We start from the raw sequence: 142,946 nt of genomic DNA, 5'->3' as shown, positions 1-142,946 counted from the left end.
TGATTGCAACTTTGTAATTAATGTTTTGTCTTTTCTTGTTTTATTTATGGTTATTGGCTACAATTAATCGCCTATTATAAATTTTGATTGGAAAATTTGCCATGTCAGCAATCCTCTAGCACATACATTAACCAATCAAAATTATTTGATTCTTCAAACACCTAATTAGATTAATTGTTCATGGATTATGAAAATTATTCAACTTATAATAATGTTAGGAAATATTCAATGTGGGTATATCATTTTGAAACGCCCAAAATAGTATATGGGACTAACAAAATGAAACGGAGGGAGTATTGTTCCTATATCATTCAATCATCAATTACAGCAAGTATTCAAATAATATTTAAACCATACTCCGAAAATTGATATTGCTCTAATAAATTAATTACATACAAAATGAATACAAAATCAATTAGGAATCAATATTATTCCTACAGTAAGATACAATTACTGAGTAGTGAGAACCAATAAAAAAAATAAAAAAAAATAAAAAAAAACAATTACACATGAAGTATAAGAATTATACGTAGTAAGAATCAAGCAATATGTAGATCATATATTGCCCCATATAATCGTCCATTATTAACCAAAAAATAAATAAAAACAAACAAAATTCAGCATTATACACGCACAGTATATTATTGGACAAAATAAAGTTAACTTACAGTTATGTACCTTGTTTTTTTGGACTCACTAAAGTTGGACTATACTAAATAAAGTTAAATTGAATTTGATGGAGTTAGACTGAGTTAGATTGAAAACAGTTATAATAATGTACACGTAATGTAATAAATTGATTTGAACTAGATTGAAATGAAAATTGAGAAGCTCCCTACTCATATAAATCTATAGCAAGGCTTAAAACCTTTAAATTATGAAACTTGTGCAAGTTAAACATAATCCAATTTTTGCATCAAAAAAATGCATGTACGAGTATAAAAACTATTTTTACCTCTACCTCTCTATTTCGATTTGTTGTTTGTGTCATGTTAGGGTCTGTTTAAATAACTACAATTACAATAACCACAATAAAGTTCAATACCATTATAAACTATATAACTACAATTACAATAATTTTAAATAACTTTATCCTCCTATTTTATTTAACACAATAAACCCTTAATCTTAAACCCTAACTCCAATAATTCACACTAACGAAAGATCATATTGTATTTTACGGTATCATATTAGACCTTATTTAAACTTATTTTAGATATATAAACTTACCTAAACTTATCTTAATTTACCTGAACTTATCTTAACTTATCTGAACTTATTATAACTTATCTTATATTATCTAAACTTATTAGACCTTATAAAACTTATTTTAGTTGTAATTTGTACTTGGGTAATTCTTATCATAACTAATTAAACCTAAACTGAACTTACGACCTGTTCACTTCAGCTTAATTTCAGTTCAGTTCAGCGCCAATCAGTTCAGTTCAGTTCAGTTCAACTCCAATTAGTTCAGTTCAGTTCAACTCCTAATTTCCTTCTCTTATAAATTAATATTCATTTCAGCTCTATTCTCAGTTCAGTTCAGTTTAGCTCCTAATTTCTTTATCTTATAAATTAATATTCATTTCAGCTCTATTCTCAGTTCAGTTCAGTTCCGCTCAGCTCCTAACAGTTCAATATAGTTCAGTTCAGTTCACCTCCAATCAGTTCATTCAAGTTCACTTCAGTTCAGTTCAGTAAATGTAAACATGCCCTTATTACACGTGAAATAAGTAAAAGTAAGATGAACAGAAAAGACCATTTTATGACTTGATTATAACATATTGAAACTTGTTAGACCTTATTTAGCTTAATGAAACATATAAAGCCTTATTTAACTTATTTAGGGTGAGTTTTATCCACCTGATTTTTACTTATATGAATTTATTTGATCTTATATGAACTTATCTTAACTTATTTGAACTTATTTGATATTATCTGAACTTATTAGCCCTTATTAAAACTTATTATAGTTATAAATTAAACTTGGGTAACCCTGATTAACTCTTATCACAACTTATCTGAACTTATTTTTCCAAAACTTGCTTATCTTATTCGAATTTTTTTTGAACTTATCAACCCTTATCTGAACTTATTAACCCTGAAATAAGTACAAATAAGGTAAACAGAACAATGCCTTAGTTAACCTGATTATAACTTATATGAACTGATTCGAACTCATCTGAACTTATTAGACTTGAAGCTTATTTTTATAAAGTGAAGAGAACAAACCCTTTAGTGAACGACGGTATGCAATTGAAAAAGTTTTAAATTTGACCGCCTATTAAAATATCCCACTTTGATTAATGTAGTTAATTCATGAAAAATGAATTCAGGATCGTAACACTTTTATTAGTATCACATCATATTCCAATCCTAAACTCTTAACCAAAATCTACATAATTTTGCATTAACGAAAGATCATATTATATTTTACGGTGTCATATTCTGTTTAAAGGCATCATGAAATTCATTTGACATCCACACATGTCATACAAAATAATATATATTTCATTTATGAACGTGTTGATACCCCCTGCTTGGTTGGTTTACAGAATTGTTGTTGCTACTATACCTCACCCAAGTTCGAATCCAATACAAAGCTATTTTGAAAACAAATTCCCAAGTCATCTAATTTGGGAAAGACAAATGTACATAATTACTCCATGATAACGTAACATTTACATTTTAAAAAAAAATTTAATGTATCAAACTCGTATTTGCAAAATCATAAATAATATTCGTATACAATATATATGCAGTTACAAACGAACAAGTGTTTTGATACTTCCTATCTTTTGTACTCATATCTTACAAACCAATTTATCTTATAAACCAATTTAATACAAGACATCATATGCAAATACGAGTTTTAAAATAACCAGAACGTTGAAAAAAATATATAACCAGAACAATCTAAAAAAAATAACCAGAACACTTCTTCCCTTAATTAACCAGTACACGTCAAATCAAAACAACTCTAGCTTAGTGATCAACACCAATCTCGCAAGCCACTCTGATGATAAAAAATGAAACCAAATAAAAACTCCAAATTTAAGGATGTGCGGTGGATCAAACCTCAATCAACCCAAACCTTTTTATTCAGGCAACTTAAGCACCAATTATTCAACACCTAATAAGCAATTGCATGCTTAACTAGAATAAAAAAAAAAAAAAAAAAAAAAAACCCTTTATATTCAGCCAACTTGATTGTTTTCAACCAAAAAAAAAAAATTATTGTTGATGAATCAAACTGATTAATGAAAGTTTCTATTTAATCAAATATAAATTTATTGACAAGGATTAATTACCCACAAATCCTTGCTTGAAGGATGTACTTATTCACAAACACTTTCTTCACGCTTTGTATAATTGAAATTCAAATAGCTATGTTCATTGTAAATATTTTTGGGGAAGAAGATAAATATGCCTAAGAAAGTAAGAATTAATAATATTGTCTAGGAAATGAATTTTGTATTATACATTAATTGCCTACCTACTGTTTGGCGCCCAAGTGAAAAGAATCCCACCAATTCCCCTCCTAGGCGGTGAATGGCGAAATTTTTTCCCGCCGACGCTTCCCTCTTCTATTTTTACTTTCCCTCTTAAACTAGTTGAGTTGGCATGATTTTATTGGTGGTGTACAAAAGAATATTGTACATTAAGTGTACCCCTAGCCTTTGTCATTATGAAATTCCACTTCCTTCCTTTTTACTTTTATGTGTCAACCAAACAACTTTTCAGTTTATCAAATTTTATCAATTTTAACTTTCTCGATTTTATATTGTCCACCAAACAATCCTAACATTTTACTCCCTCCGTTTTTAAATACTTGCTCCATTTCACCATGCGCGGAGTTTAGGAGAAATCGAAGAAATTAATAAAATATGGAGGTAGTGGAATTTTTGGAAGGATAAAAAATTGTAAAAAAAAAATAATCAAAAAGTAGTGGAAAGAATTGAAGGTGAGATGATATAGTATTAATATTGTTAGGTCCACCTGGTAAGAGAAATTAATTAAATACTATAAAAGCTTTCCAAATAATAAAATGAAGCAAGTATTTAAAAACGCCCAAAAAAAATAAAGTGGAACAAGTATTTAAAAACGGGAGGACTACATTTTTATTCATTCTCCTCCTTTCCTCATTTCTCTCCATCCCTTTCTCATTCTTCAGTGTTCACTCATCCACCCATTAAATTTCCATTCCCAATTTCCACATTTCTTGATCACCATCTTCGACTATCACTGGATCTTCAAGAGAGTGAAAATGGAGAAGAGCGACCAACCTGTTGAAGAAATGAAGATGCTTGTTGGTATGGAAGTTGAAGAAGAACAATCTGCTACTGTTAATTATACTGATGATGTTAGCTCTTTCATGGATGAGTTCAATCGTTATTGCACTTTGTCCACCCAACAGGTCTTTAATTTTTCCATTTTATTTTTCTTCATCTTAAAACCCTTGATTATGCGTATTATCATGGAGTTTAATTTGATTTAATTTCATTTCATCTGCACTTAATTGTATGTTTTTCATTGAATTAGGGTTGATTTGTGTGCTTTATTTGATTGTTTAATTTGTATTGTTTAACTGTGTATGGATCGTAGCGGCGGGCTGATTTCTGATATGCCCTGGTTTATAGAGCCTTTAAGCATCTGATAATGTTATTTTTGGGATTGCAATTTGTAGCCGCTAGCATAATACCTTCCCAGTAAATTTGTGATTGCATTACAAATATGTGATTGTATTCTTGGCATCTGTGAAAAATAGGCAAGTTATAAGTCATTTTCCTCAACTTTGCTTTTTTTTTTTTGTGACTATGAACACTTTGCTTGTTTTTTTTTATGTGACTGTGAACCTAAAACTTTGTTTCTTCCCTCTTACTTGTAATTTCAAACCTTAAAACACTTATAACTAGCTATTAATGGTATGTTATGGGTAAGATTGAGTTCATTTGATAACAAATGAACAAATGAGGAAAATAGGCAAAGTAGAAGTTATTTTGGCCTAATCTACTTATTTTTCCATGAATATGAACCTTAAACTTAGTTTATTTCCCCTTGTATTTTGAAACCTTAAACTTAGTTTATTTCCAACTCCGCCAGTGGGTTTCCCGCTGCCAGTCCCAAGCCTGGATAAAGGAGGAGGGTTACGGTAGGCCAGTGACAGCCAGTATAAAACTTCGTCACATCCCATGACATGAGCCAAACAGATATTTTCGTGGGGGCGTTCCCTACTCAGCGACGCGCTGCACTTCCTAGACCCGGGTGTAGTGATAAGTATGCAAGGGTTGCTAGGTCGTCGCCCAGAAGCGACGCGCCACATTGCCCGAGTGTGGTGTCAAATGAGCAAGGGCGTGCCATTGGGGCGTTCCCTACTGAGCGACGCGCTGCACTTCCCAGACCCGGGTGCAGTGATAAGTATGTAAGGGTTGCTAGGTCGTCGCCCAGAAGCGACGCGCCATATTGCCCAATTGTGGTGTCAAATAATCAAGGGCTTGGAGTTGGGATCAGGAGGGAGCGTGGGAGAAAAGAATTTAGTTTGCGGATTGGTTCTTGGAATGTGGGGTCTCTTACGGGAAAATCAGCAGAATTGGTAGAAGTAATGAAAAGACGACGCGTGAACATCATGTGCCTCCAAGAGACAAGATGGACAGGAGAAGGAGCTCGAGGCTTGGTTTTGGGGTATAAGGTATGGTATGTTGGGCAAGAAACGAGCCACAGAACAAGGAATGGTGGAGCTAGGAACGGAGTTGGTGTGGTTCTCGATGAGAGGTTGGCAAAAGAGGTGATCGAGGTCTATCGGAAGAACGATAGGTTGATAAGGCTGAAGTTGCTATGTGGCAAGGAGATTGTGAATGTTATCAGTGCTTATGCTCCCCAAGTGGGTTTAGATGCAGAAGAGAAACGACAATTTTGGGAGGACCTAGACGAGGTGGTGCAGGGTGTCCACCACTCAGAGAAGTTATATATTGGAGGGGATCTAAATGGGCACGTTGGGGCGAGCCGAGATGGCTATGAGAGTGTCCATGGAGGCTTTGGGTATGGGCAGAGGGACGCCGGTGGTGAAGCTATTATGGATTTTGCCCAATCATATGATTTAATTTTGGCTAATACTTGGTTTAAGAAGAGGGATTCACACTTGATAACTTTTCGGAATGGAGCAAATGCAACTCAAATAGACTTCCTGCTCACAAGGAGCATAGATAGACAAAGTTGCATAAACTGTAAGGTTATCCCAGGGGAGAGTGTGGTCACCCAACACCGGCTATTGGTAATGACTATTCGTCTGAAAGAGAAGGCGAAGAAAAAAGTTAGACAAGAAGAACCAAGGATAAGATGGTGGACCCTAAGGGATGCAAAAGCTAAGGTTTTTACAGAAAAGGTAATTGAAGAAGCGGATTGGGATGGAGAGGTGGATCCGGACATGACTTGGTTACGAATGAAGAACTGTTTCCTAAGAGTGGCCAAAGAGGTCTTAGGGGAAGTAAGGAGAAGAACTTCGGTACAGAGAGATACTTCGTGGTGGAATGAAGAGGTGAAAGCAGTAATTAAGCAAAAAAGGGAATGCTATCAAGCCTTAGGAAAATGTAGGAGTGATGAAACCTTTGCAGCGTATAAGGAGGCTAAGAGTAAGGCAAAGGCAGCTGTTCGCCAAGCAAAAGAAAAGGCATATCAGGAGGTTTATGAAAAGCTTGATTCCAAGGAGGGAGAAAGGATCATTTATAAGATGGCAAAGAGAAGACAAGAGGCAAGGAAGGATATTGGCATGGTGAAGTGTGTCAAAGATAAGAACCAAATGGTCCTAGTGCAAGAGGAGGGCATCAAGGACAGGTGGAAGGGGTACTTCGATGAATTATTTAATAGAAGTAATGGAGTTGTGATAGGAGATACCTCTATGAGTGATGAAGAAATCAACATGGAGTATGTGCGAAGGATTAGGAGAGTAGAGGTGGAGATTGCACTGAGGAAGATGAAACCTAAGAAGGCGGTTGGCCCTGATGGGGTACCGATAGAGGTGTGGAGGTGTTTGGGTAAGATTGGTATTGATTGGTTAACAAACCTTTTCAACAAGATATGGACGGCTACAAGGATCCCACAAGATTGGAGGAAGAGCACCTTGGTCCCGGTTTATAAAAACAAAGGAGACGCTCAAGATTGTTCTAACTATCGAGGAATTAAGCTTATGAGCCATACTATGAAGTTGTGGGAAAGGGTGATTGAACAAAGGTTGAGGGCATGCACAAGCATTTCAGATAACCAATTTGGTTTTATGCCTGGGAGATCTACTATGGAGGCAATCCATTTGATAAGACAAATGATGGAGTTTTATAGGGTAAAGAAGAAAGATCTTCATATGGTCTTTATTGATTTAGAGAAGGCATATGACAAGGTGCCAAGAGAGATACTTTGGTGGGCAATGTTGAAGAAAGGTATCCCACGAAGGTATGTAGACCTAGTTAAGGATATGTATCGGGATGTGTCAACAAATGTGAGGACATGCGGAGGGTTGACAAAAGATTTCCCTATTACAATCGGATTGCATCAAGGGTCTGCATTAAGCCCTTTTCTTTTTGCAACGGTTCTAGATGAATTAACTAGACCAATTCAAGATGAGGTTCCATGGTGTATGCTGTTCGCAGATGATATCGTTTTGGTGGATGAGACTAAGGATGGGGTTAATGTCAAGTTGGAGCAATGGAGGCAAAGGTTGGAATCTAGAGGGTTTAAGCTAAGTCGGAGTAAGACTGAATATTTGGTATGTCGTTTTGGCACTCAGAGGGGGACAAGCTATGAAGTGGTGAGTTTGGATGGAAAGGATTTGACCATGAGTGAATGTTTTAAGTACCTAGGGTCGATCATCCAGAAGAATGGTGACATTGATCAAGACGTGACCCACAGGATTAAGTCAGGGTGGCTTAAATGGAGAGCGGCCACGGGAGTGTTATGCGACCGCAGCATTCCCTTAAAGTTGAAGGGAAAATTCTACAGGACTGCCATAAGACCAGTGTTGCTCTATGGTACAGAATGTTGGGCTTCTAAGAAAGAGCATATTAAAAAGATGGAGGTTACGGAAATGCGCATGTTAAGGTGGATGTGTGGAAACACTTTAAGAGATAGAATCAGAAATGAGGTTATTCGCAAGAAAGTAGGTGTGGCGGGCATTGTAGATAAATTAAGGGAAAATCGTCTGCGTTGGTTTGGACATGTAAGACGGAGACCCGAGGGTGCACCGGTGCGAAGAGTGGAAGAGTGGGACCATGGAGGGATTAAACGAGGAAGAGGGAGACCAAAGATGACTTGGTTGGAAGGAGTGAGGAAGGATATGAAGTGCATGGATTTACGTGAGGATGAAGTTTTGGATCGTAAGGGATGGAGGAGAAAGATTTATGTTGATGACTACACGGAATAATCAAATTTGGTTCATGTTAGCCGACCCCACTTTTGGGATTAAGGCTTTGATTGATTGATTGATTGATTGAAACTTAGTTTATTTCCCCTTGTATTGGTATGTTATGGGCAAGAAGCCAAGAATGAGTTCATTTGATAAAAAAATGAGGAAAATAGGCAAAGTAGAAGTCATTTTGGCCTAATTTGCTTGATTTTTCATGAATATGAACCTAAAACTTAGTCTCTTGCCCCTCACTTATAATGTCAAACGTTATATATGTTACAGGTAATAAGTTCATTTGATATCAAATGTGAAAAATAGGTAAAGTAGAAGTCATTTTCCCCAAATTTACCTCCTTTTTCCATGAACATAAACCTTCAACTTAATTTGTTGGTAGTTGTTTTTTTATCATCTCATTTATATGTTGCAGGAGACCCTCCAAACGAAATTTGAAGAAGCAAACAATCAATGGATTCAAAACAGTCCGAATGAGTTGTATTGGGAGATGGTGGAGCGGTACAGGCCTTCGATTGTTGAAAAATTAGAACAGATGGAGCAGGCTATGCGGATTGAAATGAAGGCTAAGATGCAAACTCAATTGGCGGCCCATTTGGCCGAACTGAAGAGGAGAAATAAGGAGTTGATGGATGAGACGTTGAGCCGCATGCCCAACGCTATGCGGACTGAAATGGAGGCTGAGATGCAAACCCAATTGGCAGCCCAGATGGTCGAAATGGAGGTTGAGATGCAAACCAAATTGGCAGCCCATATGGCCGAAATGGAAAGGGGAAATAAGGAGTTGATTGATGAGATGTTGACTCGCATGTTCGGAGTCAGGGACCCCAACACTTTTTCTACCATTCTTCCTCAGCATTGAGACCCTAGAGACAAACCGGGTAGTGGCGGAAGCTAGGGTTCCCCAAATGTTGTGTAGCTTAGCTAGTTCTATCCTTTGTTAGGTTGTGTAGTTTTTTGCACTGGTATTTTACACTAGTAACTCCAGTTTCTGTATTTTGCTTGTACATAATTTCCGCAGTAATTTCTAATGCGTATTTTGCTTAGTCTATGCATTTCAGAATTTTTAGAATGTGAATTTATGCTGGCCAAAAATAGGTTATGTTATGTGCAGATATACAAGTTGAATAGGAAACAAAAGAGGGGGGGGGGGGAATCCGTCAGAAACAGTTTAAAATTCGACATAGATGAAATATTCTCTCGCAAATTTCCAACGGGATATAAATACCATCGAAAATTGCCACATTTCCGATGAAATTTATCCGTCGAAAACAATGGCCTTTTCGACGGATTTTCGGAGATTTCTAATGGTTCCATTGGAAATTCCGCCAAAGAAAGGCTTTTAAGCATGCTTTCTAATGGATAATATTGATATTACAAAAAGGTTGTTTCTTGAGAACAATTTTTTGATGGAATTCGGAGGAAAGCTTTTATTTTTTTCTTTCTTCTGATGGAATATCTGGTTTTAACTTTTCTCTTTTAGTAAATTATTGTAATGTAAATTAGATTTGTTGTGAATATGCTTTGACTTTTCTTATGTAATTAGTGCTATGTATTTTGTTTTAGAAATTTATATAATGACATTCATTGTAATTTAATATAGGAAAAATGAAAAAGAATAATCTCACCTTTGTCATTTTTACTCAAAACAATGCCACTTTTGAATAATCTGAAATCAATCCCATTTTTGACCCCATATGCTCAAAATAATCCCTTGACTAGTTTGGAAGATTGGTAACCGATTGAAAGGATAACTTGTCACGTGTCATTTAATTGACCATTTTTCAATAATTATTTTTAAAAACAAAATTAAAATAATTTTTAAAAAAATCCCCTCACCTAGAGACAATCTCCACTATCGGAGCATCCCTCGGTCCCTTCCCCCACCTCGCCTTCCCATTTGACAACAACTCCCCTTCCCTTTTCCGCTATATGAAGCAAATTATACCCGATCCAAATTACCCGTTTGTCACCTCAACGATGGGGCATGAAGCCTGACCCAAGGCATGAGTCGCATGACATAAGGCCTAACTTATAGTAAGTTACAAGCAAATTATCACTCTCCCTATAAACTAACATTTTACTCTTTCTCCTCCTTTCTTCATCCTCTCTCCTCCCCTTTCTCACTCTTCAGTCTTCACTCATCCACCCCACCATAACCTCCATTTCCAATTTCCAGATTTCTTGATCTCCATTTTCGATTTTCTCTGGATCTCCAAGAGAGAGAAAATGGATAGATTAAGCGAAGCATTTGATAAGGTGAAGAGTTACCAACCTGTTGAAAAAATGAAGATGCTTGTTGGTATGGAAGTTGACGACGAAGAATCTTCAGCTGTTAATTCTGCTGCTGATGATAGCTCTTTCATGGATGAATTCAATCGTAATTGCACTTTGTCTACCAAACAGGTCTTCAATTTTTCCATTTTGTTTTTCCTGATCTTAAAACCCTTGTTTTTGTGTATTATCATGGAATTTGATTGAATTTAGTTTGATCTGCACTTAAATCTTTAGTTTCTTCGAATTTTGGTTGATTTTTGTGCTTTATTTGATTGTTTACTCCGATTGCAATTGAATTTTCGGGTTTAATTTGTAGTGGTATTAGAAAATGAGCCAATTTCTCTCTGTTTTAGAATTGATTAATCAGTAATTAGGGCTTAGAATGTAAAGTTCATTTGGGAATGGCAGCTATTAATGTGCTATATCTGGTCTGAGTAGAGATGATGGAGTTCTGTCATTCAACTGTGTATGGATTGTAGCGGCGAGCTGTATGCTATGGAGTATAGAGCCTATGTCACTTGGGAATACAATTTGGAGCCACTAGCATAATTACCCTCCTAGTAAATTTGTGAATGCATTACGAACTTGTGATCGTATTAGTGCATTATAGGTTCCTGCTCTTTGTAATTGTTTCTGAGCTTTGCTAGTTTCTTGAGACTAGATGTGTAGAGTTTTTGTTTGGGAGTTGGTGGCATTTAGTTTTCAGGCTATAGTTATGATATCTTACAATTAATTAGGTTGATGCACATCGCATCAGAACATAATATATATATCTAGAGGTGTGGAGCTATATAAGGAATTAAGCCTTATAGAAACAGCTAGTGAACGTGCAAAAATGTTTTATTGCCTTTCTTAATGATGTGTTCCCAAGAATTTCAACTGCTTTTGTAGATCCTGTATTCTTATTTGCATACTACAATTCAGTTTGCAAAACACAAGCCATCTCAAATCATAATTTTAATGGGGGATGAAGTGGAGTTTTATACTTGTATTATGTTATTGGCTCTCCCACCCTTTGAGCTACTTTTGAGGTTCATATATTTGCAAAGACTTATGCCAACTAGATTAGGAGCTAGGCACCACCTCTTTGAGTTATCATGTTTGTTGGTGGTTAACAAGGTCAAAGCTATTTTATTGCTTGAGAAGGGGAGAAAATAAAAATTAATAATATAGTGTGATGATTAATCAATCAATCAATAATACGAATATACTATTCTTTTGTTACTTTTCTATCTTGGGACAAAAAGGCTTCCATTCATCCATTTCGTTATGAATGAACAATTGTATGCAAACACGTTAAAGTCAACATTGATTGATTGGTGTTAATTAACAAACACAACACCTATATAGTATAGTATAGTGGTCTAACCAACGTCATAATGGAATGTTATGATAAGTAATGAATTTGGGAATAATCAACAACGCCAATAAAGATGAAAAACTTCATAGACCTTAGTAGACCTTGAAATGCCAAAATGGTTACATTAATATCCATCTCTTGTAGCTCTTCACTACCATAGCAACATAGATGAACCAAATTCATCCTCGGGAATTTATAATACATATCAGTAGGCTTCTTATGGTGCCAAACCAACTTATATGACCATGATACCCTATACCTTCACTTCAATTTTTTTTTGGCAAAATTGCCTAAACAAGTGAATTATTGCCTTTAAATTTTGACCCAACTTTTAAGAAAAGGAAATAGGTCGGGTTGGTACTCATAGACTCCAAGACATCTTAGGAGCCCATTTGGGTGGTTGGAAACTTGGAACCATGCATTTTGCCTTTTAAATGCCAATTTATCTGTTTATGACTAACACCTCCCTTCATTAACTGAAGGTCACCACAAGATTTTGTATGACCATTTAGTGGTCATATGTGGTTCAAAACAACATTCATACTATCTCAAGACTCACAAACCTTCCAAAATTTGTCTGATTTCGTGGATTTTAATCTTTAGTTCTTCTCATGAACATAAGAAGAACTAACTTTTGTGATTGCAATTTTGAACTTTTTTGGACCCGAAAATAATTGGTCAGAGTTTTTCTCAAAGAACCCCACGGCACCTTGAGAGCCCATTATGATGGTGGGAACCATCTACTTTGCCTTTAAACTTTTAATTTAGCAATTTACTATTACTTAACTCAAGGCCACCACTAGTCGGGCACCACAAGCCTTTATATGACCAACTAGTGGTCATACAAGGGGCCGAACAATATTATATGATCCCAGGATGTATCCCCTGCTATCTCGAGTTTTTTCTACACTGTATCTCAAAACCTTCAAAATTGGTTCAAAAGTGTGGATTATATAGCCTTTGATTTTGGAAATTTTTTGACGTTTTTGGACCCGGAAAGGAAAAAGGATTTGGGTGTTTCTCATGGACCCACGACACTTCGGGAGATGATTTGAGTGGTTAAAACCTTCCACTTTGCCCCTGAATAGTCAATATGGCTCTTTTTGTACATACCTCCTTTCATTGGCTGAAGGTCACCATGGGCCTTTATGTGATCAACTAATGGCTTGTAGAGTAATTGTGGGATAGTAATTTCCAAAATCTGATAGCAACTTATGATCTTTGAGTCTCTCATTAATCTTATTGAAAGGATAAGGGTCTGCTTGACTTGAAGTTTATATATATGTGTAGTTGTGTAGGCTTTCCTACCTCCTGAGCTAGCTTTTGTGATTGCAATGTCCTTAGAGACATATATTGTTCCCTTTATAGAATTCACGGGTTTGTTGGTGGAAAAAGAAAACTTGTTTGATACAGAGTACTTGTGTAATTTGTAGTGGCATTAGAGAGTGCGCCAATTTCTCTAGTAATTTGGGCATAGAATGTAATGTATGTTCATTTGGGAATAGCAGCTATTTATGTGCTATATCTGGTCTGAGTAGAGTTGATGGAGTTCTGTCATTCAACTTTTTTGTGGATCGTAGCCGCGAGCTGTGTGCCCTGGAGTATAGAGCTTGTGAGCATATTACAATGCCACTTGAGAGTACAATTTGGAGCCGCCAGCATAATATCCTTCCATATATTTGTGAATGCATAATGCATTACAAAGTTTTGATTTTATTAATGCATTATAAATTCCAGCTCTTTGCAATTGTTTCTGAGCTTTGCTAGATTCTCAGGCCTTAATGTGCAGAGTTTTTGGTTGGGACTTGGGAGTCGGTGGCATGTGGTTTTTAGGCTATTGTTATGTTACCTTACAATTGGATAGGTTGATGTACATCTCTTCTGAATATAATATATATCTAGAGGTGTGGAGCTATAAAAGGAATTAGACCTTACAGAAACAGCTAGCGAACATTGAAAAATATTATTGCCATGCTTTTTGATGTGTTCCCAAGAATTTCAACTGCTTTTGTGGATCCTGTGTTCCTATTTGCATACTACAGTTCAGTTTGCAAAACTCGAGGCCATCTCAAATCATAGTTTAATGGGGGATCAAGTGGAGTTTTATACTTGTATTATGTCATAGGCTCTCCCACCCTTTGATCTACTTTTGTGGTTCGTCTGTCTACAAAGACTTATGTCAACTAGTTTTGGAGCTAGGCAGTAGGCACCACCTTATTGAGTTATCATGCCTGTTGGTGGTTAACAAGGTCGACACTATTTTATTGCTTACAAGGGGAAGAAAATAAAATATAATCATATAGTGCGATGATTTCCCATTAATTAATCAATCAATAATATGAATATACTATTCTTTTGTTACTTTTTCATCTTGGGTTAAAAGGCTTCCATTCATCCATTCCATTATGAATAAACAGTTGTAGGTAAACAATCAAACTAAAGTCAACATTCATTAATTGGTCTTATAAAGTACTTTCAGAATATACTATTCTTTTGCAGTATTCATAACTCTTGTTTGACCATATAATATAATTTATACCTTAAGCAAAATATTGTCATGTGGGATCTTGTTAGATTCGTCATATAAAATACTTTTAGAATATCAACTTTTTATAATTTTTACTCTTATACAATTATAGATATTTTACATATAATATATGTTTTGTGATCCCTTAATTTCATCCTTGTTGCAATATTATTGGAGCAAGGAAGTATAATATAGTAGTATGTCTAGTATTAAACCAACATCGTTATGGAATGTTAAGGTAAGTAGTGAATTTGGGAATAATCTATAACACCAATAAAGATGAAGGACTTCATAGAGCTTAATAGACCTCAATATGCTAAGTTGCATATATAAATTACCATCTCTTCACTGCCTAGCCAAATAGAGGAACCAAACTCATCTTCAAGACTTTATAAGACATATTTATAGACTTGTTATGATGCCAAGCCAACTTATATGACCCTGATATCCAATGCTTTCACTTCAATTTTAAATTTTTTTTTCCCCAAAATTGGCTCGAACAAGTGAATTGTTGCCTTTAGTTTTGGACAAATTTCAACTTTATGGAACTCTGAAGGGGTGGTTCCCATGGATCCCAAGACAACCTAAGAATCCATAAAGGTGGTTGGGACCGTGCATTTTGCCTTTAAAATGCCAATTTCTCTGTGTGTAACTTACGTCTCCCTTCTTTAACTCAAAGTCACCACGAGATTTATATGGCCAATTAGTGGTCATATGTGGTTCCAAACAACACTATATGACCTTAAGATGCATTCTATACAAGCTCGAAACTTTTCGACACTGTGTCCCAAAACTTCCAAAATTGGTTTAATTTCGTGTATTATAACCTTCAGTTTTGGACTATTTTGAACTTTTTCGAACGCGGAAATAAAATTGTTCAGAAATCTTCCCATGAACCTCACAACAGCCCAAGAGGCCAGTTGGATGGTTGGAACCATCCACTTTGCCTTTAAACTGTTAATTTAGCAATTTCCATAATCCATACACACCTCTATTAATCTACTCAAGAACACCACAAGCCTTATGACTTAGTGGTCATACATGGTTCTAAACAACATTATATGACCCTAGGATCCCCTGCTATATCGAGATTTTTTGACACATACCTTCAAAGTTGTTTCCAAAGCATGGATAGCCTTCAGTTTTGGATAATTTAACATTTTCGGACCTGGAAAGGAAAAAGGTTGGTGTGTTATCCATGAACCCCATTTGAGTGGTTGAAACCCTCCATTTTGCCTTTAAACAATTAGTATGGCTCTTTTTTTTTTTTTTTTTTTTTTTCCTGTATATCTTCTTTCATTGGCTAAAGGTCACCAAGGGCCTTCATGTGACCAACTAATGGCTTGCAGAGTAATGGTGGAATATTCAAAATACAAAATTTGATAGAAACTTATGATCTTTTGAGTCCCTCATTAATCTTATTGAAGCTTGAAGTTTATATATATGTGTCATTGTGCTGTTGTGTAGGCTTTCCTACCTGTTGAGCTAGCTTATGTGATTGCAGTGTGTCCTAAGAGACATGTTGCTCTATACAGAATTCACAGGTTTGTTGGTGGAAAAAGAAAACTTGTTTGATACAGAGTACTTGTGTAAATTTAGGTGTATTTTAAAATTCACAAGTCCCTGATATGTGGATTGAAGTGCCGGTTGAGTGAATTGCCATGATCAGTGTCTGAATTGGCCTATATTGTAATCTGTATAGAACGTATGATTTAGGAATATTAGAATTATGTTAAAACTTAAATATGGGCAACTGGTACCTATGATCTGCTTGCTTAATTTCATTTTCTGCCATTTGGACATAAGTTGGCATATCTTCATGCCTAATGGACTAATCATTTACAACCGTCATTACCAATTTTTATCACACTGAAGCAACAAAAGAGGTATATTGTTGTGAGTTTGTTTTGAAGCATTTCATTAGTCAAGGAATTTCATTACACTTGCCAAGCATATATGCCAAAATAGTTGTTTAGTGTTAGGACACATCTCTTGGTTAGCGATGGAGGGATCTTTACATTACTGTTTTCATGGGCTAAGTAATGATCTATCACCAGAATTTGAAGAAAAGAACAGGGGTTCAGATCATCAAACACTGCTGGGACTGGTACTAAGGATACTGTGCACACACTAATTATAATTTGAAAGGGAGCGGTTATTCATTATTGCTGTTTGGATATGTAAGAACCTAGATATTTGTAGAATCCTCGTTTGATTCCCTCTAATGGGGTGAGAGTTGAAGCCATTTCATTCTTCTCCTGCCACCTCTATCCTCTTCTTTGTCCCTCCAACTTTCCATCATCTTTTTAATTTATCAAATTTTCTTTTTTCCTTTTTATGATGTCAATGCTGCCTTGTACCTTTTTTTTTTTTTTTTTTTTTTTTTTTGGTTTAGCTACGTAACTTTGTCTTCGTTTTCTTGCTGCAGAGAATTCAAGGCTTTGCCATATGCTTTGTTGCTGGGTTGACTTGTACATTTTTGGTAAGTGTTGGATTGCCGCAAATCTTTGTTTGATTTTTAGTTACCTGTTATAGGTTTTGAAATTCCAATGTCCCATTAAATCATAAGCACAATTCAATTTGTCTAATATAAGTATGTATTCTCTTTTTTCATATAATTCCAGAGTTTGGATGCAGAATGCCTCTACGGGCTCTACCTTCACTTCAGCTTCTTAAATGCTTTTACCTTCACTTCAGCTTCTTAAATCTACCTTCACTTCAGCTTCATAAGAAGTTGAGCAACAAAATTTTAAATTATAATAAAATAGTTAATTAGTTGAGGACCCTTGATTTTTGTTGCCTATTTTGCAATGTTGCCATAAACTTTATTAAAGGATGTAGATTTGTTTATGGTTGAGCATTATTTTAGTTACTTCTGCCTTAAATATAAGTTGAGAACCATGTTCTTTGCCTTGTTCTTTACATCTCATGTAGACTCTGCCGTAACATAAGAAAGAAAAGGATTGTGGAATAGAAAAGGATGGGGCATTATCTAGATTCCCCAATTGTGCTCTTCTGTTCTGCTGCAGTCTTGATAGGGATGTAGGTTATCTGTCTTTCACTCATTTGAGCGTTAAGTCAACAGTGATGCATACATGCAAATATGAATATGAATGCCCTTAAGGATATCAATTGACATGATTGCTGCAAAGATTATAGGAACTTGATCCCATTTTATCAATAAAAATAAATGAATAAATAAACCTTAGTCCTTAGTGTGCTCTGCTTATTCTTAATTTCACTATGGAGACAAGTTTTTCTTGACATTAATTCTGAATGCTGCTTCTTTACTATGCAGTCCATGCTTGTATTCTTCAATCCAATCAAGTTTGGTATCGCTTTTACCCTTGGAAATTTGCTTGCTATTGGGAGGTATGTATTTACTTTTTTAGGTTCTTGTTATACCTGTGTATGTATTTTTATTTTCTTAGGTTTCCATCTCTCCTGAAAATAATTAAAAAGGATTCTAGCCATGTGTTTTCTCCCCTTTGAGTTTGAGATGATAAATCCATCATCTGGATTAGTCTGATGATCTAAAATTTGTACATTTTGGGATTAAAAATATTAAATTCTTTGACTAGAGTTTATGTTTGATTTCTTATGTTGGATATTGTGTGGCAGCACAGCTTTCCTTATTGGCCCAAAAAGGCAAGTGGCAATGATGCTTGATCCCGTGCGTATATATGCAACTGCCTTATATCTTGCGAGCATGATTATTGCACTGTTTTGTGCCCTCTATGTAAGCATCATATGTATTTTGTCATATAGTGTACTTTGATTCTTCTCTTTATTTTCCATATCCGTGGTTTCTGATGTAATTATACTGTGCCTGATCACTTTGGGCAGGTTCATAACAAGCTATTGACACTCTTGGCAATCACTTTGGAGTTTGGTGCTCTAACTTGGTATGTCTAAAATCTCTAACCTAGGAAGAAATTGTGTTATGGGTTTTTTGAATATTGAAGACTCTTGTATTCATGCTAACCTAAACTTATCTTCTCCTTTCAATGCTCGCTTTCTTTCTTTAGCCTTCTCCTTCTCTATCCTTTTCAGTTGAAGTAGATAGGATGTACACAAATTAATCACTACCCACAAGAGTTTTTTTTTTCATCCATTGCTTACAGTGTCTTGTAAATCCACTATGTATTTGCAGGTACAGTTTGAGTTACATCCCATTTGCCAGGTCCATGGTCAGCCGAGTCTTGGTTTCTTGCTTTGACACTGAATTTTAGCTTGGTATATGTTGCAAACCCGATGGAATGGAGATCCTTCTGTAGAAAAGAGAGATATAGAGAACTGTTGTGCTGCTACCGGTCATATAAGGTGCCCTGACACCACATCGAAAAACCTGTTGAGCTCCCACAATCTATGTCAATGTACATAAAAGGCTTGTAGAATTTTGTCCTGAAGAAAAATTAGTGAGTATAACCTTCACTTAAACTTCCTCAAGTTCTTCGTTGTATTCATGCTTTGTGTTGTGTATTTCCACTGTCATCAATTCAATACGGAGTACCATTTTGGTTACAGGTATTAAACTCCAATAGATAAATTTTCTTATATACTCTTGCTAGGTTGTCATTTCACTTTCGGGTTCTCACTTTTTTCGTCTCCCAGTTCAAGCGCCCAGAAGTGCATAAATTTCATTCTCCTATTGCGCCAGCCATCAGTTGTGATATGAAATGTTTTGATGTTGGGAAATTGTTTACACCTTGGTGAGTTGGTGCTTGGCAGTATAGTTAAACATAGCGAGTCTAAACAAACACTCCCTCAAAAATGGAAAAAAAAAATGAAAAAAAAAAAAAAAAATCCTCTCTTACACTCCCTAAAAAAATAAATTACTCCGTAACAAATAAATCTCTCTTATACGGATTATTTTTCTGTATATAGCTCTTGGCAACGAATATTATGAAGATTTCGTTTTGATTACAATATATTTCTTTGTAAAATTCAGGGAAATTAGAGTTTTTTTTTTAAAAAAAAAAATTTGACAAAAGGGAAATTAGAGATTTACTCGTGGTAGATCAGCTAATAATATACAGTATATTAATGAGATTGCCATTTTATTGATAGACTATGCTTTTTATAATTATGGAGTATATTTGAAAATATACAGTATGTGAGTACTACGCAATTCACGATTTGAATAATTTGTTAACAAAATTTTCCAATTCATCATTCGAAAAACATTTATGGTCAAAATTTACTTAAAATCAGATAAAGTAATGTAATAGTAATTAATTATTTACAAAAGCTAGCTCACCAAATAAATGGAAAATTAAAATATATGTTTACTCTAACTAAAAATCTTCTCATAATAAAATATACAAGTAATATTAATGGTAAATGCAATACAAGAAAAAACTTTTTGATAATATTTTTACCAAAATTAAAATGATTTGATTTGATTTGATTTGATCACCCGCTGCTAACTTTTATATAGTAAATACTAAATACTTTCTTATTACTACATAATTGGATGTTCTCAGTTCTCATATAAATAATACTCCGTACTTTATAATTAACCCATAGGCAATTCAAAAGTATTAATCAATCATAAGCCTCTAACTATCAGCTAAAGGTTTTGGACCTCTCGATAAATTTATAATGTCGTGTGAAGCGACATACAAGCGGTCAAAAAAGATTTTTTCGTTTCCACAATATTATTTTTGGGAGAATATGCATGACAATTTGAGTGAAGAACAAAAGGAAGAAATAAAGATGAATAAATCAACAGAGGTAAAAGTGCATGATTCAGAGACAGGTTATGTTACTGAAATGAACTTGCAGTTGCAGGGTGGAATTGGCACCTCTCGTTGCTGCTTACATGTTCCTAATGAATATGTTGAGCATAGAAAAATTGAAGATGGTGACAAAGTCAAGCTTTCTTTTAGTAGTAATAAGATAAATATTTCATTTGCTTTTAGAGAATTTGTTTAGCTAAATTTAAAAATCTATGTTTTATATTATATTCGAATAAGTCTTGAGTTATAATAAAGGTTTATATTTTATCGTTTATATTATGCTTTATTCCCTTACTACATACGAAGTACAAAGTTTACATGACTATGTCATAGTTAATGGCATATATTGTGTAATGCCATTGACTATGCAATGGTTGATTATCCTTTATATTTGTTATTTTATGCAAGATAGTCGGAAATCCAAAGCCTACTAAATTTCGACTTATTCGGATTCGAGTGAGTCACAATTGGGGAAAAGTTTTCCCAACAAGTGATAATTTTTATAATGGTTGATTATTCTTTAAATTTACTATTGTTATATAAACTTTCAATCTTTCTCATGATAGTCTTGATTCTTGAACAATAAAAAGGTTAACTAAACACTGTTCTTGTCTTTGAAATATAATTAATTGAGAGCATTCAACTCAACTACATATTATATAGAATTCATAAACAACAAGGTATTAGAAGACTCATAAGCAAAGCAAAAGGGCACTTTTTTGTTCTTTTGGTTGCTCTTTTTGACCTAATTGCACCATTTAGAGTTTAAAGAAGAGCAGAGCAACCTCAAGTTAAAGCATACTTTTGTCTTTTCATGCCTTTTAAGCAACATCTTAGTAGTAATCTAATCTTAATTATGCATAGTTTGATTAATTATGTTTCTGAGTTTTATATGTTTCATCTCAATTAAACGAATCATGCATTATTTAGTTCCCTAATCAATACACTAGAATGAGACAATGGCTCTAGAAATAATAGTCCAAATAATCACAAGTTTGGACACAAAAATTCTTAATTTTTGTTTTAACTTATGTTAATTAAATCTCTAGATAGGGGTCATATTAAGCACAATTAGCATTGGCTCAATAATCTCGATTGAAATAACACAAACTCAAGCTGGAAAATTTCAAACTTGTCTTAACTTTGAACTCCAAGACAGTCTAAAAATTGAAGATAACAAACACTCTGTAGCACAACTTAATGTGTAACAATTATTTTAACATTACACTTTACATTTTATGTTATACATGTATTGATGTATTAGTAACATTACCTTTGTAAGTCTCTTGTAATATTGTTAATTACATCGAAATATACTCTATATGTGTGGCACCAATCATGCATTATAAGAGAACCTAAATAATTACACTATAATCACATAACATGAACTACATAATACGAGTTTTCAAAATTCAAAAAAAAAAAAAAAAAAAAAAAAACCCACTACATAATACGAACTAACAATTATTAGATGAAATTGTCGCACACTAATTTAATTAGTTGACCCTATGAAAGGAACTAGTCACTTGCACTATTACTTTCTGTTAGAAAGTTCATCTAGCTTTACTGTCAATAACAACAGTTTATGAGCAATCATATGTAAGACACGTTCACTTATGAGTCCTTGTTAAGGGAAAACGACTTACAGGTCGGTGGTAAAAACTCACTAAGCTATAATATGACATATTGTACCAATATTGTGTCTATCTTTCTTGTTGATTGGAAATTAAACTACAATGGCAGCATGTTGTATTAAAGATTAGCTATCTCGATCACATAATATGTAGTATAAGTAATTGTAAGATTCAATAAAATGTTATTCAGATGATAAGCAGAACTATAATTTGTGATTTTGAATGCTTAATGGTGGAATGGTACATATCCTTGGGCCCCAACATGTGTAGGTCGAACACTCGTAAGAAGTCCAATGATGTACCATATTTAGGTCGACAATAAACTAGTACTTCGTATAATTTTTCACTGAAATGTACTTTTACAAATCTTTTTTAGACTTCAATTTACCGTTTAATTATACACTTCACTTTCAATTACTAAAAACTTAGTTTTACTAAATATTTTTTTCTTAAACTAAAGAGAACAAGACCTAACTAAACACGAAAAGACAGTGGAAAAAAAAGAACAAGCTAAATAGGATTGGCTTAGTGGCGCATGCTTGCGCCTCTATAGACCTAGTGCATGCTAATGATAACTAATAGTATAAGCAAAGCAAAGAAGTCTCCTACTCTCATATTAAACTAGTCATCTATAACAGCTATTTATATCTAAGACAACATAAAAACAATATAGTATATATATGTACTTATTGTTGGTTACCAACTTACCAAGTATATATATACAAACCCAATTCAAAACCATATATTAATCACTTTCACCAATTTCTTCTTTAGCTTTTATGTTCAATTTATCCATATATCCAAAACCAGCTTTAGCCTTATTACATTAAATTCATATATCTTGTGATTAGAGCATACGAGAAGAAGTATTATGAGTGACTCAAGCACTCAAGCAGGTGATGAACACAACACTATTCCAACTACAAAGAAATATGATAATGCTAGCAATTCCAAAGAGATGATGATAGTGTACAAGGAATGCCTTAAGAATCATGCAGCTTCCCTTGGATCCCACTCCACTGATGGTTGTGGGGAGTTTATGCCCCCCTCCGGTGACGACGACGCTTTTCTGTGTTCGGCATGCGGCTGCCACCGCAACTTCCATCGTAAGGAGGAAGTGGAGGTGGCCCACGTGGGTGGCAACAATTATACTTATTTACCATATTGCCACTACCAGTGTAATACTTGTAATATTACTAAAAATCAAGTACAAGAATGTCATCAAGATAAGGGTACTGCCCCAACGGCGAGGCACGGGCCCCACAATAGTCCTAGTCTAGATGTGGGGCCCGCGGCCACGCCATCAGAGAATGATGGGGAACAAGTAATGGTAGAAGGGATGAGAATGAGTAAAAAGAGGCATAGGACTAGATTTACAAATGAACAAAAAGAGAAAATGTTGGGATTTGCTCAAAAGACAAATTGGAAGATACAAAGGGTGGATGAAGGATTAGTGCAACAATTTTGCCAAGAGGTTGGGATTAAGAGGAGAGTGCTTAAGATTTGGATGCATAATAACACGTACCTTTTTGTTAAGAAAGGAACTAATGCTACTCTTAATGATCATGATGCTAGTGATTCCTCTAATAAATTAAATGAGTAAGACTACTTAGCTCTTTAATGAGTTTAATCATTCTACGTTCTAACTTAGCTTAGAATTCATTCTTTTAATCACCATCTAGAATCCTTGACTCCTTGTCACTCTCTTTAATTATTATGCTATTATAGTACAAAGTATTATACTGTCTAGATGTTTTGTGTATGAATAAGATAGTTCAAAATAACTGTTATTTGAGTGATAAGGGGAGTATATGTGCAAGATATCGACTTTTCTAGTTTTTTTTTTTTCCTTCATACTATCAATTATTTTGAAATTATTCGGGTTGATGTACGAGTGAGTGTTGTTATTAGTCTTAATACATTGTTAAATTTTCCGGATTATCATGGAATTTGATTCTCAGGTGCTCTTTTTCAAAATCCTTGAGCTCTAAATATTAAATCTTCAGAAAGTGGGAATTAATGCTAACTAATTTAACAGGGGATTGAAAAGTATTGATTCTCAGCTTGTTTTCTTTACAAAAATAAGTATATCATACAAGTATGTGAAATGTGGAGAAAATTGGGGGAAACATGAAAATGTAGGGGAAATTTGACGGATAATAATTGGAAACACAGGTTATGGAATTCAGTCTGAAAAAAATCCAAAAATGTGAACTTTAATTTGCCATCAGACTATTGTTTTTCTTTTGAAAGGAACAAGTGACCATATTCTGATATTAATCTATAATGACTTATATTTATAATATTGCATCACAATAGAAACCGTCTTTTTACAGCAATAGTTACAGAAAGATCCTGAGCCCAGAGAGGAACTATTTCTTACAAAACCCCTCTGCTCATGGCAAAATTTCCTCACTAAGACAAATTTACCACGATCTCAGCGTACATGAAACATAGCTTCTTCTTGCCTATTCCCTTTCGTTTTCTACTCATTTACATTTGAAACCGACATCCGTGGAAGCTTTTCTGCTTCTGTAAACATGATCGATATCTTGATATAGCTCAAAATATGACAGTATTCACCAATTGCCAATTTTACCTTCACCTGCTTCTGCTTCACCACTATTGAGGATTTTCGGCATTATCACTTTCTGGTCTAGAAGAATCTGTATAAAATTGGGTTTGATCCCTCATATCTCTAAACATGGAAAAAAAGGAGTTGAGGCTTTCAGAAGGTGCTCCTCCAAGAATCCATAGCAACAAAGAGCTAAAGGAATTCATATTTCCCGGGTTTTGACCAGCTTCTGGTTGCCGAAGTTCATGTTCAGGGATTGGAAGAGGTTCTTCCCCTATATTTTCATTTTGCTGAATTGCATTTCCCAATTGTTCTTGAAGCCCGGGAACTGCAGCCTGCGCATGGTGTGGCATTGGAACATTACCACCAGGCCTAAGCACTGAGACCCCAGGACCTGAAGCATCCTCCGTATTGGCTGGGCCAGGGTTTCTTGTATTCAACCGGGTGATGTGCAGTGTAGAGGCAAGTATAGTCGAGGAGGTTATGTGGAAATCTGGGTGCTGCTGCATATGTGAACGACGACTTTGCAAAAACCGTTGTAAAGCAGGGACCTGAATTTAAAAAAAGAAAAATACATAACTAATCCAAGTATGGAAGGAGCAGCTACAAAATGCAAGAAACTAGAAATTACAAGGCACATAAGCATAGCAGATTGAAATTAAACCTATACACCATGGGCTACATTTAATTTCAGTGTCCATAGACTCATACAGCCATATTACTGCATGAATACACAGTTGGTACAGCACAAATATCTACAAATTTGTTAAAAGTCTGCATGAATACAGCCACATATTACTTTTCACTTTACTTTTTGTCACTCTTTTTTCTGTGCATAGAGTAAATGTTAATTTTTTTAGGGATCAGTAAGAGAACTTAAGAGAGACAAGCACATAAATATGACAAAGAACAGTAAATTATGGTTTCAAAAATTATTATGCCATCATGTTCACATATTAGCTCTAGGCTCCGAAGGCATCATAAATTTTTTTACCTCAAATCTGTTCCAGAAATACAGGATAAGGTGCATCATAAATGCTGCAGTAGTAGATAAGGCCAAGTACGAAAAACCTGCTAGAAACAAGAGTGCATTAAATAAAACTAGAAATAGGTGAAATGGGAAAAATTAATTGGAATATACAGGTCATCATACCATATGCATACGAGAAGAAGTAAATGTGGAACACCAAGAAATAGAGTAAGAAAAAGCGTGGAAAGAACTTCATTGATATTGGCGTACGAACACTACAAAAGCCAAAAAAAGTTCAGATGGTTAAAGAGTATAAAAAAGTAAAGAAAAAAACGCGCGATGGAGCACATGAATTCCTGAAAATTTTCTAAGAGGGAAGAAGGAAGAAACAAACAGCATTAGACTTACCTAATAAGGGTAAAAAGCTCGCACAGCCATACCAATATCAACACCATGAAAGCCAGTAATTGGTCATCATAAAATTCAAACAGAAAAAATAGGATGCCTATCATGATCTGTAATGTTGAATGAAATCCATCAGCAGCAAATAGAAATAAACATATTCAAGGATTGAAAATTCTTAGTACATCATAAAATGCAGAATCCTTACAGGTACAAAGACAAGCGATTCAATGACATGAACAAATATCAGCTGGAATGTTGGAAGTCGATGACGCGCATGGTGTTGAAGCTGCACTGCATACATATTGGAGAAAAAATGTTACGTGATTGTTACCTGTCAGCCATGCCATAGGGCCTTAAATATTAAATCAAAGAGGAAAGAGAGCCAAAAGTACAGCAGTGGCATTTCTGAAACCAGAGTTATAAAATTTCTAGTCAATCTAGCCTCAAAATTTCTAGTCAATCTTCAACTAGGCTCAATATAATATCTGGACACTGGTGAAGCGGACAGAATCACACATCTAAGCATCTAACCGCTCAACCCTTTTTTCCTCCTTTGTTAGTTTTCTTCTCACTCTTTCTCGGTATCAAGCACCAATAACCAAAAGGCAATTTGATTGTCTTTACATCATCAATGTCCAGACTCCAGACCTTGTTGCTTGCTGCAGTTTTACATTGTTAAAGGTCATCTTTGCTTCATATCTCGAGCATCATAACCATGGTGAAGCCATTGTCACCTGCTTTAACTGGCAACCATTAATTTTTACTACATTCTACAGCTCCCATTCAAGTCTTGAAGACCAAACCCCATCCCATCCCATCCAGACCCCCACCCTCTCCCCGCATCATCCGTTCTGTAACGGTGACTCGCCGCGTTAGAATGTTTATTAACCCACATCCATTTAATATTTTAGTATTTGATGATATTTAGTAATTTACGTTACTCGGACTCTTTCATTTACCTCACGTGTCCGTGTCGACACGACTCGTGTCGGACACCGACACTTGGACACTTCATTTTTAACTAAAAATAAAACTTTTTTCAAGAAAATGGGCGAATCCGATACTTGGACACCCATGTCTAATTTGACACTTCATCCGAGTCCAAGTAACATAGGTAATTTTTTATCACCAAATATGTTACCTGCTTTTAATATGATAAATATGGTTATTTTATGTTCAAAGACTACTTTTTTTTTAACTTAAAGACTATAAACACCACTTAAATCCATTAATGTGATTTTTTACAAATAATTCACACCGCGTTTTCCGCGACCTGTTTTATTCGTCCGTGACAAGCCGTTCCCGCGATAACGCAACCATTACCACGATCGCGACCGCATCCGCAATTTTTTTTTTTACTATGGTATAGACACAAGTATGACAAAAGTAGTTCATTAACAGGTAACATGGCTTTTAAAAGAAATAGATCTCAAGATCAACAAGCCTCCAGAATCAACAATGAGCCATATGCCAGTAGTTGATGTACACATCTTGCAAAATGTATATAAAGTTGAAAGCAAACCAACCTGTAAATTTGAGCATGCGAGTTTGTGTCTCTCTCAATGTAAATGAAACGGACATGGTCGTCGTGAAGAAAACAAAGAGTGACATCATAAGCACCCCACACTTAGTCACCAGATAATCTGCAAAGAAACAAAACAAGGCATATGAACCCACAGATATTCAGAAGAACAATAAAAATTACAATCAAAAAATATATATTAGGATCAACATAATTAATGTAACCAAGCTTTTAGGAGTTCTCTAGGATTAGGAGTAAATATATCGAGACTAGACTTTGATTATCACAGAAGACAAACCTCCAAAAGTAGCAGAGCTTTTTGACGGCTCATGGGCATAACTGAGGTTATAAAACTCCTTTGTCTGATAGTTATATAGGTATCCTGCAGAGAATTTATCATGTAAAGACTTCTGCTAAAAACACTACAAACTGTGAGAAAAGTAATGTGACAGTTCATAATACGAGCACCATTCAAATCATTGCTCATACCCCATACCATTTAGGGTGAGTATTAATTAGTTATTGATTGGCATAGATGTGAAAATAATTTATACCTACATATGCCACATCCTGAAAACAACCTAGCAAGATTCCATCATTAGCAAGATCCAGATGTAGATGACTTTACTGTTACAAGTTTACAACTTGATACTAGTGAAGACTGGAGAAGCTGCCTCAAGATATTCACAGCTAAAACATGAGCTCTATGCCCAAATAATAGTCCTTTAAAATTGTGCGCAGGTATTAAGGAGGAATTACTTATTGCATTGGTATTGAAATCTGAACAATTACATAACATCGGTAGTGTATATTGAGTTCTACCTTGTCCAGGAGCATCTAGCAAACTGTTCATCAGAATAGTGTCATACCCCACCACTCTATTTATGAGAAGTTGTTGCCACCTGAAAATGTAGGATTATGTAAAGCCAGGTGAGCACAATATAGCAATAGATTTGAGGAACAAATCAAGGAAAAAGGAAGGGGGGGGGGGGGGGGGGGTAAGGAGATGGAGGGAAAAAAAAGGAGATAAAACAAACTGTTATCACCCTGGTTTTGAAGCCCACAGTCCAATAATATTCAAAGTCATAGCATATTAGCAGTTTAGTCACATGATACAGAATATAGGTACGTTATAAAGTAATAATAATTTTAATACAATAAATCCAATGTTGCTCATAATGTCAATTGAGTACGGGTACATACGCATCAGCACTCAATGGGGGAGAGAACTTGGGAATAGAAGCAAATAAAAAATTAATAAAACAAAACAAGAGTAAGGAGAATAAAGAAGCTATGAAAAAGATAGAACAATAATCACCTGTTACCAAAGCAGGGATGCCGAGCAGATATGCTTATGTTAGCAGTCCGAATGTTATGACGAGATTTAGCTTCTTCAGGAAGCAAGAAATACCCCTAAAGATAGACGACAGATAACAAAGATTAGCAACTAAGCAAGAAATTACCTGATTTGTTCTAAATTTATAATACAACGTAGAGTGCATAAGAAAAACGAAACTGAACTCACCTTTTCCATAGTATAGAGATATGACGGTTCAAATGCTTTGATTTTCCTCTCAAGCCACTGCACTGAGAAGGTTAGAGTAACTTAGAATTTTAAAAAACAGGAATTATCTTCTTTATAAGAGACATGTCAATATGTTAAGAGCTTAGACATGCCCCTAAGATTCCATAGAATGCTACTGTAAGGGAAATTGACCAGCAAGATATGACAAATACATGTAAAAGATGATACACCCACCATTTCATGCGTCATTTTCGCCTTTTGAAGTCTAACTTTGGCAGCTAATTGCTCAAGAACTATATAGATTACAAAAAAGTATGTTTAATAATGATGTTGCAACATTTATACTTAAAATATAAAATGATATTATCCTTATATACTTCCATAAACCACGTGGAGTAATAACTTCTACAGATAAATATTGTGAGGAAAGTAATGAGCAATTTGAAATAGAGCATTGATTTGACAAGAAAATTAATTCCTATAGTACATTTTCAACATAAAACTAAACATTCTACAATTTGTTTCCAATCAATAAGTAATCAACACTAATGATGCGTTCTTTAAGATGGCTTTCACTGAGTTAAATTGAAGTGGCTAATACAACAATTATGTTTTTACAAACATTTTACTCATTCTACTTCATCTTTAAGAAGCCAAACCATATAAAAGATATTACTTCAACTCTCATAAATACTCAACCCCTAAAGGCATTCACTTTCAATCGATAGCGTTCAGCATTTTAAACCTACTTACCTAGGATAATGTTATGTAGCTCCTAATATAAGTAATAAAAACATAAAAAGACTCCCTTCTTGAAATATGTCTATAATCTTATACAAGTGCTTATTTCTGAAAGGGGATTGTGGACCAACACCAGTCAGGAGTCCTCTATGCGTGAAATATTCTATGCATTTGAGGGAATGATCTTATTGTTTTCAACCTTGAAATACTATATTGGAGACACACTATATACATAAGAAAAAGAAAAAATAGTTCTCTAAAGCTTCACATCACCTCCGCTTGAAACTTCCAGTTATATAACGAATGTTTTAAATTCAAATGACTGAAAAAGACACTGCAAGCAAATTGAGTTGGCAATATCAGGCTAGCAGCTGAAGTAAAAATCAATCTACCTGCAAACAAATTGAGCCTATCCAAGTGCAAAATACGCAGCCACTTAGGAATGTCAAGATTCAGGCGAATACCTGCAACGTTCTGTACTTGAAATCCAATTCAGCAACATAAAAAAAATGTTTTAACTCAAAAAGAACAAAAACACAAACATTTAAAGGAAACTGAAATGCATAATTTCAGGAAGAGTTGGCCTATTTATAGAAAAGACCATCAACCATATATGTGCCATAGCACTGAACGAAATATGAATATATGACTATAGGAAATTATAAATTATGGTTTAATTTATTTGATTGATTTTTTTTTATTTTTTTCTAATTATCAAAATACATGATATGTACATAATAAGCTGTCTGCATTATATTTTTCACATATCTTTCTAACTTCTCTCACCACTTAGTTACAAATTATTCAATCTTCCATCAGAATAATTGTATATTTGTATGTATAGAACTAGAAATATTGAGCTATAAAATTATACATATGACAATGGAATGCAAACTTAGGAGTCTAATAGTATTAAATAACAAGGAAATATTGCAATCAAGCAATAGGTATATAAATACATTTAGCAATTGCTCACTGAAAAAAAGCTAGATTTATGAAATCAACAAAAACTTGTAGAAAGTTTCCAGCTCCAATTATATAAAAAAAAAAAAAAATTAAAAAATATTTTTGAAGCCCTCGATCATGAATTAGAATGGCAAAGGTGGATGAAGTTTTCATTAAGATGTTCATACAAATATACAATCAAAGCATATAGCATGAGATTTTGACCTTATTTTCAGCTCTTCAGATTATCAAACAAGACTTCATCAAAAGACATATGAAGTATGTCACAACTCACAAAATTCCATTAAAATCATATGGAGCTTTTAGGCCACAGATAGCAAAGGTCATATGCTAATGTTACTAGAAATTAAAGATTCAGAGGAACCAACTGAAATAAAACTCCAGGTAGACGCACAAACATTTAAAGAAGCAATATATTGCACCAGCAGAATCAACAAAACACATACCCAAAGAGTTCCCAACAAACGTGTCCCATGTTTCCAGATAAATGTTAGACGTCTGTGCCACTTTCTGAAAAAGTGTAAGATGACTGCTCTTGCAGATTGTTTTGAAAACATGGAAAAGGTCTCAGATGGCTCCTCTCTTTCAACTCTACCATCATTGGCAGCTAACTTTGAGCCCCTCCCATCAACGATAGTTTCTGGCTGTGTTTCAGAGTATTCATAATAATTTTTCCAAAACTTGAAGTTCAATTTTCCCCTCCTAGCACCAGAAGTAATCCAACCAAACCAGTAGTTCACGGCAAACAAGTTAAACTCGTCGTCATGGGCATCTGGCTCTCTAGGTCTAGGTTCATCAATAAGAATTCGTCCAGGAGATATATCTTCAAAATTTGGCTCAGAATCTTTTTGAATTAGCAGGCCAATTCCAGTAATCTGCATCATCAGTTTGAGCATACATCACAAGGGCATAAGCCAAAAGGAAAAACTGCCTACATTCAAAGCAAAAGTAGATGGTTTTTTTAGTTGATTTGTTCAGCATAAAATACCAATATTTATTACCTTGACGAAAATAAGCTGTGCTTCTGTTGTTTGCACTCCAGAGAGTTCACTGGAACAGCCCGGCTGCATAATTTTAAAATCAAAAGTCAAAGACATACAAAACCAAAGATACCAGTAGATCTTGATTAGTATCGGCAATGAGAATGTACTCCCATCATACTGAACAACTTAAAGCACCAAAGTAGGACTTTGATCCAGCAAATTCAGGTTCAGCCATTTCCTTGATCAAATTACAAAAGACATACAATAGTATCATCTTTTCCTAATTCTATATATGTATAAGCTACTCCCACACAACAGTTGCCTCAAGAACCTGTCCATTTCACAACTACTCCCTTTCCGAAAATGATCAACCAAATTTTATTTGAAAAGTCTTGAAATAATTGGCCACTTTCTAGCTTTAGTAAGCTACAATTCGAGTTCAACAACGAAGAACAGTCATAGTGTACTCACTCACTTAATTCCGGGAAATAACTCCGATCAAATGTGGCATATTATCTAGGTACGGTCCGCCAGTCCGGACAGATAAAGTATATCATTCCAATACAGGTGAATTGACTTCAAATCATTCATTTATTAAAACAAAAGCAAAGATAAACTTAATCGTATCACTTAACCATGCATTAACTTAAACTGAATTCAATTTCCAGAAATCAAAGATAATCAAGAAACAATTAAAGAATCAGAAACTCAGAACATTACTACAGAATTCCTACTTAACCAATTACATAAATTCAACAAACAGTTCATGTAGTTCAAATTTAATCAAATTATGAAAAATTGAGCTTAAAGATGAAGGAATTTGCTAACCTGCTGAACAAAATTAGCGTGCATAACAACAAGGATTGCAAACAAAGTAATAGCGGAGAAGAGATAAAAGTACTCAAGAGCAGTTCGAATTCTAAGCGTAATCATCTGCGAAAACCTCTCCTGAACCCTAATAAACGTTTGTTCAGGATCCATTTTACAGAAAATTCAATCAATTTTTCCCCAAATTGTTACTGAATTATGAGCTAGGGTTGCATCAATTGGATGATGGTTTAAGCCCTAAAATCATCGGGAAATGAAGGTTGATTTGTGATCAACAATGGAGGAGAGAGAAAGTTGAGGAGGAAAATTGGGAGAGAATCAAGGGTTTTATTTTTATTTTTTTTTAAATCTGGAAGTTGAAAATTCAGAAGAGAATGAAAGAGAGGAAAAGAGGGGAAGTCTGACCTCGGAATGTGATTGCGTGGCGGGTAAGCCCACGAATTGCACGAGATCATTTTTGTTTGTTTTTTTTTTTACAATTTCAGATTGACCATAAATTATTTTTAATATCCTGTAATAAAATAAGAGTACTGTTTTAAAAAAAAAATGCTTTTTTTTTTATGTTTAAAATCGATCTCAGAATCTCCTAAAAATGGGAAGAAAGCTTGAACTATCTCTTACTCTTTTTATTCATAAATGATTGACGTTTCATTATTTAGGAAACTCTTTCATTATTTAGGGTAACCAACGCGCGCATCATAACAAGCAATATTTAGGAAATTCTTTCAATTTGACTTTTATTAAAGGGAAACTATGTAAAAAAAAATTAGGGGTATAAATGTCTGCACACCGTTCTCAAAAGTTTTTGAAAAAAGAGCTAATTAACATTAATGGGGGCATTTAGGTAAATAAACATTTTAAGGATATAAACATCCGCACACTATTTTTAAGAGTTTATAAAAAAAAAAGTTATTCAACATTAATAGGGAAATTAAGTAAATAAACATTTTAGAGGGTATAATTATTCAAGCACTAATTATAAAAGTTATCTCATACTTTTTAAAAGGTAGGAATTGATATCCTAACTTTGACCATTATTTTTCACTAACATATAAAAAAATAAGTTTTATCATGAAATATATTGTTAAATAGGTATTAATATTTTATGATATCAACTATTTAATTTTTTTTAACTAATATTTAATCATATAATTATAAGGTCAAACTAATACATATGTGATTAGTTTGCCTGTGCCTATTATTTAGAAATTGTTTATTCTTTATCGATTGCAAAATCTCCAGTCATTTCTGGATGTGTTTAACGTGAAGCAAATCGAGGAAACATTAATTAAATTTCTAATGGAAAGTAATGTTTGAAGCCTATTAAATGATAGTACATAATAGAGGATTAATGGTTTGAAAACTTGTGATTAAAAGTTCACAATGCAAAATGACATTTTTATTTATATTATACAAGTAGATTGTAATATATTTAGAGTTCAGGATAAATTTAATAAGATTGGAGTATGTATATATAATTTTTTTTCTTTAGTTAAATTCACAATCAATAGTCAAAGAGTAGCAGCGAGCAGGCCAGGTAACAAGTTAATTCAAATGAAACAATAAAAAAATGAAGTAATTATTTATTAATACTTGCAACAATAATCCATACACTTTACAGTTGCCCAAATTGTATGTTACAGCATGTTGCTTACATAAGCTTGATTTGTTTACTAAGCTTCAAGCCTTCAATGATAGAATATGCCACCAACTTTAGGGCATGTTGTCATACATTTATTTTTAGTTCAGCTCCTAATTTTCTTCTCTTATAAAATATTCATTTTAGTTCAGTTCAGTTCAGCTGAGTCCAGTCAATAAGAACAGGCCCTAAAGTTGATGGCATATTCTATCATACATAAATGAAACAACGTAACATACATAAATGAATCAAGAACCATACTATAGTACATTTCAAAATGAAATGTGACAATATATTGAGTAATAATATTAGCTATTGTAGTACACATTGAGAATTAAACTTAGTTGATGAGGGTGGTCGGGGTGGTAAACTTGTAGGAAGCAAATGAAAGGGTACCGAGGCTCCAGCTGCGGTGTATGAGCTCCGCTTTCGTAGTTTCCCCGGCAGCACCCAAGGCTACATGCAACGGGTAGAAATGATCAGGTATTGGATGTGCCTTTCTTGCATTAGGCGCCTTTTCTAAGTAGTTATTCACATCTTCATGACTGCAAGGTTATTTTTTAAGAAGTAGAAGTTATCACATCAACATTGGTAATTATTGAGTTAACATAAATTCCAAGATATAAAATATAACACAAGTAGACATGAATTCAAAATGCATTCAAATTAAAACATTTTCTAAACGAGGTATATATGATTGATCCTTTTAATCCGTCCAAAAATAATAGTCACATATACCTAAGGCATTGTCGTTATAGAAGCCTAAAACAATAGTTATTACCTTCCACTAAGCAAAGCTTCCTCTAGCCATTTATCAAACTCGCCGGCCCATGGAGCAACTTCTTGATCTTTCGCATCCCATTCGAAGTCCCTCAAGTTATGTGTGGCGCTTCCGGAACCAATGATGAGAACACCTTCCTCCTTAAGAGGAGCCAATGCTCGTCCCATGTTGTAGTGGTACGTCGCATCCTTGGTCATTTGGATAGAGAGCTGACATATAGGGATGTTAGCTTCAGGGTACATGAGCTTCAGAGGCACCCATGCACCGTGATCGAGTCCTCGTTTCTTGTCTATGTTCACATTCTTGATTCCGGAGGTTGTTAGAAGCTCTTGCACTCGCTCCGCCAAATCTGGAGCCCCTGGAGTTGGATACTTGAACTGTGAACCAGTTAAGACGCCCATGTTATTATTACCCTTCTGTAACTCTGTACCATAATAGTGTTTGTACAGTACTGTTGAACTTAACTTATTTTTACTAAACTGACAATATCTTTACCAAACTTAAATTATCTAAAAACATTATTTTGAATTTTGAACAAGGTGAAGAGATGCAGGCCTAAGTATAGCTTAGGTTACTAAAACAATATGAACTAAAATACTAAATACAGCCTTAGTGTACGTAACTATCTTGAAACTTAAAAAAACTGTAAGCAAGTCCTTATCTACTACTGAAGTAACCATTATGTTTAACATTTACCTTTCGATAAAGACAATAGTTACGTTATATACTCTTCAAAACGATATTCCAAACAAAGAAATACAAGAGAATTGAATGAAAGTAAGAGAAGAGAAAAATACCTTATACATATCAAGAGGAGCAGAAAATCCACCAAAATCATAGATGGTATCACAAAGATCAACAGAATTAACAGTAGGTTCATTAGTTTTCCAATGACCAGAAATAATAAGAATAGATTTGGGATTTTGATCAAAGATTATTTCTCTCCAACTTTTTAAAAATTGTTTGAGATAACGTGCACCGTAGAGAAGAAGCGTCGGTGGTCCATGAGATATGTAAAACGTCTGGTTTATTTTTTCGGCACTCATTTTCGTCATTTTATTTTTTTTGCCAAAAATAGAAAGGTTAAAGAATGTTGGATTTGGTTGAAATTTCCACAAATAGATAGGATAATACAAGTAGTCAAGTACGTAGTTATGAATAGTGAGGAGAAGAAAATGATTAGTGTTGAACTGTTGATGACATATGAGGTGAGTGGCTACCCTTTGGATGTACTCGTATTAGTTAAGCTACCGAGTATATGCATTTCTACCTTCTCTTTTACGGAGTTGTTGCAATAATTTAATGTATAATTTCAATATTTATATAATTATATCTGTAATATATGAAAATATAAAATACAAGTAAAACTTTTTGATATTTGATGTAACAAAACTCTGTTTTGACTAATTTTGAATCTTTGATGATTTAAACTACTCAGTATGTAATTTTAAAAACATTTAATCATATAAAATAATCTTGTTGAATTTGCTTCAATCAAAACTTTCATAATATCACATTTTTATAATATTGATAATTAAAGATACAAATATTTGAAATGATGTATTGGCAATCATATGAAAAGAAGTGTTGCTATTAGAAAAAAATGAGATAATATTATTTTACTAATTTTATGGGCTTCATTGCGTTTCATGTGATATGGACATTGGCCACATCGCCAAACTGGTTGATTACGACTAGTAAGTACTCCCCAATCAAAAAAAAAAAAACTTTATGCGGAGTATAGAATAATAATTAAATAAAGTTGTACATATTTTGTGTGCTTGACCACATCCCCCTTATATAAACAAACAAAATAACCTCTATAACACCGACTGAGTAATTCTTATTGTAATATTAAATGGGTAATCCTTATAACACCGACCATGTAACTCTCATAACACTACCAAAATAACTCCAATAATATTGATCGAGTAACCCCTAAAACACTAACGCATGCAATAACCCCTATAATAGCTGGTCACACCGTGTGACCAACCCGTGCACATAAAGGAATTGACGTTAAATTGAGCTGCTAACCTGCTTCCATTGCTAACAAAGATTTTGCCTCTGATCCATCCTCCAATTATTACACTTTGATAATTACATTCCCTTATTTATTTATTTATTAATTATTATTATTATTATTATTATTATTATTATTATTATTATTATTATTATTATTATTATTATTATCATTATTATTATTATTATTATTATTATTATTACTAGTTTAGTTCCCGTGCCACGCACGGTAATTTATTAAAAATAATACTCCATATCAACTTATATATATAATAATTGGTTATTTTACAAAAAAAATTAATTAATAAATATACACTACTTTGATGTGAATTCTAATAATAAATGAAAAATTATTTTTATTAGAGAAAAAATATGAATACTTTCTTGAAGTAGATTAAAATATGTCGCAAATTATGTTAATATTTTCTACTCTAGTCATAAATGTTGGTGTGGAAAGATATATTAAATCTTTTTTTTTATTTAGAGTAATTATGTTTGTTAACATATATAAGATATTATTTTTGTTAAGATTTTATACTATAATTATTTTTTTTAAAAAAAAAAATTAAGGACACACCAGGAGACGACACGTGTCATTACTGGTGTGTCTTTTAGTACATAGTTATTGGTTGATTGATATCTCAAAAACAAAAGTCATACAACCTACAATAAATTAGTGGGAAGTCGAGATACAATCTTGGCCCCCACTCCTCTAGCTATAGCAAAGTCTACCCTAGTAAAAATATGAGCTGCAGCACGTGCTCCAATGTCTTGCGTCGTTGAGAACCTCTGAACTCGCTTAAGCAACGCAACAGCCTCATTCACTAATTCACCAAGCGAAGAAAAGGAGAAGGGAATGAATCTAAATCCGATCGCCTGACAACGAGCCTCATACTTAACCCGCTTCCGATGAACTGCATCAACCACAACCCCTTCAGGAATAAAGTCAGATAGCCCTGATTGTGTCAAAGGAGAAGATCCTGTCAAATCTACACATACATTGTGACCACGATCCCAAGAATAAAGTAACACATCAGCAGGTCTGAGGGCATCGTCGTTCTCTCCAAACAAAAATAACAAAATAACAAAAACCTACAAATCTCTTTCATGAAATTAAAAAAAAAAAAAAAAAAAAAAAAAAAAAAAAAAAAAAAAAAAAAAAAAACCTACAAAATCAATCATCTGTATTATTATTGTTATTATCTTTGTCATATAGATTTTATTTCCATTTGCACCATCTTTTAGACGTATGCACGATGCTATAACATATCTTTAATGTCGCAATAACAAAACTATAAAAGGTGAGATCAATTATGAAATATTAATGTGATTAATTGGTCGAACTTTTTAACAATTCAAGTTGAAAATTAAAATGAAAATGAAAATGAAGACCATATCATGAGAAAGAGGAAGCATTATTTATCAATTTTATTTCAATGCGTTTTCATGTGGAATGGACATTGCTAAATTGCTAACAAGTAGACAATTTAACTACTCCCCTAATCAAAAAGAATATTAAACTTCCATTATTGCTAACATAATTGCTAACTGCTTCCATTAGTTCCATTATTGCTAACAATAATTTTGTCTACCTTCATCTATCCTTTGATTACACATTGAAACGAATTCGATACAATGCATAGTTAGTTTTTTGTTTGTACCAATCATGGCACAAACTCCTACGCTTTAAATTTGATATCATCTTCGTTCATAAAGCTATTTTATAATAAGGAAAATGATATACATAGCCCTTAGGGATACATATAAGTATTAAATTTACACTTAGAAATCGTAAAAAGTTGAGAAAACACGAAAATATAAACATTAATTAGACTGATTCACACGTGTTTTTGTCATGATGAATTCCTAATTTTATACAATTTCCAAGAGTATATTTAATGCTTATATATAGCCCTTAGGGCTACATATAACATTACCCTTATAATAAATAACATTACCCTTATAATAAATAAAATTTTCTACTACCTCTGTTTCGTATTAGTTGCAACTTTGGAATATTTTATATCTCACAAATAATACCCCAAAGTTGCAACTAATAAGAAACGGAGGTAGTATTAAAGTTGTTTAATACAAACTAATAATAATAGGACAGGGTATAATCTAGCTCACTTTAGTGGCAAAGTGGGATAGATATATACTAGCTGGGTAGCCATGAATATATTGGTTTAAAAATGTTTCCCCAAAGTCTTATGAGATTGGATGGTCTTGATTTGATCTAATTAATAAAATAACATGCTGGTATGTATTCGACTAGTTAGATTTGGTGTTGATACTAAGCCTACTTAGTTAACTTGAGGAGAAAATATGTTAAATAATTAGGACTAAGTAGTACGAAGTATATATATTATGTTAATTCAGAGTAAGATTTGTAGGAGCCATTATATAGTCCATATGATATGCAGATATGTTGCCATAGTCTAAGCTCTGCCTTCCAGATTTAAGAAAAGGCAAATATCCTTAGGGTTCTTAGCTAAAACGGTAGGTACCCCGTACGTACCTAGTTGTAACTTGTAAGGCCTCAAAGTTTTACCTAATTTGAAATGTACTAGAATTACTCTAGTATAGTCGTATAATGACTTGATTTTGACCTAATCAAAAGATCAAATAATTATCCTATGTATTGAATTTCACCTTAATCAAAGTGTCAACAACAAAATTGTTGAGGACTATAATTATTCAAAATTACATATAATTCAAGATATTTATAATCAAAATTATGTATTACAATAATAATTAAATTTATAATGTGAGACTAATTTTTTTTAATGCTGCGTAGCATGTAGCTCACATAAGTGTTGTTACACTAAATTTCAATTCCAATGATAGAAATCAGCAAACTTACAAATTATTGTACAACTGTACTGGTCATTGAAAGAGAGAAACAAAAAGGACACGTAAATTAAAATACATGAAGCAAGGAGCATACTAATAATAGTACATGTCAAAATAAAATGTGACAATAATTGAGTACTAGCTACTTAGCTAGTGGTGCTACACACTAAGGATTAGACTTAGTTTGGGGTGGTAAACTTGTAGGAGGCGTAAGATAAGGTACCAAGGCTCCAACTGCGGTGTATGAGCTCCGCCTTTGTGGTTGCCCCGGCAGCACCCAAGGCTACATGCAATGGGTAGAAATGATCAGGTGATGGGTGTGCTTTTCTTGCATGAGGCGCCTTTTGTAAGAAGTTATTCACATCTTCATGCCTGCATAGTTTTTTTGGAGAGAAATCACATCAACATTGGTCTAGTTTCACTAGTTTTAGAGTGGACTAATAACACTTTCAAGTCAACAACACGTACTACGTGAGCTCTTTTGTCAAAAAATAAATAAATAAATAAATAAATAAACACACACGTACTACGTGTGTACAACAGAATCACGAATTCAATGTGCAAAACATTTGCCAAATGAGACATGAATTTGAAAAAAATACTCCCTTTAATTTGTCCAAATATAATTGTCATATTATCCCAACAGCCGTGTAAGCCTTTCAAACTCGAGCTAACATTATATTCCTACCATACATTAACGCAATCAATCAACATGAACTATTAATTCGAGATGAAGGGTATCTTAGCCTCAATACATACCAAAAATTAGAGCATTAGAATATGAAAAAAACATTTAATTTATAAAAAATTGCAAATAAGAAGCCTAGAATAATAGTTACCTTCCACTGATCAAAGCATCTTCAAGCCATTTATCAAATTCGCCGGCCCATGGAACAACTTCTTGATCTTTAGCACCCAGTTTGAGGTTCCTCAAGTTATGTGTGGCGCTTCCTGAACCAATGATGAGAACACCTTCCTCCTTAAGCGGAGCCAATGCTCGGCCCATGTTATAGTGGTACGTAGCATCCTTGTTCATTTGGATAGAGAGCTGACAAACAGGAATGTTAGCCTCAGGGTACATGAGCATCAAAGGCACCCATGCACCATGATCAAGCCCTCGTTTCTTGTCTATGTGCACGCGCTTGATTCCTGAGGTTGTCAAAAGCTCTTGCACTCGCTTTGCTAAATCTGGAGCCCCGGGAGCAGGATACTTTAGCTGTGAACACGTAAGGATGTTGATGTAATGAACACTAGCATAAAGCGCTTTTCTTTATTTGCATCATGACAAAATCACACATCATTCGACACTATAATATATTTAATATAAAATCGAATCTTGTCAAGTAATGTACGTATTATTTTAGAATCCACTTGTTTATAATTAGATAGCAATTGGTTGAATGTCACACTTTACACGAATAATACCTTAAGAGTCGTGTCTCAAATCTCACCAAATTCTTATAGAAGTGCACTCTAAACAAAGTTACAAACTACAACAATTAAATTTAAGAAATTAAGAAAAATCTCACCAACTCCCCAAAACACAATGGCCGGCCAACATCGATTATTCATTTCTCTTTTAGGATTGCCACCACCATAATTTTTTGTTATCACATATCCACCAAGTTTCCGCTGAAATTATTTCACTCTAATAATTAGGAGTTTGGAACAAGAAAAAGAGAACATCCCACCCATATTTTTTGCTTGTGCTATTCCTAGATATGAAAATGTGGATGTGACTATAAGGTTGTTTGTAAGAAGATTATGGGTCTATTCACATTTACTTAATTTCAGTTCAGCTCTAATCAGTTCAGTTCAGTTCAGTTTAGCTCCAATCAGTTTAGTTCAGTTTAACTTTTAATTTCCCTGTCTCATAAAATATTCATTTTAGCTCAGTTCAGTTCAGCTCCAATCAGTTCAGTTCAGTAAATATGAACAGGCCCTAAAAAGAATATCAAGAATTATTAAGCATTAATAATGTTGATTAATGCTTGATTTTGTTATAAATTCTCAAAATTGTACACCGTATCATTTTAGTAATATAATATAAAGGTCAACAATTTAGAAATGAAGTTCAAGTTGATGAACAAGAAATATGTATCTAGAGTCTAGACCAACATAATTTTTATTCCAAAGTTTTTATCTTTATTATGGACTTTATTTTGTTAGGAAAAATATAATTTGAACTTATATTTTCCACAAATTATTATTAGAGTTGTTTATTTGTGGAAAATTCCTATAAAAAGTTGACCAACCAATCAAAATTAAGCATAAGAAATATTATTACATGTAACATAAAACTTTCTAGAAAAACCATTTCCTACATTCACTAAAATAGTATGAGTATTCTAATACATTAAGTTTTTACTATAAAAATAATATCACGTCTTATTCTATACTATTATTGGTCCAACATTTAAATTCTACAATATTCCAAAAGGGTTGCGTTTAACATATTCCTTTCAACAAAGACGGCAATCCCACAAATATTCACATTTAAAAAAAAATGCCAAATTAAATTTCCAAACAAAAGAAAAAAAAAAAAAAAATTAATTAAATGAAAGAAATGAGATTTATTACCTTATACATGGGAGCAGGAAAGCCATAAAAATCGTAGATTGTATCACAAACATCAACAGAATTAACAGTAGGTTCATTTGTTTCATAGTGACCCGAAATAATAAGAATAGATTTGGGTTTTTGATCAAATATTTTTTCTTTCCAACTCTGTAAAAAGCGTCGAGCAGGTAACGAATCGTCGATAGAAAGCGCCGGTGAACCATGCGATAAATAAAACGTCTGGTTTATTTTATCGGCGCTCATTTTCGTCGTTGTTTTTATTGAAAAATTGACTAGTAAAAAGATGGTGAAGGAAAAAGATATGAAATAAATAAGGTGATGAAATTTGGGTTTGAGTTTGGTTGAAAATAAAGAGAAATAAAAAATTGAATATGAAGAAGAGTAATTTGGGTTGCGAAACTTGCGTTGTGGAGTCATAGTTTTATAGCTAAAGGAGATGATGACATATAAGCTGACCTTTTCGATATTGCTTTCATTTTCACACTTCATTCATTTGAACGTTGATTTTTATTTTATTTTTTCCTTTTTTTTTTATTTCTTTTGAAAAAAAAAAATTACATTTTTTATAATCTTAGGTATGCGTTTTCATGTGGAGTAATTTTATAATGACTAGACAATCAATTATTCTCCCAAACTAAATATATATTGCGGTATGCTAAACTTTATTTTTATGGTTAATGGAAAATATATGGAAAAAAAAAAACAATATAAAATACCCTCATTTTGCTTAACATATAAATCATTTTACATGATCAAACAAGTGTGATGAATAGTGCAAAAGTCCAGTTGTTGCAATAATTTTGGAACGGAGGAAATACTATAGTCCCCATATTATTAAGTACTCCCTCCGTCCCCTTTTGATAGTCACTTATGTCACTTTTTGGTGACCCAAAATGTTAGTCACATTTAAAGCTGTCAATTCGGGTAAACGGGTCGAGTTAGGGTCGGGTCAAGTCACTTCACATTAATTCCATAGCCTATGCGGGTCGGGTTTGGGTTGGTCATGCTTGAGTCGGGTCACGTCGTGTCATACTTCTTATCGGGTTTGGGTGGGGTTTACGTCAAGTTAATAACGGGTCGGGTTACATTCGGGTCGGGTGAACAATAGGTAGGGTTTAATTTGGGTTTTAACGGGTTAAAACGGGTTAGGGTAATTCTCGGATTTGGGTCGGGTTTGGTTCAAGTTAATAATTTGCGGGTTAAAATCAGGTCGGGTCAATCTCGGGTTTGAGTCGGGTTCGGTTCAAGTCAATAATTTGCAGATTATAATCAGGTCGGGTGATTTTCAAGTCGGATCATTCTTGGGTTCAAGTCGGATTCAGTTCAAGTCAATAAATTGCGGATTATAATCAGGTCGGGTCATTTTCAAGTCGGATCATTCTCGGATTCAAGTCGAGTTCAGTTCAAGTCAATAAATTGCGGGTTATAATCAGGTTGGGTCACTTCCAAGTCGGGTTATTCTCGAATTCAAGTCGGGTTATGTTCAAATCAATAATTTGCAGGTTACAATCAGGTCGGGTCATTTCCAAATCAGGTCATATTCGGGTTCAACTAACTATAAATAGATAAGTATCATTTTTATCAAGCTAATTATTTCCTTTAACTATAATATATATGACAATATACTAGGGAACTATAGTCTATAATTTAGGAAGATAATTATCTACTTTGACCGTACAATAAATACTACCTCCGTTAACGGTTAATTGCAACATATACTTCCTCCGTTCTTTTTTTTATTGCACCATAAAGGATTCCACGCTTGCCAATGCATTACTTTAGCTATCAAGATCTTCAATTATACTTTTGTAAAAATTATAAAAATATGATATTTGAAAAGTAGAGTTCGATATGAATCTAACTAGATCCCACATGACTATATTTTTCCCAATGTATAAATCACATAAATGATGGTCAAAGAAGATTAAGTGAATAGTATAAAAGTCCTAATGGTGCAATAAAATAAAAACGGAGGAAGTACTATAAATGAATGCTAACTATTATGTGCAACAAATGTTTTTTTCCTTTTTAGGTAATCATTTATCTCTATCTCTCTCCTCATCACATGCACCCAACTTTTTCTCTCTCCATTTTACTCTCACAAACAAATTTTGCCTAAGAGTCCGCAAACACCCCATTTGTTGCAAATAATAGTTAACGGAGGAAGTATATACTATATTTAACTCTTAAATTTGAGGATGATGCTCCTTTCTTTTGCTGGCCTGGATCGACTTGGTCTCCCAAGACAAAATTATTTGATCAACAATAATAAGGTGGTCTAAATTGCATTTAAGGTGATTTGAAATCGGGTCAGGAACAATTTGGGTTGAAATTAGGTCGGGTCAATAACAAGTCGTGTTAATTTCGAGTCGGGTTAGTAACAGATCGGGTTGAATTTTTGGGTTGGGTAAGTAATAGGTTTGGTAAAATTCGAGACGGGTCAATAGCAAGTCGTGTTGAATTTGCGTCAGGTCAATAACAAGTTGGGTTGATTTCGGGTCGGGTTTATAACAGGTTGGGTTAAATTCGGATTGGGTTTGGAACGGGTCGGGTTGAATTCAGCTCAGGTTAGTAACAAGTCGAGTTCAATTCGGGTTTTGACGGGTTAAAACGGGTTTGGGTCAATTTCGATTCAAGTCAGGTTCGGTGCAAGTTAATTGAATTGGTCGTTGTAAACCAGTAAATCGGTGCAAGTTGTAAACCGGTAAGTTGGCCGTTTAAAAGCAAATTGAATGGTTCCACACACCCAATTGGACCCAGAGGATATTAGGGACCATGGTAAACATTTTTGCAATTTTTATTTCCGGATGAAAAAAAAAATCAAAAAATTCAAAAATTAAAGACTAATATTCACGCTTTTTGAGAAATTTTGGAGGTTTCGAGACCCTGTGTCGAAAAGTCTTGAAATTCTATGTGATACATCTCGAGGTCATATAATGTCGTTTGGAACCATATATGATCATTATTTGTTGTCATAAATGTTCGTGGTAGGCTTAAATTAATGAAATCGGTGCAAGTTGTAAACCGGTAAATTGGTCGTATAAAGGAAAATTGGATGGTTCCACCCAACCAATTGGACTCCCGGAAGGTATTAGGGACCATGGTAAACATTTCGACAATTTTTATTTTCGGACGAAAAAAATCAAAAAATTTCAAAATTGAAGGCTAATATCAATGCTTTTTGAGAAATTGTCATATAATGTTTCGGGGCTCGGTGTAGAATAGTATTAATATTTTAGAATAGTATATAATGCTGTTTGGAACCATATATGATCATTATTTATTGTCATAAATGTTCGTGGTAGGCTTAAGTTAATGAAATCGGTGCCAGTTGTAAACCGGTAAATTGGTCGTTTAAAGGCAAATTGGATAGTTCCACCCACCCAATGGGACTCCCGGACGGTACTAGGGACCATGATAAACATTTTGACAGTTGTTATTTCCGGACGAAAAAAAAAGTCAAAAATTTCAAAATTGAAGACTAATATCCACGCTTTTTGAGAAATTTCGAAGGTTTCGGGGCCGGTGTAGAATAGAAATGAGATTTTATTAGATACATCTCAGGGTCATATAATGACGTTTGAAACCATAAATTAATATTATATGTTTTCAAAAATGTTCGTGGTAAGCTTGAGTTGATGAAATAAGTAGAAGTTGTAAACCGGTAAATTAACCGTTTAAATGCAAATTGGATGGTTCCGTCCACCTAATTGGACTACCGGAGGGTATTAGGAACCATGGTAAAAATTTCGGCAATATTTATTTTCTGGCGAAAAAAGTCAAAAAATTCCAAAATTGAAGGCTAATATCCACGCTTTTTGAGAAATTTTTGAGGTTTCGGGGTCCGGTGGCGAAAAGTTTTGAAATTTTAGGGGATACATCTCGTGGTCCTATGATACTGTTTTAAACCATAAATGATCATTATATGTTGTCATAAATGTTCGTGATAGGCTTGAGTTAATGAAATCGGTGCTAGTTGTAAACCGGGTAAATTCACCATTTAAAGGCAAATTGGATGGTTCCACCCACCTAATTGGACTCCCGGAGGGTATTTGAGACCATGGTAAACATTTCGGCAATTTTTATATCCGGACGAAAAAAAGTTAAAAAATTCCAAAGTTGAAGGCTAATATCCACGCTTTTTGAGAAATTTCGAACGTTTCAGGGCCCGGTGTCGAAAAGTATTGAGATTTTAGGGAATACATCTCGGGGTCATATAATGTCGTTTGGATTCATATATGATCATTATATGTTGTCATAAATGTTCGTGGTAAGCTTGAGTTAATGAAATCGGTTCAAGTTGTAAACATGTAAATTGGTCGTTTAAAGGCAAATTAGATGGTTCCACCCAGCCAGTTGGACTCCCGGAGGGTATTAGGGACCATGGTAAACATTTCGGCAATTTTTATTTCCTGGTGAAAAAAAGTCAAAAAAATTCCAAAATTGAATGCTAATATTCAAGCTTTTGAGAAATTTTGGAGGTTTTGGGTACAACTGTCAATTCGGATAAACGGGTAGGGTTTGGGTCGGTAAGAGTGAGTGAGGTCAACTCAGGTCGGGTCAATTCGGATTAATTTCATAACCTATGCGTGTCGGGTTTGGGTTGGGTCATGCTTGAGTCGGGTCACGTCGGGTCATACTTCTTATCGGGTTTGGTTTGGGTTTAGGTCAGGTTACATTCGAGTCAGGTAAACAATAAGTCACGTTTAATTCAGTTTTTCACGGGTTAAAACGGGTTTGAGTAATTCTCGAGTTCGAGTCGGTTTGGTTCAAGTCAATAGTTTGCGGGTTAGAATCAGGTCGGGTCATTCTCGGGTTTGAGTCGGGTTCAGTTCAAGTCAATAATTTGCGGATTATAATCAGGTCGGGTCATTTTCAAGTCGGATCATTCTCGGGTTCGGTTCAAGTCAATAATTGGGGGTTATAATCAGGTTGGATCATTTCCAAGTCGGGTCATTCTCGGAGTCAAGTCGGGTTATGTTCAAGTCAATAATTTGCCGGTTCCATTAAGGCGGGTCATTTCCAAGTCAGGTCATATTCAGGTTCAACTAACTAGAAGTAGATAATTATCATTTTTATCAAGCTAATTATTTCCTTTAATTATAATATATATGACAATATACTAGGGAACTATAGTTTATAATTTAGGAAGTTTATTATCTTCTTTAACCATAGAACAAATATAAACTATACTTCACTCTTAAATTTGAGGATGATACTCCTTTCTTTTGCTGGCCTTGACCGACTTGGTCTCCCTAGACAAAATGGTTTGATCAACAAAAATAAGGTGGTCTAAATTGCATTTAAGGTGATTTGAAATCGGTTCAGAATTAATTTGGGTTGAATTTAAGTCGGGTCAATAACAAGTCATGTTGATTTTGAGTTGGGTTAGTAATAGATCGGGTTGATTTTTTTTGTCGGTTTAGTTCGGGTCGGGTCAATAACAAGTCGGGTTGAATTTGGGTCAGGTCAATCAAGTCGAGTTGATTTCGGGTCGGGTTTGTAACAGGTTGGGTTAAATTCGGGACAGGTTAGGAACGAGTCGGGTTGAATTCAGGTTAGGTTAGTAACAAGTCGGGTTAAATTCGGATTTTGACGGATTAAAACGGGTTTGGGTCAATTTCGGTTCAAGTTGGGTTCAGTTCAAGTCAATAATTTACGGGTTACATTCAGGTCGGGTCATCTCCAGATCAATTTATGTTCGGGTTCGGGTCTCACATACTCGGGTCTAGGGTTGGTTTCAGGTCGGGTTTGGGTCACCATTTTTTCGGGTTCAGATGGGTCGGTTAATAATCGAGTTTGAGTCGGTATTTCGGGTCAAGTCAACTTTTGACAGCTCTAGTCACATTTGCTTTTTTCAAGTACCATTAATATTATTATTTTTACCAAAATTCTCTTCAATCAATCAATCAATCAATCAAAGCCTTAATCCCAAAAGTGGGGTCGGCTAACATGAACCAAATTTGATTATTCCGTGTAGTCATCAACATAAATCTTTCTCCTCCATCCCTTACGATCCAAAACTTCATCCTCATGTAAATCCATGCACTTCATATCCTTCCTCACTCCTTCCAACCAAGTCATCTTTGGTCTCCCTCTTCCTCGTTTAATCCCTCCATGGTCCCACTCTTCCACTCTTCGCACCGGTGCACCCTCGGGTCTCCGTCTTACATGTCCAAACCAACGCAGACGATTTTCCCTTAATTTATCTACAATGCCCGCCACACCTACTTTCTTGCGAATAACCTCATTTCTGATTCTATCTCTTTCCATTTGCAAAAATATTTGTGCAAAGTAAACTTTCCCATGTACTTCAATTATTTTCTCCTTTTAGTTTTTTGCATACTCAATGTAAATTTACTTTTTCAATGTACTTTAACTACTTCTTACTTATGTTTATTAATTCCCATGATTTTCTACCAAAAGTGACTATCAAAAGGGGACGGAGGGGTATATATATAATCCCATAATCTGCAGAATTTTACACTCAGTTTAACCGTTGTTACAGATTTATACGCTGATGTACAGAGTATCAATGGGCTAAAAAAACACAACAGTAGTGTAACAAGGTAAATATCAGCTGGATGTAAACATGTAGGAGCCATATGACATGGTTCCATGATCCCAGCTGTTATGAATGAGCTCTGCCTTCCAGTTTTCACCGGCGGCTCCCATGGCTACATGTAATGGATAGAAGTGCTCTGGCCATGGATGCGCCAATTTCCAGTTAGGTGCTTTGGTTTCACATTTATTCACTTCTTCCTACCTGAAAAACAGAGCGAATTATAGTTATATACTCATAGCAAAGACCTATGTTTCGATAGTAAGGTTTTCCATTGAATCTCTGTCTAAGCGAAAGGTGTATTATGCAGTCCTAGAGAAACATATCCTTGGATCCCTAATCACTATGCTCACCAAAATGCTTCTTATTGAGTTACTAAATTTGCACTCATGAAAGAACAATGACATTATAGTTTACAGTCAAGACGAACAATAAAGATTGACTCAGACAGAATACAGGTCAAACAGAATTCCTGAGAGGTTTCGAGCACAGAACAGGTGCAGATAATGTGCTACACCACAAGCATCATAGCATTTCAGTCACGTACATTATTGAATAAACCGTATATAAAATCGTGCCATATCATGCACAACATTCTGTACATGTAGAATTTCAATTAAAAAAGACTGAGAACTAGTGAGGTTACCTTCCATTTGTTAGAGCTGTTTCAAGCCAGCGATCAAAATCTGTAGCCCACGGTGCAACTCCGTCATAAAAATGAGGGGTACTGTTCGAAGGGTGTGTTGCACTTCCAGAACCAATGATGAGTACACCTTCATCCTTCAGAGGAGCCAATGCTCGTCCCAATTCGTAGTGGTATGCTCCATCCAAATGCGATTGAACAGAGAGCTGACAAACAGGAATGTCAACCTCGGGATACATGAACATCAGAGGCACCCATGCACCATGATCCAGCCCACGTTTCTTGTCAATGTTTACAGTTTTGAACCCTGATGTAGTAAGAAGTTCTTGTACCCTCTTTGCCAAATCTGGAGACCCTGGAGCTGGATACTTGAACTGTAAACCAAATGAAGGTATGTTATCATTCTAATTCCTCACTCTGTATTGTATTAAACGCTCAGTAAAATATTGCTAAAATAAAACTTTTCACCCTAATAACTGCATTTGTGTAAGTATGCAGTACACGGACATTTGAGTGCATACTAAGTTACTAACACGCGAAATTTGACAAATGTAACACCCCGTTTCAGATTGATATGTAAGATTTCATGCTCATAACTCTTAAGCCTCATTGCAGTACACAGACAACACAGTATTGAACATTACATAATTTTCATTCCCATTTGAGGTCCGACTGTTGACCATACATTGAATTTACCTTACATAGTTACATGAAACTACTAAGTACAGGAAAAATTAGCTAGGGGCAATCTTTACAATATTCCTAACGAATTTATAGGACTTTTTTGGATTTTCTTGACTAGTTGGGCCTTGGGGACATTTGAATACAAACAAGTGATAAACGCGAACTACTAACTAGCATTAAATTAAATGATCATCTAAAATCATTTGCAACATAACCCGGTTAATTCTATTGTACAACCAGTTGATAAATGAATAAATCATACAAGAGATTTGGTTTTTAGTACTCAGTAGTTTCTTACAGTACACATAATAATAACCTTTGGTTGATCTTTCATCCATTCAGAAATGAAATTTTCTGTCAAATATCCTACTAAAAACAGTTAAATGATACCCTTGTAGAAGTTACTACAAACAGAAAAAACTCTAATTTGAGATTCCCCATCTTTCACAAATTCCATTACTACCCTGATAATTGCATTCTCCAATCTTTTTCCCAAAATTTAAGAACTCACACATTTCAATAACCCAGACAACATTCATTGTAAAATGAAATTATTTCCTTTTATAGAAATAAATAATAATAAACCAACTGCAAAAATAATAATAACCCAGAAATTAAAACCCCACAAAACGAAAAAAAAATTTAAAAAATCCAACTATAAAAAAAGGGAGGAGAAAGAAGGACCTGATACATGCGAGCAGGGAAGCCATAGAAATCATAGATGGTATCATTGACGTCCACAGAATTAACAGCAGGTTCATCAGTTTCCCAGTGAGCTGAAATTACCAAAATAGCCTTTGGTTTCTTGGAATACACTTTCTCTCTCCAACTTTCTAGGAACTTCCTTGAAGGTTTTGACTCTTCAATAGTCATCATTGGAGTTCCATGAGATATAAAAAACGTTTCTTTGATGTTTTCTTCTCCACCCATTTCTTTCAATTTGGAATTAATCAAGAATTTTAGTGAAGATTTTCTTTTGATTTGTGCAACTGTTGAAAATGAAGGAATTTTAAGAAGTTTGGGTGGTTGTTGATATTTATGGCATAAGAAGAGGAACATGTTAGAAGATCATCATTTATCATAAAATCCTGTTGAAAATGATATTACGCTATTATTATAAATGACAAAGTATTTTGCCAACAAAGCATTCAAAAGTCCACCAATAATCCAAATTTATATTGGTTATAGACTTATGGTCTTATTATATATGCAGGATAACAAGCATTATTATTTTAGATATTAATATTGTATACAATGTATATTCATTTTTCTTACAATTAGTTTTCTTTAAAATTTCCTCAGTAAATAATATGGGTCTTATTATATATGCAGGATAACAAGCATTATTATTTTAGATATTAATATTGTATACAATGTATATTCATTTTTCTTACAATTAGTTTTCTTTAAAATTTCCTCAGTAAATAAAATATCCAATATATGAATAAAATAGAAGAAGAAAAAAAACTAAAAATGGCAATATTATTCTTATTCTATATTAATTTTTTAAAACAGCTTTTTGATGGCACAATTAAGTTTGGAATAACATCTTTATACATAGGATTGGACTAAGAACTTGGAAGGGAAATAAAAAATAATTTGAGAGAGATTAGAAAAGGATGGTGACAGGAAATCAAAACTATTATTTCAAAATTAAAATAATTAATCAACCATATTCAACATGATACAGTTTCTTTCTAACAGGAAGACAAAAATTTAAACTAGCAAATATAGTCTGAACAAATAAGTAATACACAAAGCATGGAATGAAAAACAGAGAACATACAAAATTAACCGGGCTGCTGATATAAATCGAGCAAAATGAAATATCTGAAATCAATACACATCAGGATCACCGGATTTGTCAACCTTCAAAGGTAGGAGGCACATAAGGCTCAAAATTTCACTGGTGTGTCCACAAAATTTGCAAGGGCAATTACTTGACTTTCCATTATGCTTCCTCTTAAGTTTGGATGATCGTTCACCATAATTATCAAACCCTTACACAAAAAGAATGCTTACCTAGCTGAAATCAGAATCAATCAAACAATGTATTCAGAAAAACCTTTTCTCCAATTTATGCAACTCGAAATATTCTTCACCCAAGATCAGTGAACCATATCACGATTTCAATTTCTTCCGCAAATGCAGCCTTGCTAAGCGACTTAGCACCCGCTTCAGCATAATTCCTAAGCTTTTGTATGATCCTTCTTTCACTAACACGAAGGACCAACGAATGGTACAACTTCCTATCTATACTACAGTCACATTTACTTAAGCTCTCCATATCATGTTCCAATGAGCTAGTGCCATACAAGCCCTCTCTTATATCAGCAAGGGACATTAGAGCCTTGCGGACACTCTTTGTCAATAACATATCAGTGCTCATTTCAGATATTTTCCCCTGCAGAATTTTTCCTGCCTTGGATGTATTTGAATGATCAGACTCGCTGGGATTTCCTTTTGAGGCTAAGGTGAGATCCAACTTAGTATATGTTTCTTCAGGCAATAAGACTATATAAAGCAAAATTAATAGCTCGAGTTGGGGTTCCCCTTCATATGAAATCTCAAAGTATTCTGAGTTCTGGCTTTCACAGCCAGAATACCCAAGCTTTCTCCATAAAGACAGTCTTGCTCTGCTGTGACGACCAGAAAAGAGAGATGAACTCCATTGAAGCACAAGTTCTAAGTCAATATTGATAATGTCGAAAGGATTATCTAGTTCTGTAAATCCATATCTATGCAGCAATGCTGCATTGCCCACATACCCATACGTGTTAAAGACCTGAAAAATTAAGAGAAGTCAGAAAATCCATGTTTGCATCCATAAATCAATAATGGTTAAAACTTCTCCCTTCATAACTCATTGACAAGGATATTGCCACACATTCAAGAGTGAAAGAGGGCCGGGGGGGGGGGGGGGGGTATTCCAGATGGCAATGCATTATCTAGTGAAAGATATTACTATACAAGATGCTAACCTCTGAACCAGCTTTGACATCCTTCACAAGAATCATTTCTAATACCAAGGGATTGTCTGGTGTCTCTTCAGAATCTAATTTCGGGCCATCTGAAGAACTCTGTACCACTGAAGTACCCGACAAACCATTCTCTTTAAACAAAGATTTTCCACTTGAGATTTTATCACTGCTATCAATCTCATCATCATCAGTCACACTCGAAACACTGTCATCAGATTCATCAGGTGACGAAGAAGTGGTGAAGTGCACATCCTCAGCTCCAGTCTTGTGATTAAAACTATTTATCAGGAGAGAATTTCGCATTCTTATTCATTAAAAGTTACAAATATCTAAATTTCTTGTATATATGTAATTGTAATTGAAAATGAGAGAAGATGGATGAATGAGTGAATTTGATTAGCAAGCAAGTGAAGCAAAATGTTATCATGGATTTTGCAATAATATAAACAACTCTCCATTGTCACTCAATTTAGATAACTGCAATATGTCAGAAACAATCATTCATTGGGTGAAGAGGAAGTGCATAACTTACAGGTCTGCTAAAGGAACCATACCAGCACCATGGTAATCATCTATTTGAAAGGATCGAGATGCAATAAGACTTTTTGCAGCAAAGTAATCTTCAACACCAAAAAATCTTGAATCAATAACAAATTTTTCTGAGTGAATCAAAGGCAGAATGCATTCTTTCCAGTCCTCATAGACAAGAGCCTTGTCTTCTTTCATTGTCTGCCTACATGTGACAAAAATCATCACAAACCGAAAATACACCATCTTCAAGCCATAATAGACAGATTTAGAAAGACAAACCAAGAGCTTCAACTAGATTGTATTAAGCAGAAATAATCTATCAGAAGCAAAGTTTCACATAAGTAGAGAATACAGTTGAACTTATCAGTCGAAACTAAATGATTTTGTTATTAGAACAATGAGCTTTCCCAAAGAATCTCTAAAGGAAGCTGAATTTGAGTAACTATCACTCTAATTAAACGATTCCATTTTCTTATTTCCTTGTTTTCACATACTTGAACACAAAACCAAGACAAGTTCTTAAAAACTACCTATTTCATACAGTAACATAATTATGAAACCCAAAGATTCAACACAATTTGATAATGTAACTCAATTAACTAAACAAAAACCAACTTAAATCAATATGTGATCAAATTAGACAAACCCTTAAACATAGCAAACACAGCTGATTAAAAAAAAAACGAGCCTTGATAACTCGCTTAGTAGGTTAAAGTCTCGTGGTACAGATACTTTTAATCAAACTCCGTCTATGTAAAAATGTTTGATCCTAACACATTTATATTGCCAAAATACAACATTTCTGAAAACAAATTAAAAACTGAAACATACATTATAACCATTGTAATAATAAATTGACAAATGAAACAAAGTAAGAATAGAGGAGAGAGAAAGAGGACCTTATGAAGCTCAGTACCAGAAAGAAGACGATCAATATCATCCAAACTCCAAACCAAAGGCAACGGTTCAAACTTAGGCAACAATTGAAGGTAACCATCCCAATTAGAGTTGGAACCCAGGCTTCTCTCATACATAACCGCAACACAAAGCCCTAAACACCCATCAAAATCAGCGTCTTCAATAATCGGCGAAGCGGAGGAAGTTCGAATCGTTAAGCAAGCATTCTTAGGGATTGTAGCAATGAGGTCGCCTTCTTTGAGTTCGGATTTCGATTTGACGCAGATTCCGGCGCTTTCAGTGTCGAGAAATTCAAGGGCGTCGCTGAATTGAATGCCGTTTGAGGTCATCCAGCGCTTGAATGCTCGAAGACGCCTGTTGAGAGGAGAGAGAAAATGTTATAGAGGAGTGTGAGAAGGGGAGTGGTGATGGAGAAGAAGAAGGAGGAGGAGAGAGAAAGTGTACCTGGACGCCATTGTTGCAGAGGATGGAGGTTGTCTTTGTCGTCGGCGGGAGTTTTCAGAGGGCCGTTATACCTTAAACGGGATTGCATGTGTTTATTAGGTCTTTTTAAAGCCCCAATTCTATTGATTGTTAATTTTCTATACTGCGAGTATTCTATTTAACTTCTGTTCTATTCAGCTTAATTTTAGTTCACTTCATTTCAGATCCTATCAATTCAATTCAATTTCTAATTTCGTTTTCTTATAAACAATTCATTACAGCTATATTCAGTTAAGTTCAGTTCAACCACAATCAATTCAGTATATTTCAATTTAGTTTAGTTGTTTTCAGTAAATCGGAATAGACCCTTAAAGTTTCTAAACTTGTAAAGTGAATTAAAAAATGGTTAAGGACTCAAGGTATAAGATGGTAACATGTAAATAAGCAAAGGAGGTACTCACTTTGTCTCATAATACAGTTCCCGTTTTCTTATCTCGAAGGTTCAATATGTTGTTCTTATTTCTATTTTTGGATAGTATGTAAAATATCATTATAACCTTACTTTTTTTTACTTTATTCATTGTACTTCCTAATTTACCCTTTAATATTGCACATGTCTTACTTTTTTCCACTTTCTCTCTCTAACTTTTGTCTATGATTGTATTCTCCCGGTTCCTTAATTAGATGTCTATTTCTCTCTATTATGTGATGAATAAATACTTGAAATAGACATCTAATAAAGGGACGGAGAGAGTACTTTTCACTTTTATTAATGAACTTTTCACTTTTATTAATGTACTTTATCCACTTTCTCCTTCTACTCCCTCTGTTTTTAAACACTTGTTCCATTTTTCCATGCGCAAAGTTTTAAGAGAAATTTGAGAAAGTATTAAAATATGAAGGTGGTGGGGTAGTTGGGAGAATAAAAATTGTAAAAAACAAACGTAGTTGGGAGAATTGGACGAGAGATAATATGAAATTAATTAAATATGATTTATATTGAGTCAATAAGTGAAAGAAATGAATTAAATATTATAGAACCTTTCCAAATGAGAAAATGAAGCAAGTATTTAAAACGGCCGAAAATGAAAAGTGGAGCAAATATTTAATAACGGAGGGAACATTTCTTAAATACCGTGAAAAAACACAAACATAAATTATATTATGAGACGGAGGGAGTATACTTTAAAAAAAAAAAAAAAAAAAAAAAAAAAAAAAAAAAAAAAAAAAAACAATTGAAAGGTTTAAAATACCTAAGCATAATTTACACCGATATACATGCATTTTGTCATAACTTTTCAAACTTGTAATATTTTAGGTAACGATGAGCTTATGTTCAAGAACAAACTCTCCATGTGGTTTACACGACTCTAAGCTTTGTCAAATAATGCAGCGGACATGAGTACTGATTAGACGCTATTCAATCTTACCTAAACTCTGCAACTCCATATATCTTCAAATCGATCGAGCTTAAGCACAAATCCAAATGTGCAAGCTTTAAGTTGATCTTGAACAAAAGACGCATGAACCGTGTATACAAAATACCGGAGTATTAGATTAGTCCAAATATTGTTTACTCCAAAGTCCAAACATATGGCCAATTAGTATATTGGCTGCATTCCATTTTGATAAAAAAATACCATTACCAAAAATAAAAGTTTAAAAATCTCATGATTTATATCAATTTGGTGGTCATTACTCCGTATTATGACAAGCTGATTTTCTTAAAATAACCATGAATAAGAAAGTATATTGCAATTAGGCGAGAAAATTCACTCTAAGAGTGATATGTGTAATTTTAGTATTTATCAGCAGAAATTCATCAACCCCTCAACATCTGAAACCTGCCAATCTGCCATACTATCTGCCATACTATTGTGATATGCATAAATGCATAATACCTACAAGCAACTTGCTATACCTCTTTACAGTTTCTTTATACAAGCCATGATAACCCAAAAAACAAGAAGATGATATCAGAATGTTAAAACTAACTCTAGGGAAAACCACCAAAACATCACTCGCCTTGCTTCACCGGGAGTGTGCTCTCTCCTTCCAACAGCTCGATCATAGTTTCTTTTGCCAGAAGCCCCAAACCTCCGAGGAACATCACCACGCTCCCAACAACACCAACCCAAACAAATACGACAGGACCCTGCATACAGTTTAGACAGACTTCATTAATAACAAACATTGTTGTATCTTGTTTCTTACATATTGTAAACCAGCAACTAAGGGCTTGTTTGGCACTGTTTTTTGTTTTCAGTTTTTTGTTTTTTTTGCCAAAAACAGGAAACAAGAAAAAGGTGTTTTCAGTTTTCAATATTATCATGATTTTAATTTGTCTAATTTTTGTTTTATTATATGACATATATCATGTGAGTTTGAAAACCAAAAACCAGAAAACAGAAAACCACAACGATGTCAAACGAACCCTAAGCAATCCAATGGCACAATTCGAAACAAAATTACCTTGGTGACATTGATTGAGAAGTCACCCACAAAGGCAAGAATCGTGCCAAAAAGGCGAGCCACATTAACAGCCACCTCGAAAACATATAATTCGTTGTAAAACGGTGTTTTGACAGTGAGCATATACACATACCAAAAATTCACCATTGTCATCAGGGCAAAACCAAACATAATCCAAACCATCCCATCTTCTGAGTAAGATGTAAATTGAGCAAGAAACCCCACAAATATCAAAGAAGAACTCCACATATAAGCAAATGCAGCAATTTTCTGACTTAACATCCTGCTCAAACAGTGGGATCAATGTCAATTACAGCAACCAAGAATCGAGTTAAACAAACAGAGGAATCATATTGTTTGTATGAGTTGCAGCAACCAAGAATGATCAAAGACACTAAAGATTAAAGTTGAATTGAAACAAAACAAGCATTGTTGAAATTTCTGATGAAACTTGAAAAACTAGGGTTTAACAACAATTGTTGATGAATTAAATGGCGTAAATTCAACATTGTTGAAACAATTGAACGTAAAATAAACAGTATATCAGTAATTTCTGATTAAAGCATAATAAAAAAAAACCCTAGAAACTATAGAGAGAGAGAAAATGTACCTCAAGTTGATGGCCGTCGTTGGTCGAGCGAGTGATATGATCTCTGCTCTGCTTTGTATTTTTTTTAAGTACAATATTGCTTTTGATGCTTTTGTTATGAACATCTAAAAAAAATTCGGTTTGTTAACCATATATATCCCTGTTTTTTTTTTTTTTTTTTTTCACCAAAAATTTCAAAATCATTATATACCCCTGAGTTATTACTACAATAATTCATCATCACTCTCGATGACAATAACATAGGTGAAATTTGGTTAATTATTCATCGAAACCACATCCCTCCCCCATCCTCGAATTCACTTCTCTCTGTTTTTCAACCCCCGAAACCACTCCAATTCTAAATAGGAAATTTGGGTGGTTTTGGGGTGGATAAAAAGAAAGAGGGAGTATGATGTATTTTACTAAAAATTCGTGGGGTATATGATGAATTTAAAAAAGTTTATGGATATATGGTGAATAAACAAAAAACTCAAGGGGATGGTGAAAAAACCAAAAGTAAATTATATAAATGCAAGTTACAAGGTTCAATTTTAAAAAAAATAACTCAAAAAAACACAATTTTGGTATGACAATGACAATTTCAGTTTTGAAAAGTCTTTTTAAAAAATTTATTGATTGCACGTCTACAACAGGATCAACCCGGGGCAACGAACGCCTGGACTACTCATTAGTTTTTACCTCAAATCATTCAAACGTTCAATAATATGGAGTAACACTTCTCATATAACTCACGATCTATTGTTATATTTCAAACAAATGTGCTTCTGAGCATGTATATGGTGGTTGATCGCACATGACCAAAAAGAGGCCCCAAATTTGATATTTACTAATACAAATTAAAGAGAAAACTTGTTAATTAATCCTCTATCTTCATATTTATCATAAAATTGCTGATTTAGTAAAATAATTTTGTTAATATCTTTAATAATGATTTAGGGCCCAATTTTACAAAGTTGCGTCGGGTCAATGTCATTGTTAGCATTTGTAGCCCAACCTCTCCTTTCGAAATGTACGTTACCATTGAAATTTGATTTTTTTAGAAAGTGAATTTCTAAAAAATAAAGATGTTTTCCATCAAAACTAATGGATACTTAATGATTGATTATCAAACACCTTAAACCAAAGTACCTAACAATTAAGATTAAGTTCAATTTTGTCTCGAACAAGTGAGATGTATTGCTGACACTTCAATATATTGTATATCCAACATATGCAATGACAAGCAATCTATATATTTCAATGCTTTTGTGATTGAATATTCATTACATATATTGAAGAAAACAACAACAAAGATATTACAACTACATGTCATAAATTTAGCTGGAAGTGAACTTGTAGGAGCCATGTTTTAAGGTACCACTAGACAAAATACCATTAGTCAAGACACCAGAGTACCAACTGCTATGTACAAGCTCTGCCTTACAATCTTCTCCAGCTGCACCAATCGCGACGTGTAATGGATAAAAGTGATCCGGCATTGGATGTGCTAGTTTCCAATTTGGTGCTTTCGTCTCACATTCATTCACTTCTTCATACCTTAAAATCATAATTGTCCAAACCATAGCTAAAAAATATTAGAGGACTAATTATTTAGCATAATCAGATAACTAAATCAGTTCCATAACATGGTATGTATTATCAAATATGTAATTGTATAAGCTTATTAAGCAACATACATAACATATCATAATTAGTACACTAGGTTAGCTAAAAGTACTTAATTTTGTACATGTTGATATTAAACTTATAACTTTGAAGTATCTATTAAGTTACCTTCCATTAGTTAGAGCAGAATCAAGCCAAGAATCAAACTCTGCAGCCCAAGGAGCAACACCATCACCATCATGAGTGGTATCCCATGAAGGATGTGTTGCACTACCGGAACCAATGATGAGTACACCGTCGTCTTTCAAAGGAGCTAATGCTAGTCCTAAGTTGTAGTGGTGCATTCCATCCAAGTGTGGTTGAACTGAAAGCTCACATACAGGGATGTCAGCTTCAGGATACATCAGCATGAGAGGTACCCATGTTGCATGACTAAGACCGCGTTTTTTGTCAATGTACACGGATTTGAACCCGGATTCATTGAGAAGTTTCTCTACCTTTGTTGCCAAATTTGGTGCTCCAGGAGCAGGGTACTTTACCTGGTTTTTAATCAATTTAGCAACAACTATGTTATGCTTCCTATTTAATAGTGTACATTAAGTCAACATAGGTAGTGATAAGGAACATAAACTTGCTTGGTTTAAAACGAGCTAACACGGGTAGTGATATAAGATTATATAGACATGGTCTACTTTTGAGAGACTTTTTTTAACGTTGATCTAAATAAGACTTTACCAACTAAGTTAGGTGACATCTACTTAACAATAAAAACAAAAAAAATACATATATATACACGCAGATCAACTGAATCGATATACTAGTATTGAGAAGAGAATGAGAAAAATGACCTGGTACAAGGAAGCAGGGTAAGTAACACCTTCATAATCATAGATTGTATCATTGAGATGAACAGAATTAACAGCAGGTTGATGAGTAATCCAGTGAGATGAAATGACCAAAATAGCCTTAGGCTTCTTAGGATAGACTTTTTCTTTCCAACTTTTAAAGAATGAATGTAGTGGATGTGCCTCTTCTATTGTCAACTTTGGGCAACCATGTGTTATGAAGAACGTTTCTTTCATCTTTTCTTCTTCACCCATTTTTCCACTTGAAATTAATTGAATTCACTAAAAAAAATTCTTCAATTCCTTTGATTTATGAAGCAAAAATTGTACTAACTCATTAATTTGTTTTGTGTATTAGTTCAAATTAATTTTTTTCAAGTCTTTTTAAATTTGGTTTAAGTGGTAATTATTGTTGGAATGTTAACATCAATTTTATAGTTCTATTATTACATGGAGTCAGTATTCTAGATATGAGCTGTAGAATATTGGGGTGTGTACTATGACAACTAAACAATAATATTGTAACACTTTCCTACTTAAAGTTGACCAAATAATTGTTGGTTTTAGGTAATCAGAAAACTTTAAAACCAAATATAAATCAACAATTATTGGATGCATTATACATTTATACTCCATATTCTATACGAGATATGAGGCTACAGCAATTGGCTAGTTCGTAACTACCTCGTTTAAAGTTATACAAGCTAAGAGACGCACACAATGCGTGCGTGTGCAATATAAGTAATCTACCAAGCTCGATTTTTTTTTTTTTCCACAATATTTTTTTTTAAAAAAAATATTAGTAGGTTTAAGAATTGTTGATAAAATATAATTAAAAAAAAAATATATGTTGATGATGTCATGTAGGCTAAACAATAGAATTTGATTTTTCTTGAAAAATAATTTTTTTTAAAAAAAAAGAAAAAAGAAAAGATGGAAGTTTTTTTTTTTTAACTAAAGATGGTAGTTTTTTTTTTTTTGAAACAAAAGATGGTAGTTTTTTAAGATAGTAGTTACATTTTTTTTTTAAAGGATGGTAATTTTTTTAAATGAGAGGGGTATTTTGGGAAAGTAAAATTTATCACCCAAAACCCCCTTTTTACGTCCACCATTGAACAAGAGAGTAGTTGTATTAATCTTGAACTAAACTATGTTGAATAATGTGAGAGTTCGTGATGGATCACTCAAAACAACAAATTGATTCAATTCCAACTAACTCGTTATTGAAATAAATTACTTAGGATTATCTTCATGCATCAAGAAATACACATAATTTTCTTGTATGTCCAACAATGTGCACCAATCTACTTTGGAGCAAAGTTATGCACTAATTTTATTATTTTTCAACATTGAAGAAAATAGCCAACAAAATTAAAATAAAAATTACAATTACTAAATATTTATACAAGAAAGTTAAATGGAAGTGAACTTGTAGGAGCCATGTTTCAAGGAATTATCAGAAAACCAACTGCTATGAATAAGCTCTGCCTTACAATCTTCACCAGCAGCTCCAATTGCAACATGTAATGGATAAAAATGCTCCGGCATTGGATGTGCTAATTTCCAATTTGGCGCTTTAGTTTCACATTCATTCACTTCATCATACTTTCCATTTATTAGAGTTGTTTCAAGCCATGAGTTAAACTCTGCAGCCCAAGGAGCAACTTCATCATAATGAGGTGTATCATATGCAGGGTGTGTCGCGCTCCCAGAACCAATGATGAGTACACCATCATCCTTGAGAGGAGCCAGTGCGCGTCCCAAGTTGAAGTGGTGTGTTGCATCCAAACTCGGTTGTACTGAGAGCTCACATACAGGGATGTCAGCCTCAGGGTACATCAGCATGAGAGGTGCCCATGTTGCATGATCGAGTCCACGTTGTTTGTCAATGTGCACAGATTTGAACCCTGATTTAGCTAGAAGTTCCTGCACCTTTGCTGCCAATTTTGGAGCTCCAGGAGCCGGATACTTCAGCTGATAATTGAATGAAGAATTGTGTTATTTTCCTTACAATATATAACTTTGTTTATAAAGAACAATGAAGAGCATTGTTATCTTGTTACAAATATTTAAAGTTGCCTATATAAGCTTATAACATGACAAGTTTTTTTCATGTTAGATTCACATAATATTCAACAATTTTACCTTTGAGATGAATTTAGTCCAACATTAGCTAAAAGAGAGATGAATTTCCTTAGTTGTATAGCCCCTCTAGGAAGAGCTAAGTAGTAACATAGACGAGGTTTGATCATATGTCTTATTCATAACGACTTCATCTAGTATTCAATAGTTTAACTCTATTATCGAAAATAGAGAAAAATAAAACACAAAAATGAAAAATAAGGCAAAAATAGAGAATTGAGAATGACCTGATATAAAGGAGCAGGGTAAGTAATGACAAGAATCATAGATAGTATCATTGAGAATTACAGAATTAACAACAGGATGATCAGTTAACCAATGAGCTGAAATGACAAGAATAGCCTTGGGTTTTTTGGAATACACATTCTCTTTCCAATTTTTGAAAAATGGATGTAATGGGTGTAGTTCATCTGTTATTAACAATGGGTTTCCATGGGTTATGAAGAAAGTTTCTTTCATCTTTACTTCTTCACCCATTTTTTCAGATGAAATTATATAATTGATCTTCAGTTTAGTTATGATTTATATACAATTGCAAGTTTTTGATGCCTTCCAAATGATAAGATACAAAATTATAAATTAGCAGGTGGATTAAATGGAATTAGTCTTTAATTTATTTTTTGTTTGTTAATTTTCTTATTTTAATTTGAAATTAAATGTTATTTTTTGCATTCGTTCCTAATTAAATCATACTTTGTATGAAACTTGAATAATACTTTTTCCTTAAATAATAATAATATAAAAAAATAAAAAAAATAAAAAAAATAAAAACCTTGAATAAAAAATATTGGAATGTTAACATCAATTCCACAGCAGCATATCGATAATAATGTCAAGGTAGTTGTATAATTCAACTTGATCTTTTTTAGTAAAGATCGAGCAATTTAATATTGGGGTATGATTTGGACAAGTAATCATCTTGGTTTTGAATAATTATTTCATTGTTTTAAAAGGTATCAAATTGGTTAATAAACAAATTCAACGACCATAGTTTTATAAATACAAAGAAAAAGACTTGTTATGAACAACTATCATTTTTATATCCTCTTAATTCAACGTTTATTTTCCATTTTCGTAAACAAGGATTCAGTGATTTCAGTCTACTGTATTAGCAGTCATATCTAAACGGCAGAATTTCACTTCAAGGAAAACCCTTCAGATAATCAGATCTATTTACAGCAAACACAGATTGATGGCTCATGGATGAAGAAAACGATATACTCCGTACTTCATACAGGATAATAACAGTTCAAGCTTAAAGAAAGCTATTGTGTACCTAAAATTTTATAATCAATGAAGAATATAGTGTATAAAAATTGAGGAGCAGCACACTGCATAGCTCAATCAACATTACCAGCCAAGGTATTGGCAGTGGTGTCTCTAAGGCATACAACGGACCTTTTCTCAATTCACGGTCAATCTTGTAATGGTTATTGATGTGTGGACTGTGGTTGATGTGGACTGTGAAGGGTAATAAGACTACTGCTAAGCAACTTAATGTGAAATGAAGACAAGTCATTCATATCAAGAACTAACTGGGAAGAATACAGCTTAAATACCTATAAATGAAAATCATAAATCATACAGCATGTACTGGAGCACTAATATATCATGATTCATGAATTTTTATTCGGAGTAAAAAGCCAAACTATAATTTGCTGTGTATAATCCATTCTTTCTCTATTATATTTTGTTGTGTTAGTACTTAGTAGAGTTTCTACTTTCCTATATTATAATGAAGCATCTGTATGGGTTTTCGATAATTACGTATGTACTTTCATCCTTTGCATCAAATATCTCTCTCGATAATCTCGCCTTATTTCTGAACCTTCAAATGTAATAGCTGCAAAACAAAAATGAAAACTCAACCTTAATGACAACATATAAATGCAATAATCAGATGCATTGCAATGATAGCTTTTATAGTTAACTATGCAACTTCCACTAAAAAGATATGCAAAAGTGAAACTAGGGGCAAAGAGGAACCAGGAGATAGGTTTCAAAATTTCCTATACTCCAACAGTCCAACAGCTCCAAATGCATAATTAACAGATAATATGAACTTGTATTATAATCATCTCTTATATGTATACACACTTTAACTTTCCATTTCCTAATTCAACACATCAACTACTTCAGTAGAACTGAAGACAATATGAAAGTGGTGTCATTATTGACACCTTACATTCCAAGGCATACATACGGCAACCAAGACCAGCAGAAATGCATCTGATTGTTTTTTAAAGTATTGGCGATCCTGTTAGCTAGAGATTACAGTAACTTATCAAAAATCTAAATCACAAGTATTCCTGCATGCACAGAAAGCATTACAGATCTGTAAGATAAGATGTGTGTGACAAATCTTTTCATATTTCATGTTCCATATACTTTAATAGAACATACTGATAAAAGAGAAGGCACATTTTAATGGAATAATCATGAACATGATGATCCTGCATTCTTTACATAGAGAAGTCATCACTTGAGTGAAAATATGCTAGGGAAAAAAGGTGAGATGAACTGAGGTGAGGGATTGTCCCCTCGATTATCTGCTTTTGAGATGAAGATGAGATGAGAATAGATGTTAACCCCCTAGGTTAAGGACTAATGGATGACCATAGACCATCATACTTTTGGCTTTGATAGCCACAAGAGAGAGATAAATAATCATTTGAAATTTTGAATCCTAGATGTATAGATTTAGGCCAGAGCCCTTGCTTGTAAGAGGAGCAGTCGTTCACATTCCTTAGAGCTAATGAGGGCTGTGAGTTATCCTAGCTTAGGTGCCTCAGGGAGTAAAGGTTATGTGTCTTAAGCATGCCATTCTAATTCAGCTATTTAAGTCGGACTACGAAATGACTAGAGAGTCGGGTCTTCAACACATGACTACAGAGTTCAGAACTAAGAAATGTGGCATCTAGGCTTTGAAGCCATGCACTGCATACGCTACCACTACATTACTACACAAAGCATAAGGCATAAGCTTTGGCTCAACCAATTAACCCTAGAAGTTAGCAGATCCTCTAAAGAAACAACATAAGCTTAGCTCTATGCAAACCCTTTCAGCAATAATGCAGAATTTGAGGGTGGTGGCGGCAGCATTTTAGGATTTCATTTCATCCAAGGTAAGCACACGCATTTATAATTCTATGCTAGTTAATTTGACAGTACATTCAATTTTCAAATTCTGAAGCAGCACAACTGTACAAGTTTTCCTCAGCAATGTACATGAGTAAATTTTGTTCTTTAGATTGTATGGTTTAAAATGTAAGTCTGAAGTATGAATTATGAGTAATGCTGTCCATTTATCAAATGAAAAATCAAACCTTATGTATTATTATGGAGAGTACAATTATGGATCAAGCATTGGACATGCTCACTAACCAGTTAACTCCAGGCAAAAAGCAAATCTGAATTGTGTCAAAACTTCTTCACCAACTTGAAATGCAGAAGCAGACTAAACTAATTGAACGCAAAGAGCTGATAATTGCAACAAGAACATAAGCCATGCACCATATGACAGCTGACAAGATTCTTGAAACATCTGAATGTGCCATGCAAATCTGACATGCAAACAGCATACAAAGTGGTCAAGTAAAGCAAATGAGTAAACAAACATGGACTGCTATCCATCACCCCCCCCCCCCCTACCAAAGAGAGATAAAGAATGACAGCTTGATTCTATGAAATCCATATAGTCCCTAATTCAATTATGTTAGGCAAATCCATATTCATGAACTGCAATTCTTTCATGTTACGCAAAACAAATTTCATGAATTGCAATTCTTTCATTTGGATCTAGTCAGACCAAGTAAATGGAAGAGGGAGGGGAAACATCAGCACATCACAATTTCAGAAGTAAGTGATGCTGAAATGAGAAAACAAGATCTCCTTTGAAATGAAGAGTACACTCTCTCCATTTTTTTTCACCCATTAGAATATTAGATTACCATACTTCCATTGATTGGCCCAATGATCCTCACGACCCCACTCCATAATTTCTCCGTGAAATAGATATCCTAACATCACCATCAACTCATCCATTCCCAGTATAACCAATTCTTCATTCCCTCTACAATACATGTAACCTTGAATTGTGTCTTGAACTCTTAAAGATCAAACAGTAGAATGTTCAAAAATCAAGGGAATGGTAATGTGCTAATCAGCTAGAGTACCCAACGCAATTCATCCTCACTACCAGATTCAAAGCTACATTCCCTATATAACTAATTCCGCTCAACTCATAGAATATTCAGAACTCAAGGAAATGGTAATATGCTCATTAGCTAGAGTCCCCAACAGGCAAACACAATGTATCCACACTACCAGAAAGCTCTTTCCTACATAACTTTCGTCAACACTAACAGCCACACCACATAGTAGAACCATAGCCACCCAGTACTCGAAATCCATTAGCAGTGGCAAACATAACATATTCTACACACTATACTCACATACAAACTCATTATCATTTCCGTAGTTTCGACCACACAATACTATTCTAACTCTACAAAAAAGGCAATTAAACTGGGTCAAAAAACTTAAGAACGATGCCAACTTCCACCATCAACTTTACAAGGGACTAAAAACACACATTTCCCAAACAAATAAAATGTGCAATTACTAATCTACAACTCTTTCCAGGATATCTTATTGTCACCCTACATCAATTGAACAACCACCAATCAACTCCCAAGCTTTTCAACACTTCAAAATAATGCTAAGGATCCTAAATTTCCAGAAACAGACTTAAATTCAATTCAATTAATGGCATTTCATCACAATAATCAATCAAAAAATAAACCCCAGATGAAAATACCAAAATCTAATTCATAATTTTTTCTTCAACATTAGAAAAAATCGCCAAATTTTTCCCTTGTTCTTGTTTTGACTATAGTCAAATGCCAATTTCAGGCCTCCATTGTTGAATTAAACAACAAAAAAATAAAAACCCAATAAAATATGAGTGAGTTGATCATTATACATCCTCAATTTAATGTAAAAAAAACACCCAAAAATTAAAAAATGAAAAATGAAAGAGCAGAAAAAAGAGGAGAGAGAAAATACCAGGGGTTTAAGAAAAAGACTGAAATCTGAAAGAAATCAGAGGCAGCAAATAAAGCTTGAAAATCGGCATTCACACATCCTTTACTACGCGATCCCTTCTTTTGGTAAGGTAGCCCAATGCCCATACAAACAAAATTAAAATAATAGGAGAGAGAAACTCAAGGAAATTTCGGCGATGAAGTAGACTTTATTATTCTATCTTAATAAATTAACACACTTGATTTTAATCTTCAACGAACACTATTCAAAACAAAATCTTCAATAAAAACAAACAATTGCACTTGCTCTTTTTTTTTTTTTTTTTTTTTTTTTGTCTATAATAACAATGGAATAAGAGTAGGATATAAATTAGCTTGATTTAAGTATCATGAGATCGATTAAAATGTCAAAACAACTTACATTAATATTATCTTAACCTCTTTCATAAATGCTATTATTGTATATTTTACTGTATTACTTTTTAAATACATATTACAGCTTGATCAACACATAGTTTTAGTCAATTTAATTAACTTAAATAGAATAAGAGGTAAGTAGGGTAATTATAAATTAACTTAAATAGAATAAGAGAGTAAGTAGAGTAATTAGATTATTAAAAAATTATAAAAGAAAGATACTGGGGTTAGGGAAAGATATAATATTAAAATGTACTCCATCCGTTTTTAAATATTTGTTTTATTTCTCCATGTGCGGAGTTTTAGGAGAAATTAGAAAAAAGTAATAAAATATAGAGGTAGTGGGGTTGGTGGAAGAATAAAAAATTATAGAAAGCAAAAGTATTGGAGAGAATTAGAAGAGAAGGAATATATGTTAAGACCACTAGGTGAGAGAAATTGATTAAATATTGTAAAAGCTTTCCAGATAAGGAAATGGAGCAAGTATTTAAAAACGGTCGCAAATGGAAAGTGGAGCAAGTATTTAAAAACAAAGGGAGTAGATGCTCCACTTTCCATTTGCGGCCGTTTTTAAATACTTGCCTCATTTCCTTTTTTGGAAAGCTTTTACAATATTTAATTCATTTCTTACACTTAGTGGACCCAACATAATACTCTTTCTCCTCGTATTCTTCCACTACTTTTGCTTTTTACAATTTTTTGTTTTCTCAACTACCCCACTATCTCCATATTTTATTACTTTCTATAATTTCTCCTAAAACTCTATACATTGAAAAATGAAGCAAGCATCTAAAAATGGAGGCAGTATTAAAACACGACTGCATTTAATAAGTGTAACATTCCGAACAAATCATAGTTTAATGTCGTGGATATACACGTGATTGGCGTTATGGGCTTTTGCTTCTATGCAACCTATTTGGCCCATCTATCTTACAACCCTTATTTTTGGTGTTTAAAAATACGGCATATTCTTAGGTGCACACTCATGCACCTAGAAATAGGTGTAACACTAACAGCACAATATGAACATTAGCTTTTCAGAAAGTAAACATAGGTATAAAAAATATGAACATTAGCTTTTCAGAAAGTGAATATAGGCATAAAAATGTGTGATTTTCGATTTCTTATGTCGTGACTTTGTGATTAACTTCGATTGATTAGGTTATACTACCTTCGTTAACGATTGGTTGCAACTTTAGGGTATCATTTGAGAGACATAAAATATTCCAAAGTTGCAACTAAATGTTAACAGAGGTAATATATGATTTTCTTAATTCTAACGAATTGAATTTTATCTGATTTTTTGCATTTTTTTTTATCAATGAACATAATCATGCAAAATATGAACATATACATAGGTTCCCTTAAATGTGAACATTAGCTTTTCAGAAAGGGAATATAGGCATAAAAAATATGAACTTATGCATTTCAGAAAGTGAACATAACATTTCAAAATATGAACGTAAGCATTAGTTTTTTTAAAATGAATATAAGCATTCAAAAGGTGAACATATACGTAAAAAAATATGAACATAAACATTTAAGAAAGACAACATATGCATAAACAGATTTAATTAATATTTCATGAACAACACTACATATTTACATTATGAATGTTTGAAATTATATATGAACATATAAAATATTATTATGAATATAATGCATTTAATTATGAACATAAAAATTTAAAGAAAAAAAAAATAATATGATTATGAAACATATGCATTATAAGTATTAAATGTTCATTTTTTTTACGTGTTCATTTTTTATTATTAAATGTTCATGTTTTTTTCATGTTCATAATTTTTTTTTTACTAAATGTTCATATTTGTTTATTAAATGTTCATTTTGTAGAGCGTAGTGTTGATTTTTTTTACGTTGTTGCACCTATCTAAGGTGCACAAGGGTGCACCTTAGACTAATTGTAAAAATACTACGAAAATCTCTACGTTTCTACAATTTGTCTTGCACTTTCTTTGTTTATACTACGTGTTTACTTGATCTGGTTTGACTTTATTCTTTATATGTTTACTTTTTGGGTTTTATATCACTTATACTTTTACCTTCTGTGATTTGCATATTTAAAAAAAACTAGGTTAAGTCCCGTGCCATGCACGGTTAAAATTAAAATATACAACAAAAATTATAAAGAATGGTTTTTATTTATTTTTTTATTTTTATTTTTATTTTTGAGGGGAATAAAGAATGGTCGTTAATTTAACAATTTATTCAAAAAAAATATTTGTCACAAAATAACTTGAATTTTAATTTATACCAAATGCGTAAATGTTATTGTTTTGAATTTTATAAAAAATAATTTATTAATAGAAATTTAGAAGCTATTAGGTTTTATATAAGAAAATGAAAATATAAGCTTAGGTTAGTACCCGTATATGTCTTCAAAAAAAAAGGGGGGAAAAAAAAAGGTTAGTACCCGTATATGAACTCATATACATTTGTCCTTTATATTTTTGTTGCCACACTTTAACCGGCATTAAATGAAAATTTAGTTGATTTATATTACTTTAGGATAATTAGTATTTCATAATCAACTTTTTTAAAACGTATTTATAGTGAGTAGTAGCGGTTTTTATTTTGATTTTAATAATCACATTGCATAACGATTAATGTTGGAGCTAGGAGGAAAAAATTGATACTCCTTAATATTATAATAATATTGGACAATGATATATTTAATACCTTATTTTTAATCTATGTTTGTATACTTGTAACTAAAAGATTAAAGTATATAGAATACTAGGTTAAAATCCCGTGCAATCGGATGTTAAATATTTTTGACAATAATATTACAAAATGTAAAGTATATAAAAGATATTCAGAATTATTTCATTTGGGTATATATGAAATATGATTATTATCAAACTGGAAAGAAAATATCATAAGGAGTAATAAATAGTATACTTAAAGATTTTGCACAAAAAAAATAAATAAATAAAATAAAATAAAATAAACCGAAGAAAGAAGAAAAAAAAGGCGGGAATTTTTTTTACATAGTAATGACAAGTGTCATGAAAGATTTGCTTTTAGTATAGGTTAATAGATATGTTAAAAAAATATTAATTGGTATGATTGGATTAGATATGTTGTCAAAATAGAAATAAGTATTATTGTAGCTTATAAAATGGAAGTCATTTAAATTTGGTAAAAAAAAAATAAAAAAAAAATAAAAATAAAAAAAAAAAAGGAAAGTGCAAAAAGGAGGGAAAATTATTAATGACATCGTGACAAATGTCATCTTAGATTCGCTTTTAGTATAGGTTAATTGATTGATATACGGAGTAGTTATGTGCGACTTGTTTAAATGGTTCAAAAGAGCTAACACAATATCAATTTTTTTTTTTTTTTAATTATAATTTCACTTACTAAGAATTAAAGATATTAACGGTTAGATTTATGCATAAGAAAACGTGATAAATGAAATAAATCATGTACAAAAACGATGAAATATGTTAATCCATATACAAGTATTTGTTTGTTTAACATACCATACTCAATATTTTATTTACTAGTATTAAAGTTTTCCATTTGCAACTCTACTTGTTATCCCTGTCTCTATCCTCGTCAATAAATATGTCAAATTCAAGTGCACAAATCTGACTTGAACCAATTGGTTACTTTTTAAAAAGGAACGAACATAACTTGGGGAATGTTTTATTATTTAAACAAGGAGGAAGCAAAGTATCTTGTTTATAAGTTGAACAAAGATTGGGCTAATTATATTATATTAAAAAAAAAAATAATAAAATAAAATAAAAATAAAAAAATTAGATAAAATATTATGAATTTTTAAAACATCATTTTTGGAGCGATCCAACCATTACGTTTTGTTTAATTAAGCTAAATTTACAGTAGTAAGTAAGCATTGATCTTGCATCATGCATGATTCTTATCATTTGCATGTACATATGTGGCCAAAAGCTTTCAAATAAAGTCAATTGAGGTCATTTGTTGCTTAATACTTCGTAAGAGTAAACTTAAACATTAACATCGGTCTTTTTCGGCCTAGTTTAATTTGTTTAATTAAGACTTAGGAGAAAACACTTTGATTTTCCCTTCTTTCCAATAATTTGGTTTCAACTTCAAAATCATTAATAAGAGTACAGTGTATATAGATCTAAATTTGATTCACACTCGTATAGTCGTATCACTCGTATGTCCAGTTGTCCACAAAACAAAACTCATTTTCATATTCATTAAAGCTTTCTATGTCATCATAAAGGAGGTAGTTTGTTAGGTGTTTTTTTTTTTTTTTTTTTTTTTTTTTTTTTTTTTTTTTTTTTTGGGGGGGGGGGTATTATTGCATTTTCCGTCCAAGTAAGGGCCTGTTCTGTTCCATTGAAATTCAGTTCAGTTCAGTTCAGTTCAGCTCAGTTCAGTTCAGTTCAGCTCAGTTCAGCTCAGTTCAGTTCAGTTCAGTTCATTTCAGTTCAGCTCAGCTCTTAATATATGTCTAATGATATTGCTAATGATATAAAGCCAAATTTCATTCTTTTAAGCTCTTATTACAACGACAACAACAACAAAAACAACAACAATAATAATAATAATAATAATAATAATAATAATAATAATAATAATAATAACAATAATAATTGAAATAATAATACTAATAATAATAATAATCAATAAATAATAATAATAATCATCAATAAATAATAATAATAATAAATAGTATATGTGTTTAAAATGTTTAGAGGTTTCAAGTTTTTAATATATTTTCCATACATTTTATAATATATTTTTCATACATTTTATAATTATAATTATATAGTATATTTTTCGTAAATATTTTAATATGTACATTTGTATATACACATATGTATAGTAATAAATAATCAATAAATAATCAAAGATCACTAATCCGTAGTTAAAAATCACTAATTAATAAGTTTTGTTCAGTTCAGTTGAGTTCAGTCAATCGGAACAGGCCCTAAGTATGATTATTCATCATGTTTTTTGTTAATAATCTCCATGATTGTTTCATCATTTTTTTTTTTTTTGTTATATTTATCAAAAATCTCCATGCTTGAAACTCTCTTTATTCAAATTGAATATATCAAATAAGATAATGGAGGAAACACTAGATATCTTTATTGCATACTAATAAAAATTACGAGTACATAGAGTAGTTGGATTTACCCAAGATTATTTTTTTTTTCAATTTAATAAGTTTTTTTTTGGAAATAGATAATACATTTAGTGAACTGAGCTGAACTGAACTGAACTGAACAAAAGTGAAGTGAGATGAAATGAATATTTTATGAGAGAGGAAAATTAGGAGTTGAACTGAACTAAACTGAAATTAAGTAAATGTGAACTAAACTTTTGATTAGTATGATTTGTTTAAAATGGACGGTTGAGATTATTTCTTTTTTATTTGTTTTAAATTAAAAAAAAAAAACTTTTTTTGTAATTATTTTATCTATATTTTTTTATTTTCAGAATTTTGAAAATATTAAAAAATAATTTCTAGAAGATAAAAATATATTTAAAATAATTAAAAAATTATTTAAAGTAAAAATAAATAAATAAAACTAATAATCTCAGCCTTCCATTTTAGAAAATTGTGGTAGTCAAAAGTCATAAGACTACATTAGAATCATCGTCATTTCTGGATGTTCAAAAATATTTTTTTCTCATTTGTCTTTAAATCTAGTCTAGAAACATGATATCATGAAACTTTATTATAATACCTGACCTATTTAATAACTCATTTCATGACAATAAAATATGTCCTTATAACAAATTTAAAAGTAAATATAAGTATATAAAAAGTGAAAAAAGTTCAAACATGTCAATTATTCTGGAACGGATGGAATATTTTGGATGAGCTTTTTCATTCATTAGCATTTTATTCAAGTTATTTTAAGGTGAAATGACAATTATACCCTCAATAAACACAAAACTTTAGCACAGTAAAATATGTTAATGCCCTTAGTTGTTATTACTTATTAGGGATATCAATGGGGCGGGGCGGATGTTGGCATTCCCATCCCCATTCCCATCCCCGCGGCGGGTCTAAAATTGATCCCCATCCCTGCCCCGGCGGGTACAATTCCAAAACCATCCCCACCCCACCTAATCCCCGCCAAAGACCCGCCTAATCCCCACCCAAGACCCACTTAACCTCCACCTTTCAAATACACAATCTTACATAATTAATATAAATTAATTTTTTTTTTTAAAATCATTCTATAAGTGTCTACTATAAGTGTATTACGAAGTATTATAATTAATATTTTATGTTTTACATAAATATTTTATAAAATAGTACAAAAGTATAAAATTTTGTTTTAAAAGATATATAGATGTGGGTATAAGGTGGTGATGGGGCCGGTACGAAGTGGGGCGGATGGGGCGGGTACAACCTAAAATCCACCCCGCCCCATCACCCATGGTGGGTATGGTTTTCATCCTCATCCCCGCCCCACCACCCGCCATTCCGAGACCCATACCCGCCCCACTGACATCCTAGTTGTTATTTTGCATACTTGAGAGTTGACTCTACCAACGACTCATTGTCATGTACGCCATTTTCATTATGCCAAATGGGAATATACATTTTCATTTAGGGTACAAGTGTACAACTAATATAAAAGACATATACTATGTTGCTTTAACAAACCCAAAAAAAAAACAAGAGAATGATCTCCACTTTCTTTGGTAGCATATATTTTTCTTTCATCATAACCTTTGTACATATTCTCAAGTGTTAACTTGTCAAATGGTGAGGATCCAAACTATGAAATATGCTCTGCTCGATTCTCTTGCGGGCTAATTAAACATGCTAGGTACCCATTTTGGGGAGGAAATCGGCCTCGAACTTGTGGGATCTCGGACTTCAAGCTCAATTGTGGTAGCGATGACAAAAATTCCCCGACTACGTACATGAATTTTGTTCATAACGGGTACGCTACGATGAGCGTGCTCTTTATTGATAGGTCTTCACAAGCCATGATAGTTTCCTTAGGTAATGTGTTGAAACAATATGTTTTGTTTAATAGGAGCACGGTATCATTGCTTCCCACATTAAATCCGCCCAAAAAATACACGAAAATAAACTTGTACTATGGTTGCGCTAGTTGCATATCTAGGTACAACCCCTACTACTCATTTAAATGCTCCAATCACGACGACGGCGGTACCAGTAGTAAGGTGTATTACTTTGCAGGCTCATCGGTGCCTTCAGTGGCACCAGACACCACGGGTAATAATTCGTTGTCGTTGTCGTCGTCGTGGTGCTCGTGCAGCAACAGGATTTATATTCCGGTATTGAAGAAAGAGTTAGACGAGCTTAGAAGTGGAAATGGGTCCCTTGAGAGTATTCTAAAAATGCCAATTAGGATTGAGTACAAGACCAACTTCACAGCTTGTTCTAAGTGTGAAGATTCTGGTGGTAGATGTGGTTCACATATTTCTTCGGATGAGTTTGTGTGTTATTGCCCAGATGGACCTCACTCGTCCGAATGTCCTCAATCAGCAGGTACGTGCTTCATATGTTTACCTAAAATTTTGACGTGTTAAATGATAAACGGGTCTGGGCCACACCCATCATAACTGTCCACTCTATACGACTAAGGACGTTCCACCTCAAAATCATATGACAATGAAGGGAGTAGCCCCTTAGCCTTATAAAGTGGACACGACTTTCTCTTTTCTTCAATGTGTAATACACATCCCAATATTTCTCTTTACTTTTATATTTTTTCAATGTGGGACAACACTTTCACTCACATGTGGGTTTTCTCATGGGTTCAACATTAAACGAATCGTAGTTAGAGGTCCAATTTCCAAATGCGTCGTCTCTTTTCATTCATAGCGAGAAGGTGAATTATTTCCACCATTGATTATGTTGTTTTGTCTCAATTTTCAGTTAGCATGTCAATATGTTCCAAATGCAAGGAATCTGGTGGTAAATGTGGATCATCAGGGTATTCAAATAATTCATCTCTACAAAACTTCTTGTGTTATTGTCAGAAATATGGACGACCTCAGCCATTAGTATGTTCTCAATCAGGTAGTTCTTTTTACACTATATTTATTATGTTATAATACTTGCAACACATAATAAATTAAAAGTTTTTTGGGAAAAAAGTTGAACTATCTCTCTTATTTAAAGCACATGCCCCACTAAATTATACTCTAAAAAACCTCTCATCCCAAATTAAAGTGTATTACATCATGTGAACCCCACTTTTCTTACATAGCGTCAAAGTGTATGTTGGAATTATTAAAAAATGGAGGAAGTACATTTAAGACCATTTTAAGACGTATCTTATCGATCATTAAAAGTCAATCAATCAAATGAAGCAAATAGATAGGGACAGACGGAGTACAAGGATAGTAAGATTTTGAGTAAGTTTAAGTAACAATAACTAATCACGGGAGTTTAATTACTTGTGCAGGTGTACGAAAGAAATCTACGGCACTTTTGATTGGTTAGTGTTCCTTCTACTCATACTTAACATCTCAACACTGATCAACCTATATTTAACTATAGAAAAAATTGTTCAAAAGGATCAGTTCAGTGGTCTCTTTTGTTCCGAAAGACATATTAACAAAAAAGTTGTTTAAAAGGATCACAAAATACAGTTTGGGTTGTTGAGGGGAACCAAGGCCGATTTTCAGGCAAGTCAACGTCGTAGTCTAGCGTTGACCATCACGTGCCAAGCACGTGCTTCATTATTTTGAGGCCAAATTTTTTTCGCCTTTTTTTCCCTTTATTCCGATCCACTAATTCCCATCAAATTTCCCCTTTACCCCTAATTTATCCCTTTCGTCTTCTTTCTCAGTTCTTCTTGAAGCACAAACCATGAATCTAAACCATGAACCAATTTTTTTCCCCTTTTTCCACAATTCCCCCCCATTTTCCCCTTTAACCCCAATTATTCCTTTTTCCCTTCATTCTCTTTCCTCATTTCTGTAACCTTAGATATATTCAACCCTTAATTTCGCATTCATTTCCAAACAAATTCATCCATACTGCAATTGAGGATAATTCGCACAAGGTAAGCATTGTGGGATTAGGTGGTTGTGGGTTCGTTAGGTGTTTGTTTCAGCTGTTTGGTGGAGGTGCGGAGGTGTGTTGGGGCGATGGCCCAGTTGCTGCCGGTGGTGAAGTGGGAGGAGGGTTAGCGCGTTGTGGGTTGATGTTGTGCTTGTTTGCTGCTTGTGGTGAAGTTAATGTTCATTAGCCATTTAACTTGATGCTTTGACCTCACTAACAATGGCAAACAAGAGTAAATGCCATGAATAATGCTTTTAGATAAAGAAAGGAGGAGAGAGAATCAAATTGAAAATGGTGAAATTGGGGTTAATTTGAAAATTAGAGGAAAAAGGAAAAAAAATTGGTGAAATAAATGGGTCACGTGCCATGCACGTGACGTTCAACGCCGGATTCTGGCTTTGACCAGTCTGAAAATTGGTCTTGTCCCCCTCAACAACCTAAACTGCATTTTGTAGTGCTTTTAAACAACTTTTTTCTTAATAGGTCATTCTGAACAAAAGAGACAACTTTTGTGGTCCTTTGAAATAAATTTTCCTTAACTATATTATTTCAGGTACCGGTAATTCATATTTTGATAAAGTAATATCTTCAAATATTATAGCAAGTAATACCAAACAAAGTTTTTATTTGACAAAGTAATTTAATATAAGTTTACTAGTTAACATTCTTTAATCTATTGATCTATTTTTATGGTGCAGGTACTAATATAGGTGCTTTCTTATTACTAGGAATAGTAATGTTGGTTGTTCTAATCACTTGGAAACACAAAATACGAAAAACTATTAAATTTTCATTCCTATTGAGCAAGAAAGCAATTGGGGATCTTAATATAGCAGCCTTTCTAAAAAGCTATGGATCACTTTTCCCAACAAGATATACGTACGCAGATGTACGAAAGATGACCAATTCATTCAAAGATAAACTTGGCGAGGGTGGTTATGGAAGTGTTTACAAAGGCAAATTACATGATGGTCGTTCCGTGGCAGTGAAGAAATTGAAGTTTTCAAAGGATGATGGAAATGATTTCATCAATGAGGTGTTAAGTATGAGTAGAACTAATCATGTCAACATCGTCACTCTTTTAGGTTTTTGTTTCGAAGGAAACAATAGAGCTCTTGTATTTGAGTTCTTGCCGAACGGATCTCTTGAAAAGTTTATGCACGGTCAAAATATTGACAAACCATTGCGATGGGAAACCATGTTCGACATAGCAGTTGGAATCGCTAAGGGATTAGATTACTTACATAGAGGTTGCAAGATGCGAATATTGCACTTTGACATTAAGCCTCATAATATTCTTCTTGATGAAGAATTCCGCCCAAAGATTTCAGACTTTGGGCTAGCCCGATTGTGTCCACCAAAGAATAGCTATTTTTCAATGTCAGAAGCAAGAGGGACAATTGGGTATATTGCTCCAGAAGTTTTTTCTAGATATTACGGTAGTGTTTCCCATAAATCAGATGTTTATAGCTATGGGATGATGCTCTTGGATCTAGTATGTGGTAGACAAATCGATACCAATGAAACTCAACATGAGAGTGAAATGTATTTTCCCGAATGGATATACAATCAACTTGAACCTATGAAAGATGTTCCAACTATGGATGAGGATAATAAAAAGGAATTGGAGAGAAAGATGATTATAGTGAGCTTATGGTGCATACAAACATATCCCACAAATCGGCCATCCATGAATCGAGTTGTAGACATGTTAGAAGGGTCGTTGGAGTCATTACAAATTCCTCCCAAGCCAAATCATTCTTCCCCAACAAGATTTGTGTTTGGTTCCTCACCTATTATCACCACTTTAGATAATGTTTGTCAACCATAGAACCATTTTTTTAGATGAAAGATATATGTATGTGTTTGATACTAATAAATGGTATTATGGTTTTATGGCTAAACCTTTTGTGTTTTCTTGCATGCATGTGATCATAATTTAGCAATATATCTAGAGAGATGTATAACTTAGATAGTTTCTATGTTTTCTATTTTTGGTCAATTGAACCAATCAATTCATTAATTGGATTGGAATAGTTGCTTTAACCTAGCCTATCCTATAAAAGAATTTTTGTAAAATCGTATGACAATGTTCCTCAATGAACGTTGGAAATGATTCAGATGAAGGTTATAACTTAGTAGCTAGGTTATTAGAGCTCTTAGATATAGCAATACAATATCATTGGTAACTGAGTATTTTTGAGATAATTTATTAACCCTTATCAGAACTTATATAATTATATGTATAGGATAAACAAATAAAATAGGACATTATAGTTCAACCGATTTTACATATAATAAAATAAAAAGTCCGACTAGATTTAAATATTTAATTTACACTAAGCATGCATCATTCATGCATAATTTACACCAAGCATGCATCATTCATGCATCATGCATGATCCCAACATTTGCATGTTGCCAAAGTTTTCAAATAAATAAATGTCAATTAAAGCTCCACCTTTTGTTGCTTAGTAAAAGTCCAACATAATTACTAGGAAATAAAAGAAATATGAAAGAAAAAGAAGGGAAGGGAGGTGAAGGGGAGAGGAGAGAAGAAAGATGCGTTTTCCTTGCAAATCTTTTCTTACAATTTAATTATATTCTTCCTTCTCCCCCAGTGTCATGCATAGTATATTTTAATATTCTTTATTTACTAACTTTACATTATATTTAATTAAAGGAAAATGAACCTTTTAATCCTTTGTTCTTTTAGATTACAATCCTTGTATAAGTGACTAATATACTTTTTTTAAAAGAATCAATAACTAAAGCAAATTGTTATAACACATCTATTAAACCTCAGATTTATCTACATCTAAATTTTGATGATTGGGCGCACACGGTGCGCGCGATGGCTCAATTAGTATACTACAAAGGTTACCATTTTTATAACAAGAATTTTACCCTTAAAAAATATTTATAATGTATTAGATTAATTATACTCTGTATTAGTCTTCAAAGCATGTACTTCCTTCATTTTTTTTAGTTGACATCGTTTGATTTTTACACTATTCATACAACACGCTTTGACTCGCTTTTGTAGTTTATAGATACGATAAAACATATTCATGTGGGGTCTTGTTTGAATCGTTTCAATGTATATGTTATTATTATCTGCTTTTTATAATGCTGATAATTAGAGATATTAATCATAAACATGTATTGGCAAGCGTGACAGAAGAAAGGTGTCAACTAAAAAAAAAACAGAGAAATTGCACATTAAAATACAATCACACTTATACAAATTTAAAGTTACCCAAGAATTTGGGACAATTATTAGACACGGAATGTGCTTCTTTGGAATACCGAATGTGCTTCTTTCTCCTTGTGTTCTTGAGGAGTTTTTCAATAAGTAGCTTCATATTTGCTAATTCGTCTTCATGGTGTTTGCTTTAGTCGTCATACCATTTACAACGGCAGTGTCTACTGCTTTATTCGTTTGCTCTTGAAAGAAATCATGGAATGTTGTTGAACCTACAACAAATTCAAAGTATAAATAAAGATTGGTTTTTCACCCGTCATTTAAAAATAAAACAACCTTTTAATAATCTAAAATAAAATAATATTTGAAATGCCTCAATAAAAAATCCGTAACAATAATATGCAATAAAATGATTAAAACGTCGTACTCCCTCCGTTTTTAAATACTTGTTTCACTTTTCTTTTCCGGCCGTTTTTAAATACTTACTCCATTTTCTCTTTCGAAAAGCTTTTATAATATTTAATTCATTTCTCACACTTAGTGGACCCAACATAATACTCTCTATTCTCCTATTCTTCCACTACTTTTGTTTTTTTACAATTTTTTATTTTCTCAACTACCCTCACTATCTCCATATTTTTATTAATTTCTTCAATTTCTCCTAAAACTCCGCGCATATGGAGAAATGGAGCAGTATTTAAAAACGGATGGAGTATAAATGTATAAGTAGACTACTAGAGTAATTTATCCATTACGTTTTGTCTTATTAGCTATATTTACAGCAGGCCTCACTATTGCATCATGCATGATCTTATCATTTGCATGTTGCCTTAAAGAGAGTCACTTGAGTTCTTTCTTTTGTTGCTTAATTAATACACGTCTTCCGTCTTCGTGTAGTCAACTTAAGCATTAACTTGAGTCTTTTTCGGCCTGGTTTAATTTGCTAAAGACTTAGGAGGAAAATACTTCGATTTTTCCCTTGTCTTTTCATCAATAATTTGGTTTCAACTTATAAAGCAAATAAATAAGAGTACAGCTGTGCAGTGTATATATGATCAAAATTCCAATTACACTCGATCGGTTTGATGACCATGACCGTGACCATTACCATTTTCTAAGAAAATTAACTTTTCCCCTTCTTATTCTTAAGAGAGTTACTAAGGTATAATTTTTTAAAAAAATGTGATAAAAAGTGATAGAGAAAATATACTCTGCATTAATTAGTTATAAAGGAAAGTGATGCAAATATCAGTGATTTAAAGTTGTTAATAAACCATCGGTAATTTATTTTGAAAAATAAAAAAATATTAGAAAAAAATATGGGAAGATTACCGGCGACTTCAAGACATCAGTATAAAATTAAATTGAGGTCGTCACTTCTAATCTCATTTTCCTTTCCTAAAATGTTTTTAAAACGACTGCTTGATAAAGCCATTTAAAAATACTAATGGTCAGTCAAAACTGTCGGTAAATCCTCTACCAACGGCTTAATTCATCGGTAATTCCGTCCACACTTACTAACGATTTTCGATACAATGGTCAATTACCCATGGCCCAATAATCAATAACGGTGTTATCGACTGTTTTAACCACATTTAATGGTTTGCTCATGGGCTCAACACTCCCCTTTATTTGTGAGTTGTCCTTAAGTTTAAGCGTTAGTTGTTGGGGCGATTTAGGGTTGGGGGAAAGAAAGGGGAAGGTTCCGGTGTGGCATATTTAGGCTAGAGGAGGGGGTGTGCCGGCGGAGGGTTGTGGCTGCGCTGGGTGGGGGCGGAGAATTGAAGGAGGGTGGCGGGGGTGGGCTGGGTAGTTTTTGGATTTTTTTTTATTTTTCTTTTTTTTAAAACCAATAACATGGCGACATGTGTCATTATGGATCCCACTTAACGAATTGTTGGACTAACACTGATAAGTGGTGGTAAAATCCAATTTTCTAAATTTTTTGTGGTGCTAAACTAAATTTTGTTTTTTTTCCGTAGTATTTAAAACCAATTTCCTGTTATTTTGTGGCGTTAAAAATAAAAAATTGTTTTAATATATTTGCACTAACTATACTTTATATTATGACAAACTTTTAAATAAATCGGATGTACAATAAATATTGTACATCCGTTATAAAGTTACCCCTAAAATGAGCAAAAGTTATCCTAATATGAATGAAAGTTATGAAGTATTTATGCATTATTAATAAAAGTTAATCAAAAAATTGTAAAAGTGACCCTAAATTTGATGAAAAGTGACCCCAATGTATAGTAAATTACTGTACACCGAATATATACAAGAGTTATTCATAGATCAGTATTAGTTTAAAAGGAAAGCGATGCAAATAATTCGAAACTTTTTTTTTTTTGGAAGAAGAAGAATAACAACAATACATGCTTTGTAGAGCTACGTAGGGCCGGTTCACTTTAGCGTAGTTTCAATTCAATTCTGTTAAGTTCAGTTCAGCTTCTAATATCCTTTTCTCATAAATTATTCAATTCAGTTCAGCTTCTAATTTCCTTTTCTCATAAAATATTCAGTTCAGCTCAGCTCCAATCAATTCAGTTCAACTCAATTTAGTAAATGTGAACAGGCTCGTAATTTCACCAAAGTTACAACCCTTGTAGCTCCACAACGGTGACTGGTGAGCTACTAGCTCTAACTATATTAACATTGCAAATTTGCAAAAAAGGACTTCCTCACAACCATTGCGGTATTACTGAATTAGCTAGCTTTACTTTGCAAGTAGATATCCTGTGACATTTTATTAATGAATAATTTTTTATTTTTTTTTTTAAAGTAAGGCACTGTCATCTTCACCTTAATTTTGCTAAGCTAAACTTATTTTTACTGAAGTAAAATTAATTTTGCTGAACATAAATTATTTTACTGACGTTTTTTTTATTGAACTGAAATTAAATTGAATTGAAATCAAATTTATTGAACATTGAGTCACGACATTCAATTCATAAGATAATCAATACAACCAGTTAGTCAAATCAATTAATATTATCAGCTTCTTGAAATTAGCTATAATACAAAAAGGTTCAACCTTCAGCTTTAATTTCAACTATTTACCAAACACTAAACTATTTCAAGTGAAGATAATAGGGAGCCTTATCATAGTTTGACTTGAGAGTTGACGCTACGACTCATTACAGTTGGGCAATTGGCTATGATGGTCGTCGTCTAGGTTCTCCCAAAAAGGTTTGGAGTTTAATTTTTCACGTAGCTAGGAATCTAGGATAAAATACAAGCGTCTAAAGACTAGGAATGTTTGCTGTTCAATTTGGTGTGGTGGATTCCAATTGCGTGATTTGCTGCAATTTTGTCAGATCACATTGGAAAATAAGGTTTGGTATGGTATGTTGCTGTTTACCACATTTTATACATTACCTGAAGGAGAAGACCCAGTTAATCTCTGAAATAAACAAAATTTGTTTATCAACAACTTTATCCAGTTATCATTACTGTAGGATCTATTTTTATTGGAAAAGTTATTGATTTATTTACAAAATTGTCATGTAATAAACAAATTTTGTGTATCACAAAGATTAATTTGTATTTACCCATATATTATACAATAAATTAATAAAACTTTGTTTTGTGATTATAAATTTATAATTAATTTTAAAACTTTTAACTATACATTAACTAATAATCAAACTTTGCAACATAATTTTAGGATTTATTTTTACAAATAAATAAATAAAATTTATGAAAACGGTTTAACAGTTTGTTGTTTGACAATTTACGATATACGGTACATTTTGGTCTAAAAAGGTTGAAAACTGTATCCTATAGGTTTTTTTATTTTTTTTAAGAAGAAGAGTCCTACCAGACCGGAACTCTCACAAGCATAAACAAATACGGAGTACATATCACTGACAATTTTGTAAATAATAACAAATTGAAAGTACTACTACGAGGTATAAAAGTACTACTAAATTATTTTTCAGTAGTACTTTACATGCTCCCAGTAGTACTGAACACATAACTGTTATGCATTATATAATTTATAAGTTTCTCACTTAAGGAGTGGGAGGGAAGGGAAAGAAGTCCCCACCCTAGAGTGTCTCTAGTGGGTTTTGATCCCGCAACCTCACGATTAGGAGATGCAAACTTACCAATATAACAAGCTTAGCTAGGTGAAACCTAAAGTGCAAATCGTGTTTTGGTCATTTTGGAACATTATTGTTTAGGGTTCGTTTGTCATTGTTGTGGTTTTCTGTTTTTTTGTTTTTTATTTTTTAAAAGTATATGATATATGCCCCATAATGAATCAAAACTGATTTAAACTTATGAAAATCATGATAATTTTGAAAACTGACAACAGATTAGTGGAAACACCTTTTACTTGTTTCTTGTTTATGGTTTTTAAAAAAACAGGAAACTAAAAACCAAAAACAATGCCAAACAAGTCCTTAGTTTGCGGTTTGGTGCGGACCAGACCATTAGCTGAACAAATCCTATAAAAGACATATACTAGGTTGTTTTAACACACCAAAAAAAATAGAAAAAAAATGACTTGTACATTCTTTAGTAGCATCTATTCTCCTTTCATCATACCCTTCTTCATATTCTTAGGTCTTAGCTTGTCAAATGGTGAGGATTCAAACTATAAAGCATGCTCCTCTTCATTCTCTTGCGGCCAAATAAATGTAGGTTATCCGTTTTGGGGAGGGAATCGGCCTAAATTTTGTGGGATCTTGGACTTCAAGCTCAATTGTGGCAACGATGTTAAAAATCACCCCACTATGACCTTTGCTAGTAACGGGTACGCTTTGTTGAGCGTGTACGTCATTAATACGTCTTCACAAGCCATAGTGGTTTCCCGAAAAAAATTTATAGATAAATGTCATTTATTCGAATTGAGCAAGTTATTAACATTGCTTCCCAATTTAAAGCAACACAAAAGCTACAAGAAAATTAACTTGTACTATGGTTGCAATAGTTGCGTCTCTAGGTACCACCCTTATGGCCCTTTTAAATGCTCCAACGACGAAAACGGTACCAGTACTGATGTTTATTACTTTGAAGGCCCATTAGTGCCTTCATTGTCATCAGAAACGGGTAAGTGGTCGTTGTCGTCGTGCTCGTGCAACAACAGGATTAATGTTGCGGTGCACGAGGATAGATTAGACGAGCTTAGAAGCAGAAATGCCACCCTTCGGAGTATTATATCCGCTCCATTTATGTTGGAATACACGGGCTTCACAGCTTGTTCTAAGTGCGCAGAGTCCGGTGGTTCATGTGGCTCGAATCTTTCTTCTGAGTTTGTGTGTTACTGCCGAGATGGACCTCAGTCGTCAACATGTCCTCAATCAGGTACGTGCATTAATATATCCACCTAAAACCTAATATATAGAGGTGTCAATTTGCACTTTAAACACACTCTGTACAATTTAAGAGTCGAGTAATGCTATATTTGGGTTCATGTCATTTAGGGTCTGTTCACATTTACATAATTTCAATTCAGTTCGGTTCAAATCAGTTTAGCTCCAATCATTTCAGTTAAGTTCAATTCAACTCTTAATTTTCCTTTCTCATAAAATATTCATTTTAGCTTAGTTCAGTTTAGTTCAGCTCCAATTAGTTCAGTTCAACTCCAATCAGTTCAGTTCAACTCCAATCAATTTAATTCAGTTCAGCTCAGTTCAGTAAATATGAACAGACCCTTAGCACTTGATTCATGATAAATTATGATGTCTATGATCAAATTTTAAATTTCACTTGTAATTAGGTCAATCGGGCTGTTTTGGGTTAAATTATTTTTTGATACTTCTACTTAAATTAATTGTCTAGGCGTCAAAATATGTCCTCGAAATTATTTTTACTAAACTAGTGAACTTAATTAAATTTTTTTACTGTTTATCTACTGCTGCTACTCCCTTCGTGAATTATTATGTACAAGTTTAATTTATGGTATTATTTGTAAAATATAAATAAATTCTAATTAATAAACTTATTATGTGCAATAAGTTTGGAAACAAGGCTGTATTATGCTTTACCTAATTGGGAGACTAATAAACAAGCTCTCCTCGATTCTTATTTATGCAGTTGGACAAAAAAAACCTTCACCCCTTTTAACTGGTTAGTGCTCCTTCTACTCGTACTTAACATATTAACCTTTATATGATTTCTTCATGTAATTCTTCAGTTGAATGGGAAAAAAATGACATACATGTGGTACATTAAACGTGCTCCACATTAGTACTTGTATTTCTGCGCTTTTTAGCTTTTGCAAATTGCAAAAATGTTCAAAAAAATATCTTGGGTTGAAGAGACTTTTAATACTCCATACAAAGTGATGCATTAATAAAGAATACAATCAAAATACTTAGGGTGTTTTTTTTTTAAAAAAAAAAAAGGTTACAGGGCTAATTATGTATAATCAATCCGGTCTTGTGTAGTTGTGTGTTTGGTGCACCCGGGTGTATTATGCACATGGTGCACTTGAAAAGAACATTGAGTATACTTAAAAGAACATAGACGAAAAAAAGAACATTATAGACATTTATAAGGAAATTTTGTTAATAACTACCAATTATAGTACGTGTTTTGTAAACAACTACCTATTAAAAATTTCTTTTAAAAGAACTACCACAAAATTGTAAAAAGTTGAAGTAGCACTACCACTCTAATAATTCCAACTAGAATATTCGACATGTAGGTTCCACTTTTAGCTTTTTCCTCATAAAATCACCATTTCAATTAACTAAATTACCCTCCATAAAGGTAAAAAGTGATATAAAGTGATACCCAAATGCCAAAAATTCTATCCAAAATTGTTAGAGTGGTAGTGCTACTTAAACTTTTTACAACTTTGTGGTAGTTCTTTTAAAAAAACTTTTTAATAGGTAGTTGTTTTCAAAACATGTGCTTTAATTGGTAGTTGTTGACAAAATTTCCCATTTATAAAGAACGCGAGCATATTATGTTCTTTGAGTTAATCATTATGTTTTTTGAGTTTGAACTATATGCATGTTCTTTATCACGTTCTTTTGTTTTTAAAGACTTTATAGAAGTGATCATACTTAGCCCAATCCGTCGCAGGCTCGGCCCGACTGATTTAGGATAGGTTTTGGACAAAATTTGTTGGCTCAAAATCAGGTTGGGTCCGGCCCAACCCAAATTGTTTTTTTTTTTTTAATTTAGACAGGTTTGGGAATGTATTTTTATGCATTTTTGTTTGTTTTTTTGGCCCGTCCCAAAAAGCCCACATGACTCGGCCATTTTGGGTGGGTTTGGGCACAAAATTTCTGGCTTGAATCTTGTCCTTGCCTGGCTCGGCCCGAGAAGTGGGCTAATTTTTTGCTCTTGGCCTGAAATAAACCCGGCTCGGCCCACCCAATTATCACCTGCCTTTATATTCTTTGTAATGTCATATTCTTTGCCAAATACAAACATGTTTTCTTGTCAAATATAACCATGAAAAAGAACATGTTCTTTATAATATCATGTTATTTGTCTAACACAAACATGTTATATATTTAATCAAACACATGTATGCTCTTTTTCAAGCACTAGTATGTTCTTTTTTTCGCCCATATTCCTTAAAATATGTCTTAATGTTTTTTTTGGGTGCACCATGCGCATAATACACCTGGGTGCACTATATTATTTTCATAATAATTTTTGGTGTTTAAAGAGCCCACAACTAAGGGCAAGGATATGATGAGATCAATCCCAAGATCATCTAGAATTAACACTTTAGCTATTCCTCACTCTCATCCGGTCTAATAATTACGTGTACATATATAGCATGAAAAGTAGAAAATACACCCATAGTATGTAATTGCTGTGAGCTTATAACTCATGAATCTGATTTATATTTCGTGACTCATAATTTCTCTCTTTTTATCTACTGCTATTTTTTGCTTGCAGCATAACATTTTAATTGACATATAGATTGGAACAAGTATATAAGTAGATTTATGAGAGCCAAAACCAAATTTAATTAAATTTACAAGCAAGTTAACATTCTCTAATTTCATTAATTTTGATCTGTTTTCATGGTGCAGGCGCTGGTATAGGTGCATGGTTAGGTGCATTGTTACTAGGAATAATACTAATGCTCGTTGTTCAGGTCATTTGGATAAACAAAAGACAAAAAACTAATAAATTTTCATTTTTATGGAGTAGAAAAGCAATTGGGAATCATAATGTAGCAACTTTTCTTGAAAGCTATGGATCCCTTGCTCCAACAAGATACACATACGCGTATATAAAAAAGATGACCAGCTCGTTCAAAGATAAACTTGGTGAAGGAGGTTATGGAAGTGTTTACAAAGGCAAATTACATGATGGTCGTTTGGTGGCAGTGAAGAAATTGAAGTTTTCAAAGGATGATGGAAAAGATTTCATCAATGAGGTGTTAAGTATGAGTAGAACTAACCATGTCAATATCGTCACTCTTTTAGGTTTTTGTTTCGAAGGAAACAATAGAGCTCTTGTATTTGAGTTCTTGTCGAATGGATCTCTTGAAAAGTTTATGCACGGTCAAGAGATTGATAAACCATTGCGATGGGAAACCATGTTCGACATAGCAGTTGGAATCGCCAAGGGATTAGATTACTTACATAGAGGTTGCAAGATGCGAATATTGCACTTTGACATTAAGCCTCATAATATTCTTCTTGATGAAGAGTTTCGCCCAAAGATTTCGGACTTTGGGCTAGCCCGATTGTGTCCACCAAAGAATAGCTATTTTTCAATGTCAGAAGCAAGAGGGACAATTGGGTATATTGCTCCAGAAGTTTTTTCTAGATATTACGGTAGTGTTTCCCATAAATCAGATGTTTATAGCTATGGGATGATGCTCTTGGATCTAGTATGTGGTAGACATATCGGTACCAGTGAAACTCAACATGAGAGTGAAATGTATTTTCCCGAATGGATATACAATCGACTTGAACCTATGAAAGATGTTCCAACTATGGATGATGAGGATAATAAAAAGGAATCGGAGAGAAAGATGATTATAGTGAGCTTATGGTGCATACAAACATATCCAACAAATCGGCCATCCATGAATCGAGTTGTAGACATGTTAGAAGGGTCGTTGGAGTCATTACAAATTCCTCCCAAGCCAAATCATTCTTCCCCAGCAAGATTTGTGTTTGGTTCCTCATCTATTATGACCACTTTAGATAATGTTTGTCAACCATAGAACCATTTTCTTATACATGAAATATATATGTATCTGTTTGATACTAATAAATGGTATTATGGCTAAACCTTTTGTGTTTTCTTGCATATATGCATGTGATCATAATTCATCAATATAAATATCTAGAGAGATGTATGACTTAGATAGTTTCTATGTTTTCCTATTTTTTGTCGATTGAACCAATCAACTCATTAATTGGATTGGAATAGTTGCTTTAACCTAGCCTATCTTATAAAAGAATTTTTGTAAAATCGTATGACAATGTTCCTCGATGACTATTGGAGACAGGGGCGAAGCCAGGAATAAAACTCTATTATGGCCAAAAAACGATAAAGTTACCAAAAAAAAAATGCTCAAAGTGGGGAATTAAACCTAAGGCTTCTCTCTCACCAAGTTATCATGAAAAACTCCAACAAACCAACTGGTTATATCACTAATATCATGATATGTAGGACAAATATTAGCTATTTATTAGTTATACTAGGGGGGTCATACTATATATTACATATTTCACCAGTTGGGCCACGGGGGACCGGGCCTTCACCAGCCCCCTGGCTCCGCCCATGATTGAAGATGATTCAGGTGAAGGTTATAACTTAGTAGCTAGGTTATTAGAGCTCTTAGATATGGCAGTACGGTATCATTAAAAACAGACTATTTTTTTAGATAATTTATTAACCTTATCAAAACTTATATAATTATAAGTATAGGATAAATAAAATAGGACATTATAATTCACTGATTTTACATAAAATAAAAAGTCGAGCTAGATTTAAATATTTAATTTACACCAAGTTTGCATCATGCATGATTCCAACATTTGCATGTTACCAAAGTTTTCAAATAAATAAATGTCAATTAAAGCTCAACCTTTTGTTGCTTAGTAATAGACTAATAGTCCAATGTAAGCACTAGGAAATAAAAAGAAATAAGAAAGAAAAGAAGGGAAGGGAGGTGAAGGGGAGACGAGGGAAGGAAGATGCGTTTTATTGTCTTGCAAATAATCTCTTTATTGTTAAAGAGATTAATTTCTTACAGTTTAATCATATTCCCCCTCCCCCCCCCCCCCTCCTCTTAATTTCCTTCTTTTCTCATTTGTAATCCAAATGGAAGATAATCCATTCCTCTATTTCTCTTTTCTTTCTTTTCCTTCAATCTAAACAAAGTGTTAAGTCTTTTTCACCCAAGTTCAGTTTGTTTAAGACTAAGGTGGAATTACATTATGAGTGCTTTGTTTCAACTTAAAAAGCAAATAAGAGTGTATCTAAAAAAATCAATCAATTCACACTCACTTAAATGACTTTTTTACTTCCTTAAAAAAATGACTTTTTTACTTCATTAAAAAAAAATTTGATATTTTCTAAGGAACGCAACTTTTCCCGATTCTTATTTTGATTCACACTTATCACTCTTATCAGTCGTATGCCAGTATGCCACAATACAAAACTTGATGACTAATTCATTGAACCGTTCTATGTCATATAGGAATAATTTAGGATGTGGTTGTAGTTCGATCTAGTTATTTTTTGTGGGCATTGTTGCATTTTCCGTCCAAGTAATATCTTATTGTATTACTCCGTAATTTGATTTTCAATCATTTCAGATTTAAAAGTTACAGAAAAAATATGTTCAATAATTAAAAAGTTTTACTACGATAATTAGCTCTATGAAGTAATAAAACTAGATAAGTGAAAGTGTAAGGTGCATGAAGTCATTAAATATACCATTAAAATTACAAAAAAAAAAAAAAAAAAAAAAAAAAAAAAAAAGGTCCCATTCACTTCATCTTATTTTTGCAAAATTTAAATTATTTTAATTAACTACTTTTGCAGTATAATATTACTTTGTGGGTAATATTATATCATAATTGATTAATTAGTCTAGATGATTATTTTTTTTTGTGTGTGTTTTTTAGAGAACCACAAGGGTGGGTAACGAGAATCGATTCCAGGATCTCCTTGAGGCTATACCTCACTCTCAATATGTCTTGATTATTAAATAATAATACTCGTATTTTTTTAAGAAATCAAGTGTTTAAATCTCCTTATCCCTACATTTTTTAGCACGTGAATATATACTTGTTATTACTCATATAGTAGACATATTCATACTCGTACTAGATAGGTTGTTTAACACACCAATTAAAAAATGAACTCCACTTTCTTTAGTAGCACCCATTTTTCTTTCTTCATAATCCTCATCAATTTCTTATTTGTTAGCTTGTCAAATGGTGAGGATACAAACTATAAAGCATGTTAGCATGCTCGGCTCCATTCTCTTGCGGGCAAATTAAAAACATCCGTATCCATTTTGGGGAGGGAATCGGCCTCAAATTTGTGGTATTCCAAACTTCGGGCTCAATTTTGGTAGCGATGATAAAAAAAAAAAAAAAAAAAAAATTACCCCACTATGAATTTTGCTCATAACGGATATGCTATGTTTAGTGTACTTTTTTTTTTTTTTGAAAGAAATGCTATGTTTAGTGTACTTAATGTTGTTACGTCTTCAACACACAATGTTGGTTTCCCTAGATAATTTAATTGAATAGAATATTGTTATTTGTTTGACACAAACAAGGCATCATTGCTTCCCAATTTAAAGCTAGCCAAAAATTACAAGATAATATACTTGTACTATGGTTGCGCTAGTTGCGTCTCTAGGTACCATCCTTACCACTCTTTTAATTTTTCCAACGATGAAGACAGTGCCATTCGTAGTGTTTATTACTTTGCAGGCCCTTTGGCGCCTTTAGTGCCATTAGACACGGGTAAATCACTAAATCGTTGTCGTGCTCGTGCTCGTGCTCGTGCTCGTGCAGCAACAAGATTTATGTTGCAGTAAGCGAGAGAGGGTTAGACGAGCTTAGAAGCACAAATAATGTCACTACTATACGAAGTATTTTAAGTTTTTAACCACGCCAATTAAGGTGGAGTACATGGCCAACTTCACTGCTTGTTCTAAGTGTCAAGAGTCTAGTGGAAGATGTGGTTCATCGCCTTCTTTAGACGAGTTTGTATATATGTTATTGCCAAGATGGACCTTGGTCGTGAGGTCGTCAGCATGTTCACAATCAGGTACGTGCATATTTACCTACCCCACCAGTTTCAAAATAAATGCGACAATTATCCTATTCACATACACTAGTTTAACACTTTAACCAATAAGCATAAATAGGAACTAAATTTAGGTTATCGGGTATAGGAGAGACCACAATAATATATGGGAGACAACTAAAACATTTTTATCTACGTGTGTCAATTTAACCAAGCTCTCCTCTTAATTAGTTTATGGAAGTAGCTAAATAACAATAGAGAATAAAATCGAAAGAGATGAATATGGCATGGTGAACGTAACATATAATATTAGTGTTGTCCTTGATGTTTTGATGATAACACAAGTCAAATAAATGAACTAATGCCTCGATAAGTTGTGTAGTTGTTTACTATAAAGTTGCAGGACTAATTCGAGGCAAAGGAACAGGAGCATACAAAATCAGAAGGCATGTCGTAGTGTTCCTGAAAAGGAACAGAAGCTTCGGAGTAGAAGCTGGGGAAAAGAAGACTCGGAGTAGAGACTTCTTAGAGAATTATAAAGTCTAAAATGTTTTATGTAAGTGAGAATAATTAGGAGTTGATCCTTAGATGAATGCGATTTTAATTTTGCTAAAAAGATAGAGTTTTATTAATTGTTAAAAATTAGGAAAGTTGTTTTTGAAAATATCTTTATGATTTATCTTCAAAATAATATCTTTTTGGTTTCGGAAAGTTTATGCAACTAATAACTCCTAAACTTGCGCTACTGGTTTTGAGTAAGTCTTTGCCATTAAACAAGGAAACTACTTCATGTCAGTTTAACGTGTCATTAGTTTTAGGACATGATTGAAGTGTTGTAAGTAGTGGAGATTGGTGGCGTTGATATGCAGCAGTAGTGGCACAAGTGGAGGAAGTAATGGCGTTTTCTCTAAGCCAAATTTTCCTATAAATATTGAAAGTGATTTGTGGAAAAAACTTCGCCCACTACAACAAAATAAAGCAAAGGTAACAGTGAAAAATCATTGCCTAATATAACAAAAGTGTTGCCTTGTAGCTAAGGCAACACATATGAGGCGTAGTATATGCCCCCGTTGTCTATTCATAAGGCAACACATTTTTATTCAAAGGCAACAATTTTGAAAACCAAGGTAAAATAATACATAAGGCAACACTTTTACAAAGACAACAAATGAAAAATGTTGCCATCTAAAGAGACAATTCAAAAATGTTTCTAAATGTTGCCACTCCCAAGCATTTAGTAGGTTGTAGGGCTTGAACTTGTGACCTCAAAGTCACAAGGTGACTTCACCACCAATTCCACCAAACTATATATATATACATATACATATATATATATATATATATATATATATATATATATATATATATATATATATATCTCACACATTACACACACTCGCCATAAAGCAATATCTTAAATTATGTTGTCTTTTTAATATAAATGTTGTCGTAGATGGCAACATAGATATTAATGTTACATTTTCAAGCAATAGTTATGTTATTGTTATCTTTTCATGCAACAATTATTATGTTTGTTGTCTTAGACTAGAAAAATGTAACACTTTAAGCGATTGTAGCCTTATATATTCTAGAGCAACACTTTTTTATCTGTTACTTTAGTTCAAGGTAACAAATAAATATTGTTGCTTTAGATTACTAAGAGTATCATTTCTGTAAGTGTTGCAATCTTAAGTGTTGCCTATTCTCATTTTTTTTGTAGTGACCTTGCTCAATCACATTTTTCTATCTTCTTTGTTTTCTAAAAGAATCAAGAGTCGCATTCTACTTAAGTTGTTAATTTCCTAATTACTTTCACTAAAGTATTTTCTTTCGAGTTGTATTTGGGAATTGGGAGTTTGAGTGAACTCTAAGAGAAGTCAAAAGAGAAAGAGAGGGAAGAGAAAGAGAAGAGAAGGGAAGCAAGGACTTGCTGCTGGGAACTTCAAATTCATTGAGGAACTTGAAGCTAGACTTTTTAGCTTGTAATAGATGATTTGTTGTAAGAAACTACCTTATAAAAGCTAAATACTATAAGTTGCTACCATGTGCTTGATTCAACTATGAAAGAGAATGGGAATTAGGGGTTATAAGGGGCTATGGAGAAATTGGGTGCAAAAAGGAGAAAAAAATGATTGAAATGGGTCATTAAATGTCTCTTATTCAATGCAATGATTCGGTAAATGGTACGTAGCTTTTTACAACATTAATTATTTAACAAGATCTTTTTCTTTCTATTGTTTAAAAAGTGATTTCCAACAACATTTTATTTAAAAGGTAGTTTTCACAAAAACTGACTTGTATAAGGGAGGTTTTCACAAAAAGTCCTAACAAAAACATACTTTTTCTAAGTTTACTACAAATAAAATTAATAGCATGTGCGTCACACAGGTAAAATGCTAGTTTAACATCAAGTCTTTTCATTTTAGCTCATTTTGTCTAATGAGAGGAATCACAACTTATTATGTTTGCTTAGATTATTTATATTACACACATACATACAAGCAAAATTTTTAGTTGTCAAAATCATGCATTGCACCTAGAGGTGATCAATGGGCGGACCGGGAAAGTCAAAAAAATTTCCCAGACATCGGGTTGGGCCTGACTGGGCCATAATTTGGGCCGAAAATGTGTGCCCAAACTAGCGCGGGCCATGCTGGCTATTTGGGGCAATTTTGTGCCGGATTGAAAAAATCAACTAAAATTGCATAAAATTGATTTTCCAAGCCCGTTAAAAAATTTTAAAAATCGGGTTGGGCACAACCCGATTTTTCCTAAAAAAAACTGCCCAAAGCTTGCCCAAAATCGGGTCGGGTCAGGCTTAATTTGATCAGGTCTAATTACACCTGACTAACCTACACACTTGCTAAGTTGCCTTTGCATTATTTCAATCATTAATATTTTTTTATTACTAATATGTAAATATTATAAAGATTTTAAATCAATAAATTATAAACCAGGGTCAAATCTAATAATATTCAACATAATTATTAAATATTTTTTAATTTTAAATCGTCAAAGCTAGTAAAATTAAAGTATATAAATTAGGGTTGTTCATCGGTCCAATGTCGAACCGGACCAGACCAGACGAAATCGAAGACCGAAAATTAGAATTTTAAGAACCAAAGACCGGAACGATTAAGCTAGAGCCAAACTCGGACCGGACCAAAAGAATCAGTCCAAAACCCGGACTGGACCGCTTTGGACTGATTTAAGAATTTTTTAATAATTTTATGGATAACTCGAAAAAAGTAAACGAAAATCTACACTTTAACGTCTTTTTTTTTTGTATATTTAGTACAAAAAAAACTCATAAATTTAAAGTTTTCTACCTTATTAAGGATTAATTTAACCATTATTTAAGGTTTCACATATAATTTTAATTAAAAAATCGATCCAGTTCAAAACTAGTTTTTATAGGGTTTTGGATCAGGCCAGATCGATTAATTTGGTTTGATCCGATTTGAAGTGGTCCGGTCCATTTTTTCGGTCCAGACCAATTTATAAACCCCCTAATATAAATAGTGTAAAAATTAAAGTGTAATACTCTGTAACTGTAATAAGCTTGTTTTTTTGCTAGTTTGCTACTTCCACATTCAGTTCTTTAATGGACTTATGGAGTTATGCCCCGACACGGCGACAACTCCTTGTTTATTCTAGGGGGTAAAAATCTTTATACACGTGATGGACGTGATTGGCAATGTGGGTTTTGACGTTTTCTATAGTTACTTGCGAGTTGCCTTGCTCAATTAGCACCCTAGTTGGAATTGGCATCTCTTGCTAATACTATAAGCAACAAAAATCCAAAAATAAGGGGTGTACGTTAGATGGGCCAAATAAGAAAATTGTACCGATGGAGGCGTGAAATACATAGAAAGCCCACATTGCCAATGTTTAGAGTTTAATTAATGAAATAACTTTAAATAATTACAATTGGGCAAACCGAATTTTAACTTATTAATAGAGTTTAATTTTCATCAGCAAATAGTTTTTAACACCCCTGGAAATAAAAATACGGGTCTGAGCCGCATCTGTCATGGGAGAGTGCAAGTCCATCACTTTACAAGACCAAGGAGGTTCCACCTCAAAACCATATGACAATGAGGGGAGTAGCCCTTTAGCCTTATATTGTGGTGGTAACTCTTAAATTCTTTCAATGTGAGATTTCATTACCACTACAATGCATAATCCCGTCATTTGCATAATTGCATGTTACCAAATTAAAGTATATAGATAAAGTCAATTAAGTGTGCTCGATCTTTTGTTGCTTAACATTCAATTCAATGAAAGCGCTGGCTTAAGTCTTTTTCGCCCTAGTTTATTTGGTTTCAACTGAAGAAGCAAATAAGAGTGTATTTTGATCAAAAATCAGTTCACACTCACTTAAATGACATTTTCTAAGGAACGCAGCTTTTCCCCTTTCTTATTCTTATTCACACACACACTATTACAATCTTATAACTCGTATACCACAAAACAAAACTTACAGTTATTTTTATTGAATCCTTCTACGTCATGTAGTACTATAGTAGGCATGTGGTCGGTTGTTGTACTGTTCTTGTTATTTATTTATTTATTTATTTTTTGTGGGCATTGTTGCAACTTGCAAGTAGATCTTAATTATTCTATCATTCTAATTTTCAATTATTTCAGATTAAAAAAGTTTGAGAAAAATATGTTCAATAAAATTTATAAGTAAAATATAAGCTGGTTAAAAGTTGTAAAACACACCATACGCTGGTTACTTTTTGTTAGATACACTTGTTTTTAACAGCATTTTTTTTTTTGGATAAAAGGTAAATACTACCTCTGTTACATATTATTTACAACGATTTGACATAAAGTAGAGAGGAAAAATGTGTAATCGTTGCAAATAATGTGTAACGGAGATAGTATATTAATTAGATAAGACCCAGCAGGGCTCAAAGTAGTAGCAACACTAGAAGCAGTAGCAGTTATATATGAGAGTTAGGAGTTCAGCATAATTAAAGTTTACATCCAATTGGTTCCATACATACTTCCTCCGTTCTTTTTTACTTGATTCGCTTTGACTTTTACACTATTCACCACCTCTCCTTTGACTATCTTTTGTGAAAAATAGATAATGAAAAACATATTCATGTTGGATATTTTTGAATTCGTTTCAATAAATACTATTATAATATATAACTTTTATATTTTTAATTATAGAAAATTAAAGTTATTGATAGTTAAAGTTTTGCATTGACAAGCGTGATAAAAGAAACATGTAAAGTAAAAAAAAAAACAGAGGAAGTAACATATTAATAATGCCCACATCCCGGCTTTGAATAATAGAACTATCAAGGAAGGGGTTAGCAGCTAGCTTCCACATCACCTCATGCCCACCAGGCACCAGACCAGTTTGGGATGCTAGAAGGTGGGCTTGAATCACCTTGCCTCTTGGGAGACTGAACGTTCATCCCCTCTGATGTCGCTTAAGGGAAGTCTGATCATAAAATTGTAAAAAGTTAAAATTTTGAATATACACCAAAAATTTACGAGCATTTCATGTGAATATACTTGTTAGCCTTACCAATAAGAGTTGACTCTGGTGGTAAGCAGCTTAATGTCGCTTAAAGAAAGAATGAATTTCGAATCTCATCGACTGCAAAAAACTCTTTTTGGGAGGCTCACCCATCAAATGCCAAGGTGTGCAACCCGGGTCAGGCGACCCGGATCAGATGTAATCGGAGTTAAACTCTGGTGAACCGGGTGGGGCAAACTCTACTTGTTAGCCTTGACTTAAGAGTGCAAAAAAGATTTGGAATGTAATTTCTCATGTTTGTTTCGTCTTACAAAAGACATTATACTATGTAATTTTTATTTTTCATGTAGGGTACAACTGTACAAGCTTATAAAAGCTAAGACATTTACGTACTCGTACTAGGTTGTTTTAACACACCAAAAAAAAAAAAAAAAAAAAAAAATGATCTCCTCTCCTTTCTTTAATAATAGCATCCAATTTCCTTTCATCATAATTCTCCTCATCATATTCTTATTTGTTGGCTTGTCAAATGGTGAAGATATAAACTATAAAACTTGCTCGGCTCCGTTCTCTTGCGGGCAAATTAAAAACGTCCCATACCCGTTTTGGGGAGGGAATCGGCCTCAAATTTGTGGTATCCCAAACTTCGGGCTCAATTGTGATAGCGGCGATAAAAAAAATTACCCTACTATGAATTTTGCTCATAATGGATACACTATGTTAAGCATACTTAATATTGATACGTCTACACATACCATGTTAGTTTCCCTAGATAACTTGATTAAAAAATGTTATTTGTTCAATACGAACAAAATATCATTGCTTACCAATGTAAAGCCAGCCAAAAATTACAAGATAATATACTTGTACTATGGTTGTGCTAGTCGTTGCGTCTCTAGGTACCATCCTTACTACTCTTTTAATTGCTCCAACGATTACGACGGTACCATTAGTAGTGTTTATTACTTTGGAGGGTCGTCAATGCCTTCTGTGCGGCCATTAGACACGGGTAAATCATTGTCGTCGTCGTGCTCGTGCAGTAACAAGATTTATGTTGCCGTACACGAGAGAAGATTAGACGAGCTTAGAAGCGGAAATGCCTCACTTTTAAGTATTTTAACCACGCCAGTTGAGATGGAGTACATGGCCAACTTCACTGCTTGTTCTAAGTGCCAAGAGTCTGGTGGAAGATGTGGTTCATCGCCTTCTTTAGATGAGTTTGTGTGTTATTGCCCAGATGGACCTTGGTCGTTAGCATGTTCCCAATCAGGTACTCTGTTTCAAAATAAATGTGATTATTATAGAAACTAGATTCAGGTTATTGGGTTGTACTTTTCCTAAATTCTCATATAATTATAAGAGAGACCACAATTATATATGGGAGACTAATTAGGTTGAACTAAAACATTTTTTTTCTATGTATCAATTTAACCAAGTTCTCCTCTTAATTATGTGTATGTGCAGGTGGACGAAAAAAATCTGCTGCCCTTAAATATGGTTAGTGCTCCTTCGTTCTTTAACATCTCATTGATGACCATCAACCTTACTTTATGTAATGTCTTCAAGTAATTCTTCACCATCAAAACAATGGAAAAAGGAAATGTGACATACAATGATACAAATGGTACATAAAATGTGGTACGGAACTATTGATTGGAGTATTTTATAAATTCCTCTTTATTCTGTGTTTTATGCCTTTTGGTAAATTGCAACTGTAATCCGTAGTATAATGTTAAAGCAAAAAAAGGCGCCTAATTTGGGCAAATGTAAGAAATCTAAGCAATTGCACATCTCAAGCTTGAGGTTGGGGGTTCAATCTCCATTAGAGACACTCTGAATCTTTGAGTAAAGAAATCCCTTACTCTCCTCCCTCACTTTTAAAGTGTTTGTCTCGTAAATATTGAACCAAAAAACTCTGATAGTTGAGATTTGATTAGGATCATTTTTCTTAACTTACAAAAATAAAAAATAAAAAAATGGTAAGTGACCTTAATGTAGTCGTTGTGAGTACAAAGTAGAACTTGTTATGATCAGTTGACTAGTGTAACTAGCTTGGATGACTGATTAGTGAGAAAAGCTAGTTCAGTAGCTAGGGTTTTTCTTCTTTGGAAAAAAATTACTACCTTTGTTCTCGAAAGTTTTTACCATTACTATTTGCACACAAATTAATGTAATTGGTAAAAGTGTTGATGTGGTGGGCGAGTGAGTTAATGAAAAATGTGACTAAAGTCTTAGGAACGAACTAAAACGGAAAGCATAAAGAACGTATAGAAATTAAATGAAGGTTATGCGTACTCGGTATCCCGAATGTTTTTACAACGGTCATTTGAAAAATGACTACCATATTAATATAATGATATACAATATGATCAGTTCATTTTTTCACGTTATAAAATGAACACAATTAGTCTTCTAACAACTCCATACAATGTAATATAATTTTTAAAAGTTTTAACCCAACATAAAATAAATATTTTTCAAGAAACTATAACATCGGAATCAAAATTACATACCATTAAGTGAAACTAAAAATTTAATAAATAATTTTTTTTTTATAATACTATTTTATACTATAAATAAAGTAATATAATTAATTACTTGGAAAAAAATATGTCAATTATGAACTATATAATCATTAAAATATTATAGTAGTCATATTTTAAACGACTATTGTAAAATTTTCACAGTATCTGTATGCATTTGTCATGATCCTGAACGTTCTCTAATCTTCTGTTCTAATTTATGTCATGGTGCAGGGGCTGGTCTAGCTGCTTTATTACTAGGAATAGTGATGTTTTTAATTTTTCTGGTCATTTGGGAAAGCAAAAAACGAAAAACTAATAAAATTTCATTCCTATGGAATAGAAAAGCAATTGGGGATCATAATATAGCAACTTTTTTGGAAAGCTATGGATCCTTATCCCCAACAAGGTACACATACGCTAATATAAGAAAAATGACCAACTCGTTCAAAGATAAACTCGGCGAAGGAGGTTATGGAAGTGTTTACAAAGGCAAATTAAACGATGGTCGTGTCGTAGCTGTGAAGAAATTAAAGTTTTCGAAGGGTGATGATGGAAGAGATTTCATCAATGAGGTATTAAGCATTAGTAGGACTAATCATGTCAATGTTGTCACTCTTTTAGGTTTTTGTTTTGAGGGAAACAATAGAGCTCTTGTATTTGAGTTCTTGCCTAATGGATCTCTCGAAAAGTTTATGCATGGTAGAGAGGTTGGCGAATCATTACAATGGAAAACCATGTTTGACATAGTAGTTGGAATCGCCAAGGGACTAGATTATCTACATAGAGGTTGTAATACGCGAATATTACACTTTGATATTAAGCCTCATAATATTCTTCTTGACGAAGAATTCCGCCCAAAGATTTCAGATTTTGGGTTAGCCCGATTGTGTCCACAAAAGAATAGCATAATATCAATGTCGGAAGCAAGAGGGACCATTGGATACATTGCTCCGGAAATTTTAAGTAGATATTATGGCAATGTTTCGCATAAATCAGATGTTTATAGTTATGGGATGATGTTGTTAGATCTAGTATGTGGTAGACAAATTGACAACAATGAAAGTCAAGACAATAGTGAAATGTACTTTCCTGAATGGATATATAATCGACTTGAACGCGTGGAAAACGTGTCAATTTATGGGGTTATGAATGTTGATAATAATAAGGAATTCGAGAGAAAGATGATTATAGTGAGCTTATGGTGCATACAATCATATCCTGCAAATCGACCATCTATGAATCGAGTTGTAGAAATGTTAGAAGGGTCGTCGGAGTCATTACAAATGCCTCCTAAGCCAAATCATTCTTCCCCAACAACATTTGTGTTTGGTTCTTCGCCTATGATAACCACTCGAGACAATTTTTGTTAACCAAACATGTAAATTGATGCTAATCAATTATATTATGGTTAGTGACCTAAACCTTTTATGTTATATTTCATGTGGTCAAAATTTTATTAAAAGAACCACTTTAAATCGGGGCGTATATTTTCTAAGGTTTCCTATTTTTCGCTTTTTTTTTTTTTTTTTTTTTTTCCTTTTCAAAATATTGGTTTCCACTTTAAACAAGCCAAAGCGGAAGTTTGACTATTTGTACAACTATTATAAGTATTACTCTGTATTATTACTATTATACTCTGTAATAAAGTGAGACTGAAGTAATATTTCAAGTAGAGGTGTCAAAATTAATTACATCCAATCCAATCCGAAACTAACCCGAAAAAATATACAATATTTATTTCAACTCGCAAAGACATAATAAATTATCATGACTCAAGTTCAAATAGATCCAACGTCCAAACCTAATCTGACTTTACCGAACCCAACCAAAATACCCGAATTAACCCCTCTAAATTTTCAATCACAATTTTGTAGAAGCTAGATAACCCTTACAAAACTGAGAAATTTTACTAGGGATTCTCTCTACAGTGTCCAATTTGGATTTTGGAACAAACTTTTACTCCCCTAAAACTTCAGCTTCATTCTATCTCTAGATTCCCTAAATTAATCGAAAATGAACCCTTTTTTAAATCGCCATTTTTATCTTCAATCTTCAATGAGTTGCTCAATTTGCATTCCGCTAGTTCATCAATTTTGCAGTAATCACGGTAATAATTTATCATACACATCAATTTTTATTTATTTATGATAATTCCTTTGTGCTGCTATTTGATTTGATTTAATGGTAATTTTTGAAGAGGAAAGTGCAGCAAATTTGAAGCGTCGGTTTTGTTTTTGGCATTTTAATTATCAATTGATTTTGGAGGTAATTTCTCTCACATTTTATTGAATTGGGATTATTGCCACTTGATCAAGTTCTGTGCTTCTTTCGGCCTTTTATATTTTGTTGGACATTTTTAGTTTCAATCATTGTCATTATCATAATTTATAAAGTTTGTTGAAATTATTTGTCTGATATTATCAATGCATATATGAAAAAAAGACTTCAAACAATGATTCAAATGATTAAACAAATTTAATATTAGTTGAAAATATTAATCATTGTTTTATTTGAATTTATTAGACTTTATAATTCCTCCGACGCGTTTCTTTGATCACATTTTCTTATGCATAGATTCAATTTTAAATTAATAAGTAAAAATTATAAAAAGTGAGTTTTTTTTGAAACTTTGAAAGGATTAACGAAATCCTACATAGTCTTATCTATATACGTAGTCACAAAAGTTTGTAAAGGGTGTCAATTGTTAAAACGTGTCAACTAATTTGGAACAAAGGGAGTATTTTTTTTTTTTTTTAATTTTAAATTCTTATATTATTTGAACTTATTAGACTTTAAACAAGTGAAATAAAGGCGAGGAGAACAATGCTTAAATCATTGGAGGCATGTTTTAGGCGAGAAAGGATGTAAGCTTGATGGATTCCTGTGCATCATTTGGTTTCTGATTTTTTTCTGTACTGACAAAATAGTATGTAAACACCATTTTATGCAAATTGAGTGTGTAACTTTTGTAGATCACTTGCTTTGGCTAATAATTGTAAGTTAAATATATTTAAAGAAAAATAGAGTGTCGGAGAGAGTGTGAGGGTCAATGGTCAAGAAAAGAATAAAGGAATGTTATTAAACAGTTAATGTCCATAAAACGACTTTAAATCGAAAATATGTAGAACTTGATGGAGCAGAGGTAGTACTCATAGTAGTATGTGTTTATTTATATGTTGCATTCTTCATTAGCTAGGAAATGATGTGTTCAAGTCATAAAAATTCTTTTACTATAATAATGTGATGATCAGACCAAGTAGTATGTGTTTCTTTTATGTATTTTGCTTATTTTATTTGTCATTAAACTGGTCAGACGGCTCATATGATTCTTGCTGAGCTATTAATCTAGTTGCAATCATACAAGTCACAAATAGTTTGTACTCAATAGAGTCCGTACTATATAAGTTCCCTGTAGTCCTGTTTCGCAACTGGTTCCATATAATATCAGACCCGGCCCTGCCTAAACAAGAGTAGAATAAATTATTGATTAAAAATTGTTCTATAAATCCAGGCATCATCTACTACACTTTTTTGTAACTCTAACGTTGGAATCATGGCAGCTGGCATTCTAATCATAAACAATACAAAGTAAAAGATAATGTAATATATGCTCTAGAAGTTCCATGCGGGATTCCATCTTAGTATATTTAAATTTATGTACTTAATTCTTTTATAATATAGAACTATCATATGAATGAGAGACAAAAAATAACATCATCACCAAAAAAAGGGAAAACTACTCCCACTAAAAAGCCAAGAAGGGTCCTTATTGGCAACTTTGAATCTAGAGGATTTTTAAGAATTAGGGAATATTTTTCATTTTATGCCTGGACTCCTGTTCATTCATGTTACCAAAGTCTTTTAGTCAAATCAAGTCAAATATCTTTGCTAATAAAGAAGTTTACCTGCTTAATTTGTTTGGAACTTTCTTACATCCTTTAATCCTTATGCCATCATGGCCTTTATTTTATGTTAATATTCACGCTGACATTCATAAAGAGATACATGAAGCACAAAAGCGTTTTGAACACCATCAGAATGATGATCTCAAGTTTCTTTGTTAGCACCCATCTTCCTTACATAACCTTCATTATTTTCCTAGCTTTCTCCTTGGCAAATGGTGAGGATGCAAAGTATGCAGCGTGCTCTAATTTATACTCGTGCGGACAGATCCAAAACATTGGGTATCCGTTTTGGGGAGGGGATAGCAGGCCTGGATTCTGTGGCATCCCAGACTTTAAGCTTAATTGTCTTGCTGGGACAGAGTTCCCTACTATGAATATATATAATAATGGATACCTGGGATTAAATGTGCTTGGCATCAATACATCTTTGCATACCATGTCTATTTCCCGACTTAAGCTGTTGGAAACCTGTTATTTGCAAGATACAAGTAAAATAACCATGATTTCTACATTGAAGCCAGACAGCAATTATAGCTACATAAGCTTATTTTATGGTTGCTCTTTTTGTGTCTCTGGATTTCACTCAAAATCTTTTACCTGCTCCAACTCTAATAATCATACTAATGATTTGGCTTATTACTTTGAAGACCCATCAGAGATCAGCAAAATAGGAAAGTTGTGCTCGTGCAAGAACAATGTTACTGTTCCGGTGGACAAGAGTCGGTTAGATGAACTTAGAAGCGCAAACGCCTCACTTTGGAGAATCCTAACAGAGTGGCCAGTTGAGATGGAGTACATGGTGAACTTCAGAGCCTGTTCCAAGTGTGAGGAGTCTGGCGGAAGATGTGGATCATCAGTTGATGTCCCATCTTTGGATCAGTTTGTGTGTTATTGTCAGGATGGACCTCATCCATTTTTGTGCTCTCGATCAGGTACATGTCTTTTTTTTTAATTAAATCAGAAAATTATGAACGTCTCATGTTTGCTCTATCTACTGGGGAAAACGAAGACAATCATGCGAATTGTGCACAACTTTATTTCCTTCTTTCCATGCATAAATCCACCGGAAACTACAAGATCAAACCAAAATAGCACAGGAAAAAGACTCTCCCCTTCACTTATATACCTAATCAAGCATTTGACTCGTGTGATAGGAGTACACAATTTTTTATTTTATTTTAAATGTAGCGTTTTGGGACTTAAGCTTTGTTGTTGTTGCGTTTTGTACTCTGTATTTGTCAGTACATTTACAATCCATGGGTTAATGTTAAGGGGTGTTAAGGTAATGCCTTTTCTAATTTCTGTTATCTGCAATAAGTCATGGGAGACTAAGTTTGGGACGAAAATGTTTGTATTTGATATGCACATACAAACTAATATTTATACCCCTTGTGCAGGTGAACAAAGAAAATTAACAATCCTTGGATCAGGTATTATTATTGTCATGCTGCAGTATATTTGATTTGTATATTACAGTGAAGAGATTATATGCCCCATGCATGCAAAAAATAAATTTTACATGCACTTGATTTCTAATGTTTTTCCTTCTGAAATGGAGTACATATAGGAGAGGATTCATTTGAAATTCTTTATTCTATGTTAAATTTTCTTTATTGGAAGAAATTCAACTGCATCTACAATTGTGGAATTTTCTCTCTAATTTCCTCTCTACAGGTGTGGCTGCTGTAGTATTAGGGACAGTGATGCTGAGTGCTCTGTTCATATGTGCATATAAAAGACGAGGAACCAATAAATTTCCATTTCAATGGAGTAGAATGACAGGGGATCAAAATGTGGCAGCCTTTCTAAAAAGTTATGGATCCCTTGCCCCAAAAAGATACACTTTTTCTGAAATAAGGAAAATGACTAACTCCTTCAAAGATACACTTGGTGAAGGAGGATATGGTATTGTTTACAAAGGCAGGCTACATGATGGTCGTTTTGTGGCAGTGAAGAAGTTGAAGATTTTAGAGGGTGATGGGAAAGAGTTCATCACTGAGGTATTAAGCATCAGCAGAACTAACCACGTCAACATCGTCACTCTTTTAGGCTTTTGTATTGAAAGATACAAACGAGCTCTTGTATTTGAGTTCTTGCCTAATGGATCTCTTGACAAGTTTATATATGGTAAAGAGATTGGGAAATCATTGGAGCTGGAAACTATGTTCAACATTGCGGTTGGAATTGCTAGGGGCCTTGATTATCTACATAGAGGCTGTAATACACAGATATTGCACTTTGACATTAAGCCCCATAATATTCTTCTTGATGAAGAATTTCGCCCGAAGATTTCTGACTTTGGCCTTGCTAGATTGTGTCCACCAATGAATAGTATGATAACAATGTCGGAAGCAAAAGGGACAATTGGGTACATTGCTCCAGAAGTTTTTTGTAGATATTACGGCAGCATTTCCCATAAATCAGATGTTTATAGCTATGGGATGATGCTCTTAGACCTAGTTTGCGGTAGAAATACCAAAGCACATGACACTAGTGAAATGTGTTTTCCTGAATGGATATACAATCGACTTGAGTCCATGGAGGAAGTTGCAGTTAATCAGATGTTGAATGACAATAAAAAGGAGATAGAGAAAAAGATGATTTTAGTGAGCTTATGGTGCATACAGACATATCCGGCAAACCGACCTCCTATGAACAGAGTTGTAGAAATGTTAGAAGGGTCATCAGAGTTGTTACAATTGCCTCCCAAACCAAATCTGTCTTCTCCTACAGGATCCATGATGGATTCCTTGTCTATAACCACCACGTGAGGTCAGGTATGTCCATGCTTTAATACCATGAGAGATATGTCAACTTGTCAAGTGTATTTATATGGCAATGGGACGTGATTTTTGAACATTCAGACATTCAGTTATCGAAGTTATTGTTGTAGGAGATATCAAAATGATATATGTTATCATGTGGCTTTAAATATCAATAATAATGATTTCCATTTTCATTAGTGTCCATTTTGTTGTCAGTTCTTCATAGTTTTTTTTTTAATTTTTTATAATAATCTTGTTAGCTGCTGTCCGCTTATAAAATAATGAAATTGCATATTGTAAAGCATTCCTTTTTGTTTACTGTTGCGGGTATATCCAATGTTATGGGAGCTAATAGGTTTGTGTTGTGGTATTTCAGACTTTTAAGCTCACTTGTCACTATGATCAGAATCACCCTTTTATGAACATATTTCATAATGGATTTGTTGGATCAAGCTTTTGTGGCATGAATCTAACTTCCCACACCATGGTTATTTCTCAAGATTGTTTGTTTATTAATTGTTATTTGCAAGATATGAGTATGTCAACTTTGCTTTCCAAACCAAAGCCAAGCGGCGGTTACTAGGAAATTTGTTTGTTTTATGACTACTATATTGCTTTTATTACTTTGACTACAATGTTACTGTAGTATTGTATCAGTGGTCCATCTTATTACTTTGTTACTCATCAGGATAGGTAATTCCTGCTCCAGCAAGAGCAATGTCACATTTACAGTGTTTAGCAGTGGATAAGTGAGCTTAACCATAATTGCTGCTTATGAGTATCCAAATGAGTGGCCAATGCAGATGAAAAACATAGAAACTGCTGAACTTTTCAGCCTGAGAGGAGTCTGGACTCTGGAGGCAGATTGGGTTTTGGGGATCATCAGGGAGTCCTACACTAGGGTCGTATTGTTTGACAAAAAATTAAGCTCATTATAGTTAGTCTTAAGACTAGCAAGCTAAGTCCAGACAGACAACTCTATTTCCTTTCCTCCTTTCCCAATTTTTTGTAGGAGCCCCTTCTGAAGCCTCCCATGCTGCCTCCTCACTATGTGTCAACCCCGTCTGAAATCATCCCCCCCCCCCCCCCCCCTCCCCATTTCCATCTTGGATTCTACTGAGCCTCTTTTCGCTCTTAGTTTTCTCTTTAAATGACTTCCTGCTTTCAGGCAAAACCCTGCCCAAGTCACTAGTTTGATCAGCCATCTCCATCCCCACTGATGCACCAAAAGTCCTTTGGATAAAAGGTACTATTTTTGGCACCCCTTTTGTCCCCAAATATATGTCTCTTTTGCTTTCTATATGTTTAGAAATATAAATAAAAAGGGAAGATAATGAAATTCAAGTAAAGGTGAATAGTACAATTAAAAAATAGTGGGGTTAAGTTGATTAGAAATGAATATAATAAAACCAGATAATAGGATTTGGTTGATTAAAAGGTGAAAATTTAAATCAGGATAGTAGTGTTTAGTTAATAAAAATTAAGACCTATTTAAATACAATTATTATTTTTTGATTAAGTCAGATTTTTATGGGAGTAGCTAAATTAAGTCGTTTTTTTTTGTGTGTTTGTTTATGAATATGTTTGATTACTTTGTGTTTTAAAAGTTAAAATTGCAGGAATGGGTTATTAAATACAAGACTTGATTTAAATCATTGCAAAGATATACCCCACACACACACAAATACAAGACTTGATTTATATCATTGCGCTTGTGCGTGTGCACACACACACAAGACTTGATTTACATCATTGCAAAGATGATTTGATTTATATCATTGCGCACAGACAATTTATATCATTGCACACACATACACACACAAGACTTGATTTACATCATTGCAAAGATGACTTGATTTATATCATTGCGCACAGACACACACATAATTAAATGCTATTGCAAAAATATACTTATAAAAAGGAAGAGAAAGAGAGATTTGTAATGCAAGAAGATGATACAGTGAAACTAAAACTCAATTTTTGTCATAAATTCTCATTCATTCACAACTTCAGGCTACCCATATATGTAATCCAAGTCAACTTTGATCAACTCAAGTCTTGATGATAAATTGTACCCCTACACGGTTGGAAGATTCTTATGTGAACTTGAGTCTTATTGCTTTTTATGTCTTCAATTCGCTTCATTCGTGCCCTGAATTTTCACATAGAGCTAGGTGTATTAACTAATAATGTGAATATAGAGTATATGATAACCTGTTTTAATTTAATTTTCACATCAATCATTGATTCATTGCATAGAGTTTTGTATGACAAAGTAGTTGTTGATTACTTCATATTTTAAGTTTAAAAGTGTAGTGGTTAAGAAATGTTTGTGAATAGCGTAAACGTTTTAAATGATGCAACTTAAACAGAAAAAGGGAACTGTGCTGCCTGCATTTCACATTTTCATACGAATGACTATAATTGTCTTCACGAATATCCACTTGAACCACCTTAAATGAGGCCAAAACGGCAAAACTTCAGTCGGTATGTATAAGTGCTTGTTGAAAGTTAAATTTGACCACTCATATATTGTCCTCTCTAAATATTTTTACTAGTATATTTTTTTTAACAATGATCTCTGGTTTCTTTGGCATCAGCTTTCTTCCCATAACCTGCATCATCTTGTTTTTAGCTGTTGTTCCCTTGTCAAATGCTGAGGATGCACGATATACATCATGCTCTATTCCGTACTCGTGTGGTCATCTCCAAAATGTTGGTTATCCATTTTGGGGAAGTAATCGGCCCAAATACTGTGGGATCACAGACTTCTTGCTCGACTGCAAACATTCTAGTTTAAATAACCCTGGTATGGTCGTATATCAAAATGCAAAAGCCACCTTAAGTTTAAGAGTGCTTGGCATCAATACATCTTCCCATACCATGGTTTTTTTCATAAATTTTCAGTTCAATAGGTGTTATTTGACTATGCCAGATTTAAACAATATAACCTATCTTCCCGTATTGAAGCCAGAGGTTGGTTATAGATTTATAAGCTTATTCTATGGTTGCGCTAATAACTGTTACTCCAAATACTACTCTAGGACTTTTTCTTGTTCTCATGATGATGGGACTATTGGTACTGCCTATTACTTTGGTAATACATCAGACATCACTTACATCAGCAGGATAGGTAACTCATCATGCTCGTGCAAGTACAATTTTACTTTTCTGGTAGATAAGAGAGCGGTAGATGAGCTCAGTCGTAGCCCAGATGCCTCATTTCTTAATGTCTTAAACAAGTGGAGAACTGTTAGGATGGAGTACATAGTGAACTTCACTATCTGTTCTAAGTGTCAGAAATCTGGCGGCAGTTGCGGGTCAGATCCATCTTCAGATCGGTTCGTTTGTTATTGCCGAGATGGACCTCAGCCATTTAAGTGTATTAAACCAAGTACATCTAAATCAGGTGCATAATTCATTACTTGGCTCTTTGTTTTTAGAAATGCTAACCAGCTTTATTACAATAGATTACTGTGAAATATTAAATACTAAGTATTTGCTTTAGGGTCAACTCGATCCAGTTGATACTTAAAATAGATTATAAAGTGATTATCAAGTCTTCAAAGCAATTACTAACTACTTTTGATTGTTTTAACATATGGATTTTTCAATATTATCATGTTTGGTTATTGGGAGATAACACATCAGGGAAAAAAAAAATGGAAATCTTATACTTGGGTCACTTGGTTTTGTATATTTTTCTTTTAAAATTAACTTTTATAAAAAGTGAATCTACAATTCTACAGTACTTTCAAAATAAAATTTGTACTCCTAATTAAATGAATCTAATTTCCAAAAAAAAAAAAAAATCTAATAATGGGAAACTAGGAGAATCTTTTCACTCCTAATAATGATCCAACGTCCAATAAGAAAACCAAGTCTGTCTCAGTTAGGGTTTAAGGAAGAAATGAATGTATAAAAATGATCTCAAAAAGTATTTGATATTGCAAATTATTAGCATCAAAGGTTTGATGCATAAGCACAAAGCAGCAAATTAATGTCTACAAGTCATTCCTTTGTGCAGGTTTACGACGAAAATTACTATTTGGATCAGGTATTATACTTATTATGTGTACTGCATACATTATCTTTTGACATGTACTTGTTAGTTATTACAAATATTAGTTTTAGTAGAGAGGATTAACAGAGGGAGATGAATTTGAAAATTGAGGAAACTTATCTATGATTGTTACTCTACAGGTGCAGCTGCTTCACTCCTAGGGACAATGATGTTGGTTGCTTTGGTCACCCGTGCAAACAGAAAACGGGAAACCAGTAGAATTTCATTTCTATTGAGTCGACGAGCAATAGAGGATCAAAATGTAGCAGCCTTTTTGAAAAGTTATGGATCTCTTGCACCAAAAAGATACACATATGCAGACATAAGGAAAATAACCAATTTCTTCAAAGATAAACTTGGTGAAGGAGGTTATGGAAGTGTTTACAAAGGAAGACTACACAATGGTCGTTTCGTGGCAGTGAAGAAATTGAAAGTTTTAAAGGATGATGGGAAAGATTTCATCAATGAGGTATTAAGCATTAGCAGGACAAATCATGTCAATGTTGTTACTCTTTTAGGATTTTGTTTTGAAGGGAACAAAAGAGCTCTTGTCTTTGAGTTCTTGCCCAATGGATCTCTTGAAAAGTTTATTTATGGTAAAGAGATTAGACAGTCATTGCAATGGGAAACTATATTTAACATTGCAATTGGAATTGCACGGGGACTAGACTACCTGCATAGAGGTTGCAATATGCGAATATTGCACTTTGACATTAAGCCTCATAATATTCTTCTTGATGAAGAATATTGCCCAAAGATTTCTGACTTTGGTGTTGCTAGATTGTGTCCACTAAAGAGCAGTTTGATTTCAATGTCAGAAGCAAGAGGGACAATTGGGTACATTGCTCCAGAAGTTGTTTGTAGAAATTTCGGTGGCATTTCCCATAAATCAGATGTTTATAGCTATGGGATGATGCTCATTGACCTAGTTTGTGGTAGGAATAATCCGACTAATGAAGTTCAGGGCAGCAGTGAACTATACTTTCCCGAATGGATATACAATCGACTTGAGTCTATGGAGAATGCTGCAGTTGATGAGGTTATGGGCGTTGGCAAAAATGAGTTGGAGAGGAAAATGATTTTGGTGAGCTTATGGTGCATACAGCCATATCCCTCGAACAGGCCGCCTATGAAAAGAGTTGTAGAAATGTTGGAAGGGCCATTTGAGTCCCTACAAATGCCACCTAAACCACATTCACCTCCGCCTTCTGGATTTGTGTTTGATTCCTCACTTATGAGTACATCATAATGTTCAATTCGTCATATGAAGGCTGTCTATCAGATGAGAAGTGTCAGATGCATGTTGATGATGTTGTGTTTAGGTGCATGAATCTGTTATAGACTTTTATTGTACTTCTATGATGCTGAAAGTACAATATTTATCAGAAGCAGAACAATGAATCATTTGGCTGTGTGATTTGATTTTGTAACATGCATTAACAATCAGTACTGATGCAGTTATCTGTTATCTCAAAGATGATGGATATTGCCATCTGTTCAAAAGGAAAAAAAGATAAAGATGATATATGATTGTTTTTCCTTTTTTTTTTTTTTTTTTTTCCTTCTATCCTGCTGTCTTTTCTTTGTTGTTTTTCAGTTTTTTTTGCTGCTGCTATACTTTTTAAGTCCATTTCAATTTCCAATCACTTCGTGATAGTCCTGATAGATCTACTCAAGGTGAAGGCAGGGGAGAGTACACAAGGGAATGGCAGTTATCAAGATTGACTACTCGCACCGAATGGCTAGAAGTGTTGTTGCTCTGCCAGCCTCATCAATTGGACTTCTTCTGCAGTAAGCCAACACGCTGTCTAGTACCACCACTCGATCAAACAACTAGGATAGAGGAATGGGAATTTGGGAGAGATGGATAAAGTACAGTGGGACTGGAAATTCATTCATTGCTATATACTTTTCATTCATGTTATCTGATGCCAAGTCTTGAAATCAAGTCAACTGAATGTCTTTTTGCTAGCCAAGCTACAGGTTCCTTTTTTGGGTGCTTTTAGTAGTTTTCTTTCTGACTTTCACGACGAGTGCCTCAGCGTCCTCAGGTATCAATAAAAATGATCTCCAGTTTCATTAGTGTCCGCTTTTTCTTCATCTATAACCTTATCTGCAGTTCACTTACTAAAATAATGAGAATGCAAATTATACAGGTTGCCTTATTCTTTACTCATTCGGGCATATCCTAAATCTTGGGTACCAGTTTAGGGGATGTAATAGGCATATGCCAGTATTTTGTGGGGTTTCAGACTTCATGTTATTGTGTCTCCAGATATCACTTCAAGTCTGTTAGGTGCTCCAAATATGATGTGTACCAATGGTTCTGCTCTTTTTACTTTGTAACTCATTGAACATCAGCAGGATAGTCAAGTTCTGCTCCTGCAAGATCATTGTCACATACTTCATATGTAGGGATGAGAGTTGGGTGAGCGAGCTTGAAGCACAAAAGCCTCGCTTATGAGTGTACAAGGTCTCCAACAGATAGGATACGTAGCGAACTTGACAGCAGAGCCTGTTCCAACTTCCAAGTGTGAGGAGTCTGAGGCAGTTGGGACTTGGGAATCATTAGGGGATCTATAATTCGTACAGTTTGTTATTGCCAAGGTGGAGGCATGGAGCAACCTTAAGTGTGTTCACAATCAGGTGCGTACTTTATCACCCAGTTCTTTAGGAGTTTAGGGTAGCTACTTAAAATGTACTACTTAGGGTCTGTTCTCATTGAGTGAACTTAGCTGAGCTGAGCTAAACAGCTGAACTAAACTGAAATGAATATTTTATAAGAGAGGGAAATTAGGAGCACTGACCTGAACTGAACTGAAAATAAACGTATGAGAACAGACCCTTAATACAATGTTACCTGTAAAGAATGATGATTGATAGTATTTGGATCCATTTTCCCAAAGCTGACTGCAAATTGAAATCCAATTTATTGCTCGCCTGCAAACTAACAAGGTGAGCTAAATCAAGTGTGTTCCTAAGAAACCCCCGCTCAGGCTATAATATCAGGTCGAAAATTAGGAAAGATAGCCTAAGTTAGTAGAATAAAATACCTGAACATAATGCATCAATGTGGCCATTTGGAATTTTTAGGTAAATCGTAGTAGTAATAAGTTAGGGCAATTTCGTAACTTCAATTTTAGGGATACTTTAGTAAATACCTTAGTGGGTTCTTAATTTTGAGGGGTAGTGTTGTAGGGACCCAAATACTTTTTGTGACTTTTTGTCCAAGTAAATCCAAGTCTTCTTGATGATATAAGGGGTAGTGTCGTAGGGCCCCAAAAAAAAAGAGAATAGTCATATTATCCTAACCTACAAGCCAGGTTGGAATTTTCTTATCTGAAGTGAAAGAATAGCCCCACTTTTCTTTTTTAAATACGTCTTGATTTAACTGTTATGGAGTACTATCATCTAATAATTTATGAGTTTATTGCATCACTTTTACCAAAAGTTTAGGTTTTATATTCTCTCGGTTAAGTATCACTTCTTCTCTGTATTCTAATTTTATAACAAGAAAACCTTGGTTCTTTTTATGAAAAATGATCTCTAATGGTTTTTGTAATCATCCAATATCCTTTCATAACCTGTATTTTCTTGTTGTTAGCTGTCGCTCACTTGTCAAATTGTGAGAGTGCAGACTATACAGCATGCAATAATACATACTCGTGTGGGCAAATCCAAAATGTTGGGTATCCATTTTGGGGAGCTGATAGACCCAGCTTCTGTGGAGTCTCAGAATTCAAACTAACCTGTCATTATGATGTCACTGATCATAATTCTTCACTTACTACTATGAACGCTTTTCAATATTTATATATTGGATTATCAGTGCTTGACATCAACACATCTCTCCATACCATCACTATTTCCTCAAGTATACTGTATGACAGGTGTTATTTGCGACATACAAGCTCTTCAATAGCCTTTCTACCCACTCTAAAGCTAAACCAAAACATAGATTACAGAAATATAAGTTTATTCTACGGTTGCAATAGTAGTTGTGACTCCAGAAATGACTCCAAGACTTTTTCTTGCTCCAACGATGATGGTTTCAGCAATGGTACTGCTTATTATTTTGAAAACGCATCAGAAATCACCAGGTTTAATAACTCGTCATGCTCGTGCAGTGACAATGGAACTTTTCCTGTGGATAACAAAGCGGTAGATGAGCTCAGACGTAGCACGGATGCCTCGCTTCACAGTGTCTTAAACAAGTGGTCAATCTTTAACTTTAAGTACACGGTGAACGTTACTGCCTGTTCCGAGTGTGAGGAGTCTGGCGGCAGCTGTGGATCATCAGAGGATCCATTTTCAGATCAGTTCGGTTGTTATTGCCCAGATGGGCCTCATCCATTAACATGTTCTGAATCAGGTGCTAATTCATTACTTTGCTTTTTAATTTTGGAATAGCAAAAAAGCCTTATCTTTATTACAACAGATCACATTGACAAATAATTTTCAAAAGTCTTTGAGGTCAACTCGTTCAAGTTGATTATTATGATGGAAGTTATTAGAATTTAGAATATTGATTGTTAAGTGATTATCGTGACTGCAAGCAATTACTAACTGCTTTTGGTAGTATAATTTTTGAGCTTAGCATAATAGCATGTTTACTTATTGGAGATAACTCAATAATAGAAAGGTAAAATAGTTGACGTATTTAGTAAAAATCTATTTTTGGTTCATTTACATTTCAATAGTTTTCCTTTTTAAAATCAACTGATTGATAGAAGAAGTAAAAGTCTAAAACTTTATAATTACAATAGTATTCCTCGACAATTTAATAGACCGCCAAGCTGTTATAGACTGTAAATCTAGCTTGTACTTTGTATATTTTAATGAATAAGAGGAAAATATAAGATGAAAGCTTGGAAATTTGATTGATAATGGCAAAAGAGCTTACAAATGATAGTTTGTTGACCATGAACAAACCCACACGTGATTGAAAGTGTTCCCACATTGAAAGAGTGTAAAAATGAAAAGGAGTAATAGGATATGTATTCCATATTGAAAAAAAGAAAGTTGTGTCCACTTAATAAGGTCAAGGGATTACTCCCTTTATTGCCATATGATTTTGAGGTGGAACCTCCTTGAACTTGTGGCCCAAGCTCGTTTATCATAGATTCATAGGTTTGATACTCTCTTTGATAGCCCTGCTTGATGAATTTTTTCTTACTTGTAGTACTATTAAGGATTCAAGAAAGATCTCAATCTATATATGAAAATGAAGAATTTGTATTTATATTTATAGACGTAGCAAAAAAAAACTAGCATCACTCAAGGATTAGTGCTTAAGCACAGACTAATGTCTACAAGTTTTCTTTGTGCAGGTGGACGACGAAATTTAATCTTTGGATCAGGTATTGTACATAAAATTAACTAGCATTATTCAAGGGCTAATGCTTAAGCACTGACTAATGCCTACAAGTTTTCTTTGTGCAGGTAGACGGGCGAAATTTAATCTTAGGATCAGGTATTGTACATACAATTCTCTTTGTACCAATATAAATTCTGTAGAAAGTGTTTGTAAGAAAGAGAATGAGGGATTCAAAATTGAGGAAACTTTTATATGATTATTGTTCTACAGGTGTAGCTGCTTCAGTCCTAGGGATGATGATGGTGGTTGTTTTGGTCATCTTTGCAAAGAAAAGACGGAAAACCAGTAAAATTTCATTTCTATGGAATAGACGAACACTAGGGGATCAAAATGTGGCGGCCTTTTTACAAAGTTATGGATCTCTTGCGCCAAAAAGATACACATATGCAGACATAAAGAAAGTAACCAATTCCTTTAAAGATAAACTTGGTGAAGGAGGTTATGGAAGTGTTTACAAAGGAAGACTACACAATGGTCGTTTCGTGGCAGTAAAAAAATTGAAGGTTTTAAAGGGTAATGGGAAAGATTTCATCAATGAGGTATTGACCATTAGCAGGACTAATCATGTCAATGTCGTGACTCTTTTAGGATTTTGTTTTGAAGGAAACAAAAGAGCTCTTGTCTTTGAGTTCATGCCTAATGGATCACTTGAAAAGTTTATATATGGTAAAGAGATTAGACAGCCATTGCAATGGGAAACTATGTTCAACATTGCAATTGGAATTGCTCGGGGACTAGATTATCTACATAGAGGTTGTAACACACGAATATTGCACTTTGACATTAAGCCTCATAATATTCTGCTTGATGATGAATTTCATCCAAAGATTTCTGACTTTGGCCTTGCTCGATTATGTCCACCAAAGAAAAGTTTGATATCAATGTCAGAAGCAAGAGGGACAATTGGGTACATTGCTCCAGAAGTTTTTTGTAGAAATCTTGGTGGCGCTTCCCATAAATCAGATGTTTATAGCTACGGGATGATGCTCATAGACCTAGTTTGTGGCAGGAAAGTTCCAACTAGTGAAGTTCAGCGTGACAATAGTGAACTGTACTTTCCCGAATGGATATACAGTCGATTTGAGCCTGCGCAGGAAGCTGCAGTTGATGGGATTGAGGATAATGACATTAATGAGTTAGAGAGAAAAATGATTTTGGTTGGCTTATGGTGCATACAAACATATCCTTCAAACAGACCGCCAATGAATAGAGTTGTAGAGATGTTGGAAGGACCATTTGAGGTGCTACAAATGCCGCCTAAGCCACATTCATCTTCTCCTGCAAGATGTGTGTTTGATGCCTCACTTATGAGCACCACATAAGTTCTGTTTTTGCTTAAATTCCGTATGTCATATTAAAGCTGTCTATCACCATCAGATGAGAAATGTCACAACTCACAAGCATGTTGATGAAGTACAGTTTAGGTTCACGAATCTGTTGTAAACTTTTATTGTAAAATTCTATGACTGCCAAAAGTATAACATAAATGAGAAAAAGAACAATGAATCATCTGGCTGTGGGATTTGATTTTGTAGCAGCATTAACAACTAATCAATACTGTTTTAATTTACGTACTGATGCAGTTATCTCAAAGACTGGTCATTGTCGTCTGTTTAAAGGAAAAAAAGAGAGAGATGATATGTGATCATGCTTCCTTTTTTTTTTTTGTTTTGGTCAGTCTTACTGTCTTATTTTGTGCTTCTCTTTATGTTGCTGATTTTCAGCTTTTTGCTGCTGCTATATTTCCATTTCAGTTACTTCATGATAGATCTATGGTAGGTGAAGTTAGAGGAGGAAATAACAGTCAAGAATTCAAGATTGACCACTCGCACCAAATGGCTAGAAGTGCTGCTGCTCTGCCAGGCTCATCAGTTGAACTTCTTCTGCAGTAAGTCCATCATGCTGTCTAATACTACCATTTGATCAAACAAGTAGGATAAAGAAGCAGGAATTTGGGAGTGATTGATAATGTACAGTGGGGCTAAACTCGTTCACTGCCATACTCTTTACATTCATGTTGTTTGATGCTGAGTCTTGCATCCAGTTCAATCGAATGTGTTTTTGCTAACTAAGCTATCTACGAATTCCTTTTTGAGTGCTTTTATTACTTTTCCTGCTTACTTTCATATAGAGTTCCTCAATGACCTGAGCTACATGAAACACGAGTGCTTCAAACATCAGTAAAAATAAAAAAGAGTTATCTCTAGTTTCATTTGTCTTGTCTTTCTCTTCAATTATTAATAACCTTCACCATCTTGCTAGCACATCCAAAATACTTTGTACATACTGTTAACAGGCACATAATCTGTTTCTTATGAAAACAAAATTATCTGTAAAGAATGATGATTGATCAGGTCCTGGATCCGTGTTCCAATAATTGCCTCCGTATAGAACCTCAAACCTCAGGGTCGAGCCTCTAATGCCCAAGTGCGCGCCCAAATTTGGGGTATATTTGAGGGCAGAGCTTAGAGCCATAGAGGGGAGAGCTAATTGGGGTATTACAGTCGGCCTTTATATAATACCTGAAAATAATGCATCAATGTGACCATTTGGTATTTATAGGGATCCATAGTATGTAACTAGTAAGCCCTGGGCTCTGCTAACTTTGAAGTCAGAGATCGGTTTAAGGGGAAATTTAGTAACTTTCTTTATAGGGATATATTAGTAAATACCTTAGTTTTTATTCTTCTTAGGGGGTTGGGCCGTAGGGGCTTAAATACTACAGAGTATATACACTCTCAATTCATTCACAACTTACATGTTACGTACCTCCAATTCTCTTTAGTTGATACATATATTCTGAGTTTATATAGTATTTACATAACTTCCTCCAATCTATGCGTATTATATCATACGTAGTAAATTATTGCTAGGTTATCTGTTACTCTGTACTCTAGAAAAATATATGTGATATAACATACAAGATAGTGGATTTTCTTTCTAAAACAAAATGTATTATGGAGAGTGTGAGACCCAACTTTTGGTAGGCAAAAGAAGGGGCACTTAAAAAAGTAGTAAATCTATACCATTAAAAAGAAAAAGTGTAACAATTATATTAGGACAGATTGTAAAAGAAAGGTGCAATCTATGTGACTATTTTTGAAGAAATTAAACTTAAGCAAAAGTTCTTTATAAGCCCCACATAAGAAACTTCCAACCTTGTAGGTTACGATTTATATCATCAAGAAGACTCGACTTTACATGGATTAAAGACTTTGAATTGGCACTAGTTGCCAAAAAAGAAAAAAGACTTAGATAATTAACTACTTCACAAGTTCATATTTTTCATATTAGTTGACACATTTCATTTAAACACATTTGCCATCACATATTTTTAAATTAAAACATCTTTAGTTACTTATTAGCTTAGCAAAATTTATACTCAGTAAAAAAACTTATATTTGAAAATTGTGGTTAAATTGGGATGGAAGGAGTAATTTGATTATGATACGTAGGATATCATGCACAGAAGTGCTTTCAACAACATATAAAATTGAAAGCAAACTAGCTAATACATTTTAGTTTTTGACAAATCAATTTTTGATTTTGGCCGGGTTTGATTTATACTTCTGTGAGTGAAGAAAGTGTCAAATTTTAGCTGATAAGTTTAATCTTATGTGTGTACTTCTTTGAGTAAAGAAAGTGTCAAATTTTGTCTGATAAATATCATATGATGATATGTGTGGCTTACATTTCATGCTTTTGGCTTTAGTATTTTTCACTTATAGCCACCTTAAATGAGACCAAACTTCCCTCTTTTCTAATATTGCTGCAAGAAAAGCTTTTGCTCATTTTATCAAAAATGATCTCTACTGCTTTTCTAAGCATCCAATTTCCCTTCATAACCTGCATCATCTCGCTGTTAGCTGTTGTTTTCTTGTCAAATTCTGAGAATGCAAATTATACAGCATGCTCTAGTTCTTTTCAATTCTCGTGTGGGCAAATCCAAAACGTCGGGTACCCATTTTGGGGAGATAATAGGCCTGATTTTTGTGGAATCTCAGACTTGAAGCTCCGCTGTAATAATAATTCTCGAATTTACCTTACTATTAAAATGCTTCATCAAGATGAATTAGTTAGATTACAGGTGCTTGGCATCAATACATCATCCCATACCATGGAAGTTTCCCTAAATAGGTTGTTCAACAGGTGTCATTTGCAAGGTGCAAGCAGGACAATCTTTCCTCCGTCGTTAAAGCCAGCCTCCGGTTATACAGATATTATCTTGTTCTATGGTTGCACTAGTGATTGTTACAACAGATATTACTCTAAGACTTTCTCTTGCTCCAATGGTGATGGTACCAATGGTACTGCTTATTACTTTGGTAACACATCAAGTAGCAGCAGGATGGCCTCATCATGCTCGTGCTACAACAGTGTTACTTTTCTGGTAGATAAGAGAGTGGTGGATGACCTCAGTCATCGCACGGATGCCTCACTTCTTAACGTCTTAAACAAGTGGACAGCTATTAAGATGGAGTACAAAGCGAACTTCTCTGCCTGCTCTAAGTGTCAGGAGTCTGGCGGCTGGTGTGGGTCAGATCGAACTTCGGATCAGTTTGTTTGTTATTGTAGAGATGGACCTGATCAGCCACTAGTGTGTTCTGAACCAGTTGCATCTCTGCTACCAAGTGCATCTAAACCAGGTACATAATTCATTACTTTGCTCTTTACGTTTTTGGATAGCTAACCATCCTGACCTTTATTACAAACTACAACAAATCATACAGTGAAAATTGTCTGAGTCCAACTCGATCGAGTTAATTTGAAGTATTGATTGTAAAGTGATCATCATGACTTCAAATGGAAATTCTTCATAGAATCCTTGTGTGGTTATTGGCCTTATTTTAGAAAAAAAGTTTCCAAAGGCAGTTAATTTTCAAATTGCATAGGAAGCTTCTTACAAAAAATATTCCTGGTTTTCCGTTTGATGTGTGAATCTAAAACTATCCTCTAAATTTCAATATTAATATTATGGCCAATTAAGCCATCTTAGATAAATTTGCCGAATTCCAAAATAAATATTTGACCTTGCAATATTAGATTCAGATAAGTTGTCGGGGATTGATGCATAAGCACAAATTAATATCTACTAGTTGTTCCTTTGTGCAGTTGGACGGCAAAAAATACTCTTTGGATCAGGTATTATACTTGTCATGGATACGGCATACATTTCACTTTGATATATACTTGTTCGTTGTTACAAATATTAATTCTAGTAGAAAGGATTTCTAAAAGAGGAAATGAGAAATTTGAAAATTAAGAAAACATTTCTATGATTGTTGCCTACAGGTGCAGCTGCTTCACTAGTAGGGACAATGATGTTAGTTGCTTTGATCATTTGTGTATATAAAAGACGGAAAACCAGTAAATTTTCATTTCTATGGAGTAGGAGAACAATAGGGGATCAAAATGTAGCAGCCTTTATACAAAGCTATGGATCTCTTGCGCCAAAAAGATACACATATGCAGACATAAAGAAAATGACAAATTCCTTCAGTGATAAACTTGGTGAAGGAGGTTTTGGAAGTGTTTACAAAGGAAGACTACAAAATGGTCGTTTCGTGGCTGTGAAAAAATTGAAGGTTTTAAAGGGTGATGGGAAAGATTTCATCAATGAGGTATTAAGCATTAGCAGGACTAATCATGTCAATGTCGTGACTCTTTTAGGATTTTGTTTCGAAGGAAACAGAAGAGCTCTTGTCTTTGAGTTCTTGCCTAATGGATCTCTTGAAAAGTTTATATATGGTAAAGAGATTAAACAGTCATTGCAATGGGAAACTGTGTTCAACATTGCGATTGGAATTGCTCGGGGACTAGACTACCTACATAGAGGCTGTAATATACAAATATTGCACTTTGATATTAAGCCTCATAATATTCTGCTTGATGCAGAATTTCGCCCAAAGATTTCTGACATTGGCGTTGCTAGATTTTGTCCACCACAGAATAGTATGATTTCAATGTCAGAAGCAAGGGGAACAATTGGGTATATTGCTCCTGAAGTTTTTTGTAGAAATTTTGGTGGCATTTCCCATAAATCAGATGTTTATAGCTATGGGATGATGCTCATCGACCTAGTTTGTGGTAGGAATAATCCGACTAATGAAGTTCAGTACAGCAGTGAACTATACTTTCCCGAATGGATATACAATCGACTTGAGCCAATGGAAAAAGCTGCAATAGATGAGGTTATGGGCGATGGCAAAAAAGAGTTGGAGAGGAAAATGATTTTGGTGAGCTTATGGTGCATACAACCATATCCCTCAAACAGGCCGCCAATGAACAGAGTTGTAGAAATGTTGGAAGGGCCATTTGAGTCACTACAAATGCCACCTAAGCCACATTCACCTCTGCATTCAGGATCAGTGTTTGATGCCTCACTTATGAGCACAGCATAATTTCACTTGTCATTTATGTTGAATTCGTCATATTAAGGCTGTCTATCAGATGAGAAATGTCAGAAGCATGTTGATGATGTTGTGTTTAGGTGCAGTAATCTGTTATAAACTTTTATTGTAATTCTATGATGCTGAAAGTATACCATTTATCAGAAGCAGAACAATGAATCATTTGGTTGTGTGATTTGATTTTGTACCATGCATTAACAATCAGTACTGATGCAGTTATCTCAAAGATGATGGTTATTGCCATCTGTGTGCAAAAGGAAAAAAAAAAAAAGATAAAGATGATATTAATTGTGGCTTTTTTCCCCCTTGTCATGCTGTCTTTTCTTTGTTGTTGTTTCTCAGTATTTTTGTTGCTGCTTTACTTTTAAGTGTTGGAAATAGTAATGCAATCGGATGACTCGCGCCCGATCGGGCGGCTCTCGCCCGATCGGGCGAAGGTGGTCAAGGAAAAAACGGAAGCTCTCGCGCCCGATCGGGCGGCTTCGCCCGACCGGGCGACGGACAAGAGTTTTTCTACGAGATCTCTCGCGCCCGATCGGGCGGGCTTCGCCCGACCGGGCGGCGGACTCAAGGTTTTGACGATCCCGATCGAGCGGATTCGCCCGATGGCTCGCCCGGGATGGGGTTTCTAGATCGCCCGACCGGGCGGTGTTCGCCCGACCGGGCGCGACACTACGTCTGGAAAAACCTGATCTCGTGCCCGATCGGGCGGCAGCTCGCCCGATCGGGCCCGCCTTTTTTCCTAGGTCGGTTTGATTACGTGTTTCTTTTTCTAGGACTCATATAAATACGAGTCATACCTTTTTCATGATATTTATTCACTTTTCTAGCCAAAAACACAAACCTACCTTTTGAGATCTGAACAGTTCTTGAGCAATTCCACTCTTCGAGTTCGGGTGCACGGATTACGGAGAGAGTTGCGTTAAACTTGGGGGGCGTGCGTCACTAGGAAACTTGTACCGGTGGTGGCGTATTTCGCTTCTAAGGCAGTGGATTATTGTTCCACGGCGCGACTGTGAGTTTGGGATCTTCAATCCAGGAAAGTTCTAATCTTTTGTTTGTTATTGATTTCAACAGTTATTTTACCAACAATTTAGAAGCGAAATATTTTGATTTATTCTGTTGATATCATGACTAGCAATTCTCAAACTCGTCTATACCTAGATATGTCTAAGGTTGAGTCTCTTGATGGAATTAATTATAAGAGATGGTCACAAAGGATGTTGATTGCTTTTGAACAAGTAGAAATTGATTATGTTTTGTTTAGGGATGCTCCAAAACCTATTGAGCAAACCAATACCATGATTGAAATTCCTAGTACTCCTGTTCATGGGAATAAAGAATCTAGCTCCAGTCAGATGACCACTACTGTTGTTGCTAATGAATCTGAAATCAAGAAATTTGATCGTGATAATAAATTTGTTAGAGGTCATCTTTTGAACAGCATGAAAAACAACATATTTGATTTGTATGTTAATATGAAATCTGCTAAGGAGATGTGGGAGTCTTTAGAGAAAAAATATGGTGCTGATGATGCTGGGAAAAAGAAGTATGTGACTGGAAATTGGTTGAATTTTAAATTGGTTGATACAAAGCCTATCATGGACCAAGTCCATGTGTATGAAAATTATGTTGCTGAAATTCTTGCTCAGGGTATGAAGATGTGTGAAATCCTTCAGGCTAATGTCTTGATTGAAAAATTGCCTGATTCCTGGTCTGATTATAGAAATCACCTCAAGCATAAAAAGAGGGATCTATCCCTAGAAGAACTTGTGAGCCACATGAAGATTGAGGAAGCCAATAGGCTTAAGGATGTTTCCTCTAAGCCTAAAAATGTGTTAGCAATCAAGGCTAACCTTGTTGAATCTGGTGCTGTCTCTGACAAGAAAGCAAGTGATAATCGTGCCAAGAAGGGGAACTCTGAGAAGAAGGGAAATCTCCAAGCTAAGGGCAAGATTGGGAAGAAAGTCACTGGCAAGTGTTGGTCATGTGGTGAAGTGGGGCACTTTGCTTCACAGTGCAAAAACAAGAAGAAGAAAAATCTGAAATCGAGTGGAGGAAACAAGGATCATGCTCATCTGGTTGAGAATGAGGATGAAGATGTCATTGCTGCAGTTGTCTCTGAAGTCAATCTGGTTGAGAACAACAGTGAATGGATCGTGGACACTGGTGCCTCTAAACACTTCTGTGCTAACAAGGACCTGTTTGTCAGTATGGAAGATGCAAAGGAAGGTGAACAAGTCTACATGGGAAATTCAAGCAGCTCTGAGGTACTTGGAAAGGGCAAAGTGGTTCTGAAGCTGACTTCAGGGAAGACCTTGGCTCTTCACAATGTGTTGTATGTTCCTTCTCTTCGTAGAAATTTAATTTCTGGTGCTTTGTTGAACAAAGTAGGAGTTAAGTTAGTTTTTGATGCTAATAAACTTGTGTTAACCCGTAATGGGGAGTATGTTGGAAAGGGTTACCTTAGTGGGGGCCTATTTGTTCTTGAAATTGTAATTGTTCCTTCAATGAATAAGATTTCTACTTCTGCTTATATTGTTGAGTCCTTTGAATTATGGCATAGTAGATTGGGTCACGTTGGTGCAACAAAATTGAAACAAATGAAAAGTCTAAATTTGCTCCCAAATATGTCATTAGATGGATTTGAAAAATGTGAAGTGTGTGCGGAGTCTAAATTCGTGAAGAAACCCTATAAATCTGTCACGAAGAGAGAGACCACACCACTCGAGCTAATTCATTCAGATTTAGCAGACTTTAAGAACTTGGAAAGTAGAGGCGGGAAACGCTACTATATCACCTTCGTTGATGATTGCTCTAGATATAGCAGGGTGTATCTTCTGAGGACGAAGGATGAAGCTGAGTCCAAGTTTCTTGTGTATAAGGCAGAGGTAGAAAATCAGTTGGAGCGGAAAATAAAAAGAGTTCGCTCAGACAGGGGTGGAGAGTATGGCTCCGATTTCCTCAAGGACTTATGTGAAAGTGAGGGAATAATTCATGAAGTTTCGGCCCCGTATACTCCGCAGCAAAATGGTGTGGCAGAGAGGAAAAATAGGACCTTGAAGGAAATGATGAATGCAATGCTCCTAAGTTCCGGGTTGCCAGACAATTTGTGGGGTGAAGCGGTACTATCAGCTAATTATGTACAGAACAGAGTAACTCACAAGAAGTTAGACAAGACTCCATATGAAATATGGAAGGGTTATGCTGCAAACTTGAATCACATGAAAGTATGGGGGTGTCTAGCTAAGGTGGGCTATCCATCGTTCAAGCGCTCAACTATAGGTTCTAGGACCTATGATACAGTATTCATTGGCTATGCTGAGAATAGTGCCGCATACAGGTTTATGAGTCTGGAAGATCGCTCTATATCTGAATCTCGTGATGCAAAGTTCTTCGAACAGGTATTTCCTTTGAAGAAAATTTTGGTTACTGACGATGTTTCTTCAGTTCCTTCATCTGCAGGGCCAGAAGTTGCTTCCCCTAGGGTTGAAAGTGAGATTCAACCTAGGAGAAGTAAAAGGCAAAGAGTGGAGACAAGCTTTGGACCTGATTTCCTAACAACCTTTATAGCAGAGTGCGGAAATCTAGGTGAGTTCGAAGATGATCTAGATGAGATCATGCTGTGTCTTCAGGTTGTGGATGAAGATCTGAAATCGTTTGAAGAAGCTATGAGTTCAGTTGATGCAACCTTCTGGAAGGAAGCTGTAAACAGTGAGCTTGACTCAATCATGTCAAATGGTACCTGGGAGCTTGTGGACCTGCCAAAAGGGAGTAGAGCCATTGGGTGCAAGTGGATTTTCAAGAGAAAGATGAGAACCGACGGCACCGTGGAGAGGTTCAAAGCTAGATTGGTGATAAGAGGATTCACTCAAAAATTTGGCCTTGATTATTTTTATACTTATTCTCCGGTGACTAAAATTGCCACTATTCGTGTTTTGTTTGCCTTAGCCTCATCTTACAACTTGATTGTGCATCAGATGGATGTTAAGACAGCTTTTCTGAATGGCGATTTGGAGGAGGAGATCTACATGGAGCAACCTCCGGGTTTTGTAGTTCCTGGGATGGAGAATAAGGTGTGCAGACTAAAGAAATCCTTATATGGTTTGAAACAAGCTCCGAAGCAATGGTATGAAAAATTTCATAAAACTATTCTTAGTTTTGGTTTTGTTGTCAATGGTAGTGATGCATGTGTGTACTCTAAGATGTTTGGTGCGCAATGTGTGATATTATGCATGTATGTTGACGACATGCTCTTGTTTGGCACAAACATGTGTGTCATAAATGAAACTAAGAAATATTTAAATTCAAAGTTCGAGACGAAGGATTTGGGAGAGGTAGATGTGATCCTTGGTGTTAAAGTTACTAAAACCAAGAAAGGGTATTTTCTGTCTTAGTCTCATTATGTGGAGAAAATTCTAAAGAACTTTAATTGTTTTGATTTGCCTCCTTTGAGAACTCCTTTTGATCCTTCTGGAGCTTTGGTGAAAAATGTGGGGGATGGTGTGTCTCAAACTGAATATGCTAAGGTGCTTGGTAGTCTGATGTTTCTAATGAATTGCACTCGCCCTGATATTGCCTTTGTTGTTAGTAGACTTAGTCGCTATACTCATTGTCCTAGTGAGCAACATTGGGTTGCTTTGAGGCGTGTACTCAGATATCTATGTGGAACCATGTCTTGGGGATTGAATTTTGTTGGTCATCCTTTGGTTCTTGAAGGGTATTGTGATGCAAATTGGGTAACGGATAGTGATGAAACAAGCTCTACAAGTGGCTATGTGTTTACCCTTAGTGGGGGTGCAGTTTCATGGAAGTGTATAGCTAGATCAACTATGGAAGCTGAGTTCATCGCATTGGATCTTGCTACACAAGAGGCAGATTGGTTGAGAAATTTGCTTGTTTGATATTCCTCTGTGGGGGAAGCCGTCACCACCTGTTTCTATGCATTGTGATTCACAAGCCGCTATATGTGTTGCTAAAAATAGTGTTTACAACGGCAAGAAAAGGCACATAAGAGTCAGACACGAGTCTGTGAGGCAGTTTATTGTGAATGGGGTTATTTCGTTGGACTATGTTCGAACAGAGAAAAACCTGGCAGACCCTTTTACTAAGGGTTTGAGTCGTAGACTAGTGGTGGAGTCATCAACTGGTATGGGTTTAGGACCTTTGTTGTAATGGCTTGAAATGGTAGCTATTCTAGCTATGTGATATGATACATTGGTTATAATAAATTCAAGAACCTGTTTCGGTTATTTTGTTTCATTGGAATGAATCATGTGGATTTGTTATATGTGTATCATGTGTTTGAATCAATTACTCTATAAGAGTGGTAAGTTGATTCTGTTAGGATGAGTTTATCTCTTAATGTCATTAGTCCAGTTGTTTTCTGAGCAGGGATAGGTGGAGGAGCTTATATAGTTAAGACCTTTGTCCCAGTGGCTCTTAAAACAGGATAGATAATGACACCGAAAGTTGAAGGGTTGAACTTATGTTCTTAATGTTCTAGTTCCACTGCATGGATTTCTTAGGTTTGCAAGGTGCTTAAACACGTTTAAGCCTGCAGGGAAAGACCTTTGAATTTGCTGGGAACGTGTGTGAATAACACATAGGACGAACACCTACGTGAGTACGAGAGGTGGCCTCTCTCAAGGGAAGACTGGAGTATTGTTTTCCTGAAGTACTCATGAGAGCCCAAGTGTTGGCCAAGATTGGCGGAGTTGCTTAAGCTCTAAAGTCAAGGTATGTGTATTCAAGGTCCCTTCCTCGCTCCTAGGAGTTCAAATCTTAGGATACTCACTAGGGAAGTGTTGAAAACCTTGTGCACTAATGTGTTAGTTCAAACCTTTGGATACTAGCATTTAAGTACTAAGACTTTCATTTACTGTTCAGATTTCATGTTGAAGATCCGCTCGCATTAGTGGGGGATTGTTGGAAATAGTAATGCAATCGGATGACTCGCGCCCGATCGGGCGGCTCTCGCCCGATCGGGCGAAGGTGGTCAAGGAAAAAACGGAAGCTCTCGCGCCCGATCAGGCGACTTCGCCCGACCGGGCGACGGACAAGAGTTTTTCTACGAGATCTCTCGCGCCCGATCGGGCGGGCTTCGCCCGACCGGGCGGCGGACTCAAGGTTTTGACGAGCCCGATCGGGCGGATTCGCCCGATGGCTCGCCTGGGATGGGGTTTCTAGATCGCCCGACCGGGCGGTGTTCGCCCGACCGGGCGCACGACCGGGCGCGACACTACGTCTGGAAAAACCTGATCTCGCTCTCGATCGGGCGGCAGCTCGCCCGATCGGGCCCGCCTTTTTTCCTAGGTCGGTTTGATTACGTGTTTCTTTTTCTAGGACTCATATAAATACGAGTCATACCTTTTTCATGATATTCATTCACTTTTCTAGCCGAAAACACAAACCTACCTTTTGAGATCTGAACAGTTCTTGAGCAATTCCACTCTTCGAGTTCGGGTGCACGGATTATGGAGAGAGTTGCGTTAAACTTGGGGGGCGTGCGTCACTAGAAAACTTGTACCGGTGGTGGCGTATTTCGCTTCTAAGGCAGTGGATTATTGTTCCACGGCGCGACTGTGAGTTTGGGATCTTCAATCCAGGAAAGTTCTAATCTTTTGTTTGTTATTGATTTCAATAGTTATTTTACCAACATTAAATCCATTACAATTTTCAATCACTTCAGGATAGTCCTGATAGATCTATTCAAGGTGAAGACAGGGGAGAGTACACAAGGGAATGACGGTTTTCAAGATTGACTAATTGCACCAAATGACTAGAAGTGCTGTTGCTGCCAGCCTCATCAGTTGGACTTATTCTGCGGTAAGCCCAACATGTTGTCTACTTGTCTAGTCAAATTCTGATCCTGCAAGATCATTGTTATATATGTGGTGGATGAGAGTGGGGTGAGCGAGCTTGAAGCACAAAAGCCTCGCTTATTAGTGTCCAAAGTCTCCAAAATTATAGCGAACTTCACAGCGCATCATGCTCCAAATGTGAGGAGTCTGAGGCAGCCGGGAACCATCAGGGGATCTATAATTCGTACAGTTTGCTTGTTATAGGCTTATAGCCAAGGTGGAGGCATGGAGCAACCATAAGCGTGTTCTCAATCAGGTGCGTACTTTATCACCTAGCTCTTTTGGATAGCTACGTAAAATGTACTTTTTTTTTTCTTTTTTTTTTACAAAGGTTATACAAAACGTAAAATGTACTACTTAGTACATTCATGTTAACAGGAACAGAAGAATAAAAATACTTGAAAATATTGCATCAATGTGACCATTTGGCATTTATAGGGAATCCGTAGCAATAACTTTGAAGTCAGAGGTTGATTTAAGGGCAATGTAGTAACTTTCATTTGAGGGATACATTAGTAAATACCTTAAAGTGGGTTCTTAAGGGAAAGGGTCATAGGAACCCAAGCACTATTCATTCACAACATGTTACATAGTACTCTCTCCTCCCCTTATTTTTTGCTTCAGTAATGTTACTTTGTTAATATTTGGTTGGAAAACAATTATAAGGGAGAAAAGTGGTGTTAATGGGGTGATTGTAATAGTAAAGATGTGGTCTCATATGTCAAAAGATAGAATGGAGTAAAAATAAAAGGCCCGCTAAAAAGAAAAGTAGGGCAAAAAATAAGGGAAAGAGGGATTACTAACTAGGAGTAGTCACTACGCTGAAGACTTTTTTTCGGCAACTACTGTAGTACCAAAGTCTTTGGTCCAAGTAAACCCATGTCTTCTTAATGATTAAAAGGGCTAATTCCCTGTTCCTCACCGTCGGAAACAAGGAATGTTTCTTATGGGGGCAGAACAGACATTTCCCCGCTCAAAAGTCACTTACTGGACATGTTGATGTGTACTCATGAATACTATGTGTCTTACTTTGTTTGCCAACTGTGATATTGGATGAGAATTGCTCTTGACGCCGTTAACTTTTAACGTTTAATTGATTTTCATAATTTTGAAATGTGAAAAAGGCACTCGTTTCCACTGGCTTGAGAAGGCACGAATTGTGGCTGATTCATATGGGTTGCAGTTGAGTTCTGGGCGAACACAAGTCGAATACGCGGTTCCAAGTAACGTCTGATTTCCAGTCGAACATTAATCTTCACATTCCTCCTTTTTCTTTCCCCAATTTGAACAGCCTTTGCTTGTTTATATGAATGTTGTTGGGGTAGGTAACAATGGAATAAATTGACAAATGAATTGGTAATTTATGGAATTATTGAATCGGTAATTTATGGAATTTGCGACTCTAGTTAAATTGTGAAATTAGGGAATGAGCATAATTCGAGTTTATCAGTAAAATTTTGTGTTCCCAGATAATCAATCAGCCATTTCTCGCCAACATCAAAACTTAACGGCTAAAAAGGATGAGAACTGTGAAATCGTTTGCAGGGTAACGACATTACTCAAACATATTGCCACATAGGCTGTCCCCACATAATCCGACTCATCAGCTCAATAAGTGATAAACTTGTAAAAAATTTCCAAATGCCATCATGAGAAACGAAATTGTTTCTCACCGTGAGGAATGGGGGCTCCCTCGATTTAAAGTCTCATCTTCGCTAAGGGGTATCACATTTATTTTTCTTCTCTGTATTCTAATTTTATTACAAGAAAAGCTTGGTTCTTTTTATGAAAAATGGTCTTGAGAGAATATGAGAGATGAGAGAATATTTGTCGTGCCTTCTCATTAATCAAAGATTAGTATATATACAAGATTAGGCGTCTAGGTTAAGCTACGCTAAACTAGGAAAGATATACACTAAATATATGCACGATAATTACAAAAAATTATTTCCATAATCTATAATCTAACACACCCCCGCAGTCGAAACGGTAGGACTACGAACGTTGAGACTGTCCCGAAAATCATCAAATAAAACCTTAGGCAGACCTTTAGTGAAAATGTCTGCAATCTGGTAACGGGATGGAACATGTAGGACACGAACTTCGCCGCGTTGAACCTTCTCACGAACAAAGTGAATGTCCATCTCAATATGTTTAGTGCGCTGATGTTGTACCGGATTACTAGAGAGATAAATCGCACTAACATTGTCACAATAAACCAATGTTGCTTTCGGAATAGGAAGAAATAGCTCTAGCAACAAATTCCGAATCCAGCATGATTCAGAAACCACATTTGCAACTAGGGGTGTACATAAACTAGCCCGGACCTGAAAACCGACCTAAACCGGACCTGTTGGGACCGGACCTGATCCGGACCTGCAGATTCAGGTCCGGTCTCGGTCCTTGAAATTCTAGGATTCCGGGTTTCAGGTCCGGTCCGGGTTAAACCCGGAAATTTCAGGTCCGGACCTGAAACCGGTAAAACTATTTTTTTATTTAATAAGTCTAAATAGGTCCATAAACAGGTCCAAACAGGTCCATAACAGGTCCAAACAGGTCTAAACAGGTCCAATCAGGTCTAAATAGGTCCAAAACAGGTCCAAACAGGTCCAAATAGGTCTAAACAGGTCAGCACTTTCATCTTATTTTAAAAAAATCAAAAAAAAATAATAATCAGGTCTATTCAGGTCCAAACCCGGATCGGGCCTGGTTTTTCAAGTCTGGACCGGAACCGGACCTGTTGATTCAGGTCCGGTCTCCGGTCCTTAAAAATTAAGGATTCAGGTCCCGATCCATTCAGGTCCGGTCCGGTTTTGGACCGGTGTACAGCCCTATTTGCAACCCCTCTGTACTCTGCTTCACAACTGGATTTAGACAAAGTAGGTTGGCGTTTTGAAGACCAAGAAATCAGATTATCACCAAGGTACACACAATACCCTGACGTAGAACGACGAGTGTCCGGACACCCGCCCCAATCTGCATCTGTGTACGACACAAGAGAAGATACGGGAGATTTATGTAGTTGTAAACCAAAATCTGTCGTACCTTTAATATAGCGAAGAATGCGTTTCAACGCATCCATGTGCTCAACACGGGGTGAGTGCATAAACAAGCATACTTGCTGAACCGCATAAGAGATATCAGGTCGAGTGAAAGTCAAGTACTGCAAAGCACCACATAGGCGCCGATAAGAAGTAGGATCGTCATATGGAGCACCCTCCTTAGTACTCAATTTGCCTTTGGTGTCAACAGGAGTAGACGAAGGTTTGCATTTCGCCATTCCTGCTTTTTCCAAAATTTCCTGCGCATACTTCTTTTGAGATAAAAATAAACCATTTTTACCTCTAGTAACAGCAATACCCAAAAAATAACTCAGGGGACCCAAATCTTTCATAGTAAATTCAGAGCTGAGCCTAGAGATAATATGTCGTCGGAGAGAATCCGAGGAAGCAGTACGCACAATATCATCAACATATAGAAGGAGATAAGCAGTATCATTACCATGGAGATAGATGAACAATGAGGTATCAGATTTGCTATTAGCAAAACCAATTGTAGCCACAAAATCTGCAAAACGTTTGTACCATGCTCGGGGTGCCTGTTTCAGACTATAAAGTGACTTTTCCAATAAACATACATGATCAGGTTTGGCAGGATCCTTGAATCCCATAGGTTGATACATGTAAACTGTTTCATTCAAATGACCATGTAAGAAAGCATTTTTCACATCCAATTGATGAATTTTCCAAGACTTAGCCAAAGCAATGCTAAGTACCACCCTAATAGTTGTCGGTTTAACAACCGGACTAAAAGTCTCATCACAATCAATTCCTTCCCGTTGAGTTTTACCATCACCAACAAGACGAGCCTTATGTCTTTCAAAAGACCCATCAGACTTGGTCTTATGTCGAAAAATCCACAAAGACCGAATTATGTTCACATTCGGCGGTCGGGGAACCAATTTCCAAGTACCATTGTCAATAAGAGCATCATATTCTTCCTGCATAGCAATTTTCCAATTATGATCACGAAGGGCATGAACCGGGTTCTTTGGAATAAGTGATATGGAGGTAGAGGTGTGATGGGATTGATCTCGGTATTTGGGATTGGGCTTGACAATGCCATGTTTACTACGAGTAACCATGGGATGGGAAAGAGGAGGAGAGGAAGGAGGAGAAGAGTGAGGAGAGGAGTGGGGAGGGGAGTTAGAAGGCTTCCCATGGTGCTGGGCAGGGACTGCGGGCGCAGGGAACAACCCGCGGCTTGGCAGTAGCTGCTGGGCAGTAGCTGCGGGCGCGGGATTGTGAAGCTGCGGGGCTGCATTGCTTGGCAGAATGCTTCGCAGGCAGCCCGCGGCTGAGGAGTGTGTGCCATGGCTCGGCTGCGGAGTAGACTGGGAAGGGGAAGAGCGTGCACTAGCAGCTCGGTCGGCACCCACGGTGGCGCCCGCTGGTGACCCGGCGGGGATAGCAGAATGCGGCGAAGCCACAGGCTGTTGGGCGCTCGAAGGGGCGGACTGAGGAGCTTGGTGCGTGCTAACATCATGAAAATGTTGAAGCAACGGATGAGGTTCTAAACCATCACTTAAGAAATCATAGGTGTGTGGTTTGGGAGTATGAATTTTAGAAAATGGAAAAACCGATTCATCAAACCAAACATTTCTTGAAATAATTATTTTCCGACTCGAAATATCGTAACACTTATAACCTCTATGATTGCTTGGATACCCAAGAAAGACACAAGGAGTAGAGCGAGGTTGAAGTTTGTTAATTTGAGTAGAAGAGAAAAGAGGATAACAAAGACAACCGAACACTCTAAGATGAGAATAGGCGGGGTGTTTCTGATACAATATTTGAGTTGGAGACTTATAATCAAGAATTTTAGTTGGTAAGATGTTATGTAAATAGGTAGCCATTTCTAAAGCGTGATACCAAAAAGAGGGAGGCATGGAAGCATGACATAGAAGAGTGCGAACGATATTATTAATAGTCTTAATTTTACGTTCGGATTTGCCATTTTGAGGGGAAGAATATGGACAAGATAATCGAAAAACCATTCCATGTTGGTGACCAAATTTAATAAAGGGATCATTTTTAAACTCGGTTCCATTATCACATTGGAAAGCTTTTATTTCCCGTTCAAATTGAGTACGAATATAGGTTCTAATTCGAAGAAACAAGTTAAAAACTTGAGACTTTGATGCAATTGGAAAGGTCCACAAGAAATTTGTGTAATCATCAAGAAAGAGAACATAGTATTTGTGCCCAAGAGAACTAGATACGGGAGAAGTCCATAAATCACTATGAACAATGTCAAAGGGCATAGTAGTATGAGATTGAGAATCATAAAAGGGTAACTTTATTAATTTTCCCATAGGACAAGAGTGACAAACATCAATATGAGCCTTATTACATTTAATCAATTTACTACTACGCAAAGAACCTATAATTGCATTTCCCGGATGGCCTAAACGGGAATGCCACACACTTGGAGAGATAACTGCAAAAGCGGATGGAGAGGAATAAGAAAGGACTTGACGATCCGAGAAGAAAGGGTAAAGATCGCCACTGCTATCACATCTCACTATTTTGCTCCCCGTCTGCAAATCCTTCACAGAAAACCCAAAAGGATCAAACTCAATGGAAACACTGTTGTCAGTAGTGAATTTTCGAACTGAAATAAGATTTTTGATTAGCTTTGGGACATGAAGGACATTTTTGAGTTGGAGTGTGTTTTGATTAAGAGATTCGTGACCATAACCTTAAATTGGAATTTTGCTACCATCACCAACAAGAATAGAATTATGAGCGCTATTATTTAATTGAAGATACGAAGACAATTTACCTTGGGAATTTGTCATGTGAGACGTAGCACCCGTGTCCATGTAGTAATTCGGATCGGAAAGAGTCATAGTATGCATAGCTTGCTCAATGTTGGTTGGCATATAACCCGAGGCTTGAGACGAATCATTCACAAAATATGCTTGAGGTGGTCTCGGTCCTTGCACACCGGACTGAGATGACATAGGTCGAGGGGCTGCCCACTGTTGTGGCCCTTGACCTTGAGAGGGATACGGGCATGGAGGCATCGCCCAAGGTGTTGCTGGCTGCCAATAGGCCCAAGGGGGGGGGGGACGCCCACCCTGCCTGCTGCTGCTTGTGAGGCGTCGGTGCTCCACGCGAGGGCTTCTGCTGCTGTTGCGTGGAGCCACCACGCTGCTGCTGTCCGGCACCACCCTTCCCCTTGGTGGTGCCGCATTTACCCTTATTTTTCCGGCCACCAGAACGCTGTTGATTTCCCCCACGAGAGTGAGAATTGTGAGAGTGATCATGTTGATGTTGCGGTGCCGAGGGAGAAGCTTGCGAAATAAGAGCCTCATCATGTGACTCGTGAGACAATTCCGTAGCATTCCCCTGTTCCTCCAATTCTAGCATAGAACGGAGAGTGTCAAAAGAGGGCAAAGGGTTGAAATGTCGAACGGATGTGCGAAAAGGTTTATACTCCTCCGAGAGACCTTTTAAGAGTTGTAAAGCCATTCGATTGTCGGAGACTGGATCTCCTACATTCTTCAAACCATCAGCCAGAGACTTGAGTTGAGAGCAATATGGACGGATGATGGGCGTTAGAACGGTCGTACATTCCACACTCAATCAAACACATTTATTAACAAACACCTTACAAACCAAGCATAATGACAAGTAAGAGTTCGGTCCACAAGGAACGGGATATGGTTGCCAAAGATCTTTACACTTAAGCTAATTCGAAGTCAATTGGTGAATTGGGGTTAGTCAAGAAGACAAACAAACTATGGTTCTAAATCAATGAATTAAAGATACTAGGGAATGGGATCCACTCAACCAAGGCAATTAGGCAAACGGGGAGTAAAGTAGACAAGATATAGCAAGAACTATATGTAAAATCAACCTCATGCAATTAGAAAACAACTCACACTACTAAACTTAGATTCCTCATTAGTTTAGCAATAGTGGTACATAATCAAATTACAATAAGTAATGACATACTCAATTTACACTTCCATGTCAAATTAGGCATATCATACTATCAAGCTCCTAAGTCAAGGGTAGCTAAACCTATCATGGGGAACTAACAAGTAATCTCATATAATCAATTTAATTGCAATACAAACATCAATGCTTCTCCCACATTTGCATAGTTAACCCAAAAGGTCGAGCTTCACCCAACCCCTAGCAAGAAGACTACTCACAACTCATGTTTATCAACATGCAATCAAGAATTAGGGTTCTAAATACTTCAATAATTGGGGAAAAGTGGTTAACAATTGAAATAACTATCATCCAATAACAAATTACCAAGAACTAAGAAGATTTAAATAACATGCAAATACCAAATAAAATCTGAAATTAAGTGAAAAAGGGTTGGAGAAATTACTAATTGAAGCTTCAAATGTTGAATACAAATTGCCAAACTTTGAGAGTAATTCTTGAATTTCACTAATACAATGATTTGATTTGATGAAAACTAAGCTAAATTAATCCTAAGGAATGTTTCAAACTAAGAGAGGTTTCTGAAAACTAGGCTACTGTACTCTCTCCCTAAATGAGCTAAAAGGGGAAGTATTTATACTCCCCGAAACACATAGGGAAAACCGTCAAAAGAAAACGGATTCCCAGCGAGGAGCGCCTGCTCCACAATGAGGAGCGCCCGCTCCTAAGCTAGGAGCGCCCGCTTCTTTTGGCTGCACGCCCTCTCCAGAATGCTTCAATGAAGGATCAGATTTGAAAGTGTCAGGGAGGAGCGCCCGCTCCTCACATGATGCACGCCCGCTCCCCTGTTCCAGCAGCATGGGCAGATTCAACTTCAAAGGGAGTAGCGCCCGCTCCTGGTGAGGAGCACGCCCGCTCCTAACAGCACCTGAACTTGGGCAGAATGTAGCTAGATTCGAGGAGCGCCCGCTCCATGAGAGGTGCACGCCCGCTCCCCTGGAGCGCCCTCTCCAATCTTCAATCCTCTTGTCTTAAACACGATTCATGCACCGAAAGCCTGCCCAATTGAGTCCATAGACCTGCAAAACATGGACAAACACAAACCAAGAGGGGGAAAGCCGAGACAAAACATTTTCATTCAAAATTGGGTTAGAAAGAGGGGAAATGATCGCAAAATCGGGTTTAAATTTACACAATAAGTGGTCAAATAAACCACTTATCAAATCCCCCCAAGCTAGCCAAATGCTTGTCCTCAAGCAATTCACATTGCCCAAAAACAAACCCAAAGATCAATTTGCTCAAAGAAAAGCACATGCATAGATATGAGAATCCTTAAGCAATAAAACTCGAGCATGAGGTATATGCCTAAGATCAACCATGGTCATGACTAGCCAAGGCCTAGCAAACCTTCCCGAATGTACTCAACTTTGGTCCATTCAACCAATCTTACCGCGTCCCCAACACAAAGTTCAAATTCCCCATAATGGTAATGTCTCATGACTCCTCGAAGGAGCCGGAAGAAAAATAGACCAAAGAAGGTTTAGAACACTCGACATCTCAATGATAAGTACCCTCTCCATATGCTTGTGAACCAACTCCCTCCACCGTCTATGGCTTCAACTATTCTACTAACATTACAAGACTCAAGGAATACGGCACAAAGTTAAGGCATAGAGAAAACTAGAAGTGCTTTGCAATTAAAGTCAAGCTAAGATATATAGCACTAAGAGCAAACCTAAAGAGGTTTCTAACTTTGACCCAAATTACAAACTATGAATAAACTTGAAACAAAAACGCACCCCCAAGCTTGTTTAATCGCTAGGGTGGTGGCTATTCATCACTTCTTTTCTTTCTTTCTTTCTCATTTTTTTTTTTTTCAAACTTGGGCATTTACATCACAAACTATTATTTATAACAACTTAAAGATTGAACTAAGGAAACAAGAATGACATGCCTTAACTTTGTGCGAATGAACAATACATAACAACTTCATATTACTAGGAGTAGTTTAGGCCGCGATCTTGGGAGTCAGGACTCAAGTTCTCGATCTAGGTACTAAATCAAAGAGGATCCTTGCCACTCATTCAAAATGTAGTAGGCTTGAAAAAAAAAAGTATTACAACCTCACTTTTGGGAACAATGTGGGATCAATTACTACCTTTCGGGGTTCAAATTCCTTTGATATGGGCGACTCCATCTTACCACAAACCTAGACTTTAAGTTTCGCACATTCGGGAAAGTTATTCTCACACTAGCCTAAACTAACCAATTCTATGTTCAACCAAGGGCATCTAAACCATGCTCGAAATTTTATTACGAAAAGAAAACAAACATCCACCACATACAATTCAATATCATCATTGCAAACCGATCAAAGGCAAACAAAATCTCTTTTTTTTTTTTTTTTTTGGAGAAGGTTGAAGATGGGGGAAAGAGAAACTAATTAAAGAATTTGGATATTAGGGTTTTGGATATTAGGGAATTTGGATGTTAGAGGGGTTAGAGGATAAGAAAAAGAAATTTGGATATTAAGGGAAATCATCATCAAAATTCATCATCAAGCAAGACCAAGGACAATGCCAATCAACCATGATACCAACCAACAAGCAAACCAACCAAAGCATAATCGTATCAAAGCCATAGATAAGATGCTCCAAATAGCACACACATAAAGAGAAGTGAGACAAAAACATCAATATGCAATTGTTCTAGCCTAGGCATGCCATAAAAACGTGAAAAGGGGTAACAACCAACCTAAAATAGGCATGCAAACTAGAACATAATACCTTATGAATCCTACCACAAGTCCCAAAGGCTAGACTAAGCCTTTCATGCCAAACATTCCACATACAATCTCAAACTTCTCCATACATAGCACAAAAGGCATCACAAGAAAGCACATTTCCTACCAAAACCGAAAACTACCCTAGACACAAAGACCCCAAGACTTCCCCCAAGATAGACATTTGATTACCGTTCCCACGATAGATGGACACAATGAGAAACATCTCCCCCCCAAGCTAGAACTCGACACCGGCCTCGGTGTTACACATGATGGGAAAAGAAGAGAAGGGAACGGTAAAAACAAATGTCTAAAGGCTACTCCCGATCATCCTCCCTAGGCGGTGATGGCATGTGGTTATAGTTGAGGTCTACATCGCCGGAAAAGGAAGGTTGATCCAGTATGGAGGAAGATCATAGTTGGGGCTACTACGATAGTGACCGTAGTCCGGTGCATTACTAGTGCCCCACCCACCATCATACCCGGGTGGAAACCCGAAGTATCCCCTTAAGGGGTGGTTATCGATTTCCTCGGGAGTCATATTACCACATGTCTCGGGGACGTGGTAATAAGAAGGGTCCCCCCTAAAATCACAACCCCCGGGTTGTGTATAATCGTAGGGAGGGAAGGATCGTAGCTCCGAAACGGAGCTACGAGGTCCTTGCCAATAAGAGTAGGTGGGTTGGTTGTTGTTCAAACCCGCAACCGGCCCCTCTTGAACGGGGCGGTTAGGATAGTTGACATAGGGGAGAAAGTCTCCCCTCTCAACTTGGTTTTGATATGTCATTTGAGACACATAACTTTGATATTCATTTTCTTGGAGGATTCTTTGGTTGGAAAGATTTAGGTGGTGAAAAGCCGATTCAAGGTCGAAGGAGGAAGAAGAAGAAGAAGAAGAGAAGCCGCCGAAAAACCTAGGAGCGGTAGAAATACTATGGCGACGAGGTTGAGATGGTTGGTCAGGGTTGGGAACATTCGCGGGGAGTGGCTCAATTGGCACTTGCCAAGTGTTCCCCACGGTGTTCATTACCGCCGCATTAGGGAGAAAGCAACGGTGCTTACCCTTGACCAACCAAGAGTATGTGGTGACATTGCCACGGAGCTCCACAAGCATTTATTGTGATCATGCCACCACATTTTATCTCCCATCTCAACTCCGTACTCCTCTTAATCTCAAGGCACCTTTGGATAAACAAGTATCCCATGTTCACATTACCCTCAAGGTCCCCCTCAAATCGGGAAGCTATAAAGAGGCATTTGATCTCCTCTTTTGTTAGCTTCCCGAGATCTTGTTTCGAGAAACAAGCGTACCCCATAATTCTCATGAATATACGGAGTACGGGGTGGACAATGTGGCTAGCGTGGCTAGACCGGGTGGTGAAATTAGGATACCCCGCGATAGTATTCCACCAATTTTGCTCTTCGTAGCTAGAAAGGTAGAAACTATCGGGGTTGTCTATTTGATTATACACGGGCCACTCAAATATTTCATTGAGGCGAGTTAAGGTTAGAGTCTTTTCTTGATTGAAAAGTCTAAACTTAATTTCGCACTCAAGAGGCTCTCCCTCACCATTGATCCGGCGCATGGTTAAGGTTGAAAGGAACTCGAGAGTGATCGATTCGTAGGTTAGCTCTCTCTTCTTGAGGAAGTTTAACCATCCGAAATTATCGGCCACTCGCCGAATTCCTTCATCTATCCCTAAAAGATGGCAAGTTGATTGGTCGTAAAATCTTGTTGGAAGGATTTTTCGTTTTGAAAGCTCGGAGTGATACTTTTTGAATTTTTCGGGGATTCTAATGGGAGGAGGAGCATTGTCTTGGTTTTGAGTTTGGGTTTGGCTTTGGTTTTCGGATATTTGGATGCCGGAAGTCTTTCTTTTCTTTCCTCCCGCACCTCCAAATAATCTTAGCACCATTTTGACAAATTTGGAATAAGGAGTAAAGAGGGTTCACTCAAAACTCCTCACACAAGCACCAAAATTCAATAAACACGACCTCCTTAACTTCAAACCCCCAAATTAATCCAAGGTACCTGCTCACAATTCAATAATAATTCCACACAACCAACCAACAATCTTAACACAACAATTCTCACACAAAAATTCACAAATCCACAAATTATAATCAATTTTTCATGCACAAGCCATTCCTTTACTCCACAATTATCCACAAAAATCAACAATTTAATTATCAAAGGCAAGAAAATTTTTGTTTAAATCACCTAATCATGCAACTAATTACACAACAATCATGAAATAAACAAATTGAGAGAAATATTGAAGAAAAACCCTTAGGTTTAAGAGGGAAAGTGAAGTAAGGAAGAAAATTATACCACTTAGAGTATGAAAATACTCTAAAATCCTCCAATTTACCCAAATTCCTCCTTTACTAGCAAGCTTGCCCCTTTCCCTATTGATTTTCTTCAATTCCCACTTGTGGGTCTTCGAAATTTTTGCCCAAATTTTTGTAAAATTATGGTTTTTGGAGAGAGAATTTGATGTAGATTAAGAATTTGTGAATTTTGGTTGAAGAAAGTTGAGATTTGATGATGAAAATGAAAAGAGAAGTTGGAGAATATGAAGTTTTTAGAGAGAGAAGTAGATGGGAAGGAGGAGAGAGAGTATGAATGTTTGAATGAGTGGTGAGAAATGAGGGGTAAAGTGATAAAAAGAGAGAAAAGTTCCTCTTTTTTTTTTACCCGGACAGTAAGGAGCGGGCGTGCAGAAGGGTAGGAGCGCTCGCTCCTAACTGAGAAAGAGTTCCTGCCTGTTTTTAAACCATTTTGGAGCGGGCGTGTAGAGACGTTGGAGCGCCCGCTCCAAGCCGAAGTTGAGAAACTGACTTTCTGACCCAGCAAGGAGCGGGCGTGCAGGTGAGTTAGAGCGCCCACTCCTTAAATCAATTTTGGCTACGGCATTTGCCAGGAGCGGGCGTGCAATGATAGAGGAGCGCCCGCTCTAATGCTATGATTGAAACCTGTTTGCTAACCCAGACAGGAGCGGGCGAGCAGTAGTGTTGGAGCGCCCGCTCCTTAAAACAATTTTGGCTACGGCATTGGCCAGGAGCGGGCGTGCAATGGTGTTGGAGCGCCCGCTCCTAACTGAGAAAGAGTTCCTGCCAGTTTTTGATCCAGT

At 34.9% G+C, this 142,946-nt stretch overlaps 10 protein-coding genes, 1 long non-coding RNA gene and 6 pseudogenes across 19 annotated transcripts; 8 read left to right on the top strand and 9 right to left on the bottom strand.

Annotated features, from left to right (window-relative positions):
* Window positions 1-4,147: 4,147 nt before the first annotated feature.
* On the top strand, window positions 4,148-19,092 carry LOC145628732 (uncharacterized). Of its 3 annotated transcripts, XM_081681117.1 has the most exons (7): window positions 4,278-4,417; window positions 8,820-10,810; window positions 16,997-17,050; window positions 17,867-17,940; window positions 18,190-18,307; window positions 18,415-18,473; window positions 18,722-19,092. In XM_081681117.1, the coding sequence occupies exons 2-7, from the start codon at window positions 10,634-10,636 to the stop codon at window positions 18,798-18,800; spliced, it is 561 nt and encodes a 186-aa protein (XP_081537243.1). In that variant the 5' UTR covers window positions 4,278-4,417; window positions 8,820-10,633; the 3' UTR covers window positions 18,801-19,092. The 3 variants fall into 3 exon arrangements, with proteins under 3 accessions (XP_081537244.1, XP_081537242.1, XP_081537243.1); XM_081681118.1 differs by lacking the exon at window positions 8,820-10,810 and having other exon boundaries at window positions 4,148-4,417; XM_081681116.1 differs by lacking the exons at window positions 16,997-17,050; window positions 17,867-17,940; window positions 18,190-18,307; window positions 18,415-18,473; window positions 18,722-19,092 and having other exon boundaries at window positions 4,148-4,417; window positions 8,820-9,450.
* Window positions 19,093-24,217: 5,125 nt separating this feature from the next.
* Window positions 24,218-32,826, bottom strand: LOC145628731 (membralin-like protein At1g60995). Of its 2 annotated transcripts, XM_081681114.1 has the most exons (15): window positions 32,459-32,826; window positions 31,649-31,711; window positions 31,094-31,522; window positions 30,074-30,155; window positions 29,175-29,233; window positions 28,941-28,997; window positions 28,734-28,828; window positions 28,238-28,317; window positions 27,714-27,797; window positions 27,420-27,536; window positions 26,099-26,184; window positions 25,897-26,003; window positions 25,672-25,763; window positions 25,513-25,589; window positions 24,218-25,069 (listed from the first exon to the last, which is right to left on the bottom strand). In XM_081681114.1, exons 1-15 carry the CDS (start codon window positions 32,609-32,611, stop codon window positions 24,566-24,568), a joined length of 2,085 nt encoding a protein of 694 aa, XP_081537240.1. In that variant the 5' UTR covers window positions 32,612-32,826; the 3' UTR covers window positions 24,218-24,565. The 2 variants fall into 2 exon arrangements, with proteins under 2 accessions (XP_081537240.1, XP_081537241.1); XM_081681115.1 differs by lacking the exon at window positions 29,175-29,233 and having other exon boundaries at window positions 28,941-29,002.
* Window positions 32,827-34,437: 1,611 nt separating this feature from the next.
* Window positions 34,438-35,075, bottom strand: LOC145627538 (extradiol ring-cleavage dioxygenase pseudogene; annotated as a pseudogene).
* Window positions 34,959-42,733, bottom strand: LOC145628730 (extradiol ring-cleavage dioxygenase-like). The gene is made up of 4 exons (XM_081681113.1): window positions 42,334-42,733; window positions 40,593-40,969; window positions 39,977-40,125; window positions 34,959-35,255 (listed from the first exon to the last, which is right to left on the bottom strand). Exons 1-4 carry the CDS (start codon window positions 42,574-42,576, stop codon window positions 35,110-35,112), a joined length of 915 nt encoding a protein of 304 aa, XP_081537239.1. The 5' UTR covers window positions 42,577-42,733; the 3' UTR covers window positions 34,959-35,109.
* A 6,051-nt stretch (window positions 42,734-48,784) lies between these two features.
* Window positions 48,785-51,239, bottom strand: LOC145626473 (4,5-DOPA dioxygenase extradiol-like; annotated as a pseudogene). The gene is made up of 3 exons (XR_014111010.1): window positions 50,907-51,239; window positions 49,542-49,912; window positions 48,785-49,099 (listed from the first exon to the last, which is right to left on the bottom strand). The product of XR_014111010.1 is annotated as a 4,5-DOPA dioxygenase extradiol-like (transcript).
* Window positions 51,240-51,842: 603 nt separating this feature from the next.
* On the bottom strand, window positions 51,843-55,217 carry LOC145626471 (ribosomal lysine N-methyltransferase 3-like). Of its 2 annotated transcripts, XM_081678905.1 has the most exons (5): window positions 55,097-55,217; window positions 54,634-55,006; window positions 53,736-53,932; window positions 53,204-53,480; window positions 51,843-53,007 (listed from the first exon to the last, which is right to left on the bottom strand). In XM_081678905.1, the coding sequence occupies exons 1-5, from the start codon at window positions 55,105-55,107 to the stop codon at window positions 52,321-52,323; spliced, it is 1,545 nt and encodes a 514-aa protein (XP_081535031.1). In that variant the 5' UTR covers window positions 55,108-55,217; the 3' UTR covers window positions 51,843-52,320. The 2 variants fall into 2 exon arrangements, with proteins under 2 accessions (XP_081535031.1, XP_081535032.1); XM_081678906.1 differs by lacking the exon at window positions 55,097-55,217 and having other exon boundaries at window positions 53,736-53,936; window positions 54,634-54,910.
* Window positions 55,218-56,937: 1,720 nt separating this feature from the next.
* On the bottom strand, window positions 56,938-58,478 carry LOC145626470 (uncharacterized). The gene is made up of 3 exons (XM_081678904.1): window positions 58,158-58,478; window positions 57,548-57,830; window positions 56,938-57,230 (listed from the first exon to the last, which is right to left on the bottom strand). Exons 1-3 carry the CDS (start codon window positions 58,259-58,261, stop codon window positions 57,093-57,095), a joined length of 525 nt encoding a protein of 174 aa, XP_081535030.1. The 5' UTR covers window positions 58,262-58,478; the 3' UTR covers window positions 56,938-57,092.
* Window positions 58,479-59,389: 911 nt separating this feature from the next.
* Window positions 59,390-60,935, bottom strand: LOC145626469 (4,5-DOPA dioxygenase extradiol-like). The gene is made up of 3 exons (XM_081678903.1): window positions 60,611-60,935; window positions 59,931-60,301; window positions 59,390-59,693 (listed from the first exon to the last, which is right to left on the bottom strand). The coding sequence occupies exons 1-3, from the start codon at window positions 60,860-60,862 to the stop codon at window positions 59,474-59,476; spliced, it is 843 nt and encodes a 280-aa protein (XP_081535029.1). The 5' UTR covers window positions 60,863-60,935; the 3' UTR covers window positions 59,390-59,473.
* An 879-nt stretch (window positions 60,936-61,814) lies between these two features.
* Window positions 61,815-63,344, bottom strand: LOC145628728 (4,5-DOPA dioxygenase extradiol 1-like; annotated as a pseudogene). Its single transcript, XR_014111475.1, has 2 exons — window positions 62,977-63,344; window positions 61,815-62,581 (listed from the first exon to the last, which is right to left on the bottom strand). The product of XR_014111475.1 is annotated as a 4,5-DOPA dioxygenase extradiol 1-like (transcript).
* Window positions 63,345-64,271: 927 nt separating this feature from the next.
* LOC145628729 (uncharacterized) lies at window positions 64,272-67,990 on the bottom strand. The gene is made up of 3 exons (XR_014111476.1): window positions 67,817-67,990; window positions 66,134-66,312; window positions 64,272-64,592 (listed from the first exon to the last, which is right to left on the bottom strand). It is a non-coding gene; the product is annotated as an uncharacterized LOC145628729 (long non-coding RNA).
* Window positions 67,991-74,872: 6,882 nt separating this feature from the next.
* LOC145626468 (LEAF RUST 10 DISEASE-RESISTANCE LOCUS RECEPTOR-LIKE PROTEIN KINASE-like 2.5) lies at window positions 74,873-79,085 on the top strand. The gene is made up of 4 exons (XM_081678902.1): window positions 74,873-75,715; window positions 76,106-76,249; window positions 76,638-76,670; window positions 77,938-79,085. Exons 1-4 carry the CDS (start codon window positions 75,121-75,123, stop codon window positions 79,068-79,070), a joined length of 1,905 nt encoding a protein of 634 aa, XP_081535028.1. The 5' UTR covers window positions 74,873-75,120; the 3' UTR covers window positions 79,071-79,085.
* A 5,867-nt stretch (window positions 79,086-84,952) lies between these two features.
* On the top strand, window positions 84,953-89,601 carry LOC145627537 (LEAF RUST 10 DISEASE-RESISTANCE LOCUS RECEPTOR-LIKE PROTEIN KINASE-like 2.3 pseudogene; annotated as a pseudogene).
* Window positions 89,602-98,593: 8,992 nt separating this feature from the next.
* LOC145627536 (LEAF RUST 10 DISEASE-RESISTANCE LOCUS RECEPTOR-LIKE PROTEIN KINASE-like 2.4 pseudogene) lies at window positions 98,594-102,052 on the top strand (annotated as a pseudogene).
* Window positions 102,053-104,687: 2,635 nt separating this feature from the next.
* On the top strand, window positions 104,688-107,477 carry LOC145627535 (LEAF RUST 10 DISEASE-RESISTANCE LOCUS RECEPTOR-LIKE PROTEIN KINASE-like 2.1 pseudogene; annotated as a pseudogene). The gene is made up of 3 exons (XR_014111403.1): window positions 104,688-105,519; window positions 105,985-106,017; window positions 106,262-107,477. The product of XR_014111403.1 is annotated as an LEAF RUST 10 DISEASE-RESISTANCE LOCUS RECEPTOR-LIKE PROTEIN KINASE-like 2.1 pseudogene (transcript).
* A 1,085-nt stretch (window positions 107,478-108,562) lies between these two features.
* Window positions 108,563-112,938, top strand: LOC145628727 (LEAF RUST 10 DISEASE-RESISTANCE LOCUS RECEPTOR-LIKE PROTEIN KINASE-like 2.1). The gene is made up of 3 exons (XM_081681112.1): window positions 108,563-110,761; window positions 111,380-111,409; window positions 111,556-112,938. Exons 1-3 carry the CDS (start codon window positions 109,927-109,929, stop codon window positions 112,662-112,664), a joined length of 1,974 nt encoding a protein of 657 aa, XP_081537238.1. The 5' UTR covers window positions 108,563-109,926; the 3' UTR covers window positions 112,665-112,938.
* A 1,942-nt stretch (window positions 112,939-114,880) lies between these two features.
* Window positions 114,881-118,114, top strand: LOC145628726 (LEAF RUST 10 DISEASE-RESISTANCE LOCUS RECEPTOR-LIKE PROTEIN KINASE-like 2.1). Its single transcript, XM_081681111.1, has 2 exons — window positions 114,881-115,817; window positions 117,000-118,114. Exons 1-2 carry the CDS (start codon window positions 114,965-114,967, stop codon window positions 118,112-118,114), a joined length of 1,968 nt encoding a protein of 655 aa, XP_081537237.1. The 5' UTR covers window positions 114,881-114,964.
* A 211-nt stretch (window positions 118,115-118,325) lies between these two features.
* Window positions 118,326-123,377, top strand: LOC145628725 (LEAF RUST 10 DISEASE-RESISTANCE LOCUS RECEPTOR-LIKE PROTEIN KINASE-like 2.1). Of its 2 annotated transcripts, XM_081681109.1 has the most exons (4): window positions 118,326-118,680; window positions 120,942-121,438; window positions 121,905-121,934; window positions 122,085-123,377. In XM_081681109.1, the coding sequence occupies exons 1-4, from the start codon at window positions 118,370-118,372 to the stop codon at window positions 123,191-123,193; spliced, it is 1,947 nt and encodes a 648-aa protein (XP_081537235.1). In that variant the 5' UTR covers window positions 118,326-118,369; the 3' UTR covers window positions 123,194-123,377. The 2 variants fall into 2 exon arrangements, with proteins under 2 accessions (XP_081537235.1, XP_081537234.1); XM_081681108.1 differs by lacking the exon at window positions 118,326-118,680 and having other exon boundaries at window positions 120,550-121,438.
* Window positions 123,378-142,946: the final 19,569 nt, after the last annotated feature.

This window comes from Chenopodium album, chromosome 4 (genome assembly GCF_948465745.1).
Source record: "Chenopodium album chromosome 4, dcCheAlbu1.1, whole genome shotgun sequence".
Lineage (NCBI taxonomy): Eukaryota > Viridiplantae > Streptophyta > Magnoliopsida > Caryophyllales > Amaranthaceae > Chenopodium > Chenopodium album.
Note: the sequence above shows the minus strand (reverse complement) of the source record. Positions and strands in the feature narration are given on the sequence as shown.

Bases quoted from the DNA above. Each gene is read 5' to 3' on its own strand.
- LOC145628725 (XM_081681108.1), top strand. From the start codon at position 120,595: ATGATCTCTACTGCTTTTCTAAGCATCCAATTTCCCTTCATAACCTGC. The intron at 121,439-121,904 runs GTACATAATTCA...TCCTTTGTGCAG, and splicing joins ACCAAGTGCATCTAAACCAG to TTGGACGGCAAAAAATACTC. The intron at 121,935-122,084 runs GTATTATACTTG...TGTTGCCTACAG, and splicing joins AAAAATACTCTTTGGATCAG to GTGCAGCTGCTTCACTAGTA.
- LOC145628726 (XM_081681111.1), top strand. From the start codon at position 114,965: ATGGTTTTTGTAATCATCCAATATCCTTTCATAACCTGTATTTTCTTG. The intron at 115,818-116,999 runs TGGAATAGCAAA...ATTATTGTTCTA, and splicing joins ATTACTTTGCTTTTTAATTT to CAGGTGTAGCTGCTTCAGTC.
- LOC145626469 (XM_081678903.1), bottom strand. From the start codon at position 60,862: ATGGGTGAAGAAGAAAAGATGAAAGAAACGTTCTTCATAACACATGGT. The intron at 60,302-60,610 runs GTCATTTTTCTC...ATTAAAAACCAG, and splicing joins ACCCTGCTTCCTTGTACCAG to GTAAAGTACCCTGCTCCTGG. The intron at 59,694-59,930 runs GTAACTTAATAG...TATGATTTTAAG, and splicing joins TCTGCTCTAACTAATGGAAG to GTATGAAGAAGTGAATGAAT.
- LOC145626470 (XM_081678904.1), bottom strand. From the start codon at position 58,261: ATGTTCATAACAAAAGCATCAAAAGCAATATTGTACTTAAAAAAAATA. The intron at 57,831-58,157 runs GTACATTTTCTC...CTGTTTGAGCAG, and splicing joins ACGACGGCCATCAACTTGAG to GATGTTAAGTCAGAAAATTG. The intron at 57,231-57,547 runs GTAATTTTGTTT...AACTGTATGCAG, and splicing joins TCTCAATCAATGTCACCAAG to GGTCCTGTCGTATTTGTTTG.
- LOC145628730 (XM_081681113.1), bottom strand. From the start codon at position 42,576: ATGAGCGCCGATAAAATAAACCAGACGTTTTATTTATCGCATGGTTCA. The intron at 40,126-40,592 runs GTAACTATTATT...AAAACTATGCAG, and splicing joins GATGCTTTGATCAGTGGAAG to GCATGAAGATGTGAATAACT. The intron at 35,256-39,976 runs GTACCTTATCTT...ACTGGTTCACAG, and splicing joins ACACCGCAGTTGGAGCCTTG to TTCAAGTATCCAACTCCAGG.
- LOC145628732 (XM_081681116.1), top strand. From the start codon at position 4,268: ATGGAGAAGAGCGACCAACCTGTTGAAGAAATGAAGATGCTTGTTGGT. The intron at 4,418-8,819 runs GTCTTTAATTTT...TATATGTTGCAG, and splicing joins GCACTTTGTCCACCCAACAG to GAGACCCTCCAAACGAAATT.
- LOC145628727 (XM_081681112.1), top strand. From the start codon at position 109,927: ATGATCTCTGGTTTCTTTGGCATCAGCTTTCTTCCCATAACCTGCATC. The intron at 110,762-111,379 runs GTGCATAATTCA...TCCTTTGTGCAG, and splicing joins ACCAAGTACATCTAAATCAG to GTTTACGACGAAAATTACTA. The intron at 111,410-111,555 runs GTATTATACTTA...GTTACTCTACAG, and splicing joins AAAATTACTATTTGGATCAG to GTGCAGCTGCTTCACTCCTA.
- LOC145626468 (XM_081678902.1), top strand. From the start codon at position 75,121: ATGAATTTTGTTCATAACGGGTACGCTACGATGAGCGTGCTCTTTATT. The intron at 75,716-76,105 runs GTACGTGCTTCA...CTCAATTTTCAG, and splicing joins CGAATGTCCTCAATCAGCAG to TTAGCATGTCAATATGTTCC. The intron at 76,671-77,937 runs GTTAGTGTTCCT...TTTATGGTGCAG, and splicing joins ATCTACGGCACTTTTGATTG to GTACTAATATAGGTGCTTTC.
- LOC145626471 (XM_081678905.1), bottom strand. The intron at 53,481-53,735 runs GTAAGTTATGCA...CCTGATAAATAG, and splicing joins ATGGTTCCTTTAGCAGACCT to TTTTAATCACAAGACTGGAG. The intron at 53,008-53,203 runs GTTAGCATCTTG...TTAATTTTTCAG, and splicing joins ATGTCAAAGCTGGTTCAGAG to GTCTTTAACACGTATGGGTA.
- LOC145628731 (XM_081681114.1), bottom strand. From the start codon at position 32,611: ATGGATCCTGAACAAACGTTTATTAGGGTTCAGGAGAGGTTTTCGCAG. The intron at 25,764-25,896 runs GTAAGTCTAATG...TGGCTTTTGTAG, and splicing joins GAGCTTTTTACCCTTATTAG to TGTTCGTACGCCAATATCAA. The intron at 25,070-25,512 runs GTAAAAAAATTT...TTTTAAATTCAG, and splicing joins ATTTCTGGAACAGATTTGAG to GTCCCTGCTTTACAACGGTT.